At 40.8% G+C, this 116666-nt stretch overlaps 9 protein-coding genes, 1 long non-coding RNA gene and 2 other non-coding genes across 21 annotated transcripts; 8 read left to right on the top strand and 4 right to left on the bottom strand.

Annotated features, from left to right (window-relative positions):
* Positions 1–18029: 18029 nt before the first annotated feature.
* Positions 18030–26992, bottom strand: gata2a (GATA binding protein 2a). 2 transcript variants are annotated; one of them, XM_086087783.1, is made up of 6 exons: positions 26907–26992; positions 26379–26771; positions 25158–25730; positions 23307–23452; positions 20499–20624; positions 18030–19880 (listed from the first exon to the last, which is right to left on the bottom strand). In XM_086087783.1, exons 2-6 carry the CDS (start codon positions 26605–26607, stop codon positions 19581–19583), a joined length of 1374 nt encoding a protein of 457 aa, XP_085943909.1. In that variant the 5' UTR covers positions 26608–26771; positions 26907–26992; the 3' UTR covers positions 18030–19580. The 2 variants fall into 2 exon arrangements, with proteins under 2 accessions (XP_085943909.1, XP_085943908.1); XM_086087782.1 differs by having other exon boundaries at positions 23307–23465; positions 25159–25730.
* Positions 26993–42915: 15923 nt separating this feature from the next.
* rpn1 (ribophorin I) lies at positions 42916–49908 on the bottom strand. The gene is made up of 10 exons (XM_086086096.1): positions 49550–49908; positions 48393–48457; positions 47989–48295; positions 47698–47907; positions 47431–47623; positions 45928–46027; positions 45696–45834; positions 44410–44529; positions 43772–44017; positions 42916–43706 (listed from the first exon to the last, which is right to left on the bottom strand). The coding sequence occupies exons 1-10, from the start codon at positions 49775–49777 to the stop codon at positions 43524–43526; spliced, it is 1791 nt and encodes a 596-aa protein (XP_085942222.1). The 5' UTR covers positions 49778–49908; the 3' UTR covers positions 42916–43523.
* A 29-nt stretch (positions 49909–49937) lies between these two features.
* rab7a (RAB7a, member RAS oncogene family) lies at positions 49938–56874 on the top strand. 2 transcript variants are annotated; one of them, XM_086086101.1, is made up of 6 exons: positions 49938–50098; positions 54284–54346; positions 54519–54645; positions 55298–55516; positions 55603–55731; positions 55803–56874. In XM_086086101.1, exons 2-6 carry the CDS (start codon positions 54294–54296, stop codon positions 55896–55898), a joined length of 624 nt encoding a protein of 207 aa, XP_085942227.1. In that variant the 5' UTR covers positions 49938–50098; positions 54284–54293; the 3' UTR covers positions 55899–56874. The 2 variants fall into 2 exon arrangements, with proteins under 2 accessions (XP_085942227.1, XP_085942226.1); XM_086086100.1 differs by lacking the exon at positions 49938–50098 and adding an exon at positions 52392–52763.
* trnaf-gaa (transfer RNA phenylalanine (anticodon GAA)) lies at positions 50144–50216 on the top strand. Its single transcript has one exon. It is a non-coding gene; the product is annotated as a tRNA-Phe (tRNA).
* hmces (5-hydroxymethylcytosine binding, ES cell specific) lies at positions 56537–59066 on the bottom strand. 2 transcript variants are annotated; one of them, XM_086086099.1, is made up of 7 exons: positions 58907–59066; positions 58562–58739; positions 58186–58329; positions 57864–58019; positions 57567–57721; positions 57312–57504; positions 56537–57156 (listed from the first exon to the last, which is right to left on the bottom strand). In XM_086086099.1, the coding sequence occupies exons 2-7, from the start codon at positions 58598–58600 to the stop codon at positions 56986–56988; spliced, it is 858 nt and encodes a 285-aa protein (XP_085942225.1). In that variant the 5' UTR covers positions 58601–58739; positions 58907–59066; the 3' UTR covers positions 56537–56985. The 2 variants fall into 2 exon arrangements, with proteins under 2 accessions (XP_085942225.1, XP_085942223.1); XM_086086097.1 differs by having other exon boundaries at positions 58562–58812; positions 58907–59060.
* LOC147166851 (tubulin monoglycylase TTLL3-like) lies at positions 58571–65413 on the top strand. 3 transcript variants are annotated; one of them, XM_086086095.1, is made up of 15 exons: positions 58571–58807; positions 59783–59903; positions 61002–61095; positions 61172–61263; positions 61402–61543; positions 61622–61668; positions 61745–61873; positions 61939–62053; positions 62141–62236; positions 62304–62475; positions 62546–62694; positions 62762–63005; positions 64234–64493; positions 64649–64824; positions 64888–65413. In XM_086086095.1, the coding sequence occupies exons 3-15, from the start codon at positions 61047–61049 to the stop codon at positions 65245–65247; spliced, it is 2031 nt and encodes a 676-aa protein (XP_085942221.1). In that variant the 5' UTR covers positions 58571–58807; positions 59783–59903; positions 61002–61046; the 3' UTR covers positions 65248–65413. The 3 variants fall into 3 exon arrangements, with proteins under 3 accessions (XP_085942221.1, XP_085942219.1, XP_085942220.1); XM_086086093.1 differs by having other exon boundaries at positions 61378–61543; XM_086086094.1 differs by having other exon boundaries at positions 61168–61263; positions 61378–61543.
* A 675-nt stretch (positions 65414–66088) lies between these two features.
* On the top strand, positions 66089–72750 carry uqcrc1 (ubiquinol-cytochrome c reductase core protein 1). The gene is made up of 12 exons (XM_086087914.1): positions 66089–66210; positions 67232–67372; positions 67460–67546; positions 67729–67858; positions 69493–69691; positions 69830–69909; positions 69985–70100; positions 71266–71409; positions 71693–71853; positions 71942–72116; positions 72190–72265; positions 72335–72750. The coding sequence occupies exons 1-12, from the start codon at positions 66148–66150 to the stop codon at positions 72397–72399; spliced, it is 1437 nt and encodes a 478-aa protein (XP_085944040.1). The 5' UTR covers positions 66089–66147; the 3' UTR covers positions 72400–72750.
* On the top strand, positions 71462–71582 carry LOC147166850 (small nucleolar RNA SNORA26). Its single transcript, XR_015096396.1, has one exon. It is a non-coding gene; the product is annotated as a small nucleolar RNA SNORA26 (small nucleolar RNA).
* Positions 72751–78338: 5588 nt separating the features above from the next.
* Positions 78339–79484, top strand: LOC147166848 (uncharacterized). 3 transcript variants are annotated; one of them, XR_015096389.1, is made up of 3 exons: positions 78339–78540; positions 78709–79159; positions 79408–79484. XR_015096389.1 is itself a non-coding variant. In XM_086088112.1 (2 exons), exon 2 carries the CDS (start codon positions 78719–78721, stop codon positions 79082–79084), a length of 366 nt encoding a protein of 121 aa, XP_085944238.1. In that variant the 5' UTR covers positions 78339–78540; positions 78709–78718; the 3' UTR covers positions 79085–79367. The 3 variants fall into 3 exon arrangements, 2 of the variants coding, with proteins under 2 accessions (XP_085944238.1, XP_085944239.1); XM_086088112.1 differs by lacking the exon at positions 79408–79484 and having other exon boundaries at positions 78709–79367; XM_086088113.1 differs by lacking the exon at positions 79408–79484 and having other exon boundaries at positions 78339–78544; positions 78709–79367.
* Positions 79485–82236: 2752 nt separating this feature from the next.
* On the top strand, positions 82237–85826 carry cidec (cell death inducing DFFA like effector c). The gene is made up of 6 exons (XM_086088111.1): positions 82237–82397; positions 82478–82553; positions 82628–82781; positions 82949–83098; positions 84852–85042; positions 85525–85826. Exons 2-6 carry the CDS (start codon positions 82501–82503, stop codon positions 85712–85714), a joined length of 738 nt encoding a protein of 245 aa, XP_085944237.1. The 5' UTR covers positions 82237–82397; positions 82478–82500; the 3' UTR covers positions 85715–85826.
* Positions 85827–86461: 635 nt separating this feature from the next.
* LOC147166846 (G protein-coupled receptor 22-like) lies at positions 86462–104388 on the top strand. Of its 2 annotated transcripts, XM_086087213.1 has the most exons (3): positions 86462–86640; positions 99599–99735; positions 102032–104388. In XM_086087213.1, exon 3 carries the CDS (start codon positions 102141–102143, stop codon positions 103644–103646), a length of 1506 nt encoding a protein of 501 aa, XP_085943339.1. In that variant the 5' UTR covers positions 86462–86640; positions 99599–99735; positions 102032–102140; the 3' UTR covers positions 103647–104388. The 2 variants fall into 2 exon arrangements, with proteins under 2 accessions (XP_085943339.1, XP_085943338.1); XM_086087212.1 differs by lacking the exon at positions 99599–99735.
* Positions 104389–112075: 7687 nt separating this feature from the next.
* Positions 112076–115249, bottom strand: LOC147166845 (uncharacterized). 2 transcript variants are annotated; one of them, XR_015096322.1, is made up of 3 exons: positions 115064–115249; positions 113430–114945; positions 112076–112244 (listed from the first exon to the last, which is right to left on the bottom strand). It is a non-coding gene; the product is annotated as an uncharacterized LOC147166845 (long non-coding RNA). The 2 variants fall into 2 exon arrangements; XR_015096321.1 differs by having other exon boundaries at positions 112076–114945.
* Between the last annotated feature and the right edge of the window lie 1417 nt (positions 115250–116666).

Here is a 116666-nt window from a genome sequence, read left to right as displayed (position 1 = left end):
GTTTTTGTCCGTGCCTTTTATGATTCATTTTTATTTGCACCAGTAATTGAATGAAGCCATTTAGATGACTGACTTTTAAATTAATTTTCTTGTGGTCTTTCTTTTTTTTTTTTTGAAGACGATCCCCACTGAACCGTAACAGTGGCGGCATGTTTTAATCAGACTGGCAAATTGAATAATTCTATCAGTCAATTTGGTCTTGTCTTTACCTTTTATGTTGGTGATTAACTGTGTCACCAGTTGTTCGGCTGGCAGCCTGGATAAGCTGGATTAGATGTTTTCCTTACACAAATGTCTCTCTGTGTACTTCTGTGTGTGTAATTTGCTTGAGTGTGTGTTTGATGCCAATTAATGATGGACCTGCAAGCTAAAAGTCAGTCTGAGATGATAAATGGAGCATAGAGAGGGATGAGACCACGACAGAAAAAGTATATTTGTTCACTTGACCTTCCTTTTTTGAGAAAGGATCATCTTCTGGTTTTCTCAGCATCACAACTCTGTCACAGTAATTGGGATGTTGTCCAATACCGAACACTTAAAGTAAGTAAAAGTCTATTTCAGTCATACATAGAAGCTAGAATTATACTGCAGGTCATAGTGCCCAATTTCATTACTTATACATTTCAAATAACTCATATCGGAGATCAGTCGCTGGTCATATTCACAGATGTCCAAAATGCAGATAATTACTCTTAAGACCAAACAATGATGACTAATAATGTCATTATAATTATATAATGTTACGTACATTAAATTTGTTGACCTGAGCACCCATTTCTTGAGATCCAGGTTACCTCACCATTGCTTATTTGTGTTGTTTTAATAGATGCAGATGCGTGTAAGTCACTGACCAATAGGGTTTGCCTTTCATTTCTATCCATATCATGTTCATTTTTGGAAGAGGCCTGATATCTGATTCCATACGATATTTTTCTCTTTACACTGCCATGATGACATATATGGGACTTGTGAAACTTGGAAACAAATAATCAGACTCATGCCACTTGAACCATGCAAGGGATATTTACAAATATAGTACATTAAGTGACCCATATTCCATATAAATTGTGGTGATTGCACAAGGTTACAATAATCAGCGGGATGATGAAATTCTGGATGGTCTGATCTCATATTCAGAGGTTGAATTAGCTTGGAGTTTATGCAAGGCCTTCTTTGTCAAAATTTATCTTACAGCAATGTAAGATCAATTTTCTTCCTTCCACTGTCAAAGAGGTAGGTGTTACCAAAATAGCTGATGCCACTTTTTAACGGCCTTCTTATGTTTTCGGCAGTGGTACATTGAAAAGTGAAAGTTTACACACCCTCACTCAAATTCCGGGTTTTGGTGAGAAATATAAAAATTTGGGACGTTAAATACGCGCTTTTGGCCATCATTTAGTAATAAATAACTATAACTAACTAACTAATCCAGTAATTGACTTACCTGATATGAAGTGATTGGTATACTATACAGGCAATAGCCACCACTATGAGAAGGATCTCACTTCTATGTCTTGTTCTAGGCCCTTTTTATGGCTGCTATGATCCATTGGCTATGCCTTGGTTCCATTTTTGGGAGCCTGTAGAATACTCGCCTCTTGTTTTGCCTCCTCTAGTTAGACACTCTGGTACAGAACCGACCGCTGTCTACCATTGTAAAAGTGTGCCATCAGTTACGTTTGGCGCAGTGCATTGTGGGATGTGTGACGTCTACATCCAGAGCTCTATAGAGAATGAACCAATTGCATTCAAATTTTATGATAAATGACAATCAGTACACACCGGCAAGCACTTAAAAGTGCTTCTGAATAACCGCTTTTGTCACGGTGGAGGGAATTTCTTTCTTTATTTTTAATTTATTAGTGACAGAAAAGGTTTTGAATGAAAAAGGTTTTGAGATGATTTCGCTTGGTCTTCTTTTGAACTATATAAAACCAACAAAGAAGACACAGATAAGTGTCACGCCATTGATTGATTGACAGACAATCGCCACTTGTATGTCATAATAGGAACAGAAATAAAAGTCCAAAGCGCCGTCCTTGATCATCACGTTGACTCAAACAACCAAATGATTATGGTCATGCAGAAACCGCAGGGAAGTGAGTTTATGTTACTGGCCTGTTTTTTTTCTCTTTTTTTTTTTTTAGTTTTGCTCATCTTGCTCTCACCACGGTGTCTTTTCTTTCCGACAAATATGACAGATGCATATCACGCTGCAGTCTGCTCTGGAGAGATAAGGACCGGTAAGTTGCTGGGGTTGCAACATCCCACTGGGCCAATGAGTGAGCACAATGCCGTTTCATACCGATCATCGACAGATAGGCTTGCTGTGCATGTGTAAATGCACATGATGCCGCTGATGATTTCTTCGCCTAAAAAAAATTATGCATCTACTGTGTAATGGTGGCAAGACTGTACATGCATTTTAAAAAGTGTTTGGGGAAAAAAAAAATTCCCAGCCTGTCATTGCAGGTGCTTGACATCATATAAGATGGAGGTTTTTCCAATCAAAACTGTAAAAGTTGTATTTATTTTATCAAGCCAATATGTGTTATGTATGTGTGTGTTTTTCCAGTGAAATCAAACCAAGGACTAAAAAACATGAATCACGGCTAAACGTTTGGGTGTTACGGCGACAACAATTTGTCCTACATTTTGGTAATGGTAGTGAAGAATTAGGAGAAATATTGAACGAGTAATGAAAAAAAACTTTCCACTCTGTTTCTTCTATTTAATGTTGCCATGCGGTATGTGCTCAGCATGGAACCTCTTTGATTAGCGTTTACATTGCTGTCATTGCATTACACTGCCAAAATGCAAGTTGGGTGGCCACAGGCTTCCCTGTCACAATTTTGCATTAATATAAAGTTTACTGCAAATGGCAGCATGGGAGGACGTGATGTATATGCACGTCAGGTTACATTGTGCACTTCAGTTTGGTACATGGTTGGGACCAGAATTCTATCTTAGTGCATCAGTTCAATGCAGAAATATAAATTAGCCTGAAGGCCACTCTGCGTAGTGAGTCAGTGTGGCGCCACTCGTGGAGGAAACCCATTCCAACCATTTATATCCACAATTCCAAAGCTTGTTACCATGGAGGAGTGTCTGAATAAATCAACAAGGGAAACTGCATTGACCTTCCACTCGTGCTTCTCATGAAATTATTTTTATGTTCTCAAAATCAGACGGTTTTCAGCTCTTCCCAGCTTATATTACTGCCTTTTGTAAAGGCAGCAGAGAACTTCCAGATCCCACTTTGTTTTGGTGAAAGCATTGCTCATGTTGGTCGTTCAGTCGCCTCCAAAAGTATTGAAACAGCAAGGTCAATCAATGCCTTTGTTTATGCTGTATACTGAATACATTTGGGTTTTAGATCAAAAAGATGAATGACAAATGCATCCAAACTAATTTGGGAGCCCCTTTGTCGTGCAACAGGATAATGACCCAAAACACGCTGCCAACACATTAAAGGACTTCATCAGGAAGACAAATTGGAAGGTCTTAGACTGGCCAAGTCAATCACGGAGGCAGTCCTCCAATTAATACGACTACATAGCTCGTTTCTAAATGTGCCAAATTACGACCAAGTGTTATGTATTGAAGTTTAGCGACCCCTATCGGCCATGTAAATAGCGAAAAATTTGTAAAGTGAACCATAAGTGTAGTTACTGGGACTCCAACCCAGGTAGTGTGGTCGGAAGAAGAGTTTCTTTCTGACTGAGCTAACAGGCCAGTATTTTTTTGTGTGTTGACAATGTGTTTTGTAACGTCAACCATACTACAATCTGAGCCTCTTACTAACCAACCATTAGTCCCAGTGATGATGAAAAACACTAAAGTAATTACTGGCCTGTTAGCTCAGAAAATAGACAGACGTTCATCTTCCGACCAGACGACCGGCGTTGGATTGACTTTACTATATTTTCATTAATTACATGGCCAATGGGGGTCGCTATTCTACAATAGGTAACACTTGGTCGTATTTTGGTGCATGGTGAAACGACCCTAAGCCAATAGAGCATGCATTTTACCACATAAGGAGGAGACCGAATGGAGAAACAGCCAGAAACAAACAAGAACTGAAAGAGGCTGCAGTAAAGGCCTGGAAAAGCCTTTCAAATGAAGAATGCAACAGTCTGATGAAGTCAATGTCTCGCAGCCTTGATGCAGTTATTGCCAGTCAAGGTTACACCATCAAATGTTATTCACTTTAATGTCCAATACGTTTTGCTCAATTTACAACAAAAACAAAGGAATTGACCTTGTCATTCCAATACTTTTTGAGGCGAACAGATTTGAAAAAGCAACCCAAAGTAGGAGGCTTTAACCTAAATATTGGTTGATAGTGGCACTGTCTGGTCCCTAACCATGCAAGTCCTTACCTGAAGCGGAATCCTACCATTGCAAGGACTTCATAGTTCCACAATTCAGTATGTGACTATACGATTTAAGGATCTGCAAAATCTCCATTATCCATTATCGTATCCCCTTGAACATGTCCGTTTTCGCTGTGACCTTGGTCTTTGGGTTTGTTGACAGGAAATGCTATGAAAGCGGTAAGCTTGAGAATGACTTCAGGAGAGCCAAAGAAAGGCCATGTCACTTAATCCCTCACAACCATCATTAGCCCACTATAGAGAGCTGAACAACGTAGGAGTCTAAGCAAGGCACGGCGGGGTCTCTGTGGGCGGCAACTGTCCTCCCATTCTCTGTCTCACTCGTCCCTGCGGGAGGGGGATCCATACAGGGAAGGTCCTCCTCTCCCCTCTCCTGGCTACAGGCCAAGCTGTCCTGAGCCCACTCATGCATTTCTCCAGTTACCTGCCAGTGAAAGTGATTTGGGTGGAAGGGAGTGCTGGTAATGGTGGCGGACATTATACAGGCATGTAAGAGGATGGCGAGTTCAGACTCCCTCTCCCTTGAGCCCTCCAAGACATTAGTACTGTACTTGCGCTCTGGTCTGAATGGGCTCATTTGTCTTCAGACAGTAAGGATGGATTTGTGCGCTAGAGCAGGTGATCAGTGGGGGGTGGTGGCATACTACCTGCACTGTCCCAGGTGAACATCCTCCATGCTCCCTGCCCCCTCCGACATGAGACTGACCTCCTTTGTGGGCTAATATGTGGCGGATGGGGGAGGCTGGTGATGCGGGATGTTCTGCATGCACACACCCTGCTCTGACAGCTACCTAGCTTGTAGTTGATTTCACACTTGACTAATCAGGCAAAGAACGGCTGAAGCGGGGAGAATGTGAAAGGCAGTCATATGACCGATACAAATTCATAATGTTCTAAGTTTGAATTGCTTTAAGTTCATGTGATTAGGGAAGCTGAATGGTTCAATTTAGGCAGTATTGTGTATAAACAGAGAACACTTATGACTGCAAATAATCGTCAGGACAAAGTAGCCAGAAATATTAATTATATGCAATCACAAATGTTATTTTGAGTGCACTGATAGAGTACAATAAGGCCACTTTTGACCAGCGCAATGATACACAATGCCCTCTTTCACTCCTTTACAGTAGAACATTGAAAGCATCTTTCAAAATTTTGTATCCGTGTTGTAGGCTTTGCCATGGGCGGTCCACAAGGTAGCAATAGAACTAACTGTTAATAGTGTTATGTGTATGCAAGCAGCTCAAAACCATATTTTTTCAGAAAATCGCTCTTTATGCTCTTCTCTGTCACTGTTAATTTGCCGCGTGCAGAAATGCTCATCATGTTTATTTTTTCAATGTTTTGAAAAGCAATATTACCCAGTCAAGGTTATTTTTGTAAACGAAAAACTAATGAAATAGCTAAAACTAAAATTGAAAAAAACATTTCGTTATAATATATATATATATATATATAGTAGTAGTAAGTGATGTCAAAGTAAAGCATTAACTAATTAATTAATCACAAAAAATAGCGCATTAATCATGTATTAATGCAGATTAATCACACTATTAATTTTTTACCACAGATTATGCTTTATCATGACAGCGGATGACTACGTTAAAGGTAGCACAGGTTGTGTTTGAGCAATAAACATGACTACATGAATTAAAGTAAAGCATTTAATAAATGTTTGAATTTACTAGGGTCTTTTTCCCCATTTTTAATTACTCAAGTAATTAACTAATTGGAAAAAGAGGAGGATGAGCATGTGCAGTGGATCAAAAAAAGGTTGAAGACGTTCTCATAACATCAAAAGAATTAACACATAACAGGTGCTCTTCAAATTTGGTGGGTAAAAATTGTTGATTAAAAAAACTTTTTTAATTAAGCGATTAATTGTGATTAATCAAAATTCTAAGATGTGATTAATCTGATTTAAAAATGTAATTGTTTGATAGCTATACTGTATATATAACTGAACCTATGTTTTATGTTTACAAAACAACAGAAACGTATAATTATAGCAAAAATGTCCTTTTTTTCATCTTTGCCAAATAATTTGGCCCTTTGGGGGTTGGTTTTAAATATATTTATTTTGGTATTACAACATATTATTTTACACACAAATAAATAAATAAATACATGAATAAAATAAATAAATAAAACTAAGACTAAATCTAATAAAAACTAAACTATAATAAAACATTGAAGTAAAATTTAACAAACATGCTGTGAAACTAAATTTAGAAAGAAAAAAAGTCAAAACCAAATCATAAGTAACTATAATGAAAATTGCAAAGCTATATTTACAACCATGTACCAAGTCAAGCGTGTTCTGTTGTAAGTGACAAACTGGCCATAGTCTCGCAGTGGTAGAAAGGCCATATGGGTCATCGAAGGGGAAAATGATGCAAGATCTAAAACACATTTGACTTTTTCTCAGTAATTTCTGACATTCGGAGAGATTGCCCATGAGATTGGTTCTTCGGGCAGGTCAGGATGCGGTTATTTCCTGTCAACAGAGGTCATCAGTGATTATCTGCTGTCAGTGCTGCTTCTCTGCGTGTCAGTTTTTACTGTGAAAGTTTTTTTCGATGACATCATATTTATCCGGATTGATCTGAGAGCTGTTCAGAGGAAACATTTGTTTTCTCAAGATGTCTGCCTTTTTTCTGCCAGAAACCATGACATTGTTTTTTCTATGAATGTCTCTTCATCCTTGAAATGAGAATGCTCTTTTTATAGCGTGTTCGCGGTGACTGGTGGCTATCACACTTGAGACAGTTAAGCGCTTAGTCAGTGCTTCATCATAGCTTAAGTCGAACTTCTGCTTTTGTCAATAAACAAAAAGGCAAGAAAAACATGTCTGCTGTTTGTATTCTCTTGATACTGTCCTCCATTGCTGCTTTAATATCCTTCTAGGGGTCTTAGGAAGGAGCGATGCTTTTTTTAGTTAGGCCCAGGCAAAGGTCAACCCCCAAATTGCAACACACGCACCAAGACCTGCATCTGAACTGCACTCAACTTCCTTTCATCTTTGCCGTCCCTCGCTCCCTAACTCAACTTAGTGAAAGGATGCCCGGGATACCTTTTGATTCCTCTAATTTAATTTGATGAAAAAACAAATACTCTGGGGGGAGTGCGAGACAAGAAATGAGTGGGAGTTCTGCGGGGGGGGGACACAAAGAAATGGAGCATTACTTGTGGGGAAGGAGTTGTGGTGGCAGTGGGATTGTTAAAAGCAAACGAGGTGACATGGGTGGGAGACAGAAGGGAGGTAGGGAGCCCGAATGAGCCGAGACGTCCAGTTCCAGGTTGGGGTCGTAAAATTCTCGTTGCTCTGATCTAGGTGGCCGCCGAGCTCACCCCGCCAATGCATCTCAGATCTCTGTACTTCATCTGTGCTGGAGAAGGCCGCTGATAGCACAGATAAGTAACATCCTATTTTATGGCTCTTTTGTGTCACGTAATTCATGAGGTGAGTTTGCAAAGGATGTCTTGTTCAGTTTATCTGTTGCTCTACAAAGAATTGCTGAATGACAGCCATAAATTCTCATATTCAAATATTTAGCTGTGGATGCGCATGCGTACGGGCACTTCTACAGTGGTACTTACTTGACTTTCCAAGTAAAGTTAGTTACCTGGGTTTGTCAAGTCGTGTCACTTTGTTGACTTACTTTATTTTGTGTTGTTTCAATCCAAAATTGTAGTTCCGAGTGAGCTTCAGATACACTTCCGCTCAAATGACGTGAAAGAAAAGGTATAACCGCATGCGCTGATGCACTTTCAGCCATTAAACAATCAAATCCAGTAACATGCAAATACAAAATGAGAACAATCGCAAGAAGCTACAGTGGGCCGAAACTCACCTCCACACGTTCACTCACCTGTCAAGTTGGGCCAACTCCACTGCAGCTCCTGCTGTCTCTCACAAGGCCACGCCCCTGAAAGGCACATCCAATACTGCAATTGTTGTTGTTACTCGGCCAGTGCATTTCTTTACGTTCTATTATGTTTGTTTTTTTAAAATAAATTATAGTTCTCTTTTTCTTTAATAATTTTAACTGATTTTTTTTATTTTATTGCGTGCGTGTGTGTGTGTGTGTGTGTGTTTCTGGAGGGGAGGGGGGCTTAAACCAATTCTGGCAATTTAATTTAAATTGGGAATATTGATTTATCACAAATAAAAAGTCATATGTGGAAGTTAAGTTTGAAAAAAAAAGAAGTTTGTTCAAAAGGACCAATAAATTTTCTCTCATACATTTCATGGTTCAGGCTTTATAGGGTTAATAACTTTAAAACTTAAACTCAATTTAAAACTTTAAAAATATGTTTTAAATATTATAGCTGTCCGACATGTTTATTAAGCACATCACAACACACCATTGGACTGGGCTGCACAATGATTCACAGCGTGATTGGTCAACTGCTGGTCACATGCCATACGGACGCCATCTTGTTACCATGCTGAAAATCAAGTTGACCAAACTCTCTCTATATATGGCTCTGTGCAGTAGTCCTCAACCTTTTTCCCGCCACAGACCAATTCATACAAGGCCATGGGGGGAACCCATTGTGTATTTTTATGTACCTGTACGAGCAGCACACAAAAGGTAACAAGAACGATCACCACGGTAACGCTTATCATGAATGATAAAGCAACACAAAAACTGGGGTATTTTGTAAATATACTGAACTAATAAATGTGAAGCCATATTATTATGTAACTATATTAACAGTGTCAGCGGCAGGTATGATGAAGATTTTACATTAACAGAGGAAGCCCACAGGTCCTCCTTCTGGCTTGGAATCAAATATTCAGCACGCCGTTGATTATTAATGTCACCTGCATCACCTCATTGTTTGAACTTTTGTCCAGCAAGTGACGTTACGTCTCATTAGACTCAACATGTTGAAAATGTTGCCATACATGTGAACTATATCAATATTGAGGTGTATTTTGATACTTTGAAACTAATTCATTACTACCAATCAAGCCACGTGTTGAAAAAAAAAACCATTGAAAACTTTGCCCTAGTTCTCCACAACCGCCACTCTCTCACACAATCACATGCATGCTCATGTCATGTCAGGGGATGATGGCCGGTTCTGGCAGAATGCTATCATATGTTTGCTCGGGATGCTCCGCCTCCTCTCTGGAGGGCCTCATTGAAGAGTGCTCGCTCTCTGCTACCCGATCTCAAGCACCGGGACTCCGGGAGGACAGCCTAAATCTACGAAGCCGGCACGCTGACTGCAGCTTCACACCACGTCGGTGCAGCCACATAAATTGAGTATGCTTATTGGCTGTCAACTATTCTATTTACGCTGGTGTTGCCACCCATGTACCCTTCCCACTCCCCCAAAATTGTTCACTAGTCCAGTTGTTGGTGCGTTCATGACCACCATATGGACACGTACGTGACCATTACAAAGTTAGTCCAATATTTTCGGGTAGCCATCTATTTACTAGACTGCTTATCCAGGGTCATGACAGGGGCTAGAGATTATAGCTGATGGACTGGGCAAAAGACAAAAGACACCTCGCAACGGAGCTCCTGATGTCACTCACTAGACCACGCCCCCTTAAAAACACCATACGGTACACTACTGCAGGGTTTCCTGACCTCTACTGAGCCAAGGCACACATTTTACATTCAACAGATCTCACGACACACCATCAAACAAAAATGCCACAAAAAGTAGGAATACTGAAATATTGATGTGCTCGTCTTAATTTCCCCACAAATTACTTATTTAGTGGCTCTGTTTAACTGAATTTACATAGACTCAGTCGAAGCAATGATTTATTCTGTTGTATGAATAAGAAATGGTGCATACACATTGTACATTGTGCCATCAAATAGAAGAGCATTTAACAGTTTTACCCATTGTCATGAGAAAGGAGCACGGCCTTGTTGAGTTTAACAGGGTCTTTATTCCAGCTCAGTGCAGCAACAATATACACGTTCCCGCTCAGTCTCCTACTCCTCACACATTTCCTGCTACGCCACTATGACGTTTCGAGTACGGTAGTCTAGAGTAATCATAAAACAAATCTCACAACATCTTCCCCCCCCCCCTTTTTTTTTTACATTGCATTTGTTTTTTATCACTGAAATAAAGTCACCACCACCTAATTCACATTTGTTTACTTTTGCACACTTAAGGAAACATCAGACATCCTCGGGTTAGACTGCCCTCCATCTGAATTAGGAATTATTCTGCCCTTTACTTTTCAGAACTTTTTTTTTCAATACAATGTAACAAGTAATAAACTGTCTTTTAAGACATTAACATAAACATATCAAACAACACAATGAAACGACCCTCGGTCTTCGTACCTGAGAGGAAGTCTCACCTCCCGACCTCTTGCGGTCTTCCTCGTGGGTCTTGATGGAGTTGGCGGCTGGGGAGGAGACCCTTGACCAGGAACTGGTGATGGCTGGATCAATGATGACTCCTTCGGACCAACCCGTGCCATGTCTGGAGAACTGGAGACTTGACGTGGTGAGGCAGGTTCGGCTCCCGGCTGTTGCAGTTGCTCCTCGGTGTGAGCAGCTCCCGGGACCGCTTGGAGATGGCACCTCTTGCGGCGCAACACCGCCCCGCCGTCTGTCTCGATCAAGTAGGATCTCGGCTCCGCTGACTTACTGATGACTTTAGCCGGCATCTTCCACCCTTTCTCCCCATCGAGCTCTGGGAGAGGGTGAGCTGAGTGTGGCCGGTTGTAAAAGAACCGATACTTCTCCTTTGCAGTGGCATCTTTAGCGCTGACCTTGTGCGGGTCGACCGGACGTAGCCACAACGTCTCTTCCGCACCGGAACTGTGGTGCGGATTTGTCGTCCCATCATAAATTGGGCTGGGCTGGCACCGGTTGCGGCAATTGAAGTAGCACTATAAGACATCAAGGCTAGACAGGGGTCGGGCTGTTTTAGAATGTTTAACTGTTTGAACTGCTCTCTCTGTAATCTCGGGTAATGGGGACTGGAAGTGATATGGGAGAACCCATACTTCTGCTTGAACTCTTGGAACTCAGCTGATGTAAACTGTGTTGCATTATCACTAACCAGTTCGAGTGGAACTCCCCATCTCACAAACATGTTTTTCCCATCCAGCTCACACAGGTCGGCTGCAATCCTTTGCCATGGACATGCAGGCAAGGGAGTTGTGATCAGTGGCTCTCTTTTCTGTGTTGATTTGTGCTCGTTACAGAAGCTACATGATGTCACTTTCTTAGTGATTTGAGATCCTATACCTGTCCACCAAACTGTCGCTCTAGCACGCTCCCTACACTTAGTCAGGCCCTGGTGCCCCACGTGTAGCTGGTCTAGAACATTCGATCTGAGTCTCGTTGGAATTACAAGGTGATCTTGGTACAAAACTAGACCATCAAGTTCTGACAGATGTGCCCGAGCTGCGTGGAATCCCCGCAGGCCATTCTATTCGGCCATCCATTCCTTATGTGTGTGATCACTTTTTGCAATTCAGTGTCATTCTGAGTAGCACTATGTATTTCCTCAAGTTGAGCTGACTTGATAGGCTTGCTCTTCACCACAGTATTTACATAGGCTTCAACCTGGCTATCCATGTCTGACTCATCGTGTCCTTTCATTGGGTGTCTTGACAGCGCGTCCGCCACTGCCAGCTGTTTACCAGGAACATGTTCGGCAATGACGTTAAACCTCATAAGGCGCATCAAGCAGTCTTTGACACCGTAATGGCGCTTTGTCAAGGTCGTACATGTTTATCAGTGGAACTAATGGCTTGTGGTGTGTTTGCAATCTAACACAACCTATGCCCTGTATGTACCTAGCAAAACGTTTGCAGGCCCAAACGGATGACAAGCACTCTTTCTCAATTTGTGCATAAGTTTTCTGCGCCTCATTAAGGGTACGGGAACAGAAAGCAATCGGCCGTAGCTCCCCTTCATGGTCCTGTAGTAATGCGGCGCCCAGGCCGTAGCTGCTAGCATGCGCACTGACCACCGTCGGCCATCTTGCATCGTAGTAGCGTAGGGCAGGTGCTTCCACGAGCATCGCTTTAACTTTGTTGAATGTGTGCTGTTGAGGTTCCTCCCAGATTCATGCACTCTCCTTTTTGAATGGGCTGGTAACTGGGTGCAGAGTTATGGAAAAGCCTGGTAGGAATTTGCCCACAAAATTGATCAATCCTAGCACCTGTCGAAGCTGCACTACCTTTGTGGGACTTGACATTTTGGTTATGGCGTCCACCTTACTTTTGTCTGGCTTCACACCATCCACACTGATGATGTGACCGAAGAACTGCAACTTTCTGAAGTGGCACTTTGCTTGATTGAGCTTCAGACCTGATGCTTTTATTGTCCGTAGCACTGCATCCAAGGGTCGGTTTCCATACTCGATTCAAAAACGAGAATATCGTCCATGACGACAACTACTCCATCCATGTCTTTCAGTAGAGTGCTCATTAATCGCTGAAAGATCTCTGGCGCTGACGTTATCCCAAATGGTAGACGCTTGAAACAGAACCGTCCCATTGGAGTGATGAACGTGGTTAATTTACATTAGCTTGGGTCTAGCGGGATTTGTCAAAACCCGCTCGAGGCATCTAAAGTAGGGAAAACCTTAGCTCCAGCTAGCTTAGTTGTTATGTCATCCAATGTTGGTAGGATGTAACGTTTGTTCAAACGTTTTAAGTCCACGCATACTCTGACTTCATCTTTGTTGCATTTTGGAGCTGGGACCATTGGCGCGCACCAGTCTGTAGGTTCTGTGACCTCTTCACTTATCCCAAGGTTTAACATGCGCTTTAGCTCCTTTTTCTACCATCGGCAGGAGGGGAAAAGGGAGGTGTACTAACGTTGTAAGGCACTGCATCGCTTGTTAGCTCTATCTTTACAGGCTCACAATTCAGCAGACCTATTTCCCCAAACACATTTTCTGTTTGGTCATTATTTATTTCATTGAGTCTTGCGACCAATCCCATTCATTTTGCTACTGTCTTTCTCAACAAATTGCTTGCAAATGGCCCCTTTATGACAATTATCCAATACTTGCACTTCTGATTTTTGTATATAGTAGTTGCGAGGAATTTCTCCACACGAGACTTTTCCTCCTTGACTGTATACAGTTGGCCTACAACAGATACATTTTTGCTTTTTATCCGTTCTACTAAACGTTTTCTCTGTGATGACGGTGGTGTCAGCACCCGTATCGATTTTTAAAACGACTGGGCTGCCATTGACCTGTAACGTCAGCTCCCAATCACTGTCTGAAACTGGCTCATCTATTATTGTAGGTTTTGCCTCCTTCATTTCACCCAGGAAAAGTCCTCCAATGAAAAATGAATCCTCATCTGTTCCCACTTCGTCTTCTACATTCTCAGTTCTGATCTCTTTTATTGTTTTACTTCGGCACACTATTGCAAAATGTCCCATTTTGTTACAATTGTTGCACTTCTTATTATAAGCAGGCCAGTGGTCACCTTTGCTGTGGTTCCTATTGCACCGTGTTTTGTGTCTCCACATTTTGGTCTATGTGACTGCTGTGGCTTCTGACTGTGCTTTATCATAACTCTTCTTTGTGCTGTTGTACTGTTTGCGTCTCACCTCATTGGAGCCACTCTCTTCCCTCTGCACACTCTGCTGCTTAATTTGTTCATTTTGCCGTGCAACTTGTATGGCCCGTTCTAGTGTTAATTCTGTCTCAAGTTGAAGTCTTTGTGACACATCCTTGTCCAGTATTCCGATGGCAATCTGTCCCGAATCTGCTCATCCTTCGTATTTCCAAACTCACAGCGCTGCGCAAGCTCATACAGGCTCCACACAAAAGCTTCCACTGTTTCTCCCGCCGTCTGTGTTCTTTTATGAAAACACGCGCGGTCATGAATTACGTTCCGCTTCGGAATTAAGTGTCCAACAAACTTCTCCACTACGGTCTTAAAATCAAACTCAGGATGTGGTATATCCTCTGTGGCAGCAGGAAACACAAACGAAGCATCGATAGGCTCGGCGTCCCTTCCCATGGAATAAAAGAGTGAATTTACTTGCACTTCGCCGCTCTCCCGGTCGAGCTTCGACGTGAAAGCGGGAAAACCGTTGCCTCCATACCAGCCACTCCGCTGGCTGGGCAAAATCAAACAACTCGGGGGGACCAAACTTTGCCATCCTTTGGTCACTGTCGTCGTGTAGTTTTCACTCAGGATGATTCCACTTCTGACCCCATGTCATGAGAAAGGAGCACGGCCTTGTTGAGTTTAACAATGTCTTTATTCCAGCTCAGTGCAGCAACACGTTCCCGCTCAGGCTCCTACTCCTCACACACTTCCTGCTACGTCACTATGACATTTCGAGTACAGTAGCCTAGAGTAATCATAAACAAATCTCACAACACGCATTAATATATGTCACTGGCATAGATAGCTGAACAAGTTTATCGTCGTTGTCCCTTGAAAAACACTTATGTCCATTTTATTTATTTTATTTTTACATTTTTGGGATATCTGCATTTAGTTTCATCTATAAAATGTAAAAGAAAAAAATTTACAAGTGTTTTTCACAGGACAGCGACAATATATTAGTAATTAACACATAAGAATTTTAAGAAAAAAATATTTATTATGTCTCACAGCACAATATTGTGCCACAGCATCTTGGTTGGAGTAACTGCACGACTCTACTACTTTGTGTTTGTGACCTTTAGATTAAAAATATTTCATAAAACCGGTTTATTTCTTTACGGTGTGTTAAATATAATTTTATTTATATCAAAAGTACAAGAAGTATTGGTGCTTGGTATCGGTGAGCACTCAAAGAGTGAATACTCTGCAAAAAAAGTGGTATTGAATATCCCTAGTATCCAGTAGCGAGATAATTTTCTTCAGTTACGAGAATAATAATGCTCAGACTGGCTTGACATTGTCAGAGATACAATATGTTTATTATTGTAATTGTAGTTTGCAGTAGCGTAGAATTGTATCATCATTTTAAAAAAAAGACCATCAAAAAAAAAATTTCCTTATATTAAATATTTCTTTTATTTTTTAGCTATTCACTAGTGGGATTGATTGAAGCATACTTAAAAGCTTTAAAAATAAATGTTTTTTTTGTTTTTTTTAACCTGTGTGGGGGGGTTACTATAATATGTTGTATGTGGTCCCACTAGTCTAAACACAGCATTTTGATTAATATTGTGTTTGTGGAATATCAGTTAAGCAGCAAAATCCACCTATTTTTATCTATCTCGGGGTGTGGCCATTTTGTCACTTGCTGTCGACTGAAAATGACATCACAATGATCAAGGCTCAGGTAACGACCAATCACGGCTTCACCTGTTATCTGAAACTATGCCGTGATTAATTGTAAAATGCTGGGTTTAGACTGGAGGGGGGCACATACAACATATTATTGTAAAGGACAATTTGGGGTTGACTTCCCCTTTACTTGAAACAAATTAAAAATCTTTTATTTTGAATTCATATTTTAAAATCTGACTCCAGATCACTCACTATACCAATGTGTACGTGATCATGACCCTTAAGGTGACCAATACATTTCGTTAGATGAAAAGCATGCAGGGGAACAAGGAAAATGTAATTCAGTTAGAAACTCAAAAAGAAAATCCTCATCAAGTGACGATACAGTATTTCATTGGACATTATAGGTGACAACATGAGAGATTGGAAACAAAACGGCACCTTTATAAATCTCTCAACTTCTATTAGTATATCCAATTGGAACATATCAAGCCTGTGGGAAACCCCATCAGATCAACCTCTGCAGCAGATGTGAGCAGAGTGGAGAGTTCAATGAGGGGTAATCGGCAACTTTTCCTTTTGAGTCTTTAATCGGTCAGTTTGTCTCTTGGGTGTGTGAGGGCAAACTGAACTCAATGACGATGACCTCTAATTGGCCCTAATCGAGCACTCATTAATGGCTGGCTCTGCTCAAAATCTCTTCAGCCGGTTATTTGACTGTAATCTTCCAAATGAGAGAGGAGGGGGTGGGGGGAATACCAACAAAAATAGAGAAACAGAGAAGCGTTGCCAACAAAAAAGTACAAAAGAAAGCAATGAGAGAGAGTGGAAAAACGTGAACAAAACAAACAAAGAGAAAGAAAAAAGGATGAGATGAGGGAGAAACAGTCGACGCCTGCTTCCTGGCCGCCTCAGCTGCGAGCACATCTGTGTGTAAACGGTCAGAGCAGACCCCCACGTGTTTGCTCAGGTCGCCTGATTGCCTTTCCTTCCTCTTCTCTATCCCGCTAAAGACCCGCTGTCCTTCCTCTCACTCCAATCACCCTCGCCAAGAAAGAGGGCGGCGAGCGCACCGAGACACAGCGACTCCCGCTCAACTTTTCTCATGACTCAGTATTTGGCGCCGCAAATTCCACAGTGTTGTATGCGTTACCTGGTTGAAGAATGCGCCGGACTTTGCATATGCGAGCATGTGGTCGTGTTTTTGTGTCACTTTGGCGTCTGCTTTTTGGGTACGATGGGTCAGCCTGGGGCTCCGCTCCACAAAGAGGCCTTCTCTTAACCACGCCATCACAGATTAAGGAGGAGCCTGACCAAATCATTTCCACGCTTTGGGGATCACAGAGCTTCCCTTGATACTTGGAATATCACTTATGATTTTAATAATTAAGACCACTTCATTGTTTAGTTGGGTATACGAGCAGTTGTGCAACAGATCAGAAGACTCAAGTTTTGAACTGAATCGTGGATTTGAGTCACAGATCTGATTATTTGGATCAGCAAAAAATAAAAGATAAATAGAAATTTGCCTTTATTATTATATAAAGTACTTTTGTCCATTAGAACAAAACAAATCTACTGAAAATGCCAAATATGGCCGCTTAAATTTTATGAACACAACTTAAAGTGCAATATAAGGCAGGTTTTATTTATTGATAGTAAACTAACATACGTCCACATCATTGAAAAAACAAAACAAAGCAACAGCCGAGTGGGTACTTTAACAGTAGCTAGTCGGGCACTCGCTGTTAGCGGTTAGCCGCTAATACCGGAGACTTGTGCAAGTATTCGTGCAACAGATCAAAAAGATACACGGTTCGAATTGAATCATGGATTTGAGTCACAGATCTGATTGTTTTTTGGATCAGCAAAAAAAAGAAGAAAAATAGAACTTTGTCTTCATTTATTTTATAAAGCACTTTTGTCCATTAGGGAAAAAAAAGTCTACTAAAAAAGCCAAATATGGCCGGTAAGATTTTTTTAACAAAACTTTAAGCACAATATAAAGCAAGTCACCTTATTGTATTTATTGCTCAGGAACAAAAAAGTAGCTAGCCGGGCACTCGCTGCTAATGCCTGCGACTTGTGCCACATCACATACAATGACGGCATTATTAACTAGCAGTTTCTCTATTGGGATGGTGTGATAACAGCAACTATGTGATGGCAATACAAATGGGATATGAAAAGCTCAAACATCAAGACAAGTCACGCTAATGCCATCACGTGGCCCCCGAAGGACCAATTGAAATTAGCTTTCGCGTTGGGAGCGCGTTGAATTCTAAAGCACCTTTTATCGCCTCCATTGAGGTTCAGAGGCGTAAAAAGTTTCAAATTTTAATCAGTAGAGACATGTGATGAAAATGCAAGTTAAGAAAGAGAAGCAGACCACATTTAAGAAGCTGTGACATATTTAAGTATTAAACTTTATTTTCTTCACTTTTTGTGAGATGGAAAAATGATAAAAACGTACAGCTTGGGGAATTTTCATCGATAAGTCAGTGTTTTCCTTTGCGTCATAACCATGAAATCAAACTCGGAACGTTTTCCATATGTCTTTGACAAAAGCTTAAAGAGTGAAAATAAATTATCGTAGCAATATTTATAACATCAAATATAACAACCATAATAGCAATTAAGCATTTATAAACACTATTTACTGTGTATTTTATTCCCCATAAAAGGCCATTATTAAAAAGGGGTGAATGTTGTGTTGCTGCACAATCCAAAATGTGACGAGAGCGCACATTCGCTTGTTGACTGCAGTTTGCTCGGGTCCAGCCAGGCCTTCATTTCCAGCACTGAAGCGTGGAGAGGGTGCGCACGTGTCATACTTTAGGAAATGGGATGAAGCGTAGGGCCCCGACCGATTGGGATTTTTTTTTTTTGTTGTTGATGTTCGGCAGAAAAAAATTGATTACTCATTAACCAGCTGACTAATTAAAAACAAAATATATATCGCATAAAACAGGTGTCAGTTATATGCGGATTTTCACTATTTGTGGGTCGGCCTGGTCTCTTTTCCCTGGGAATAGTGGGGGTCAACTATAAATATATTGTTTCAAAAAATAACTTCCCTTAATGGTTTGCAGAATGCATTGTGTGGCACAATGCATTTAATGAAGTTATAATTAGATTAATTATTCTCATATGTCAACGCCTTCTTTAAATAATTGCCCATGTTACACACAAACACACAAAAAATGGAACAATTTGCAACATGAGATGATTTAGACAAACAAACAAAAAAATGCAAAAAAAAATGACTTAGGCAATTATTTTAAAAGGGTGACTATGTGTTACCAACTTACCATTAGTTGAATGTATATCATATTTAACACATTTGTTTGTCACTTTTATTTCTTTAAACAAACCGTGATTTTCGGCTGTGTGTAAAATAGTGACATCCAAGTCAATTCCTTGCACAACTTGTAAAAATTGCTTGTAAAAATTAAGATTTGCTTGGTTTTGAATGGCAGGTCCATAGACAAATTCAATTATGTATCTGTTCAGTACTAAGGGTTAAGATTTATGTGTAATAAATAATGAGAACAGTGTCACTTGTGTAAACCCGCTCTAAAAGGTAAAAAAATAAATTTTAAAAAATCAGCAATTTTGGTGGTTTGGATTTTGGTTGACGTTTGAAGGGCCAGAATCGGTCGGGCCCTGGAAACAACTTTGAAGATCTCTCATGAAGGCTGAGGAGAGGCAGAGTGACTCGAATAAGCGGAAGGAGCGACAAGCGTCACCATTCTCTCCATTCCCGCAATCCTCACAGAGTCCGCCAAAGTCCCGCTTCCCGCGTTTTTCCACCCATGAGGTCCGACTCAACCGCAGTTAGGAAGTCCGTCTGAGCGCTGCTCGGCTCCAACCGCTGTACAAGTCTTCTGGCTTATTGTGAGGGAGGGGTGGCCCTTGAACGTTCCTGGCAACACCCTGGCTCAGACAAGGAGAGAAGTTCAGTGGGGCTCTGCCCAAACCGGCGAGCGGTTGGTGTGGTGGTGGTGGCCGAATGAAGGGTGAATGGGCGTGGGAGTCGGCAGCATGTGTCCCGAGTGGCTGAAGGGGGGTAAGTGACCCATGTGGGTCATGTGGCTTGTGAGGCCGGGGGCAGCGCCAAAGGGGGAGGCCTTGTCCTGCATGCACTTGGTCAGCTCTTCGAAGCCGTCGCTGGATCGCTTGTTCCTCTTGGACTTGCTCGACATCTTGCGGTTGCGCGTCTGGATGCCTTCTTTCTTCATCGTCAGCGGTCTGTTGACCTGTGGGGAGCGGCACATTAGCGCCACACGTCACGCACACAATAGCCGCACTCACATCACGAATACTACACTTTAATTGTGCTTCTTTTTTTTTCTTTTTTTCTTCTGTCTCGCATTGCGTTCCCTTTCCGCATGTCGAACTCGAATGCCTAATTCAAACCAGCACGCTATAAATAATGAGCAGCTGTTTTGCATAAACCATAGTTGCATTAGAAGGTGAGTCGGGGGAGTGTTTGGCTTTTGTCTATTTCAAAAGCAAACAGTCGTCCCGGTCAATTTGAATACATGAGGATGAGGGCCCGGCTGGTTGTGAAAGGAGCAGCCTCAGACAAATCCTCATCAGTGTAACCGACGCCGTTACACTGAATGACGGTCCCACCCCGCCGCCTCTCAGGGGAGTAACGCCCCCCATTGAAACAACCATGGATTAATAATAATAAAAGGAGGACGGCCGGTGGGTTCTGCTCGACAGGGCGAGCTGGATTTGCTTCACGCTCGCACGTTTTCTGCTCCTAAATCGATACAAGCTGTCCGCCCACTTGACCGGTTAACGACCGGCGGACCCCCACCCCCGCCCCCCTCCAGCCGTGCACTGTGTGTATTTTAGGGGCTACTTACGTTGTGCAGTTTAAAGTAAAGGCCGCAGGCGTTGCACACTGGATCTCCATTGCCGTTGCGCCTCCACAGGGTGGTGGTGGTGGTCTGGCAGTTAGCGCAGCAGGTGCCTGCACGTCGAGCGGCCGACTGCGGAGAGCAGAGAAAATGCCTTCAATCGTCATTTCAAACTTGTTGACAAGAGGATGGAACACCGATAGTCATGAATACAAACTTTACTGGCCAATAACAAAATTGTGAAATGTAAACATTTCTGACTGTCAAATTTCTTACTTGCATGAATTTTTGCAACATTTATTTTTTTAAAGCATAAGCATCAAAACCGAATCAATTAATTGCTCCTACAACGACGATCACATTACACATCTAAAAAAAGTTTTGCACTGTATGTACTGTAATTACCTTAAAATCTAATGAATACCGCACCTGTGTACTTATAGACGACGCTTAAAAAGCAGCTTTTTTTCTCTGTACTTGTGTAGGCTGTAATAAAGTCCCCCAATTTGCTGTATTTTTTTCTATTATTAGAGTGAATAATATGAATGAAGATTCAAAACATACCAATAATGTGTAGACGCTATATATATATATATAGCATCTACACTTTATGTTTATAATGTTTTCGAAAATATTGTTCTTGCACTGCACACTTTTTTTAATTTTAGTAAGCTCTTTTTTATTACTTTACTTTCATCTGATCTGCTCTCAAATGTACTTTTATTTATAGTATGGGAAGCATATTGAGTTGTGTATGAATTCCACTTTGAATCCGTAATTTTTATTTATTAATTTTTTTTTTTCAACCCGTGGCACTGTCTAGGTACTAGTAAACATCTAAACAATTTGGTTAATATCCAGCTCGATTTGGGATCTCTCTTTCTTTTTTTTTTTGCACAAAAATTTGTTCTTCACAAAACCACAATACTGTTAGCATCTTATAAAGCAAGTAAATGGAAATGTGGAAATGGAGCCATATAAAACCCGAAACCCCGCCCGGCATTGGGCTGCTGTGTCCATTGCAGATCAATTCTACACACATAATAAGAAACATTAACTTTACATGGAAGAACCCTGCGGCTGCTGTGTGAGCTGCATCTTTTTTTCCCCCCCTCCTTAAATTAAACCCAGGTGCAAGTGTTGCTGTTGACGTACCAACCGGCCGCATTCCTATTCATTTTGATGCAAAATAATACAATCAAGTTAACATTTGAAGAAAGCCGCGCATCCCCCATGTTGTGCGCGCAGAGAATGATAAACACGAGAGCAACATAAATCCGTGTATTTTCCAATCCCCACCCCTCCCGGTCCATCTCTTCGGAGCGCATAAGCGGCTCCTCTAGTGTTGTGATAATCTCTTTACAGTATATGTCAGTCTGGCCAGAGAGAATGCAGCGTACTGGGTGAAGGCGGAAACAGCCGGGAGCCTGACTTCCTTATCTGGGCCGGGCAGATATCCGGATAGGAAACAACTGGATGCCCCTTTGAACACGGCTCTGACAAACACTTGAGTTGGAAATGCAAAAAGCTGCAGCGGGCCCAAATGGAAAATGGAATGGACTTTGATGAGGAAGACTAACTCTGCGGTCAAGGAATTTTTCATCATAAACTCCACAGTGAGTGTGTATGGGGGAGTCTTATGGAAACCATGTACAGCTCAAGTTGGCCAAAGCCCACATCATAATTAGCTGCATGAATAAAATAAAAAGCAGTCAACTTTTTTTGTTTCATTAATAATTCACTCTTATTTCCAACATAAGACTTTCTTATTAATTACATATCTTTTGTTTCTGATTATTCATTTTACCCTTTCAAACCACACTTTTAAAACTGCTGGGTCAAAAACGACCCTATTTGGCTAACTAACTTAGGTCAATTTGACCCAAACTTGGGTTGTCAGCAATGCCCATGTTGCTGTAGTAAACACCACATTGAAGTTAATGACAGCACACAGAGCTAAATTGAAAGTTAAAAATAAAATAAAATTGGACAGACCCACTAACTTGGGTCAATTTGACCTAACTGGGTTTATTTTTTATAATACAACCCAAAGTTGAGTCAAATTACTACTAACTTGGTGTTAGTGGGTCAGTCCATTTCAATTTTTTATTTTCCAATTATTTATTTATTTATTTTGCGCTACTGTAGCAATAGCTCTGTAGCTCTCTTTGTGTCGTCATTAACTCCAATGTGGTGTTAACTACAGCAACAATGGCATTGCTAACAACCCAAAGTTGTAGGGTAGTCCAATTTTTTTTATTTTAACGTTTCCCTATTTTTTTTTAAGGAACGCAAAAGGAATGCTAATAGGCAATGTGACAGTTTTAAAAAGTTTTAGCAAATTCGTTAAATGTATTGATTGTATGATGAGTATTTTGTGTATATATTTATATGTTGTTGTTTATCTTAAATTGTAACGATTGTGTGTCTTTGGCCAGGTCACTCTTGGAAAAAAGATTATTTATCTCAATGATTACCTTTTTTTTTTTTACCTTGTCAAATAAAGGAATGAATGGCAATTTTGCGCTACTGTCGCAATAGCAGTGTAATAGCTCTCAGAGTGCCGTCATTAACTCCAACATGGTGTTACTGTTAACTACAGCAACATGGGCATTGCTATCAGTAACGGTATCAGAAGTACCAGCAATAATGATAGCAAGAACAATGGCAATAGTAGCAGTATTGTACCAGGCCATGTTGGTGGATCATCAGGGGGTGAGAGGAACAAACAATTCCAGGAAGACGATAGGGAAAATATAACTTTCCTGGAATTGTGTGGACGGCATCTGCTTTTTGCTCATATTCGGGACTCACCAGTCTGCGTTTGGGCTTGATGAGCGGTCGGTTCTGGCCGTTCATCTTGTGGTACAGTCCGCAGGCGTTGCACAGGTAGTGGCCGGTACCATCCCGTCGCCATAGAGGGGTGGAGGTGGCACCGCAGTTTACACATTCACGGCCCTCTGCATATAATTCAAGAGGGGACAAGAAGGAATTTTATATAATTAAAAATGTTGCAATTGGTCAACATCACATTGTGTGTCATTAACTTAAGTCATGGACAGCCATGGAAACTGAACATGCCCAGAAGTCTAGAACAAGAAGAACGCCAGCACAGCCTCGAATCAGCTTAACGGACTCCCACGGTAAGAAATTCTAGTATGTAAAGGTGTTAATGATGTCCGTTGTTGTCTTTTGCTTCAAGCTGACGCTAAACACGCTTCTCTTCTCAAATAGCAGTTCACTTCAAATGGCCTGTTGCTCAACTGTTCTTCTAATTCAAATACCCCCCCTCTCCCTAGAGTATCGCCTCATTATTACTGATATAATACCAGCGACACCCAACGTCCCACCCTTTCGCTCCACAATGGAATCTGACCCGAGCGAAAAACCTTTTGAAATGCGCCCCGGTTCTTTTATACCCCTCCTGGAGTCTTTCGCAAGTCCAACGACCACATTACAGCAGGGTCATTAGCACCGTGAATATTCATCACACGTACTGATGTCTTACGCAACATTTAGTGTCGAAATTAAAAATGGGAAGATGAAAGCTGTGAAAAGGCGAGGGAAGAGGAAAGGTTGGGGTTTTGAGGCTAATTCAACAGGAAGCCACTGTAAGGTATACGTGTTGACAGCTGAAATGTCAGTGTGGCATTTTGGACGCCAGTCAATCAACATTTACCAGCGCTGGACATCCACTTGAACAGATAGCGCCTTTTAATGCCACAGCTGATATGTTGCTGATTATTGCTAGCTTCTATTAAAATGTCACAAGACAACATTTTTGACCTACAAAAGCTCACATCAGTCAGATGATCTGAGTGGCAGCATCAAAAACAAATGATGACACGTTAGTCGATAGTCAAAACTTAGCAAATAATAAATGACAAAATAGGCGAGCTAGCGTGTCATGCAAGCTGCATGCTGCTCTGCTGTGGTCATTCTTGGTCGCCTCCACTTTTTGTGCATTTAAGAACACAAACAGCGGGGCTCTGTCGCCTGTTCTTTGTTAGCATGAGGGGAGGGGAGGAGGTCGTGATTTGTTCACTCGGAGGTATACAGGATATAGCAGGAGCCAGGGCGTCGTGACTCCTTGCTTTTAAGTGCATTAGAGGGCACGTTAAAACAAAAACAAGCTCACGCACGACCAGCGCGTAGGTCTGCTCAGGTGTCACATTCAAGACGTTCGTTTTGTTAGATAATATACAAGGTCTTAATTGACGGCGTTGACTTCACGTGAATCTTGAAAAACGCATGAACTTTTGCAACGCACTCCTTATAATTCATTTTATTTTAATATTCTAATTGAATAAAATATTGTTGAAAGGGTATTTTCTTGATAATCTGCGCTGGGATCTCTATTTATGCTACGTGTTGCTTAAAAAAAAAAACACAATTAAATTCTCCATAATATGTCTGGTGCGTACATATTTAATTATGATTACAATTGTACACCCAAAAGAATACACAAGGTTGTTCTGTAATTGTAATATTTCTGGAAAAAAGTGTCAACATAAGAGGCTATCGATGTTATTCTTTTCACTTCAAACGTTCAGTTTAAAAGCTTATTTTTATGTAACCATTTTTACAATTTCAACCGTGCTCTGAAACTAAAAGAGTGTATTTTTTTTAGGAAACATTTATTTAAGAAAACGAGGTGAGACTCACCTGAGCTCGACCGGGCTTTGCTTTTGCATTTGGGCGTGAAGCTGGACGACGAGCCAAGCAGGCTGCCGGGGTGGAAGAGACTGCCGCTGTACTCGTGGGGATTGTGCAGAGGGTAGGCCGGGTACGTGGGAATCGGGTGGTGCGTGGCCAGGCCCTGGCCGTTCATCGACGCCAGGCCGCCGCGCAGGGGACTGCAGCCCTCCATCTTCATGCTTTCCGTCAGCGGCATTTGGTACTTGAGGGACTCCTTCTCGTCCATTCGGATCGACGTGGAGGTGGGCGATGTGGGCCCAGGGTCCGGGGACACGTCTTTGGGCGGGGTAGGGGGGAAACTGTAGAGGTGCGGGCTGGAATGGGTCGCGGGAGTGAGCGAAGACACCGGAGCCGTACCGGTGTTGCTGCTACACGGATAGCCGGAGCTGGTGGGGTGCAGGCCGGGTTTACTGAAGTGGCCCACCGCCCACGCGTTATGATGGTGGGCGGCGGACAGGGCTGCCTTGCCGGGGTCCAGCCAGGGGATACCGGGGCTGTGGATGAGGTGTGGTCGGCAGACCTGATTCCCAGTGAGGCGAGCTGAAATTGCAGACATCTTACTCGTATTTGTTCTTTAACGAAACGCGTCCAAATAAAATCTGAAAATACCTCCTGAATTTTTACAATCGGCCAAAGTTAACATTTAACTTTTCTCCTCGTCGAAATAAAATAAAATTGAGTATTTCTCTTGCTGTTAAATTATCCGTGACAATTACATGACGCCCACTCAATTAAATTAAACTAAAAATGCCCAGTTTAGCGTTGGAAGCAAACAAATGAAAACGAGTCTTCCCTTCGGGCATATCTTTACATCGCCCGCAGCTCTCGGAGTAACGATTGTTATTAGTAATTTTGCGGTTTTTATTTTATATCCGGGAAGTGCCTCTCTCTCTTTCTCTCTCCCCTCACAAACTCCTGCCCCAACACAGAGGGTTAAATGACACACTTCCCTTTCCTCCTGCTGTCATAGAAATTCCTTTTATGTTCCTGAATATGCACACAAATGTCACATGTAGAGGACTTTCGGGCCGGATTGCTTGCACAATTCACGAATTATTATTCGTATTTTCCCGTGCAAAAAAAACAAAATCAAATTCCAACCCTTCATCTAATCTTCTAAAAATACACCTTCTATAATTATATATTTTTTGCTCCATGTTTCTCCCTTTAAAACGTTGCGCATCTTACCGTGCGCTTGGCTGTAGGTGACCCTGGCCCGAGAGTTGGTGTAGTAAGGGTTCCCCTGAGAGTCCAAGTGGTTCAGAAACATGTCTACTTCGTCTTGGGGCAGCAAAGGCGCCATGGGCTCCATGTAGTTGTGGCTCAGACCGTGATGGTGCGAGTCCGGGTGCTGGCCGTTGAGCACGGCGTGGTGGTGCGCCATCCACCGGGACTGATCTGCCGCTGCGACCTCCATGGTGAGACGCTGGATCGCCGTCCTGCAGTGAAAGTTTAATCCTCTTGATAAAATATCGTCCCCGTCCGCTGTGAAAGTCCTGACTGTGTCTACTTAATAAAAATAAAAAAAATCCTCAAACAATGCGGGCTGTTTTCTTCCTCCTCCAGCTCGTATGTTTTTACCTACAGAAGAGAAATCACATTGTTTAATATCAAAACGCACAAATAAATTGGACACGAAACAAAAGATTCATTCGCTTGAAAGTTGAAAGAAAACGAGTGACGTTTTCCTGGTCCGAAAAGGACATGTCTCGCTACCTGTTGCCGTTTTCGATCAGCTGACTGCAGTTTGGACGTGTCGGCCTCCTGATCCGCGCACGGCTCGGGATCATTAATGAGATGTGGCGGGGACTGATGCGGCTGGCGCCAGTAAATTCCCCTATCAAGCCGCGCGGGGGCGGGGCTTCGCACTGCTGGCCAATCGCGAGCCTCGCTGCCGCAATTGGCTCGCAGCATCCCGGCTCCTCTCTGCCTTTCTTTCTTTCTCGATGCCAATTGAAGTGAAATACTTCTCAATCAGCAGCGTAATATCTCCAGTCTCGCGGCAAGCTTCACAATGAGGACGCAATCGGCCGCCGATAATCGTTTTTTAGCGCTTTAAAGGCGCACATTCAACACCGCTGCCGAACACAGCTGATCCTGCTAATATGATTATTTAGAAAATGTAATTCCACGCAAATTCGACTATATACCTTTTTGAACCAGCCAATGAACGCACAATATAAAAGACTCTTTATAGATTTCCCACCCACTTGCGTTAATCTAATCATTCAAATTGCTGAATGAGCCACACAAAGCAGGCGATAATTGTGCGTGTTGTTTTTGGTATGCTGCTGTTATGTAAATACACAGCATTTTTAGCACCTCTAAAACCAACATGAGGAGGAGTCGATTTATGACCCCACATTCTGGCCCATTGTTCGCAGCGTCTAATTGTCTTTAATTAGTAGCAGAGCATTCCACTTGTGAAAACAGAGAGGTTTTTTGTCTGCGGGGACTGGGCTATCAAACACGGTTTGCATACTAATGGCGCCCTTTTCTCTGCGTCTGGCACCAGGGATGGGCGCGAGGCCTCACCTATATGCTGATCATCCAAGTGTCTCGAGAAGGGCCCCATTCACAACAACACTCCAAACAAATGAAACGTCTTCACAGAGATGCACGCTATTTTTTTCTGAAACTAATGTCATCATTACTCACAATTAAGGTCTGCTAAAATACACGTTTTTGCCACACGTGAATCAAATGTAAAAAATATATTTACTGTACTCTAATGCATGCCAGGGACGGGCAACTTTAATGATGGAGGGGGCCACACTTTCTAACAAGATGTATGACAAAAATGATACGGACAAAATACACACTCAATATTTCATTTTCAATCATCCATTTCTCAATGCATATATTCGACAAAGGGATTGAGGCAAACAACAAAATAACTACATACTGCTAAAAAAAATAATAATACACTAACATCCAGTGCTCTCCTGTATAAAAATGGCCATTTAAGGATGGCACAAAACTGCTGAACAAAAATTTCACAAAAATTAACTACTTAAACATTTGAATATTATTGACATGCTTTGTTTGTCTTGCATGCCATTCCAAAGTTGCAAAAATAAAAATACTAGGTCTACTGACATTGTAGGAGCAATATACGACTATTGTGAGTGCAACTAAAACATGCTTGCCATCTAGTGGTGAATGGTGACAATACAACTTAAAATGATAGCAAACTGCATAGTTACATATTCTCAGATTTTTTTTCAGTATGATTTTATATTTTGAAGGGATGTTCAAAACCGCTTTTTGTTCAGACTGATACAATATGAGAAATCAACTCGAGTAGTTACCGATACCAATATCACTAGCACTTGATACATAAAATTTCCCTGCAAAAACACTGACAGCTATTTTGAAAGAAAGACCTGTATGAATAGCATATTTTTCTTAAAATTGCATCAAATAAATGGCAATTTTCTAATTTCCAATTTCTGATTGTAAAACGGTAGAGCAGCCAGTACTCGTATCGACTCCCGTTGAATGTATCCGATACCTTAAAATAAGACCAGGTATTAATACTTGCCCATCCTTTTTTTTGGGGGGGGGGGGCACATTGTCCCTCTTCCCCTTTTTCCATGAAAAAAAACAGTAATCCAGCATTTACTGAACATTTTTAGGTTACTTTTTTTAAATCAAATTAAACAAGGGGCCACACGGGTTGTGCTCAGGGTTGCATGTGGCCCGCAGGCCACTAGTTGCACATCCTTGAAGCGTGCAATGTGTATTAACAATGTTGTACTTGCCGCGTGAAGACGGGGGTCATTTGATTGACAGAATAATTTGGAGGGTGCAAGGGGGCAGAGAATGGCTCGCCGCCACGCCGACGCCGGCATTTGACGTCACATGATCACGCGGGGTGGGACAGGGGGGTGCTTATGATACCTTGACAAATTCTCCAGGTAATAGACCCCTTCTATCTCTAGTGTGTGTGTGTGTGTGTGTGTGTGTGTGCGTGTCAGTCAGCACACAGTCCTTAAATCACTGGCATGTTGCCAGAGGCAGGGACTTGATGAGCTCAGCCCTAAGAGCTTGTCAACCCCTAAAACCAACAAATTAGTGCAGTATAGCGACCACCTGAATAACTCACATTCCAGCAGACCACACCGCACTGACAGGTGGAGTGGGAGCCCGTGAGTTTAAGCGCACTCCCACTTGTAAATGAGTGAATTATGATGCTCGAGGAAGAAAGCGGTTGTGCGCTCTCCGGTCATGCGGCCTTGGAGGGAGGGAGTGTCAGACATGCTGCTGCATTGCCATTGTCGTCGGCATGTTTGCCAAATGGATTACTCAGCAGGATTTAGCCCTCTGTCATTTCTACCTTCATTAATCCCGTTTGTATCTGCGCTGGAACAAAAGACGAGTGAGGGTGAAGTGATTGTGGGGAGGGGCTTTGTCAAGGACACAGCAGCATTGTTTCACATAGGGATGCTAGTCTAAAGAGTTTGCACTATCCCTTATGCAACGGCTCGCAAGTGCGTGTGTGTAACAACTGTATCGCTGCAGCCACTAATGAACAACAAGATTATCATTCCCATCCACACTGCTATTATTATTAAATGGGATTGGCTTTATCTACCTGTTTACTCCCATTGGGCACGGTCATCCATCATTATCCCGAGTGGAGGTGTGCAACTGTTCAAAAGTGTGCACTCTGTGTGTGTTTAGCTTGGGGGGGGGGGGGGTGAAGAGCCATGTGGGGCTTGTGAAGATAAGCAGAAGCAGATAGAGAGAGAGAGAATGACACAGAGCAGCTGAAGCATTATTGTCCCCTTTACTCACGCCTAATTAGATGGAGCGAGGGCACTCGGGGGCTTTTGGAGCCACCAGCACCCAATCACAAGAGCATCTATCGGCCATGAATGAGGCCTGGGTGCTGCTATGACATCCATCAGCTCGCCGTCAAACTACTTCAATGATGTCAACTTTAACTGGCCTTTTTTTTTTTTTTACTTTCTTTTGGTGGACATGTCATGTTTGTGGCATTCTACACGATTGCAGACAATAAGGAGGAGAGTGACAACATGGTGTCATTCTCTCTGCAGCCTCACATCGTGAAAGGTGGCTCCGCCACTCATTATGCGATACAGGGCATGACAATTGAACGTTTTGCCGTCAGTAATACTGGATGATGATACAGTCGTCTCTTTCATGATTTTTTTTGTTCAAGCAAAGCCCAAGGCAACATGTGCCTACCATAATTAGGGATGTGCAAGTACCGATGCCAGGTATTTCTATTGGGCTGATAGCCGGCCTTATTTCAAGGTATCGGCCATTTTATGATCAGGATTTAGAAATGAGAAGAATAAAAAAGCGCCATTCATTTAATGCTATTTCAAGGAAAATGCTAGATTGGTATAGTTAATTCTTTAAAATTATCAAGCATTTTTGGGAGGAAATTTAATATATCAAAAGTAGTAGTGGTATTGGTATTTGGTCTTGGTATCAGTGACCGAGTACTCAGTTTGAAAATAAGTTGTATCAAACATCCCAAAACTGTAATGATTTACAATTCTGAAAAATACTGTAGGCCATAGCTTAAGACAAAATATTTATGATCCACAAATACAGCACAACAATGTATGAGTTTGTAGGTTGCTAATTCTAAGAACAATTACAATATTAGATGATCTAACATAAAAAAAAAACATTTAACTCACAAAAGCTCTACACAATAGACTTGAATATGTATTACATTTGATCATAAATTCAAGGGCTTCTAAAAAGCATAGATGGCCCCCAGATAGATAGATAGATAGACGCAAAATATTATAGTATGTTGGATAATTATTTTTAAACAATGGCCTGTAGCCTATAGAACTTAATTGCAAAAAAGTCCTAAACATTGAACTCAAATGCTCTAGAAAAAATAAATAAATATTAAACAGTTGTCCATCATAAAATTAAGGACCTTATGAACAACAACAAAAATAGCCCCATTGCAGATAGAATGAAAAATACACTTATGCACATGCACTCACCCACTGCTGCAGGCTCCCTCGCCTTTAAAGGTCATCAAAAAGAAACAAACTCGCCATCTGCTGACAGACGTTTAGCTTTTCGTTCCAAAGGAAGAAATTGTGGAATTGTAGCTTTCAATCGAATCGGTCGCGCAGCCGCATGCGTTTACGTGCGTACGCATGCGACGAGTGTGTGTGCTCAGCGTGGCGCTCGTGTGTGCAGGCTGGCTGGCTGTGCAGGCTCAGTGAATAGCAGCAGAAACTTGTGCGTTCGTACGAGAGGCTCAGAGGCACGACAAGGCAGCAAGCAGCATTCGGGCTTCCGGTGTCAGGGTCCTGGTATCTCCTTTAAAAGACAAAAAAAACAATAAAAAATGAAATACAGCAGTCAGCTAGTGATGATTAGCCGAATTGAAAGTGACGTCCTCTACCGGACAGTTTTGCATCTTTGCCGATGGCACGTCAACATAACAGCTGTATGCATTTGCAATCATTTGGAAGGGAAACAAATGAGTGTCATTTAAAGGGATACACATCCACCGCCCCCCTCAGACACCTGCCTAGAAATAAAAACATTCAGTTTTGATCGCCTTATTAAACAATGTATTTGTTTTAGTTTAAAGCAATATATATATATATATATATTAAAAAGACACTACAATGGGGTGGTGAATGAGGTGCATGAATGTTGAATGAAGGGCTGCAATGTGACAGATTTTTGTATTGGATCTCGCGAGATCGTGCGAGTGGTGTTGTGGGAAGTTGACAGCCTATTGCTGTGAGTGACCATCAGGTGCACAGCGGGAAAATTTTCACTTAGTTGATCCAAAATAAAAAACAATCCTCCTGCCAGCTTTCGAGCATTTGAAATTGTGTCTGCTCTGCCTTTGTATAGTTTTATTTTAAACTATAGTTGTTGTTTTATCTATTTAAATTGTATTATTATTCTTGCTTAGGCTGCATGATGTTTGAAGTAAAAACAATAGATCAGTCAAAGTTGTTCACTCACTACAAACGATTCTTTGTGATGTAACGTTGACGTATAATGTGCTATTACATTATATGGAAAGAGTAATGGACCAGTATATGCAATTTTGTGATATTTTTGTATATGGTGGTGTGACGTGAAACTATTTTTAAAAGTAAAATATGTCCCTTAACTCAATAAGGTTGGGAAGCACTGTACAGTATATTTCTGAACTCAGGACACATTATCTGGTACAATGTCATTGAAGGGACAAAACATTGATTTATTTTTGTCAGAATAAAAAAAGTTTTACTATGATTTAACAAACTATATTCAATCTTAATTTAAAATGGTTAAAAAAAAATTGCTTTTGTCCTGTTTATTGTTTTTGTTTTTTAAGAAAACGAAAACAAAGACAGTTGTTTATATTTTTGTCCAAAGATCCGCCCGCTGCTTCAAAGAAAGACAGTTGTCCCTCCCTCTTTGTGTGTGCGTGTGCGCTTTATATGCCAGAGCATCTCCCGCATGCAACTTTCCTAAAACATGCAAAGCCCCTCAAATCTCCTGCACGCGACCTGCGCTCGTGCGCGTCGCTGGTGCAGGGCAGGTGCAAAAAGAGCAGCCAGCAGTCTTGCAAGCCTCGCGAGCCCTTCAACCCAGGGTTTGTGCTCCCCAGAGTGCACACTCTCACAAAACAGACGAGGAAGAAAAAAAGGGCTGAAAGGCTCAGACAGAAAAAGGAATGCGAGTTTCGATTGAATTAAATGCTTTTGTTTCTGGGTTTAGACTTACCACAGCAAGTGCCTACTAAAATTTATAGATTATATATTTACACAGGATATATTTTAAATTACAATATATACATAATTACATCTATTACTGTAATAATAATTCTGTATATATATATATATATATATATATATATATATATATATATATATATATATATATATATATATATATGCACTGCGTCAGATGCCATGCAGGGCCCTTCTTCTTCTACTCCTCCTTCTGATTATTACCACGGGTAATATTTCATGGGCACCACGCAATCTTTGTTCCCTGTGAAGATAATAAATGGCCTAATCGTTATCAGCAAACTGCTGGGGGTGTCAGCACCGACCGAGGCTGGAAGCGGGGGTCCAAAGTGCCGCTGAATAAATTGGTGTTCCTTATCTCTCGCTCCCAGATTATCGCCGCCTTTTCAAACTTGCACAACAAATACATTGAATGCATCTAATGCATCATTTGTGCGCGGGGGGAGATTGTGTAGGTCGATAAGAGACAGATAGGCGCAGAGAATGAGAAATATTTACACGGATGCGAGCTGTGCAGCCAATATAAGCTGCATTTGGCGTTTATTGGCCGGGTCATCTGTACACACACTTAACATATCAATACAAGCTATATTAAATATACATCAACGGTGATATGATGCCTATCTCTCTGATTAGTCCCATGTCTGTTTTTGAATTTCAGTTCACCTTTTCACTTCTAGTTTGGAGGCACAACAATCCTTTCAAAATGAGATTTATGAGATAGGCTATATTTTAATTATGACTCAACAATGATACGAACTATTTATGAAAGATATCACCCTTAAAAAATATTTACTTTGGTCAGTTGATCCATTAGTTTCCATTCCGTGTGTCATCACACACTTTAGAATCTACCAAATCCTTTAATTGATGTCAGGCGTTCAATGAGCTGCCTGTATAGGACACTCCCATTCACCTTAGTCAAATGTGACCTTTTTCCAATAGTCTGCTTTTAAAATTGTATAAAAGAATGCTTGTAAACTAAACACTGTGTTTATAAGATAGCATTAAATGTAATGCACTATTTATGGGTGACACTTGTGATTAAAAAAAAATGTAAACACACGCACGCACACACTTTAATACTGTGGCATCTACAGCAGCCCCGGTGGTGCTCTGATGGTCTCCTAGACAACAGAGATAACGGTGCAGAAGTTTTCCATATCGGCCCTGGAGTCTATTATAGCGCGGGATTAGCTTTTCCGAAAAGGTCAGACGCAAAGTCACCAAACCTGCTTTTTTTAATCCTGCCCCTTTCTCCTTGCTTGGCCCCATCTCGAACCTGCATTCATAAACATTGCATATGCCATTTCATTTGATGAAATTAAAACGAAAAGTGTTGCGCATGTGCGTGTACTTGAAAATTGACAGAGCGGAATGAGGAGCCGGCTCCGATCCGCAGCTCAAGGCCCCGATTGACTGTTATGTAGCGACCCCTGGTGTGGAGGCGATGCAATAGCACCCTTGAAGAGCAACCATGTGTGAGATTGATTCCAGTGCACTTTATGCATGGATGTCCACGAAGGATTGAGCCATTTAGACCTTGTAACGATGAAGTGAGCCCCCAAAAAGGGAGTGAGACTATTTCACAGCTGGAATGTTCCAGCTGGGATTCCCGGTGGCTGCACAGGAAGTGAAAGGAGCTCTGACAGGAAGTGTGCTCTCATGGTGGGTCAGCATTTGGGCGGCGAGAGAGGGAGAGAGATGTTTCCTGTTGGCGCTTGCCACATGTTTAGACGCCTCGCCCGCAGTCTGATGGCCTTTTTGCTTTTTCAGGTCACCCAATAGCTCAACCTGACAACCTTTTACATGCTTTATGGTGAGTCTACGAAGTATTAGAAGAGATGAGTGGTATTCAAAGGTAGTGCTAAATTGGTCCTCTTCTGATGCGCTCACATTTCAGAGTCAATTTTACCCATGAAAATTAAGGGAGGCAGCATGGTGGAATAATCTGCTCTAAAGTCAATTTATTGCTAAGAAACATTTATTACCTGCACAGTCAGTGTTTTCAATCATATTTAACATTCTTAATGACCACTGATCCACCAGTTTCTAATATATTCACACATTCACCATTTGCTACTCCTGAATTCACCTTTCCACAGTCCTCCATTATTCACTGAAAACCTCACCTTTAAACTGCTGTGTTCAGACTGAAGTCCTGTATAATAGAATTTTGGTTTTCATGACTTAATCTGCTTCAAAAAGTCTGAATAGAACCAGATAGTTCGAAAACCAAAGCAATACATCCAATTAATCCATTCCAGACATCGAAATATAGAGAAAATATATTTTATAGAGAGTAAATAAGGTTTAACATACAGAAAACAATGTGAAATAAACAGAAATGATTGATGAAATGGGTAAATAAATAGTAAAAGAGGCATCACATTTACCTTTATAAAAAAAAATGTATAGAAAACATTGATAAGGGGAGCTGGCCATGTTTATACTTTGCTACAAGTTTCTTCTTGAATTTTATGGTGCTTCTCATCTTCCTTATCAAAGTGAATGTCCTTTGGCTTCATGTTGGCATTTTGAGCCATCACACTCAATAGATAAGAACAAAAACTTTCCAAATGCTTCCGATGAACGCGAGGTGACGCTCAGCCATATGAGGTGTTGCACCCGGTAATTCAGTAACGTGTCAATGTTTTGTTTTTTCATGAAAATGAAACTTTTAATTCATGAGAGGTATACAGCACTGTAGATGTTTGACCAAATGAACCATTATTGCCTCATATCTGTTGGACTTCCGATATTTTGCTAAGAAATTGGTATGGCGTTTGTGTAGATTCTCGGTCATCAAGGTCATGGTTGAGAATCAGCATTTCATTTGCGTCTCAAATTGTGCCAGTTGCCTGTTGTCTTTTCATACTTTTGTTTTTTTGGTGGGGGTTGGGGTACATGACCCCAGCCCCCATTTCATGTAAATTTCAGCATACAGGATATCCCCAATTATTTGCGTTTTTTTTTAAATATATATAAACGCAATACTTTCCTATTTCAGGAATAGTGGAATCTTGATTTAATGGACTAATAGCGGGTAGGGGTCGTCGGTTAAAGACGATTGTCTGTTAAAGCAACACCACGGAGCTTTCAGCTTTTGTTGATTATGGCGGCACCATATGGACAAAAGTGGTAATGTTTTGCCTGTAGGAATACCAAATTTCCCATCAGCACCATCGCGTAGCGTCGTCTTTGAGCTCACGCCAGAGAGTGAAAGCCGGGCCAATGTTGATCCTTGATTGTCCTTTTATCCAGGTAACCTCTCTTTTTTGTCTCCTCAGACAAAACGTTTTGGTTGTAACTTGTTTTTCAGCTTCTGCGATGACAGTCGCAATCGCATGTTCGAATCGACTTCCGTCTTTGTAACTAATGAGGAAAGAGGGAAGTGACGTATATCGTAAAGCAGTCCACATTCCTGACACCCTTTTCAAAGTTGCTTAGTGCCAGTAAAAGTGATACTGCCCCCCTCAGGCCTTGACAAAGGTACCATTCAACTAGCTGTAAGTCAATAGAAGGTATGAAAATATTTTTTGAAGGTTGAAAAGTTCCTAAGTATTGCTTTAAACTGAAATCATTTTTTTCGTAGAGTAAAACTACAGTACAAAATTTTTGTAAATAAATATAAAGAAGCTTGAAATTGAAAGTTTTAAAGTTAGCTACGACGTTAGCGAGGGCGTGCTTCCTTTTTTTCACCTCCGTTTCAGTTGGATGCTATTAAACAGCAACTATAGATATTAATATGTAGATACGACACGCACCTTTTGAGCTTGAGTTGATGCTAAGCTAACGTCGATGCTTTTCATTGCATTTGCTGGGAATGTCACACCTACCAACATGGCCGCCAAGTTGGGATGTCTGTTAGCCTGCTCTAGTATGCACTGTATATAACAGAGGCACAAATACGCGTATAAGTCTTAAATTTCAGAAATCTAAATAGGTCTTACATGATATATTGCTGTGTTATGTCATCAACAACTTCTGAGACCTTTGGCGCATAGAGGTGTTTAAATAATACACATCGAGGAGGGATGAGTCAGAGGATGCAGATGTGGCCACATGAATTGAAACTTCCGGCCCATCAAAGCAGTTAGTGTCAGTTTGATGGACTCCCGATCCGCAGGCCGCAGACGCTCGAGCGACTGTTGCCTCATGCAAGAAAAATCAAGAGGAAGGGATTTATAGGAGAAGGCGCGATCCGAAGCGGAGATGTGATGGCGAGATATGTGGATTGCGAGAGGAAAAATCTCTTTGTCTCGGGTGAGCTCGGTGGACAATCAAAGTTTCCTATCAGCTGTGGAGTAGGGGAAATTGGCTGCCCTGGGAAGGAGAGGGCCACTCTCACAGCTAATGGGAAGTGCCCCTGTCACTAGACTCAGGTCTGATAGAGAAAGTAGGAAATGTGTCTGTGTGTGCGCGCTTGTGAACAGAGAGCAGTCTGACGGGCTCGGCGACTGTCATGCGATCCAAGATGATACAACATCTAAAGTAGAGCTTCATCTGCCGCTTATCCCCTGCACCGAGGGACTTCGATGAGCCGCGCAGCCTTGTTTTTTACGGCCAAACTTGTCCTGAGAGGCATGACCATCGCTGCTTTGATGGAGCGCCATGTGGCACAGATCAGTGGGTCTTAGCGGGACTTGTGGACAGTCGCAAACAAGGGCGACAAGGGAAGAGGATTACTGTCTCGTCGATACAAATCCACACCGAGAGGGAGGTTGACATCGGCGTGCGCGCAGATAGGCCCGGCTCGGGAAGGGGGGGAAAGTGTGTAAACGTCGGCATTTGGGAGCAAGATGGCAGCAGGCTTTTGATGCTTGTCTTGCCGGCCTCCGTTCTCCGCCTCCAAGAATGCGTCTCCCCGCTCAATCCTCGGCATGAAAGTGCCATCTCCTCGCGTCTGTCAGCCCGCTCCTCGCAGCTGCGACGAGGGCCACAGACGCCCTCATTGTCCTCCCGCCCCTCGCTCGCCAACACGCGTCCGCGCGCGGGCGGATCACACCTGCCACCTGCGACGGGGGCCGCTACCTGAGGGGCAGGGCTTCTCATCCATTGCTAACCCGTCATCCCGGCAGCCTGTCACTGAGGAATGACGGCTCACAGAAGCGCCGTTGTGAGGAAAGGCCTTCGTTTTAAGCAGAGCCAGGCGGACTCGGGAGGGGAAGGTGTTGGGTTCACGTTCACATTTCCCCTTTTGGATGACATCCTTTTATGCAGGGGCGAGAAGGATTGAATGGGTGCGTGTCATAGCAAGCGTGCGTGCACATAATAACACGGTGACAGTGAGGGTGGTGGCTCTGTCTTGGTGATTTATGAGAGTGCGCCGCGAAGGGTCTTCTGAGCAGGATATTGTTCCCCGACTGGTGACTTCTGCCGCTCGCTTTCTTTGTGCGTCTCGGTGTGTACGTGGGCATTTTCTCCCAGCGAGAAAGATTAAGAAGGAAGTAGCTGCAGGTGAGACAACCCCCACTCCGTGTAATCAATCACCACCACGTCACCGCCGCCAAAACCTTGCGGATTACCCTTTTAGCTGCAACATAGTTTGCCGCCATAGTTGCTTTAATTTTTGCATATTGATTATTTCTGGCAGATAAAGAGCACACACTGCATCATTACTCCCCTTCAGGAAAGGAAGATATTAATCAGCTTCATGCATGCGAGTACCTTACAGCTCAACCACATGGGCCAAGTAGTCCCACACCTTGCACTAACCCCCTCATCCACCTCAAACACGCGTACGCCACATCAGGATACAGTGCTGCACACGAATTCCGGTTCAAACAGTATTTTGCTCGACTGACGCCAACAGATAAACCGCACTTCTTCTGTGACCAGTAATCACATCCTGGGCCAGAGGACATGTCGGAAAGTGAAAAAAGGCCTAAAATCATCAAGACGAGGCAAAGCGAAGAAGCAAGGGCCTCGCCGTCAGTACTTTCAGGTGACACTAGCTTTTAAGTAGCATTCGAGCCGGCAAGTCAACCGTAAAAAAACATTTCTTGACGATATGTTATATGTCACTAATCCAAACATGACATTCTGATTAATATTGCATTTTTGGAATATAAATTATGAAACAAAATCCATCCGTTATTATCCATCTCAGGGGGCGGCCATTTTGCCACTTGCTGTTGACTGAAGATGACATCAATGTCGCTCAGAGCTCAGGCAACAACCAATCAGAGCTCACGTGTTTTCTGATGCTGCGCTGTGATTGGTTGTTACCTGAGGCCTGTGCAACATTGATGTCATCTTCAGTCGACAAGTGGCAAAATGGCCGCCCCCTGAGATGGATAAAAACGGCATTTTGCTGTTTAACTCATATTCCACTAACGCAATATTAACTAGAATGCCATATTTAGACTAGTGGGGCTGCATACAACATATTGTTAAAAAAAAAATGGAGGTTGACTTCCCCTTTAAGGCTATAATGTGCGGTCACTTCATATCTACTTATCAAAGGCCGTACTTCCGACTCAGCATCTGTGCCAGGCTTGAGTAAAAGTCTGAGAAAGACACATTGTGTAAAGGTTTGGTGACCTGTTTTGCAATAGGCATCCTTTCTGTCTTTTTTTCCATTTCATTTGAATCTATCAGCTAAATGTTTGATATTTAAAGACAGACCATACATTCTAAGGTGTTTATTTTACAATGCACTCCATCTTGTAACCTATCTATATGTCTAACCTATCTATTGGCCATATGGCCCAGCCCTAGCTACCATCCATGTGAGCGTCTTTGTATTAACCATTGATTTATTTTATGTTCAAGGTCAAATATTAATGTTTCTCTAATGCATTATTTATTATTTTCATGCACTTCTATTAAAATGTTGACTTTTGTGCTGCTGGGAAATGAAACTAGAGACCTCAAAGAGGCTATTTGTAGAGAAATCTCAAAATCGACATTTTCAACCTCCTGCACTATTATGGTCAAATACGAGAGTTGTTACCAGAGCGGGTCACATATACTTTTTAATAAATAATTTACCGAACATTTAATATATGTGTTGATGGTGCAGCAAAAAAGTTATAATGTAGTTCCTGAGCTGGAATTTTTAGGCAACTGCATATAAAGTTTTACCGCAATTAAGAGTGACTTAAGTTCTGAAAAGTAATGAAGTGAACAATCAACAGTTTGGCAGTTTCCATTGAAAAGATTGAATGGTGTTGGATGTGTTTTAGTTCCAAGCAGTAATTGTCATCTCGGTCCAATTTGGCACTCAGACTCACTTTTACACATTTTGCATCTTGTCTTTGATGGATGCCTTTGTTTCTATAATAACAGTGATACTGAATGCTGCTGATAAATCCCGTTCATCTATTATTCAAACATGTATTTTCAGTGACAAGGATCATTTCTCATAGCGATCGTTATTAGTTTTGTCGAGCATCTTTTGAATTGCTTTTAATCACCGCTCATAAGTTGTGGGGCCAGCAGTAAAGTCAGAGCGGCCTGATAGCATCAGCGCATTGCAGCAAGCATGTAGACGCGAGCTCAGTGGTCTGCCGGACAGTCTCGGTCGCCGGTGTGCGCGCGTTCGAGCGGCCCGCCTGCTGTGAGAATGAGTTTGCTCCATCTCCCACTGCTGCAAAAATCAACTGGAGCGCAAACAAAACTGCCATTGTGTGGCCTTTCGGCGGCACCGAGCATCGGCGCGAACGGACATTGTCTTTGCTTTCCCCTGCCATGTACTTTCAGAATGATTATTGTATGCGCATACAATGTTAACATTAGTATTGTGAGGGGAAGGAGGCCTGTTATTATGGGACAGGAAGTGACCTGCCAGGACCCATGATGACCTCAGAGGGAAAGCAGTGACCTCAGACTGACCTCCATGGCCTTGATAGGTGCTGTACTCTGCTACACTACAACAACAATGCACTGGAAATCCCCTCTGTTGTTGTAAAGTGTGCTTTTATACATCCTATTTACTTTTCAAAGGTTATTTTCATCCAGAAAATCAATATGCCTTGATTAGCATGACGAAATGAAGTGCAACACACTTCTGTTCAGGGAAACACGAACGTTGCAGTTAAGGCGTTTCTAATATAAGGGCGCCCCCATGTGGCCATTACTTCCTTTGGTAGGTAGTTTGTTTACTGAGCACACATGCCTCACACTAGTTCGGAGTTTGGGTTTCAACTCTTGAAACTCAGTTTGAATATTCTCTTCGTCCTTGTGGGGCTTTTTTCTAGGTATGCTAACTTCATCGCAGATTCCAAAAACGTGCACATTGGGTTCATGTAAGAAAAGCATCAAGCAAAGCCCTTTTTCACACTGTATTTAGCAGAATGCAGCCCACCATTGTCAAACCCATTTATTGTATATGTGTGTTGCTGGTGAAGTGATTTATTTTGGCAAAACTTATTTACAAGTAACGGCACGATTAAACTTGCAAAGTTGATTTTATTTTTTGAAACAATTAACGATGCATCATGATGTGGCCATGGACTTACATATGAATGGACTGTCAAGGCCACTTCCGTTGGGAGAAGTGAAGCAACTGGCGGCCATCTTACGTTACCATTCACTAAGGCTGCCTAACTTCAAAGGTACAGTGTGTAAAAGTTGACCACTACATGTCACCAAATACAATACAGCCAAAGCAAATGCATTTCCAAGCACATGAACTACGGTGACTCAGAGAGGCCAAACATTGCAAGCCTACCACCAATATTCTTTGGCATGAGCGAGGGAGCGCCTCAGCGAGCGATAGCAACTTGGCAGCCGGGGAGAACTCCAGCAAGCGATGCCGAAATACAGAGCGAGATGGAGTTAGCCAGAGCATCTTAGCTAACAAGAGCAGCTAGTGGGAGTTAGCTGAGCCATAGGCTTGATCGAGCGGCTAGTCATGTCATCTTTATTTATATAGCAGTGGAAGATGCTAGTAAAAGCTTTCGAGAGCAAAGCACTCAATCACAGCACTCAGCTACGACCACCTGCAGGCCCCAGCTGTGGCTGTGGACCCATTGGGGTCGGACACTACCTGTAAGCAGGGCTAACTACGTTCACAAAGTTATCCTTTGGGCATCCGTAGCAGAAGATGGCAGTGAAACATGTCAGCCTCTTGTGAGGCTCCAGCCACGTAATATAATTGTGGATTATATACCTACGATTATACCCCCAAAAAATGTACGTTGTGATAGGACTTTTCTTTTTTTTTTTTTGCATGTAATTGATTTTTTTTTTTTTATGAAATACACACTATGTTTTTAAAACGTAGATTTTTCCACAGCATTTTCATGTTATTTTCTGCCTCTATGGTGAAAATTTCAGTGTATGACAGTCTGTGAGAAGCACTACATGTGCATTTCATTGCTAAGAAAAAGATTTTCTTTTTCTCTTATATGGTTTATCTCCCGGTGTTACTCAAAGATTAATCTGCATCATGTTGTAAGAGCCATTAACAATCAAGTGACAGTTAAGTAAAGCCCATCAGGAAAAAAATTGCTGCAAAATGTAAACCTCACAATTCACTATACTGAGATAACGGATGATGCAAACAGTGACGGTTCGCTCTTTGCGAGGCTTTCATGACCTACCGTAAGACACACACTTGTTAATTTTTTTTCAGTAAAAAAAAAGAAACAAAACTTGTTATCAGTAAAAGTGGCAATGTAAGATGGCAGCCCTCTGGCATCCGCCGTGAGGGTCCTATTGACAGTCCATAGGTGCGGCAAAATCGTAGTTTTTACTTCCTGGTAGGCTGCTATCTCAGCACTTCCAAATATGGACATGCTACAAATTGGTAACTTCCCGTTGCCGCGACTCCTTCACACTGATTGAGTGCAGTGTGAAAAGGGCTTCAATGGTAGTCTTGATGTTCCCTGCAATTGGCCGTTGACCAGTCCTGGGTGTATCCAGCCTCTTGCCCTAGAAGTCAGCTGCGAACCTTAATGAGCACAAACGGCATGCAGAAAATTGACGTGCAAGCTTATTAAGCTACAACAAACTGAAGAGGTTGTTACTCCAATTTTTATTTGAAATTTGACAGCCTTACATTTTTTCCATCCCCATGTCTTTTCTCACACAACATAGTCTCATGAATTCCCAAATCTCAGTGAAAACACCACCTCTTACAAAGCCACTAAATGTAGAAAATATGACTAAATTACAAAAAAGTGACAAACATAAAAAAAATCAGAGCTTTTTCATTATTATGGGAAAGTAGGAAAACAAGAAATCGTACAGTAAGTGCAAACTGGAGAAAATGGGCCAAGATCAGTAACCAATCACGCCTAACCGCTTAAGAAAATGTTCATGTCGAATTAGTGTATGTGAGCAAAGACATCAGTGAACACTTACGCACTTTTTAACATTTTGCAAAACCTAACCAAAAATTGAGCTTTAAACAGAGGCCATGTAAAGTCAGAGCACATGTGACAAAGGGAGCGCTCAACAACCTGTGATCCATTTTATCACAAGGCACGAGTGTTTGGATAAACCCGCATGATGACACATTACTGGCTGGACACGATGTGAAATGCATGTTTGTCACATTTATCGGGGTCGTCATACATACATACATGATTGGCTGCGGGGCGAGTGTTGATGTCTTGTTTTAGAGAGCATCCAGCAGGCTGTCGATACGGCAGATGAGCTCTTGCCTCTTGCTGGACAGAGTCTTGTCGTTCTCGATGTACACCTCCTTCTTCACCTTGCCGGCAACCAGTCGCTCCGCCTCCTGACTGGCACGGATCACCAGATCTTTCACCTGGCCGTCCAGCTTCTGCACCTCCACGACCTGGCCAAGAGATGATGACGACCGTCACTCAACTGCATCCCGGTAATCATACAATCATCACGCACCTTGTCGGCCAAATCGGAGCCTTCGGCCTTGAGGCGAGCGTGCAATGAGCTGATCTCGTTGGTGAGTGTGCGGTAGTCCGCCTCGAGGGCCTTACGGCCGCTGTTGAGGGCACCCGTGTCGCGAGATTGCTTGTAGCGGTTGACCACCTCGTCCATGTGTCGGTACAGGCCCAGACGCTTGTTGACCAGGGTTAGCACCTGCTCGGTGATGGAAGCCACCTTCATGCGCACTTCGGCTGCTGGGTCCTGAAGGAGGAACACACACAAAACATGAGTATCACGTGAGTCAAATTATTTTATTTTTTATAACAATACTGCTTCTGTCCAGTAGATGGTGACACAGAAGTGGATTTTCACTCACGTCTCCATCCAAACCATAGTCTTAAAAAAAAAAAAAAAAATCCTGTCCATTCCGAAATCCAGGGCAACCAGAAGCACCATTGCCTTATGGTTAATGTAGTTCTTTTGACTGACCTTAGAGTGTACGCTCATGGAAATAAAATAAAAAAATGGCTGCACATCTGTCCAAGGTTTTTTCCTACTGGACAATTTCCGTCCGCTCCATTTAATACTGTACTGTCCCAAACCCGTGATCTATGGTAAAAGTTGACTCCCCCCAAAGTTGTCTGAAAACAAACCTTGGTGATGGCGAAGTCCATACGAACATAGATGATGACGGTGAAGAAGAGGATGTAGAAGGCTGCAACAACCAAGAGAGGCTCCTGCAGCATCAAGATCTTATTGAAATTGTAGTGAACCTGCAAATCACAAAACAACATGTACACTATTAATACTATTACGTGCTTATTCAGTGATGGTCTTCTTGGGGGGGGGGGGGGGGGGGGTTGTTGGCCGTCAGTGGCTGGAAACGACGCTGATGTGTGAAACTCTGAAGTCGTGTCATCTACCCCGTAGGAGCACATGACAATAAAATGACTGGCCAAGCATATTTGTGCTTTTTCTTCCAATATGAGCTTTTTGTTTGACAGTGTAGTGTGTGTTTTTTAAAGTATTGTGAACTTTTTTATTTTTTATTATTATTATTATTATTATAATTATATCGCCAACCTCCCTACAATATTGTGATAATTATGGTATCGTGAGGTTCTTATCGTGATAATTTTCATATTGTGATGTTTGGATATCGTTACATCTCTACAGTATAAAAAAAAAAACATTGCTTAGTTCTAGGGGTGGGCGATATGACAATATTTGATCATTCAAAGAAATGCAGGGCTCATGATCTGTCATTTCTGTGGAATCGCCTGATCACATTTCAGCACAATTTGACCGTCAGCTCATTTTCTGCCACTAAATGAAAAAGACAGCCATGCAGCCTGCCCCTATTTGACAGCCAATCAGTGTGGCCAAGTACCGCACACACCAGAACTCTTTTGTTATTGTTTTGCTGCTTTATAATTAATATTTTTTCACAAAAAAAAAGTATTTATTATTAGTGTTCATTTTCACAAACTAATAAGTGTAGCCTTACTAGCATAGTATTTATTCAATACTACTCTAATTTAATATATATTTCATATTAAAAGAAATCGTGATAAGATCAAAATTGTGATTTTATAATAAAAAATCATGATATTCAATTTCTGCAAGATCGCCCACCCCTACTTAGTTCACAACAACTTATTTGTGACCACCCTAAAGGCATATATAGGAAGACTGCACACTTAAAATTTTGAAATTAAGAAGGCTTTTGGAATAGAGGTGAAACTTCAAAGAAGATGAATCCAGCTGATTCAATGTAGCCTCAGTGAATTATTATAACCCCCATGACTGGGAATATACATTCTACACAGACATGAGACTATTCCAACCTTGTATCATTCGATTTTGGATGCACACCATTAGGCAACAGCTGGTTAAAGAAAGGTCCAAACATGAATCCCTCTTCATAAAGCAGTCTTACCACAACATCTTGAATGTGCTGCTCCACCAAATTCTTCTTGGTGGCGACAAGCACGGGTCGGCCAAAGGTGTCCAGGTACGTGTAGTGCAGTTCATTTGGCATGCGATCAATTTTGTATGGCGTATCCATCTGGATGTTTCTGAAGGAAGCGAAGCGGGCAGTAAAATAAAAGGGCATACATAGTTAAACTAAATATATGAATAAAATACAAATGTTGATTGTTGAAACTCACTTGGCTCCCTCTGGCAAGATGATTTTGACAGTCATAGAGTCAATGACCTGGTCGTCATAGACGTGGTCAACCAGTCTCATTTTCAGTGCATACTGGTCCCCTGAAAGATCATTAAGAAGGCCTGTGTTATATGTCAAAGTCACAGTAATGAGTTCTTTATACGCTCCCACACATTTTAAATGTTTACTTATTTATCATACACTTATATTAAACCCTAAATACACAATGACAGTGAATAACATAAGCGTGATTCCGCCTAAAAAATGCACATTGAACATGCACGCTCACGACGAAAGCAGATGTTATGTCTCACAAATAAGCCAAGTTTGTGAATAGCAAAGTCAGTAATTGGTTTATTTGTATTGATAAGTACTTATAGATGTCACAGATGGAAGCAGAGCACATTTTGCCTAAATCAAGGGACTTAAACATAGTACCTTAACATCAAGATGAGTAAAATATTGACATTTTTATTAGACAATGTTTAGGCCTTCTGCAAATTTAAAGTTTAATCAAAGAAAGGATACAATAAAAATAACTCGCAATCCAATTTTCGGATGCCAAACCGCAAATAACCAAGGGTTCAAATAATAACTAAAATAACCCTTGTACTGACTCTGCAGTCCAACAAGTAGACCCCTCAAAAAGTCACTCTAATAATTTACAGTTCATTAAATAGGTTAGGATTCTCTGTGGAAAAATGTACTGGTTAGGATTCTCTGTGGAAAAATGTACTTATTTTAACCCATTAAGGCCGGGAGCACGTGATCGCGCTTCTACCGTTAAAGCTGGGAGCGATCCAGCGCTATTTAAAGCCATTTAAAGCCGAGATAGCGTATAAGTCATTTTGTTTCGTTTTGACCAATTCTTGGTCTCTTAGCCGATAAAATGCATCAGAGTATGCACGCGAGGGTGACGTGGGCCTCGTAGCATATCTTGGAATTTTATTTGAGCATTTATGGCTGCCGCAGATTCTCGGGAGTTATGAAATAAATGGCGCGATTGACAACTGCGCGGGAGGAATTCTAACCGGTGTAACGAGTCGACAGTGACATACAGTTAAGAAATATGTTCATAGACAATAAGGATGTTGAAAATTTCAACGGCTTTGTAATGGAATGGACGACGAATAATTACCACTTGATTACCCGAGGTTATTACAACTATGCGCTCTAGTAAGGAGGTAAATATACCCGCAGATGCGACATTTGTTTGTTGATTTAAAAAATATATATATATTGAAGGTTTATAATAATAAACTTATGTTTGTGTGAACGCCACAAGTGTAAGCTCGGAAATGTTTTTGGAATTATGTTTCTATCTGCTTCAAGAGTTGAGATAAAAAATATTTTTAATATTGTTGAATTTCCAGGAAAACTTCAGGTTTTGGGGAGTGACTCGAAAGTCACCCATAGGTTTTAGAGACATGTTTGCCAGGCACTTTAGGCCTTTAGGGGTTATTGCTGTCCACATGGTAATTGGAAGTCTTTCCAATCCACTCACCGAGAGCGTAGAGATACTCATAGCTGGGCAGGTTATACCCAATAATGTAGTGGGTCTTCCAGCCCCCAAACAAAGGGAAGCGAGGCCTGACCTCCACCTCCACGGAGTCATCCAGAATCTGCAGGTGGGAGGTGGAGATGTTTCCAATCTCATCCCTGTAGTAGACATCTTGCGCAGAAGCAGGAAGTATAGTCTGGAGAAGGGGAGATGATTGTCATATCAACAACAGAAATAAGTACAGTAATTAAGCGCAAGGGTATATTATACCTTGAAGGACTTGACAGACGAGATGCCGCTGTCTGACTGCCGCTGGTAATCGTAGCGTGAAAATGGGCCCTTCAGGACGGCTCCAGTGTGCCTCACATCAATGGTCTCCTCCACAGCGATGTTGCCCCAGTGAGACACCTCAATGGTGCGAGTAATGCTACTGATTGTGAGGAAGGGTGTGTTGTTCTCAAAGTGGATTTTCATTGCATCCTAGACATGAGAGGACATGCACAGTTAGAACTTTGTGACAGTTTCTACGAGCAAAGCTTGTCATCTTGCGATGAGCCGCACCTGGCTAAACTGGGGAATGTCACTGTAAGGGCCGTATTCAATTATGTCATCCATCTTGCTGGGATTGCCCAGTTTGGTGTAGCTCTCCACCGTTTTGGACGCCAGGCGAACGCGTGTCGTCTGACTTTGGGTGGGGTACGGCGAATAGAAGTAGTGGTTGCCTTGAAAAACAACCAGCTGGCGCTCGGCCTGTGTGATGTCCGAGGGGAAGGGCTGGAGGACGTGGCTGAATGTCATTTCCACCTTTACTTTAACCTTACCTCCCACAACCAATGTGGATGGAAGAGTTACTTTGAAAAAGAAACCGCTGTAAAAAAACAAAAGGATGCAGCGATTACTTAACAGTACATCAGCAAGGCTCAACGATGTATTTCTGCTACAAATGGATGTGAATGGTCCTTTACGTTAAGCCGTTAATTTTTGTTTCCTGGATCTTCAGCTGGCCATCATCCTCTTCATCACCTTGCACCTGTAAATACAAATTGTTTTAATTATCATTACCGACAGCACATTATAATAATTTGCTTAGTGACTTTGATACAGCATCCTTTAAAAGTACATTTAAAATTCTTATTTTATTGTGGATATTGTTTACATACACCTAATGTTAAAAGGGGTTGAGGTCACCAACACTATTTTATGTTTGCATGAAAAAACATTTATATTTAAACACTAGTTTAAAAAAAGTTTGCGAGTCACTTAGAAATGTCCCCCTTTTTTAAGCAAAACTGTTTTTTTTATGAACCACATCAATGTCTATATCGCATTTCTGATTAATTTACGTTTCTCAAAACATTTATGTTCCAAGAGAAATTATGTAAATCCCCAAACTGAAAATAAAACATTTCACATCCATATGACCCAGCCATACATGTAACATACATCACAAAGGCAATTCTTTCATTCTGAAAACGTCCCAAAATCATGCACAAATGTCCCCCCGCCCACTTTGGACACATCAGTAATGTCTGCTTAACTAAACGATTACAACTCTAGTTGATTTATTAATCATTTCAAGGTGCCGGTCACTACCTTTGTCCATATTGTGCGATACAAGTCTAAAGTAAAAATAATGTTTACGGTCTATAGAAGTGGGCGGGTCCTCATCTGCGCAATCGTAGCCGGAAGTACGCTACCCAGCGCATACGTGTCATTCAGTCACTCGAATCAACGTGCACGACTAAGAAAGCTAATGTTCAGCAACAGCAATTAAAAGCCATACCTCAAACAGTGCTTTGTTTCATAAGTAATAATAAACTAGGGTTGGCCATAAACAACTTATTAGCGATGATTGGCTGTTAAACCTACCGGGCCACTCATATTAGCATTTAGCTCAAGCTGTAGTCAATGCATTAAGAATTGCATATATTAGCTCAAGCTCCAATCAATATTGCTGGCACCATGCTAAATCATAACATATACGCACACGCGTTTGACTAATATTTGCTGTAACATGAGAGGTGCAGCAACAGTCGCGTGTCTGCATTAGGTAGCCAACAAGCTATCCGGCTAACAAGAGACCGTCGTTTCGCGGTGATGTTATATTCGCTCATTTTCTCACCGAGGCTCCAATGTATGCCATGTGTGGAAAAAGTTCAGGTTCCACGGTTAAAATGAAGCTTTGGACGTCGTAGCGTGCGTGGTTAGACATCGTAATGTCCGCGGTGATCTTGGCCAAATGAGTGCTCAGGTCCACCGTCCTCCTGACTTCGTCGTTGGCCAAAGTGGCCGAACACCGTGCAGCGGCCATGAGCAACAGGAAAGCGCCGAGCAGGGGCCTTCTAGCCATGTTTACGGTGGTTCAGACTTCGAATGCCGGGAGAAGAGCGTTCAGATTGAGGCGAACAAAGTAGAAAGGCCGTCACACCGCGCCGCTCTGCACGAGAAAAGATGACGCTTCATTCATAAGAACGTGATGACGTCAAAGGATTGCGCCGGAAGCGACGGACTGTCTTTGAGGGCTCGTCTAGCTCGTTTGTCTTATTTGTATTGTGCTTTTAATAGTGTATAAACGGACCGAATGTGTTTGGCCTGTAAAAAGTAGCAGCTCCTTGTGGAAATGTGGCAAGGCTGAAGCGCTAAAACTGCCCTGTTTCCAGTTTGCATTGTGGTAAGGTTATTCCTATATCTTGATAATAATGGATGTCGACCGTAAGCCGAAATAGCTCAGTTGGGAGAGCGTTAGACTGAAGATCTAAAGGTCCCTGGTTCGATCCCGGGTTTCGGCAATTGGATGAGTCTTTTTGTTATAATAAAATTTGATAAAAAAAATAAAATCCAACACAATATGATACAACAAACAGGCAAATAATACACATCAGATTTCTACCAAATAATCTGCCTGCGCCAAAGATATATATATATATATATATATATATATATATATATATATATATATATATATATATATATTCACACAATAGTGTCAAGTAAATATTTAAAATGACTGCGTCAGGTAGGTATGTTGAAGGACACATAGCATTAGAATGTGTTTATTTTTGCACAATACAATAAATTCTTTCGTGTATTGGTGTTTCTGAAATAAGTGGTACTTTAAACCTAATCTTCACACAAAAATAAAAAAGAGACAGAAAACTAACAACCGAAAACATAATTTCCTTAGCTCCAGGATTGTTTTTTTCTCCCGAGGTAGGAGGCGATAATTTATAAATATATTTTAGAATATCAAATAAAATGCATGGCGGGCTACACAGAATTTTTACTGGGCTATAGCGCCCCTAGCCCCCGGAATAGGAAATGATCCATTACTAAAAGGGACATTTTTTCTTGTCCCACCCCCTAATGACCAAATCGAACATGATAAACAGTTAAAATGTTTGTTTGTTTGTCTTTAGGGGGTGGGGTTTTTAAATTTCATTGCTGTTTCTTGTAACTATGGGAACATTTGTTTGAATAAGCATAATATTTCTTTCTTCTTTTTTTTGAGAGCTCAGTATTGTTCATTCTGTAATTTTACCGATTTGACATGTCATCATCATTGCTCTCTCTCTTTTTTTTAATAATACATTTTTATTTTGTATGTGGGTGAGTATGTGCATGTGTGTGTATGCATGTGTGCGTGCGTGTGTGTATTTATTAGTTCACCTAAAACCTATTAAAAATCCCATACCGTTCACCTAAACCGAATACTTCCAGCTAGAGTCGTGAGGTTGTCAGGAGACCCGAGGAAGGATCAAAGAAAAGAAAGGAAAGTGAAATCCAGCACGGACCAGACATTACCTACTACCCACCGGATTAGCAACCAGAGTCTTTCACCAACCCCAGAAACATCTAAATTCCAACAAATTAGGGAGACCTCAAGAGACCAAAGGAGAGACTGAGGAAAGGAAGGAAGGAAGAACAGATGGGTAAAGACATTTTATCAGTATATGAAAGTAACTTATATATTTTTGAGAGGTTTTTTTTTGTTGTCGGAGAAAGCTTGGTAATATCTTTAGCTAAAACAGGCGGTTGGAGCGTACCCCGAAGTGTTGGAATTTGTTTCTTTATCATACTTTCAAAATTTCCATTTTTCATTTTGTATTTTTGGAGCAAGGATGTATATGATATAAACATATTATCTGAGAAGAGATGGTGGAGATGTGTAATTCCTTTCTGCTCCCACACACCTAAATAAAACGATTGGTTGTTAAATTGAAAGTAGTAGTAAGTTGGAATACTTCCCCTAACAAAATAAGCATAATATTTCAAATAATAATCATTATTCACTGTAATGAAAATTGTACCATTGGTCTGTAAGATGAGCTAATCAAGCATTTGATAGTTTATTACCTATTATTGATGAAAATGTAGCAAAATATCAGAAAAGTGAAGGTTTATTTTTCAAGAATTTTGAAGGCCAAATGTCCTCCAATTCTGGAATGACCCATTATTGTTTTCATTATTTTATTACCACTTCAGTTGTCTTTCCACATCTGGATATAGTTACTGATGGTGACATCAGAATTTATATCCAGCTGTTTGTAGCTGGTATTGATACATTTCTATCAACAAACTTTTAGAATTCTTACGTGTGTGTGTGACATTTTTTAATGATCTATATATCCCAATTATAGCAATTTTCCATAAAATTTTATGAAATTAATGGCTATTATATTTTTTCAATTTGCTCATAAAAGTCAATTTTGCATAGAGCACATAATAACATTTATTTAAAAAAAAAAAAAGATAAATAAAATGATACAAATAATCTTTCCACATCTGGATATAGTTACTGATGGTGACATCAGAATTTATATCCAGCTGTTTGTAGCTGGTATTGATACATTTCTATCAACAAACTTTTTAGAATTCTTACGTGTGTGTGCGCGCGCGCGCGTGTCCCCGTCCTGGTTGGCCCAGCTGAGCAAGGCGTAGCCAGCGTGTTACGTCAGCGACCCGACGGAGCTTGTTTTGGAGGAATTGGACAGACAGCTCGTAGCAAGCGAACGAGGCTTACGGCTAGGCTAGCACATTAGCTTGACGGACAGGAAACGCCAACGTCAACGACAACAAGACACCATTGTAGCAAATCTCCAAGTGAGATATTCGCTGCCTCTGACAGCGCTCACTTCGATTCGGAGAGTTCATCTCGACGGACAGATATAATTTATTAGCACAGTGACGAGGCTTCAAAGGGATACTTTTGCGACGACAGACATTTAAAAGGAACTGTTAGCCTCTTTTTTTGCTAATCTGCGCGTTAGCTAACGCTAGGAACCGAGTCTGAGGAAAAGTCCACTTTTGATATTTTTGACCACAGGATCGTCTCACAGGTATGGTTTATGATATTTGCACACATTGGCTCCGCGAATATGAACGACGATCCTTTGGGGAATCGTGTTACATTTCCCATCTCCCGTTGTTAAGATGAACGCTAGCCGAATCTCTTTAGCTGGTGGCAAATCGCAAAAATGCGGCTAAAACAACACGCTCTCGCTCGTTATCAGCCCCCCCAAAAAACTTTGTTTTCGTGATTCAACCTTTCGAGAGGTTAGAAATGTTGGTTTCTGGTTTACGTTGCCACCTTCGAGTGCCTTCACGGCATTGAAATGATGACTGTGCATTCTGTGTAATCGATTACCTGTATTCATTGTGCTTCTCGTTAAACGTTTTTTTTTTTTTTTACACCAATGATGGTTATAAACCCCCTTTTTTCCGAGCTAACTGCTGCTTGCCAAGTCATGATTCCGTTAGCCGTGTGTTGACCAACCATGTGATCAGTCGCTGACGATGTGTCATGGGGTGTAGATTAGGAGCGCCGCTGCCCTAGCATTTTGGCACCAGCATTGTGGTCTCTCTTCCTGCATTATTATTTTGTTATGATTGAAACAAGCAAAAGCATACATTCGCCTCCTGACAGTTTGTTGAAGAAGACTCATCACAACTCTAACCGTAATCCAGTCAAATCACAGAGTTTGGACTTTGGTCGGTCCTGCTGGATGTACTGTGGTGTTTAATTGGTACATTCAGCACACACAGCTGAAGTGAGGAATGCTTCGTGATTATACCACAACTTACAGCAAGTTTTATTATTAGTACTGATTATACTGGTGTAGTGATTCTATATGTAAATGACCACAGTTGTCTCACTTTAAATGTAAATGCTGCCATTGCCTCCCTTCCGCCTCATTTAAATACAATAGTAAGATAATCACTTCATGTACAACAAAAATAGATGAAATCATCGGTGTTTTCTCTCATAGGGTAAGAACATATAATGATTAACACTTAGTTCCATTCTTTATTCTGTCTTGTGACCGGGGTTTGTTTTTGGTATTCTTATAACAACATTGAACCTACAAAGTCCGTATTGTTACGCTGGCGACTTCCCATTGGTTGTAATTAATTTGTAAACCATCTTATAGTTAAAAAAATAATAATATTTTCCTCGTAAACCTTACATAGCGTCCATGTCCTGTAATTCTAACATACTTAACTGACGTACAAGTGCTAAAATTAGTGATCTGTTGTCAAACACTTCCAAAACAAAACTCACTTTCTCTTTGGTAACATGTGCTGTAGGCGTCGACAACACAAAAGTAAAGAGAGATTGCACAAGGGGTGCCAACATTTAACATTCTTAAGACTCAATATTTGCGTAATGTCAATTTCTGCAACAACAACAATACATAGTAGTGTGCGTAAATTGTACATTGTTGCTATTTTTGTCATTGCGTTGTTGCACATTTCCGTCAATAAGCATGTTGTACTTATCTAGAACAATTCTCTGTTTGGAGCGTTGTGTCCACTTTGTGGGAGCTCCCCCCCTTAATGTTCTCTCATGTCATTCCAGCTGAGGCACAATGACTTCAAGGAAGAAAGTCCTCCTCAAAGTCATCATCCTCGGAGACTCTGGGTGAGTGGTCCTCGTCCATAAACCTCGAGTGGTTTGCACTGCACCTGTCGAGGATGCGTTACGGCAAAGAGCACCACTTGTTCTGCTCTCACCACTCCACTCCACAAGCACACAAATGAAGGTTTTCTGTCCCTAACCTTCATCTCTTGCCCTGTGCTTGGTTACTGTCTAGAGTTGGCAAGACCTCACTGATGAACCAATATGTGAATAAGAAGTTCAGTAACCAGTACAAGGCCACGATAGGTGCAGACTTCTTGACGAAAGAAGTCATGGTGGATGACAGACTTGTCACAATGCAGGTATGAAACGTATAGCGTACGCGCCAATTCAAGAGAGATACTGTGCTGTTTGTCCCATTCACTAACATTTGAAAGTGCATTGGGGATTGTCGCCCCAATATGATCGCTTAGATCCTGCTGTACATTTCATTCTTCCTCTTACGATAATGATTATGATGATGATGATAATAATAATAACAATACAAAGTAGGGATGTTTAATATCATTTTTTTTTTTTTTAGATCTATACAGATAGATAGATACTCACAGAAACCGATAACAAGTGCCGAGACAATTAGTATTTATGATACATAAAATTTGTATTAAAAAAAACAATATTTTTTTTGATGATCTATATATCCCAATTATTGGCAATTTTCCTTAAAATTGCATGAAATTAATGGCTATTATATTTTTTCAATTTGCTCATTAAAGTCAATTTTGCATAGAGCACATAATAAAATGAATTAAAAAAAAATCTATTCAATTCAATAGTCATTCAAGTAATTGAGTAAAATTTATCATGTTGAGAATTCCTCAAGCTGTTTAGTGTGTGATTTTTAATTATATCTTGCTTTGAAATCATGTTTTTAATTTGGAAGGCTGCTCTGTGTTTCCGTTTTTGTGGGGACTCGCAAATCAAGTTGTTTCACTTCCTTTTGTTTTGTTTCAGATTTGGGACACAGCAGGTCAGGAGAGGTTTCAGTCTTTAGGAGTGGCGTTCTACCGCGGAGCAGACTGCTGCGTTCTGGTGTTTGACGTGACGGCCCCCAACACCTTCAAGACCCTCGACAGCTGGAGGGACGAGTTCCTAATCCAGGCCAGCCCCCGAGACCCAGAGAACTTCCCCTTTGTTGTGCTCGGCAACAAGATCGATTTAGAGAACAGACAGGTGTCCTGGCAGACTTCCTCTTTTCTTCCTTTCTTAGTTTTACTACTGGGCCCTAAAATATTCCACGTGCTCCCGTGTACATTCAGGTCACAACCAAGCGGGCACAGGCTTGGTGTCAGAGCAAGAACAACATCCCTTATTTTGAAACCAGCGCCAAGGAGGCCATCAATGTGGAGCAGGCCTTCCAGACGATTGCACGCAACGCTCTCAAACAGGTAAGGCATTGGCAGTGGCACGGCAGCTCTCGGCGCAGATTTGCAACTCTCATGCCCGTCTTTTCAACCAGGAGACCGAAGTGGAGTTGTACAACGAGTTTCCAGAGCCAATTAAGCTGGACAGGAACGAGCGAGCCAAGCCTTCGGCGGAGACCTGCAGCTGCTGAGGACCGCGGAGATCTGCGTCACGGCCCTCATCACCCCGTCATGCCTTGTCTAAATATCCTCCCTTCCCATGACCCACTGTGTTGACCCACCCCTTCACCCCATGTCCAGCGTACAAGAAGCTCACAAGAGTACCATGTGATCAACATGCTGCAGTTGGATTTTTTTTTCTGTAGCTGTGGTGGTTGTTGTCTTACATTCACAGAGCGCCACAACTGCATGAATAGAGGAAACACTGCTCCCCTCCTTTTAGTCATTTGTGTTGTGGCTTTGTGTCACGCTCCACCTCGCACAACCTTAAAACAATAAATACACGTTAGGGACTGAGATTCAAGTTTGGATGATCAGAATATGACAATTGCAGTAATATGTTGCCTAATGATGTTGTGCTAATTAATACACGATGATGAAAATTAAGACAAATTACAAGTCGCACCACTCTCAAAGTCATTCAAAAATAATCCTGAAAGCTACCGTACACGAAACGGGCTCACAGATTAGCGCTGTTCCCTTTTTGACTTTCTCTTGTACAGTAATGACTTGTTGGTGCAACATCAAACAAATCAAGACAGCATGTCACGCCTACTTGACAGTCCTGGAGAAGAAGTATAACTATGGTTTGTAACTCAGTACACTTAACCAATGTGTTTATTTTTATTGACAACTTGTTTCAAAGACTTTGTACAATTGCAATCATTTTGTGGGGGAGACAAACATGTAAGTCTCATATCTTACTGCCAGTTGCTTTAAGTGCTTGACATTTCTTTTAACCAATCAGATCTGTCTGTTTGAATCATGGTAAAATGGAAATGCATTATGGATTAGAGAATAGCTACCAGGCTGTAACTTTGAAACGAGAAAGTGAGATGGTGGAAGTAGTGGCATTCATCATTGTATTATAAATATGATAAATGCATAGCAATGTTTCAAAATGTATTTGCCTTTCAAGTAATAAGGGTAATAAAAACCTCAAATTCAGCAACCTGTTTATTTCTGAGAGTATATATATTAACTATATGGCCCATGTTATAACTGAATAGAAGAATGTCACAACAAGAGCTGAAACAAACAAAATCCAGTAATTCTCCTTTACTGGGTTTTCGTTTTTTTGTTGGCTCCCTGCAGCCACTGCTGAAGTGCCCCTGTAGACTTGCTGGGAGTGTCTTTCTTGTCTCGGTCCTCCTCCGACTCCTTCCTCTTTGAAGAGCCGCTCGCCAGCCAGCTCATCATCATCTTGCTGCTGGCTGTCGGCTTGGGCTCCTGTGGGGAATACATGGCCACGTTTGTCAGATGACTTGAAAGGTAACCATTTTGATCACATAAAGACATAAGTTGTATACTTCTAATTTTTCTCTGCATGTTTATTGTTTTTTTTATGTATTCACATGGCCAAAATAGCACAATAAATCGTGTACCTTTTTCTGGTTGAGGTCCACAGGCTGAAGGCACTCGGGAGAGTTGTTGCGAGAATTATTGACAAACGACGAGACGGGGTGATAGGTCAATATGTCTTCTGATTGGAGCAGTTTTAAAGCATCCACCGATTTCACTTCCCCGAAATCAAGCCATCTTCTCACTTCCTCCTCGCCGGCTAAGATGGCTGGCATCCTGAAACGGGCAACACCCTCAGCTCGGAAGCAAAGTTTGAAAGGCGTATCTCCTATCCTCACCTGTCATGGATGCTGTGGAGATTGGGGGACGCGTCCACAGTAATGACACTGTAGGTGTAGAGGGGCTCTCCACCAGTTGGAGGTGTCCAGCAATCAAATAGTCCTGCCATGGTCAACAACCTCCAGCCTGTCCATTCATCTGATGCTTCTTCTGCCTGTTAACACCACCCAGCAAATGTTAATTGTGAACCACTATTTATCACGGGGGAAACGTTCCAGACCCTAACTCACAATAGGTCCAAATCAGAGACAACATAAAACACGAACTTTTAACAAAGTGGGGAGACATTGGCTTACCTCTGCTGACTCATTGATAGGATCCTGTTTCTCCTCACAGGACTTGTGAGTCTGAGGGAAGTAGATGAAAAATGGCTGCTTTTCTTTTTCCTGCCTCCTCCACTCATAGAAGCCATCAGAGAGGATGACACAGCGCTGTCCTTTCAGCAGAGGCTCCTTGGTGATAAAGAAAAGGAGACATATTATGGAAACTTGATTTTTGAATTGCTTGTATACAAATAGTTGGTCTCTGAAGTTCCTGCCCACACATAACATGTGAAATTAAACAACCAAGTAAATTATTAATAAAATAAATGTGTTAAAATTGTCTGCCACAAAGTACCTTGTAAGTCTTTTTCTGCAGGATGTTCTCACTGCGACAGTTGCTGGTGCTGTATTGCATCTTGCTCGGGTCGTTCTCTTTAAACCAGGACGGGACCAGGCCCCAACGCATGGCAGCTAAAACACACTCATCCTCAGGTGCATTCTACACGCGCACGCACACACACACATTTCCATTTTCTTATTTTTTCAGGTTCTTTTTGGTGACATACTGTATGTCTTGTGGATAAAACAATAAAAAGGTTTTGTTTGTTTGTTTTAGTCGCGTATATCTACACTTTTTGTGAGTTGTGTGCTAAATAAAGTTATGAAAACACTGGTTAATCATACTAAGAGTTTCCCAAGCGTACTTTTGATCCAGTTCTCGATCAGTTTACCTTGTCAAAGTGCCTGTGGGACAGCAACACGGGGCTCATGGACTGGGGACTCTTGTTGTAGGAGGGTCGATATTTGTCCGCATCTCCGTCCCTCCAGCCAGGCTGTCTCCGCTGCCCGCGCCGGTTTCTGTACGAGCTTGCTCGGCTCACCTCGTCCGGAGCCAAAGTGCACGCAGTCCTTCCGCACATTTTACCGGCGAACCGCGGTGTTCCAATGAGGCAAATTAAGGAGACACGCACTTAACTGTAAGCTAGCACGTTGTAATGATAAATTAGCATGTAATGTTAGCTTAAGTATTAGCTTAACTGTTCCGTCAATTCCTCGTTAGAAAATGTGAAGCTTACCAGTTTTCCTGTTTTATTTGGCCTACGTAACGATGTCGTGAGTAAAACAGTGTGTTCGTGTTTGTTATGAAAAGTGTGTGTGTTTTGATGGAGTGAATGAGGAGGAGATATGCCCGGACAGCCCTTGCCCGCCACTGTACGATGACGTCACGGACTCGCCGAGACGATATTGATTCAACATGGCGGCATAGGGGTTTCCATTGACTAGTAAATTACTTTCAAATATCAAACTTGCCCTTTCACATTATTACGTTGGTTGTTTAAAGCGAGAGCTTTGATTTTGCTGTATGGTTTTTAATTTATAGGCCCTACTACTTAATTGTTTTGATCTTTGCTGAAGAAATGCATTGAAAATTGCAATACAACTGTTTTTCTGTAACTCTCAAATCTCTCTCGCTACTCTCAACTCAAATATTATAGTAGCATTGTCCATCAGTTAAGCAGTTCAGATAATGAATGGATGGATGAATGTTTATCAGTAGCCTATTTGTTGGTTATATGAAATCGTTTTGAAATATTTCTGTGTGAAGCTATTGCGAAAAATTAAAAACATGAACGCAGCTGATAATAAAAAGATTATTGTCCGATAGTTTTGAGCAAATCCATTTTTAATTCACTTTGAACAACATGTATGAGGCTCTTAGACCACGTTTGTGTTTACTTTGGACTGAAACATCAGAGACTGGACCTCCTAAACTCTAAATTGGAATTTCCAGCAGTCTACAATGCAGCGTTACCCTTTTGTAACACAGTCCCTTAATATTAAATAATAATAAATAAATACAATTAAAAACTACATTGTATATCACATAATACCTAATTGAATATTAAAAATAAAATTAAATACATGAAATGCCATACAATAAATGTGTTCAGTGCAGGTTGCATAGAGGCGCCCTTGGTTGTTGTCATGGGAACCGTAAACCGAGTTGGGGCAGAGTGTGCGTTCCTCCGGGGAAACTCAACAACAAAGTCAGCACATCTTGGAGTTTAGCAGGTAGGAACAAAATAGACTACTGTAGTTAAATAGGGTTTTTTCACAAATTCGATCATGTGATATAAAATTGTTTTTACTTGTTATATCTATTTTGGCTGTGCACTGAAAAAATGGGGATGGATATTTACTTGGAAAAATCTAGTAAAGTTTGTCCACATCAGAAATTCTAGTTAAACTCCGTGTAAAATGCACTTAGAATTTCTGAGTGCAACAACCTTTAAGTTTTTCAAGTAAATATCAATCACTCCCCATTTTTTCGGTGTACTGTAATTTAAGAATACGTTTTATAGGTATTATTCATCATTAGATTTGTTTTTAATCTAAATGGCAGAATATAAATATTGGGAAATGTGGTTGGATGGTTTGCAGTTTGCAGTTGTGTGACAATTGTTTACTCACACCATGTCAAGGTGCAAATCTAACCGTGTAGCCAGGCAGTCTGCAATTTGACCCTCACATTGACAAAGTAAACCTGTTGTTGCCATCAGAGTTTTAATCAATGTATCACATTATGCGCCCTATTGAACACACCTTTTCACTGTAAGGTTAATGCACAAATACCTTCTGGACAGTATGTGCACATACATATAAATTATTTATGTTTTTGTTTCCCAGAGTGATAATGATGTATGTTTGAATCATGAAACAGGGAAATAAACGCATGCCGAAATTTTCCCAATAGAATAGCGGTTTTGTCTTAAGAAAAGTGTTTGCCTGTGCTAGTGTTGAATAAATGTTTGCCTCATTATTATTAATCAGACAAACTATGTGACTTATTACAAACAAAAATGCCTAAATTCCCATTGTTTGCCAAAGCCACAGCTCCAAATAGCTTCTTCTTTTTGAATTTCCTTTACAATTATATTAAAAGTACATACACTGTAATGTTTTGACTCTAAACTTGACCCTCAGATGGTTAGAGTCAGCTTATAGATCACAAGTGCTGAATTAATCATGAGGATGCACTCGAGACACAAATGTTTGGAGGCCATCTATTAAAGTTTCATGAAATTACTTTTTTTTGGCTTACCTTTAGTTACATTCACAGTAGTTTTTTCTTCAAGGCAAATGTGTAAAAGAGTGCTCTTGGATTTACAGGAGGGACAATCTGTGGGTCTGTTTAAGGACCACAAACTAGCAGCAATGGTCCAGCAATGCCAAAGTCATGTTGAAATCAAAACCCTGCAAAATAGTAAGTTCTCACAATACGTTTGTACAGATAGCCCCCTCAGCATCCATTATTTTCTTTCTTTTGTGGTGTGAGACAGCTTCACCTCAATGCCGGAACAGTGTCCACCTGCCTGCTCTCAACCCAGAGAGACTAAAGACCGCCAAAGCCATGGTGGAAAAAACTGTCAAGGTAGGTCAACAATACATTTAGATTATGAAAGAAATTGGGCTTTGTATTATTTTGGAAATATTCATTTTTTAATCACACCTCTATTTTTTTTTTACTTGTACTTCTTACTTTTAGTTACATAAAGTCTTCACCGTTCAGGGTCCGTACCCGGTTATTAGGGCCTCACTGAGGGCCAGAGGCTGGGTGGAAAAGCGGATGTGTCGCCCTGGCCTCCATATGTACGCACGGCCTGTTAAAGCGGACCGCTGTAATGATGCTGCTGACAGCGATGGTGAAGAAGGTCAGCTGATGGAGGATGTGATGTTAAAATGGCACATTTGGTCTCTTTTATTGATGTACTATTGATCCTCCCTCTCAGATTATGTCAAGCAAGAACAAGATCCGGATGGACTTCACAGTCTTATGGTAAGGACACAAAGAAACAAAACACGAGAACATCTGGTATTTTTTTGAGTTAAATGTCGCTTTTTTCATTCCTCAGTCTCGCCTGGTGCGGAATGAAATGGTTTATTTCTACTGGACAAATAAAAGAGAATCCATCAACACCAGCATCTTGCAGAAAGAACAGATGATCAATCATTTTGCCAAAGCAGGCAGCTTCACCACCAAGGTACAATCGTCTTATGTTGAGTTGACTCAATAGATTATTCAATTTAAAAAAACAATGTGTTCCAGGTGGGCTTGTGTGTGAACCTGAGGAGTCTGCACTGGTTTGACTCAGCAGACCCGGACACCTTCTTTCCTCGCTGTTACAGACTTGCAGCACGGGATGAAAAGCATGTTTTTATTGGTGAGACATTATAAATGACTTTCTGGTCAAATAATTTGAAAAAAGTACAACTTTTTGATGACTGCAAACTGTATTTCCCTCCTGAAGAGGACTACAGGAGGACAGCTTGCATCAGTCTTTTGAAGTATGTTGTGGAGGGAGCAGATCATGTTCAGGAAGAGAAGAAAAACAAGCACATTCAAAGTATAATCATTTTATCATACGATGTAGATCACTAGGGTTCCACTTGATTGCGTTCCTCCATTTTTAGAACCACCCGATCCTGTGATTGTTTTCAAAATGATCAACGCAGCTCTCAAAGTGTGCCAGGATTTTCTTGAGAGTTTGGATCACGCTGACATTGACACAAGCTTGGAGACAAATCCATCCCTGACGACAGAGGAGTGGGGGGAATTTATTGACAACTACTGCTTGCTTGTTCAGTAAGTCCTGCAGTGTGTCAGTGTGTGTGTTTGCATACACAATCGAGGTTTTGTTTGCTCTTCCACTCAGTGACGGAGCCCAAATTGAGATTAGTAATCACTTGGTAACCTGCTGTAAGGCCATGCTACAGAGGCTGGCCGAGGTCAGTCCACAACTGGACACGGACGGCATACACAACATATGGATCATCAAGCCAGGTGCTAAGTCCAGAGGCAGAGGTGAGAGCTCTGACCCTGTCATACGTGCACTATTTCAAAATATGACTCCATCTCTTGTGTCTTCTAGGCATTAAATGTGCCAAGCGTTTAGATCAGATCCTCAGCCTGGTGGACAGCGATCCAGCTGTGATCAAGGAAAGCAAGTGGGTGGTGCAGAAGTACTTGGAACGGCCCTTCTTGGTGGAGGGCACCAAGTTTGATGTGCGCCAGTGGTTTCTGGTCACAGACTGGAACCCTCTCACCGTGTGGTTTTATAAGAAGTGTTACTTGCGCTTCTGTACCCAACCTTACTCATTGGACACAATGGACAAGTATGTTTGAAACATTTTATCTCTCTTAATTGACTGTTCACTAACGCCACACCCCGAAATACAGATTGGCCAGTCAAAGAAAAACTGAATTCAATTTTACGATTTAAGACTCTTTTTTAAGATTTTAATAGTTTTGCTCTTTTAAAAAGTCAGTAAATTAAAATACTGTAGCTATAGTAATGTGTTATCCAGAGACATTGAAGGGAAGTGATTTTGTTCTGTTTCTAAAAATCAAGCTAGCCTGCATAGTTGGTTGAATCCCTTAAAAAAATAAAAATAATGATAATCAAGAAAATAATTTTGCCTCTCCTGAAGTAAGTAGTGTAACAGCATGTTATGTAGCTAGTGAGAGGTGTAGTAATCCATGGCACTAGCAAACTTAGCCAACTAAGCTAATGAGGCTAGTTAGCTAGCTATGTAGTAAATAGAAAGATATCGAGCTTCACAGGAACTATTGCTGGTGACTTTTTTGTTCGTCTCGATCATCAAGCCGAAGACTAGCACCGCACTTTGAGAATCATTATTGTATCATATTTCCAGGGAGTGCAGGCAGTGGATACCGATGTTGCTTGCAATAGCTTGTCTGACTTAGCAACAGTAACTAAGTGAAGTGGGTATTAGCGAAGCGAAGTTCATTTTTGTATTTGAATTGCTGCCACCATCATTTCCATCTTTAAGGGATCCTTGACAGCAGTAAAAAGTTAATATTGTGTCCAGAATTGATTTGATAACTTCATTATTTTTCATGTACAATTAATACATTTAAAAACACATTTTTCCACTTGCTGTCGACTGAAGATGACATCACCTGTGTTGAAGAAATAGGTAATAACCAATCACGGCTCACCTGTTTTCTGGGTTTGGTCAGCAAACTGAGCCATGATTGGTCGTTACATATTTCCTCAGTACATGTGATGTCATCTTCAGTCAACAGCAAGTGGCAAGATTATTTTAAAAAAGTATTAACTGTTCATGAAAAATAATGAATTTATCACATTAATTATAGATACTATATTATCTTCTTACTGTTGAAAATGGATCAATGAGTGAAGTATCCCCAGTTTAAGCTGTTACGTTATGGGACTTAATTATGAAGTTAGTGCATTAATTTGTGATTTGATTATAACTAAACATATATATAACTAAACGGTTCACTTAAATCTAGTATTATAAATATAGTAACGTATGGATCGGCAATTTCCCAACTTTATTTATGCCCTTCTTACAGCTCTGTGCACTTGTGCAATAATTCCATCCAGAAGCATCTGAGGCCTTCTCATCAACGCCATCCGTGCATCCCAGAAGACAACATGTGGTCAGACGACCAGTTCATGACCTTTCTGTCTGGTCGGGGCTACAAGGCTCAGTGGGAAAATGCGGTTGTGCCCGGGATGAAGAAGGCTGTTATCCATGCATTGCAGACAGCACAAGATCTTGTGGATTCACGAAAAAACACATTTGAGCTTTATGGGGCTGACTTCATGTTAGGTATGAGCATGAGCAACATACATTACAGTCATAATTATGCATGCCCTTATATGCACTTCCAGGTACTGTTTATGGTAATTTTCTGAAGTAATAACTACTTATTAGAATTGAAATGACTAATAATAAATAATCAGATACAGTACTTGTTTCTCCAGGCCGTGACTTACATCCATGGCTGATTGAAATCAATGCCAGTCCAACCATGGCCCCCTCTACACCCGTCACAGCCCGTCTTTGTGCAGCTGTGCAGGAGGACACGCTGCGCGTCGTCCTAGACCGCAGAGTAGACAGATCAGCAGACACGGGAGACTTTGAGCTTATATATCAACAGGTAGGCACGTTTACAATCAAATCATTTGACTGCATTACTTAATTTGTCTCTTTTGTTTTCTAGGCAACCGTAGATATACCACAGTATGTAGGAGTCAATTTATTTATCGAGGGCTTCCGGCTGAAAGGCACCTGTCTGCTTCCTCCTCTGAGGCCTTTGAACCGCTCAGCCCCAAAGTATCATGGCACCAGAAAGGAGATGGCGACCGAAAAAAACAAGCCTCTGCCAAAAGTGGTCAAGAGTGCCAATGCTCCCATTAAAAACATCTCAAAGAAAATTCTTCCTCTTCCTACTCCTCAGCCACCAATTCCCATCCCTATTGAAACATTCACCCTACACCCGCCAAAGACGGCACACAGGTCCATCCACCTACCTCTTGATGCTTGCTCACGTTCTGTCTTTTTGTGGCGAAGAGGCTTGTAGAGAAGACATCCTCAAGGAATGTCGAATGCCATAGAAGAAGAAAAAAACAAGAAGCTCTTAGAGGTTGTCATTCTAAAACAATGCATAAAGGCACTAGTTTGGTTGATGGTAAGGATTATGCCATCAATATTTTGTAAAATGTACACTAAAATATTATATATTTGTTGCTGTGTTGCAGAGTTATTGACCAAAAACCTTTACACACACTTCAAAGATGCTTTATCTCAATAAAGTTAAGAATGGGATGGCTCGTTTTTTTTTTTTTTTTTAGTTCATTGCTGTTTTACTTGAAGTTTAAGCTACAGTACCCCTTAGCCTCATTCGTTTGGCAGGTGAGCCTATCCCAACCTATCTTAACTGATTTTGACCGAATGGACTAGTAGCCAGCCAATCACACATATTGACACACATTCAATTAACCTAACATGTACGCTTTATGCGGTAAAGGATGCAAACTTTGACACAATGTACATGTGAATGCAACTGAAGAGACTGTTCTTATTAAATTATTTTCTAGTCAATGCATTACATCTATCTGTCTGTGACACCACAAACAAGGTTTTTGTTTCCAAGTGGAGCCTACTCAAAAATGTAATGCCACATAAATGACCAATACCTGTAACTTCATAATGAAAGTTGTATTTATTTATTTATTTTATTTTTTAGCACACACAGTTATTGCTGTAAGATGTGTAGGCTATTCATTAAAACGACTTTTGTTTTAGATTATAAAGAAAACAGATATTTAACTTTTTTATATATATATACTTTCAATAACACGTTTTGAACACGTGGTGGCGATAAATAGTTCTGAGGTGGATGACATAGTTTAGCGCACAAACGAAGAAGAGCCTATGCGCGAGGACAGTGGAAACGGTCTTCTCTAACCTGGAGTGAAAAATGGCGGCGTCTGTGTGCCGAGTTGGGAGTACCGTGGGTCGTGTACTCGCCAAAACCCGCAGTGTAAGTAAGGCTTCAAGTAACTTGTCAAAGAAAAAGCCTAAAGGCGTTTCAAGTTCCCGATGTTGTGGAAGTGAAGTGAACCAACCCAAAATCGAGGAAGCAACTGTCTTGGTTAGCTTTCCGCAAGTGGTACCTTCAGTTAGCATTTTAGCGTCGGCTAGCTTGGAGCGAATGCAAGGTCAACTGACAAATAGAAATAACGGCCTTTGTTACTACTAATTTTGTTGACAGTTGAAGATTACATGTGCAAACTAATTGTTTTATTTTCGTATGGTGGGTTTTCTTATTGCCTGCTCTTGTCAAAAATAGTACGTCCCTGTTTGCCCTCTCAACGTAGCATAGCTTCGTAAATAGGAGCTTGTTAAGTATGGTGACTTTGACTAAATAATTGTTTAGTGATGCTCTTCTATCGGTTGTCATTGGGTCTTCTGACTAATTATCTGGCCTTCGCCATAATTGAAATCTGCGTTTTGACCTTGGATCGTGTTTTGTAATGTTTGTAGAGCGAACAATATTTTGTTTCATTAATGCATGTTATTATAAATCACTTATAGGTTTTGTGACAGTGCATATCATGAAATGACAAGTTAAAGATTCATATATATTAAAGTTGCTTATACGCTTACAACCGTTAAGGTCTGTTATTATAACCCATATGAAAATGTGTTAAGGTCTGTTATTATAACCCATATGAAAATGTGTTAAATATGTATGGATTGTGTTATCTGTCAGGTTTGGTTGTTTATTATATTCATAATAATTTTTCGGAGCAGATTCGGTTTTGTCTCTGTTGCCAATCAAATGAGGCAAAAATGTAACATAAAGTAGTCTAAGCAAATATTGCCTTTTATTTGAAGGCATTCCAAAGATTTGTTGGATTGTATTATTTTTGAAATCGTCACCAAATGAAGTTAAAGAAAATGGTACCGATACTTTTCTCATTGCCGATTGATGTTAAGTTGTTTATATGTATTTGTATTATTAATATTGTAAATTTTAAGTGACTATCTTGCTTTTCTAGCCCCTCCTGTTGTCCCTGAGGCGTGGACAGACCTCAGTCAGCTATGCCCAAAGCCTGCTGGGAGCCCCTGAAGCCTGTCTCACTACCCTGGAAAATGGATTGAGGGTCGCATCGGAAGAGACAGGACATCCTACATGCACTGTAAGGACTTCATAATGTGCATCGCTGCAGTAGTGGATGCTGTAGTGCTTATGATCAATGCTCACTCTCTGCATGTCTTCATCATAGGTCGGACTGTGGATCAATGCTGGCAGTCGCTATGAGAATGAAAAGAACAATGGAGCAGGATTTTTCCTGGAGCACATGGCTTTTAAGGTATTTTAAGGACATTTTAGATAGATGGATATAATTTTACTGTAATTGTAAACTTTACTACTACCTTAGTGTCTGTTAGTGATAGACTAAAGCACATTAGGACTTAGAAATTCAAGTCATCTCCACTGTGTGCGTCAAAAGTCAAACAGTTCCACAAGGCACCTTTTGTCCTTGTTCTCTAGGGAACCAAGAAGCACCCTCAGTCAGCCTTTGAGAAGCAGGTGGAGTCTATGGGTGCTCACTTGAGTGCCTACACAACCCGGGAACACACTGCATATTACATGAAAATCTTGGCTAAAGACCTTCCTAAAGGTAAACGTGACTTATTAGTTTTGACAGTGGAACCTTCAAATGAGAGCACACGCTGTTCTGTGATGCTGGTACACTTCTAATTTGTTTGTATTTCATGTTTTTAATCTGTGTCGGCTCCCACAAAATACCTTTTTTTTTTGTAACATGATTTCAGTAAATAAAAATAGGTCGGTCTGTAGTGTTTGGTGCTGTCTCTATCTAATATTTTTAGAATCAATCTATTGATTATGCAATCGATTAATCGACTAATCTGAGTATTTTTAATTTTCCATTAATGTATTTACAAAAGCATTTTTTTCCCCCGATTACAGTTTACTAACCGGTGATTAGTGTTTATTTTGTTCTTCGTATAGTGATTTAAAAAAAAAAGGTAAAAGTAAAACTGTTTTTTGCAAATGTCTTATTTTGCTTTAACACAGAAGATTATCAATCTTCTTTCATGGAGGACTACATAAATCAGTGAACAAACTACTGTTGATATCCTGAAAATCAGAGGATTTAAAAAAAAAAAAAATGGCTCCAAACGATTACTCGATTAGGTGCATTGTGCCATTTAAAAAGGTGATATTAAAGCTTTTTCTACATCATGCATGCTCCACCAATACCCAGATGAGTATGAAGAGCCCTGACTGTTTTACTCTGACTGCATCTATCAGCTTTTATCTTCCCTTTATAGTAGAGTGTGCGGACCCGCACACTCCAATTTTTGGGGGGAGGGGTGGAGTTTTTCTTACCTCATTTGAAGTCATGTCTTTGTTTGTCAACTGTGGCTGTCGCTTCAAGATCGTACACGCACTCACATGCGCACTATGAATGAGCCTGACACAGATGCTGCAGTTACGCTTTGGGCCAGAAGTGGCAGTCACGAGTAAAAAAAGTGACAAACTGCGCAAAGATCTTTTAAAATAGTTGTTGATTAATTTGGTAATCAATTACTTGTCGATTAATTGATACATTTTGACAGCTCTATTAGTGTTGCTCCTTGTGATTGTTTTGTTGTTGTATTTTTGACTCTGTCCCATTCACAAAAAAGCTGAAAGCCCATTGACAAATGCAACTGTGCTTTTTCGTTCATGTCACTTGAGCAACAGTTTATCTGAAGCTCATTTGTAACTACTGTAGTGTTGTACCGATACCAATGGGCAGGGGCCCCGATACTGCATTAAAATGCTGGCTTCGGTATCAGGAAGTACTAACAAATAACGGGCCGATGCCATTTACCAATACTAATATAGAAATTTGAACGCAGCACACACTCGCTGATGTTTGATTACAGGTGTTCGCTGCATGAATTTCCTGTTTCACAAAGATTTTTAAGCAGTGCCTGACCAAGTTAGTAATGATTTTACATCCAAGTGAGTATGGAGTACTTCAGAATATTCTTTTTTATTTTTTTACATATTTTTTCAAACGGCGTGGTATTAGTACGGTATTGGCATTGGCCGATAAGACACAGCCATGTATCGGTATCTGAAGCCAAAAAGTGGTATCGGAGCAACACTATTTGTAACTCACTTTGTAAAAAAACAAACAAAAAAAAAAAACATGTCCAAGCAACAAACGGCTCATAAGTCTAAAACTAAGTTGTGGCACTTGTAAGTCAAGGTACTGTAGGGCTGTACTTGTTTCCTCAGCGGTGGAGCTGCTGTCGGAGGTGGTGCAGAACTGCTCACTGAGCGAGGCGGAGATTGAGCAGCAGCGAGGCGTTGTGCTGCGTGAACTGGAGGAAGTGGAAGGCAACCTGCAGGAAGTTTGTCTGGACATGCTGCATGCAACCGCCTTCCAGGGTACTCCTCTCGGCCGCAGTGTTCTGGGACCATCCGACAATGCCAGGTAGAAGGATAAACAAACTAAAATCGTATATAAGCATTATAAGTTGCTCAACTTCATAATTTGCTTTATTTTTTGTAATTTGTTGTATGAATGCACAAACCCTTAAAATTTTTAACAAACAATTTAAAATTCTATTAGAATTCTCACCCGCCAAGATCTAGTGGATTACGTCAACCTCCATTACAAGGCGCCGCGCATGGTTCTGGCTGCAGCTGGAGGTTGGCCCCATTTCTGCCACCATCTGCACTATTGGTGGAAAAATTGGCCCTTCATGTGATGTGCTCAATATGCAGGTGTGAACCACGAGGAGCTGGTTGGTTTGGCCCAGACTCACTTGAGTGCAGTGCCCTTTAATTACGAGGCAGATGCTGTTCCTTTGTTGTCAGCCTGCAGATTCACAGGAAGCGAGGTGAGCTCTTCAAATGGATTTGCAGGGATATTTCATCGCTTTTGGCGCTCGCCTGAGTTTGCGGAGGTAGTAAAATTGTACCGGGGGAAATGATAGCGTCATTGAATGCGCCAGTTTGGTTGAGACATGCTAACAAACAAACAATAGAGGAGAAGACTTGAATTTGAGAGAACAGGAAAACAGAACAACAGAATTTGGTCAAAGTACTCTTAAACCTGCCAGTAACTTGATGAATGTTCTGGTGAAATTGGACTTAATTCTAATTGGGATTTATTAGGGCTGGGTTTTAAAAAAAAAATAGAATAATCAATATCGAATCAAGTTTCCTTTTCGAGCCTGATATTGAATCATAAAACCACGAATCGATTATTTTAATATCTCTTTTTCCCATAAATTCATGTGAAAATAGAATTTTAAAAGAACAAATTATTTTTTTGTGTTTTTGAAATTTACTGTTGACATGAATTTATAAATATTTTCTTACATTTATGAAAGACCTCACTTTAGCATTTTAAGACAATTATAGAATATGAAAATATTTTCATCTCATCCTTGCTAATGTCAATGTTTGTGTAACACTTAAAGTAACACAAATGAGCATTTGGTTTTCGTTGATTATGACGTCACCTTTGGACAAAAGCAGTATTGTTTTCCTTAGAAAAAAAACAATTTCCTATATACACACAAACGCTGCGCTCCCCCTCCCTCCATTCCCGCGATGCATTCGTAAACAAGAAAGCACACAACTTTTGAGTGTTGCGTGGCTGGTCGGGTTAGTGTGGAAAGGCGAACTATCAAGCTGATAGCTATTTATTGCTACCATTTTCTGATCGCTAACATTAGCATAATTATTTTTGATTTGAGCATGGAAAGCTACCTACCAAAAAGAGCCGAGTTCCCGCAAAGGCAGCGTCGGTTGGGAATCTCCCTCGTCTTTCACCTCACACCAGCGAGTGAAATCCTGTACTGTGCTATCCACATCAGACATTTTATCATTATTATCGTCACCTCAGACAAAAAATGCATCAAACTCTGAACTCTTGTGAATAGAAATTGAATCGATTGAGGAAATTAGAATCAATATCCAGCCCAAGATGTTGAAGCCAGTAAAAAAAAAAAAAAGTTTAATGTCATGTTGACGAGTTCATGCAACAATTCTCCTCAGATCCGCATGCGTGATGACGCTATGCCCCTGGCACACATTGCCTTCGCTGTGGAGGGTCCCGGTGTTGCCAGCCCAGACATTGTGGCTCTTATGGTGGCCAACGCCACCATCGGAAGCTATGACCTCACCTGCGGTGGTGGAAAGGTAAGACGCCAGTATAATGTCTTATAAGTTGTTTATTTGTCCCCTTGAAGCTTTGCCCACTTGAGACTGTTTGTGTTTTGAGCGGCCATGACGGAGGGGTAAATAATGCTCCTCTCTCAAAACCTGGGTCAGGGGTCTCACCCCTGCCTCTGGACCTGTCGGGAGGGACACCTGCAGTACAATCAGCAGCTGAAATTGTTTCCGTTTTGATATCACCCATTTCTTCCAAACAATAGAACACAATAGCAAAACCTTACCATGTCCCCTCCTTATTCCCACGAAGAACATGAGCAGCAGACTGGCCCGCATGGTCGTGGAGGAGAACCTGTGTGAAAGCTTCCAGTCATTCTACTCGTCCTACAGTGACACCGGCCTGCTGGGTATTTACTTTGTGTCCGATAGGTTCCAGATTGACGACATGATGTACGCGGCGCAGAACGTGTGGTGAGAAATGGCACTCGTGGCACAGATCACATCAACTGCGCGCTTCATTAGAACGTCTGAAAACGGAGTCATGTTGTGCCTCATGCAGGATGAATCTGTGCACCACGTTCACTGAGAGTGATTTAGCCAGAGGCAAGAATGCTCTGAAGGCCAGTATGGTGGGACAGCTCAATGGAACGACTCCGATTTGTGACGACATCGGCAGACAGATTCTCAACTATGAACGGCGCATCTCTCTGGCTGAGTGGAACGCTCGCATCGACGTGAGTCGCTTTAAAATGTAGCCAGGCAATGCAGTCCCGTTGTGCTGACCACACTTTGGCCGCATCGTTTCAGGCCCTGACCCCCAAAATGGTGCGTGACGTCTGCTCTAAATACATCTACGATAAGTGTCCAGCTGTGGTAGCGATCGGTGAGTTCTAATGTTGGACCCCTTTTGAAGAATGATGACTAACGGATGTTCCTTACATCTCTCCATTAGGCCCCATTGAGCAGATGCCTGACTACAACAGAGTACGCAGTGCTATGTACTGGCTGAGGTTTTAAATGACATTGTGGTTTTGCTTCGTGTCCTCACCGACTTGTCCACACACAGCCATCAAGCCACCCACCCCACTCTTATCATGCCCACCGTTTTAGCCATTGACGGTGGCAGCTAAGAGTGTGAGTAGAGTTGATGAATTGGTAACCTTGTTTAATCTGCACATGACCTCAGCAGCAGGCACAGAATTGGGAGGATGTAGACTTCAAGTAGTTTACTGAAGTCAGGACTCTGTACATCCTAAATATAACCATTCTGGAGCAAGAGCATATTTATCATTTCTGTAAGATTCATTTCTGTCTTCTATTGTACTTAACAGAAGCTCTAATTCTGATGAAAATAAAACTGTAAAATTACTGAGTCGTTTGTCATATTTGGTCCCGTAGTCACAGATCAATTAATAGACATTGGGTCATTTTTAGTGGCACTCATGACACACTAGCAGGCCATGGCACACTGGTTGGGACTTACTGATTCATAAGACAGGTAAAATTCTGATTTACGTCACTTGAACAGATCTAAGTACGAGTTCAGGGGTCGGCAACCTTCAATACTCAGAGCCAGTATGGCCATTTACTATGGGGGACACCGGGAGCTACAAAACCCTTTTGAGGTCTAAAGTGAGGATAACGCTGCATACTGTATCATTTTATCTGTATACAAACTTAGTGTATTGCATTTATGGAATCAAAGAACTGCTATAAGGAACACAATATTTCTGCATGAAACATTTTGAACTCTGAAAAAAGACGCTTTGTTGAGGCTTACTTTCAAGTAAAATAATCTGCGTCTATTTGACTTGGATACCACAATATCGTGATATTAAAAGTTCCACAATATCGTCGTCATGATCACATCTCCATAAAAAAAAAAACGGTTACTTTTCACCTGATTCAGCCAAGCACAGCATTATGAACTACATAGACTGATATTTTACACAGTTGAGCCAATAGTAACATAATGCACTGTACATTGTTTACAAAGTAATTCAACATGGCGGAAGGCGGCGACCATAGTGGCATTGAGGCATAGATATAGCAGAAAACTCAGAGGTTGATATATTGTCACCCTCTTAAAATAAATTGTTTCCCCCTGAAATCAACTCATGATGCAAATGGTTCAATTACTTGTTTCCTTAAAATATGAGCTTTTTTTATATTTATATATTACCAACACCGCCACAGTAGGGTGATAATTATCGTATCATGAGGTTCATATTGCGATAATATGGTAATGTCACATTTGGATATCATTACAGCTCCTGAATTTAGCATTCAGCATCACCACGTCGGGGTTTTATAGTGTACACGTGACCTTAAATACTTGTTGTTCATTTCCAAAGTCACAGTGAGCCACAACAGAAGAACGAAAAAGTCTCATGTGGCTCGAGAGCTGCAGGTTGCAGACCCCCTTGTACTAGTTACATACACAGACTGACGTAGAACCTCTATGATAAGATTTATGTGACTCAGCCCGCCGGATGATAAGCCAGGATCTGCTTTGAATCATGACCTAATCGTGTATTAACATGAAGTCATGCTGGATCTGTGACAGCGATGCGACTGACTGGTACAAATCATGAACATTAGTTAGGAGGAGCGGTGACATCTGCGCAACGTATGTTCGTTTATCTGTGGCCATCCATGATGCAGGACCCCCGAGGGCCCAGCCACCGTAATCATGTTGAACTTAAGTCATTAGTGAGATGAGGATTGGTCCGGAGATGGGATGCAATGGAGGTGCTTCAGGAGACGGGGGTAGACATGTGACATCTTCCTCCTCGCCGTTTTCCAGAGTTCTTTTTCTTCTCGCTGCCTTTGTGCTCCTTTAATACGGGATCTGAGGCATCCTATGGTGCTACACAAAAAGAACACACTGAAAATGTGATAATAGTAGTTCAATTAAGGACCATAAGTCACCTTAGATGAGTTACTACATTTATGTGACACTACAAAAAAAAGATGCAATTGCCTTTTTAAAGAAGCAACAATATGCTTCAGCAGCTGTTGCTGTAAAGCTAATGAAGCCTGTAAAATCTCCTCACACTATTTGGGATTGCTCCGTCATGTAGAACTGCTTCTTTTAGAGTCACTGACGTAAGCAGCTCGGTTTTGGAGATGTTACTGGGGCGTGACAGGTGAAGAGGGATGTTGACACATTGTGCTTAAGTGCAAAAACAAAAACAAACAGGCATATGCTTTCTGTGTGTTCATTGCGCCTGTTTGAATGTTGTGTTTGGTTTGTAATGTAGTTTGAGATTAACATGGATTTTAGTATGATTTTAAATGAGTTTGCATATCATGTAAGGTGTTAAACTACAAAACAACCCATATCATCAGGTATAATATTGAAAACACAATTAAGTAACAAAGAGCAAAAATTGAAATAAAACACATGCTCAGATGCTTTTAGAGTATCTGCCAACTCTCAGCCAAGCACAAAACTACACATTACACATGCACATTGAACATTCAATGTTGGCGCATACAAATCAGCATGCAGGAGTTTTTGGCCACAATGGAAGTGCCCCCCTGCCCCTCCTCCACCCACAGAATCCAAACTCATGTAGTCTGACACCATCTTATTATTTAGGTTCTCTCGGTGGTTAGGCCAGAGATCACTGATTGTGTTTGGCCATTCGTCTACTACCTCGTTATTGTCAGATGGCACACTGCTGTGCTGATTGCTACTCACCATAATGACAAGCACAAATTTACGGCTCTCCACGATTTCAGTTCAATATCCCCAGAGTTCTGTTCTCTAATGAGCATTGTTCTATATAGGCCCATGGAACATTTAAGCATAATCTTAAAATCTACTTGATTTAAGAAATTAAAAAATAAAATAAATAAATAAATGATACAAATGATCTGTTTATACTAGGGGCGTGCCAAAAAAATAGATTCTCATAAGAGTCGCGATTCTCATTTAATACGATTCAGAATCGATTTTAAATGTCCCAAAATCGATTTTATTTAAATTATTTTATATTGTCTTGCCTTTGTCTGTGTGTGCCTTTATTTGGAGCGCTGTTCATGTTGTATCCGGTTTGGCCACTGAGGGGCAGTGTGGTTCCACGCGGTCTAATACACTGTTAACAGGGATGTGATTTTTCCGCTAATTCGCGGAATTCCGCTTTTTTTATCTCCAAAAATAAAATGTTACAATTTTTTAAGTGGTAAAATATCCGATTTCGTCTCTCGACAGCATTCCATTTTAGTGTTTCCGTAACTGAAATTAAACGGATCTTGCGATTGGCTGAAGTCTCCGTGTTGACCAATAAACGCGCTTGTTATAAAGGCATAGGCGTATGCCATTGTTTGTTGACCAATAAACGCGCTTGTTATAAAGGCATAGGAGTATGCCATTGTTCATTTCTCAGACGTTTTTGCCGGGTGTTTAAAGAAAGATGTCCGTGATCGAACGCAAAGATGCTCCGCGAGTTAAGGAAATTGACAAGATCGTAAAAAACAAGTTTCGATGGGACTGGTTAGAGAAGGATATATCTACAAATGTTGGAAAGAAGACTGTGACGAATTTGTTCAGTGACTTTATTCGGAAGATCGATCGTGCCGGGAAAGCGCTTTGCATTTGGTGCCATGATACCGTTGACTATGGTGGGAGAGGTTTCAAAGCTCTTGAAAGTCACGCAAAGAGCAAAAAACACGTGAAAGAACTCCAGTCAAGAACAACAAATTATTCCATCGCTGGAAGTTTCGGTGCCCAAACGAAAACTCCAAAACTTTACGGCCTCCATCCCTTATTGACATCACAATCGGAAGCGGTAATAGAGAGACGTGATCCACCCCAACAACCTGTACCAGTTGCTGATAGAGTCGTGAATTTTGAGGTCGGTGGTAAACTTTTTAAATTAATCGAAATCAAATTTTCGAAAATATTATAACGTAATAAAAATGGCCATAAATATTTAACATGGTTAATCATTGACACAAACTCAAATGAATGCTGCATGTTTGCACTTTTCAGGTTTCAATATGTTGACTGTCTTGATGTATGCAGTTACAGAGATGATCTTAGTCAATCATGCATTCGACGAATGCATGATTGTGTTTTTACCAGAGCTTGCTGCATGAGGTATTTTATGTTTTTGTTATGCATTATGTATTAAATTAAGAATGATTGATTAAATGATTTATTGCATGGTAAATATATATGATGATATTCTCAGTGAAGCAAAGGCAGTCCAATGTTTTTGAATGTGACTGATTTTGAGTCGACTAAAACTGCAATTTTATATGGGATAGTTCAATATACATTGAAAATTTATGCTGTTGTTTTGTCTATTTCTTTGTCATCTGAGTGCATTGAAAGTACTTAAAAACACGGAAAACCCATGAGCTCTGGACCTAGCTGAGTGCCCGCGGCCCCCAGACCCCCGGCTAAATTTTCAGATAATTTCACTTTGGTCAAATCACATCCCTGTGTTAAGTTGTAGTCACATTAGAGAGTAGAAGGAAAAAGTCACGATCAAGTTATTCCAATAAACGTTTTTTTTTTTCAGCGTGGAGCCATTCCTTTGAGTGATAAAAGTGCCTCGAGTAGCGCGCTAATTAGCATTAGCGTGTCAGACTGGAGTAGATCATTACAATTCCTTGCACATGTATAGATTGAAGCAAAAATCGCTCCTAATCGATTCTGAATCGAATCGCAGATCCAAAAATCGGAATCGAATCGTGAGACAAAAGATTCCCACCCCTAGTTTACACACATCCATCCTACCATTTTCGGTAAACGTCTATTCTGTTCATGGTCACAAAGAACTGTTGCCTCTCTAAGATAACTTAGGTGACGGACAACCTCCATTCTGGACCGATAGCCAGTCAATGACTAGGCCACTCACATTCTCATTGTCACTGAATGGGTACTGAACCCACTCTGCCTGAATAACCAGTAAAAAGTATCAGTGACTCTAGCAAGGTCCATTTATGCCTCCACCCGCCAAATTTGGTAGTTTTTAGTACTACTTGTAAGCTGCATTGAAATAGAAAGTCAAGTAAAAAAAAAAAAAAGTTCTATGTACTCCCACCAATCTAAATACAGTATTCTGGTTAATTTTTAATTTATAGAATATGAATTAAGCAGCAAAATCCACTTGTTTTTATCCACCTCTTTGGGCGGCCATTTTGCCACTTGCTGTCGACTTGAAAATGGCATCACATTGCCGAAAGGCTCAGTTTGTGAACGTCACATGACCAAGTAAGTCAGCACCACGCCTTCTACTTTTTCTGATTGAGCGAGGTCATATGTAAATGTGCTGCCCCTGGTAAAAAATAATAATAATAGGAAAAGTGAAAGTACAATGTCATACCTGAGCACTTAGGCACTGTGATGTCATTTTCAGTCGACTGCAAGTAGTAAAATGGCCGCTCCCTGAGATGGATAAAATTTGCTGCTCAATTCATATTCCATAAATACAATATGAATCAGAATATCATGTTTAGACAAGAACATATTGTGAATATTTTTTTTACTTGACTTACTCTTTAAATTGTCAGCAGCTCTGGTTTCAGAATGGGTACCTTATTGACTCACTGCTCATCAATGTATAAGACCTGAAAATGAATGTGGACACACCAAGGAATATTGGAACTTGTGCACACAAATGATAATAATAATAATTTATATAGTCTGTCTTATCACTGTACTCGCATTTGATATGTTGCTCTTCTGCATGATGAATCAAATGAATGCACACGTGTGGCTGAGATCATATCTCTCTCACGCATCCTCTTTTTTGGCATCAGAGGTTTATTATTACATTTGGATAACTGCACTTTTCTTCTGTGTGCCGACTGTCCGTGTCGTTATGAACAAATGATTGTGATTGTGTTATTTTTAGATGGGAGAAAGACACAGCAATGAGACTGGAGGAAATGAGATTAAAAGAAGGGAGGGGGAACATAACAAACAGAGAGAGGGGACGGCAAAGTGAAGACGGACGGGGTCGTGCGGGACACTCAGCCACTTCAACGTCCCGCTGCGTGACACACTGGTCGCTCCTGTCATCACTGAGGAGGACAGCCAACACATATTTCGTTGATTATTCACATTTCCAGATTATTTCCAACGCTGGAAGTTGCCGTGCCTTTTTTCAAGTCACCAACAATCCACTGCAGTGACACCAAGTAAGTAAGTACTCAACAGTGAAGCTTTTGTTGTATCATTAGATATTGCTGCGTATTGCAAAACTGCACGCCAAGCAGGGTGCTTTGTAACAATTCGTTCGACTGACTTCATCCTTGCGTCCTGCGTTTGCAAGCGCTTTAAAACCATTTGCATCATCTTGCCAACAGATCTGCGAGCATGAGAACGGTGCGGCTGTGCTTCTGCCTGGCGCTGCTGCTGCCTTGCGGGAGCCACGCTCAGAGGAGCAGTCCCGCTCTGGACGACTTGGACGAGGACACGAGGAGAAGCACGCTGGCCGTCCACGTGATGAAGCGCGGCGGCGTGTTGGACTCGTTGCTACGGTCCGAGCAGCGCGTGGTTCTGCGGCCGGCGCGAGCCCCGCAGATGCCGAAGAGAGCCCAGCCGGGGTCCCGCTTCGCCCTGTCCCTTGACGTCCCCACCAGTATCCTCAGCGTCCTCATAGACCTGGCCAAGAACCAGGACTTGAGGACCAAAGCGGCAGCCAACGCGGAACTGATGGCGCGGATCGGCAAGAGGAAATAGCACGACGGCATGGCGGGGAAAAAGCTGGAATTGGAGATAAAAACATTTACTTTAACACAATGTATCAATGGCAAAGTTAGTAGTTCAGATACAATTAGTACATAGATCTTCCTTTCTACTTACATCACTAGTTAATACACTATCAAATGTAGAAGCGGAAAGAGCTGCACTACTGTCTCATTACTTAGGTCACATTCTTCTCATCACAATTCTGTTCCTTTGTGTTTTTGCATGTCACGAATTCAAACAAAGCTTGTTGAATTAAATGTGATGATAACATTTATTCTTCGCTCGTCTTATTCATCTTACTCTGCATTGACAAGCATCAGCGAGCCATTGAAGACAAATGAGTGCGTCACCCCCAACACTGGCGATGGCCGATAAACACGACAAAGACACAGGCAGGATATTGACCTCAGAAAGAAATGAAAGAGCAGGGCTTTCATATAAGCCTTTGTTTGCAAAGCGTGTGGCATTTGACACTTCTGGGCTATGGTAAGTCGTTGTGCTTTATCTGCTCTGCTATACAAGACTATCTTGCGGCATGATTCATCTGGGCTCCGGCACTGAGCATGAAATATGATTCAACAGAGTGAAATAAACTGTTCATTTGATTCACACTGGAGTTTGCTCTGTTGCCCGTCATGACATTGAGACAATTACTTAAAGCTCATAAACCCGACAGAAAACTTAACAAGCGGCAAACACCACACAAGCAAACCATCTTGATGAAATCAAGAGCAAGTTTTGGTTTTCTGAATCTACCATATGGAACCTCTCTACTTGGCCAAAGTGCTCCTATAACAAATCTTAAATGGCATAGACGTACGTACGCTCACTGGACACTCATTGGTAACACGTACCTGAACTATTAAGCCATTAATTTTTTTTATAGCGTGGTGCCTGGTGAGCTGGAGTTGATCCCAACTGACTTGCAGGGTGCAGCATAGGCTTGTGTGATGACAACACAGATGCACACACATTTACTGTTGGTCGTGATTACCAACCAGGTGCCATAGCCTGAAAGCTGTGGGAAATTGTCCAATCTCACTTTTTTTTTTTTAAATCATTATTTATCTGTGTCTTGGTTCATCTATCTATGCTAGTGATTACATGCTCTCCCATTAGATGTCAAAGGGTACAATTAAACCTGTGTAAAATAATCCACCTGTTGCTATTCATACAACAGAGTGAGTGGTGACATGTCCTCGTTTGAGTAAATTAGCTTTTTTCCTCCCTCAACTAAACATGCGCAGATGGCACACTGCTTGTGAGTAAAGTACACAAGGTCATCATTATTTCAGTATTCTTTTTTTCGTGTGTGTGGAAAAAATAGGTCCCTTCCCTTGGCTCAGTTAAGTTCTTGTTAGCTGTTAGTGTATTTGATTATTTTCCTCGTTTGCTGCAAACGAAATCCTACGTGAGTCGATTAAGGTTGACCTATTTCGCCCTCTCAATTCTCCAACGAGCTATCTTTTACGAAGCAAATATAAATATCGTGGAAACTAAACAAGTGATTGAAGATACCACACTAACCTTGCATAAATGTTGCAATTCGTGAGTCGTATGACGCTGAGCTAGACTATGAAGTCACACACAGTGACGGTTGTTTTAATCTATTATTATTAGTTAGTTAACAATTAAGTAGTCATTCGCTCTTGCAAAAGTAACATGTCAATAATTAAATGTAAAATATATAAATAATGATTAAAGAACACAATAAACATACATTCCGGTTATAACCGGAAATCACATGACATTCTTCAATCATCAGCCCCGAACCTGAGACAGGTGTGTTAAATTAAACGCCGTATGCGGGCATCTGCAGGAGCACATAACACGTAAATCTGGATTATTTGTCTTTTAATTTTGTGTATGTATAATGCAATTTTTTCTACATCTTACATTGTTTAGTTTTCTTAAAATTGAATTTGGGTCATTTTATTTTTCTCTCTATAATCAGGCACGGCGCCAGAATTTATTTTTGCTCTTGATCGATAAAGGGGGATATATATATATATGTATATGTATGTATGTGTATGTATATATGTATGTATGTATGTGTATGTATATATGTATGTATGTGTATGTATGTATGTATGTATCTCAACTAAAATGCTGGGGAGGCTTAACTGGGCAATATCAATTCTGACCGGTTGATAGCACCCCCTAACCATAATATAACGCCATCGCTGTATATTTAAAATGTTTTGGCCTTCTGAGAACGAAAGATCTGATTTGTTAAAGTACAGTCTTATTGATTATTATATAGTTTTGTAATTTAGGCTGTTGGTGCTGCTGTTAAGCAGGCTCGTACAGATTACTTTATTGCTTTGCCTGGTGGCTCACCACTGCCAGTGAAGTATTTAAATAAATATATGAGAATTCCAGAAGTATAGATTCTCTAAATAATTGTTCTCTTCGGCCAAAGAAAGCATATCATATAGTGGTCTCGGAGCGGTGTCTTTTATATAATAAATACAATATATGAGAGAAGAGGTTGTCTTTATTTTAGGAGCCAAACAAAAACTAAAAAACAAATATAACTGGTTGCCATGCAGTGGCTTCTCCCCAGTGTACACATTTTAATACATTTGTCTTGTCAATGGGTGCATTGTCAAGTTCATGAATGACGCATTGCCTCTATATTCAGGCAATGTGAGGCATAGTAAATTAATGTGAGATTGAATAATCCTTCAAGATCAATTGTGTGGAAATTGTGGCCTTGTGGGTTTCGAGGCTGCAGTAACACGGGACAGTTATCCTTCAATGAAACCTCAAGGTTGGATGATTTGGATCAGTATAAAGGAAACAAATGCTATTAATAGAATAATGACTGATCAAAAGATGATGATTTTCAGGTCTTAACAAAATTGTAAAAGTTTTTTTTAAACTACATTTGTAGTGAATGTTTCTTTAAAAGAGAATGTAGTAAATGGTTCTTTAAAATTAAATTAAAAAAAAATAATTCTGCATTGTTATCTTTCATGACGTTAGCACACAGAGATCTTAACTTTTCTGAAAGACAATTTTGGTGAACTTTATACACTTTGGCTTTGTGTCAGTCCAGGACATTCAAGGGGGGTGGCCATGCAGTTTTGTGCAATGACACTGCATGACGACATTTGACTTGCTTAACAGTACAAGGTTCGCTGGCCAGCTGTCGCTGTGATTCAGTTGTTCAGAGAAGGAAGGGTGTGTGTCTGCGCGTTTTTGCTGAGTTTCTGATACCGGTGACCACATTCAGGATTATATTGTATAAATCATTGGAAGAGCTGGGGGTTTTTGCTCATAAGAGTTTTGCGTCCTTGTGGTGTGTATTTGTTGAAACTTTTTCAATGTGAAACAACTTTGAATCATATTGTGGTGTTCATTACCAGCTTTGCCATACAGGTTGTGGTGCTCGCTCTTTAGCAATGGATTATGCTTGGAAGTCTCTCAACCTCCTGACCTCGTCTTCCTTCTCCAAGTAAGATAACGCTTCATGGTTTCTTGCATCATTCTTATGTTAACAGCACCCTCCCCCTCCCAATCTTCCACCAGGTGTGTGACTGCCAGCATGTCAGCCAGTGCGTCCGTGACCCAGCAGCTTCTGTCAGGACGAGCTCCTCGGCCAAAACCTTTCCGAGTGACAAATGCCGACCGCAGTTTGAAGAAGGGCATCATGGCGGATGCGTTGGAAGACCTGATCAACAAGGTATGGACAAAGGAAGGCAAAGAAAGACCATAAATTGAGTGATCCCTCACCCACTTTATGTAGCATCAGCAGCGCACACGACTTTCGTGCTGGTGAATGTTTACGAGAAACTGATGTCATGAATTTTCTTTTTGTCAAATAAATGTCTCCATTTCTGCCCTGTATAGGTGAGCGATTCATTAAATGTGCTGTGTGCCAGTGGCCTGGTGCTGGATGAAGATGGCACAGGCGTGGACACGGAGGAGTTCTTCATGACGTTGCCTGAGAACACTGTCCTCATGGTGTTGGAGAAAGGACAGAAGTGGACCCCATTTCAGGTAGCGTGTCACATACACCACTAGGTGGCACTGCGGATTAGCTGGCTCCAACAATTGAGATTTGGAAACGTGTGACAGTAAGTTTAGCTCGGCCAAGATACCAGAGGGTCAACTAATTGGAGAAATGCTAGTCTGCTTCTTTACTGCCGTTTGCGTGCCTCTGAGCAAGGCACTGACACATCTCCAACTCTCAGTTGAAGAGGCGCAACACTATTTGTGTGCCTTTTTTTCTTGATCTGTCCTTGCATGCCTAAATGTGTGTGACATCTGTGCAGTATGCAACATAAAATAAACAGCTGAGTGCGAGGTAAAATTCTGGGCTTTTAATCGGTAAATAAACCTCAAGAGCCACAGTCAAAGGACTACATGTCCCGTCTCACTATTGTAATTCCTAATTGTAATTATGTGGACGTTTCATGCATATTTCAACTCCAGTGCCATTTACATTAAAGTTGAAGTACCATTGATTGTTACACACACTTAAGTGGAGTGAAATGTGTTCTCCACATTTGACCGATCCTCTGAGGGAGCGGTGAGAAGCAGCAGGGGCTGCGTTGTGTTCACACTGCATGACCTGTAAATTTAAAGCCCATCAAAATGGACAAAATCTTTCACACAGAGGAAAAATCAATTTCCAAGAGAGTGATACACAGATGCCCGCCATGCACCACCAAGCGATGGCGATACAGCAGTTACAAGCAGCCCCACTAGTCAAAACGCAATATTCTGATTAATATTGTGTTTGTGGAATGTGAATTAAACCCCTTCGGACCCATAGATGATTGCAGTGGACATGACATATTTGCGTGTCTACAGTAAACCAATAAAACGCATAATTTGGATGATATCAACACTTCTGGTTAATGATTGGGTCCTAGCTAACCAATCACAATCGTAAGTTGATTTGCATGACGTTCGTGTTAAAAATGTTACATATGAGCTTTGTAAGTTAACACATAACAGCCATATTATCCTGGTGTCTACTATAACACATGAAAACATGAGACAACCCCAAAAATGTTCTACCATGTTTTTCTTATGTGGGGGGTAAAAAGTCAAAATTGGGAAGAGAAAAAAAATTGCCCAGCAGTAAATTGCGGGTCTGAAGGGGTTACGCAACAAAATCCACCCATTTTTATCCATCTCATGGTGCGACCATTTAGCCACTTTCTGTACTTAAAATGACATCACAGTTGCTTAGGTAACAACTAATCAGGGTTCACCTGTTTTTTTAAGCAGAGCCGTGATTGGATGTTCCCCGAGAAACTGTGATGTCATTTTCAGTTGACAGCAAGTGTGAAAATGGCCGCCCCCTGATGGATGAAAACGAGTTGATTTTACTGCTTAACTCATATTCCACAAATGTGGTATTAATCAGAGTGTCATCTTTAGACTAGTGGGGGCACAAACATATTATTGTCAAGAAAACATTTGGGTTGATGTCCATTTTAAAGCAATATTTAACCATATTTATAATTTCATAAGTGCCTGTGGATGAAATGGCGAATGTTGCGGTAAAAATATACGCGAGTGGCATCCGTGCCGCGCGGATAACATTCAAGTGAATGGAAATGAGCATTTTTTGCCTGGATTCTAGTTGTATTTGTAACCATCGCACGGTGGCTCTAAATGCTGCAATCGAATCCTCGGAAGTCTTGGCCTTCTTCAAAATCTGTTTTAATGACGTCGACTTTTGTTCCCGTCACGCAAAAGCCAAGGTGGTGACCCTTTTGACCTGACTGTCTTTCTCCAGAACAGCCCCTTCAAAGACGAGCTCAGCAAACACAGGCCGCAGCACCGGACAGATGTGGCCAAACTGACCTTTGACCTGTACAAAAACAACCCCAGCGATTTCATTGGCTGCTTGAATGTCAAAGCAACACTGTATGGTGTTTATTCCTTGTCCTATGAAGTGCGCTGTTACGAGGCCAAAAAGATGTTTAAGTGAGTGAATGAGTTCTTGTTGTATTTTGGTGTTTTAAGTTTAGAATGCATGAGTTCTTATCACTATGTTGAGTACGCTGCATATATTGTAAGCAGCTGCACAATAGCATTTGCACTGTACTTTGTGCAGGGAAAATATCACGCAGAGTAAACTGTATTAGTCTTCGAACCTGTGTGGGTGGCAGAGTTGAAATGGGCTAGATTTTTCTGAGATTAATTTTGTGAGGAGTTATGTCATCACAAAGAGGTGCTGGTGATCAACTCTGGCACAGACCTTGTGGGAGAGGATTACATTTCACAATTGCTTGCCTCAACACTGGAGAGCTAAATGATAAAAAAAAATCATGCCAGTGATGTTTTTTTTAAAAGATGACAATTGCGCAGGAAATGTGACAATGTTGTAATGCACATTTCTCATGAGTGTATGAAAACTGTCTCTACTGATGAGAATAATACAATGCGTGTTTGTGCCGTGCTTTTAGGGAGGCTTTACGATGGACCGTCCTCTCCATGCAGGCCACTGGCCACATCCTGCTGGGCTCCTCCTGGTACATGGAGCAGCTTCTGGAGGAGGGCAAAGTAGAGGAGAGACCAGAGGAGGGCATGTTGCTGCACCGGGAGAGCCGAATCGGGCAGCTGCAGAGCTTTTTGTTGGGTCGAGTAACCTACTGATGTTGGAATCTGACCGTTTCTGTTACTTTTGCTGCTGAAACTCTGTAATCTTCTTGGATGTCAAATATAACCCACTGGAGATGAACGAATAAAGTACTTTTATTTCCCCTCATTTCTTCATGTCTCAAGCTTGTGTATGGCAAAATGGAGCCTGGTCAAGTCAGTGTAATTGGCAACAGATCCAGCTGTCTTTCCCCCGCTTCCCTAATTGTCGCTGCTTCTGTCCTGTCAGTTATAGCCGGCTGGAGAGAGAGAAGAGACAAGTGAGGGCTGGCGGAAGCAAATATTACTGAATGTGTTAAAGGTCAAAATGCTGGATGGATCTTTGACAAATTGCCTGCAAGGTTGACTGAGTGGAATGTTACAATGGACCTCATGTGTAGTCAAGATGCTCTGTCCGTGCTCGTGACAACACAAATGACTGTCAGTATAACCGCAGTTTTGTTGAGCTGCATATATCAATAAAATAAGGCAATTGCTTGGACATGAATTTGCATGACTTTTTTTTGTGGGATTATCTTTAGACAACTTTATTGCAGACTCATCTGCATATAAACAAGCCCCCCTATGCGGGGTTTGTCATCCATAAATGATTTCTGCTTGCAGTAGGTTACACACATACACTTGTACTCAAAATTACTCGTCTTAACCAAACCATGTGAGCTTTACTGACTGATGATGATGATGGTGGTGAAGGTCCTCAAAGGCCCCTCCCCCTCTTACTCCGTGTCATCTCTGTGTGCAACGTGCATCCATCAGGAGACTGCTGTTGCTATACGCGCGCATCCCGCCGAGCTGAGCTGCGTACGGATCTGGGTGACTGCCAGTGAAGCTGTTGTCGCTCAACATGTGCTCGGACGGACAAGAGGCTTCACATCCACACTTGGCTTATGGGCATGGATAGCGGCTGAGCGCCCCGCTTCAAGGTAGGAGTACAACCTGAAGTCTCTCACTATGTGTACAGTATGTACTTCGACAAAGCAGGTGGGAGAATTTTTCAACTGAACATGCAAGTGTCACGGTTAGCAAAGATTTGCAACTTTTGAATCGTTACTTGGAACTAGTAATTGCTCCAATACGCATAATGTTTATTGCATGTCCATTGAACGAGTATATCGTCCCGGAGTTTTGACGAGTTTCACTGCGCTGCACACTGCTTGCTGTACATGATGCAAATAGCGATTTGCTGGATGCCTTCTATTCGAGTCTGCAGGGGCGCTTGTACGTGGGAGTAGGTCTTGGCACAGTCACGGGCTTGTGGATTTCTCCCACGCTCCCTTGGGAGTGCGCCTTACAGCAAACAAACATCAAAAAAGCTCATTGTGCATATACTTGACACGCAATATGTTGTTTATATTGTGTGTGCGCGTGTTGTTATTGTTGGACTACTTTAAGGTCACGTAAGATAAATTCCTCTGCTGGACAGAACACAGAAAATGGTGCGTTCACCCTTGTTAGTTTATTCAGATGTTTTGCTTGCCACTCATTTGGTTTTAGGCACTCAAATCATGTTAACAGTCAAAATGGAGTCGTGTGATTGTGTATATTTTCATGCAAGGCTCAATTTAACAACTTGAGCTTAATTTGTGTGTAGTGTTATCGTAGGACTTCATAATGTTTTCTGTGGTGTCAAGGTCACAGGTCAGCGCAAGGCCATAGGGATGTGCATGCCCACGAGTGCTTGGCAAATAAAGTGATAACTGCAAATTCCCCCTTTGAGCCAAAACATGTTGCTCAGTCCCCAAATTTAAGTCATGTTGAAACTCAAGAATAAATACCAAGTCAAGTCTAGCCTTTGATAAGTTTTAGCCACTGGAGACTGAAGTCTGACTTGGGTCAAGTAATATGACTTATGAAGTTCTATCTGTGCATGTTGCAAACATCTCATTATCTGTGTTCCTCAGCAACCTTAGCTGATTTGTTTTACTTTCCAACACTGCCAATACTTTCACCAGACATTTCTCTATATCTTCTTGAGAAGTTTACCACTCTGCATTCTCTGGCATCAACCCCGCAAGAGTTGATTGCAGACCTCTACTGGAATTCTATCATGCTGCTATATGTAGGTACATGACAATTTTTTTTGTAAGCCTTTAAAATTACAAACCAATGTCACTGAACAGAGCTTAAAAAAGGAACAAAATGTTGTTGTTAAATTTTTATTTATTTATTTATTAAGTAAATCTAGTTGATAATAAGGTACAGAAGCGTATTGCATTCACCTGAAAAAAATCCTGTTGTTTTTCTGACTAATTTTAGCTTTGTTTTTTGGTGTATTTTTTTAATGTTTAAATTTTTCAGATTTGTCCTGTTTTTCAGAATATTTGTTTCTGTTTAAATATTTTTTTTTCATTAAAAAACAACAACAATGTGTGTGTGTGTGTGTGGGGGGGGTAATTATTCAGAAAAACAGGGGGAAATTATTCTGGAAAATTGGAAACAAATTATTTAGCAAAACAGAAAGAAAAAACAACAGAAAAACAGGGGGAAGTTACTCAGAAAACCAGAAAAAAAATATTCAGAAAAAACATAAAAAATATATATTTAAAAAAACAGATAACAATTACTCAGAAACCCCACAAAAAAATTAAGAAAAAAGAAAAAAAATGCTTAAAAAACAAAGCCTCCCCAAAAATTACTCAAGGTAATGCAATATGCCTCCGTAATAAAAAAAAAATTAAGGAGGTTATGACATTTTAAATACTTTAAAAAAACATGCAAAAAAAATGACCCCTTGTTTCACACACAAAACAATAGCTGTGATAAATTTTTAAGAAAAAAAATCTGAGAGCTTGAGGGCTCAGTTTCCTTAAATGTGGAAAGAGTCGCCATGTCACACAACAGGCGTTATCCCGGTAGAACAGCAACTCCAGCCCTGACATCTACCGTGGGTCTCGCAAAAAACGGTCAGGCAAACGGATCATAACGAAGACGCCGTTTTGGAAAATATGGCATTATCAGCAATAAGATCACAAATTTTGGCATCGAACAAATTGTATGTATTTTTGTCAGCTTGTCCTCAAATACCTCAGAATTAGTTGAGATATGTTGATATACGGTAATAAAAAATAGGCAAAAAATAGGTACAAACAGTAGATTTTTTTCAGTTAACAGTTTTAGATATGTTCTGCAGAAAAAAATGGTGTAACTTGGACTTAGTGGGGGTTGACTATTTAATGGCAGTGGTAGAAGTTGATCCGTAATGCAGCGGTAGTTTACTGTCATTTAATGGAATAATTTAAAGCTGAGTCGTGTCCACATTCAATTCTTTTTCATATGCATAAGACACACACAATAAAAATGCATGTCCTATGGCCAAGCTATCAATCCATAATATGTGCACACTAAACAGCAATACAATGAGGACAGTAGCATACAAGTATGAACCATTCACATGAACATATTTACAAATAATTATTCTGTTTTTATGTGTGTTCTTATGCCCTATAGTTTAGTCCCACTGAATGTCAGTGCACTTTACAGTTATAGTCAGCATGTCAAAACTGGATTCGGCCCTCAATCATTCTATTCATGTAAACTGTGCTTCATTTGTTTCTTCGAGCGAATCACCTGCAGACAGAAAATCACAACAGTCAGGGGGAAGGCAGCATGAATAGGGAAGAAGAAGCAACGGGTTGTTCTTTGCAACATTGTGGGGTCGATCATGACCTCCATCATGTGTCTAAGCGTCATTCCAGAATTGGAGGACAATTTATGCACCAACATTTGTTTCAGAAATATTATGTTTTTAAGAATAACAACAATTAATCCTATAATTTGCATTTCTTTTATTTAAAAAAATTAATTGGGCCATTATTTTAGGAAGGGCAACTGGTCATCAACACAAAAGTTGAAAGGACTATTTGGTACGTTAGATATTTCTAAATCCCTTGAATGACCATACACTTGATTTTTTGTAGTGTCTGATGTGTGTTTATGTGTTCGATGTGTGATCATGTAGGAATGCAAACAGATGGGAAAAGGATGTCCATGTGATTGTGTTTTTGTTACAGCCTTGTAATTCCTCTCATGCCGCCTAATCTAACATATTAATTCCCTATTTGGTTCTCCGTCAGTTGATCAAGAAGCCTTCAGTCAAAATGTGCATCTCTTTTTCTCTCCATTTTCCTCTGCTCACTGTTTTCCCCGTTTATAGTTCTCAATGGCTGGCTATTTCAGCTGTGAAATAAATAATTCAGGTAATAGGACAACACAAAGGCCCCCAGTGCCAAGTCTGCATGATTTGTTCCAAACTGCACCTTTCTAGACCTAAAAAGTCCACCTGAATAATGAATCTGTTTTCCAATACAGTCAAATCTTTAATGGCTGCAGTGGATGCTCTCAGTCCTTTTATCTTGTTCCGTCACCAGAAGTATACATTAAAGATGATTTTCTTCAAGATAAGCAAAAATGAGCTCTCCCCCACCTCATGTTTTTCTCTATATTTCATGCTGGCATACCGCTTCCAGTTGCACGCTCTTGAGTGCTGATGATAAAATGGCCCAAAAAGATTATGGCTTGACACAAATGATAGCTTCATAACACAGTATTATTGAACAAAAGCCACAATTAAGGGTTATAAAAATCCAGGCAGATGCTTAATAAGAGACTTGAACAATCCTGCTTGCGTTATTGGTGTTAACGTCGCAGTGATTGTGCCTGGAGTGATGTCATCATTGTTGTAATCAGTAATTTTAACAGCAACTCATGGCCTGTTGTATTTACTCATAACTCTAGCGAGTAGTATTCTCCTTGGTCTCAATCTTTTGAGATGTATGCTAATTGTTTATCAATCATCTTTTGGTGAATTTGGTGAAGGTAAACTACCACAACAATAGATACATCATCACAATCTATCCATGTATCAATTTTCTAGACCGCTTGACCTCATTATGGGCAATATTCTCTCATGGACTCGAGCACTTTTCCTCCTCTGCATTCGAGAGGCTGTATAATAAGTCCAGGGCCACATGAAAGTGAAATGTCATATTTCACGACAGCCCAGCGAAGAAGATTGTTCCATTTGGATTGACCTTCATTTCTATATGCGAGCTGAATAAATATATAATAATGTTGATAAATCTTTACAGTGTCAATCAAAACTGAGCATTGTTGTCTTGTATTGGTTCTCATTATATTGCGTAAGACAACTCAAGGGAAGGTGTTAGTGCATAGGTGTCAAACTCCGGTCCTCGAGGGCGGCGGTCCTGCAGTTTTGGAGGTTTCCCTCTTCCAACACAAGCTGATTCCAATCAGCAGGATCGTTATCAGGCTTATGCAGAGCTTGCTGATGAGCTGATCATATATCAGCTGTGTTGGAGAACGGAAACATACAAAACTTGCAGGACTGCAGCACTCCAGGACCGGAGTTTGACACCTATGTGTTAGTGTGTAACAGAACAATAAATATTTGATTATTCCGCTAGGATAGCTTGAAACATGAATGTGAAGTTTTAATTAATATTAGGGGTGTGAATTGCCTAGTATCTGGCGATTCGATTCATATCACGATTCATAGGTCACGATTCGATTCGATACCGATTAATCCCGATACGAATCTATAAATTGATTATTGTGATTTTTTTAGCTCAAATTTAGAAAATACTAATCAGTAAACTTGTACATGTACACTGTAATATTTGTATGAAAATGTATTTATCTGAAAATTCAGGTTGCAGTCTGTTTCATGTTTGAACGGCACTGAAATCAAATATTAAGGCTTAATGTTCCATTAATATAACATTCTTCCATGCTTAATGTGTAAATCCTAACCCTAAGTAAGACGTTTTGTTGAATATTCCCATGAAAAATAGATTTGGCAACATATTCAATCAATTCGAGAATTGCACGCTGTAATATCGCAATATATTGCCGAATCGATTTTTTCTAACACCGCTAATAAATATTAATTAAAGGAACTACAACTGTTTGTGTACACCATCTCAGCCAGTGATATTGACTGGCAACCAGTTCAGGGTGTACCGGTAGTTTGTCTTTCACATGAAGTCAGATGGGATAGGCTCCAGTTGTTTGTTATCCTGAACAGGATCATTTTTATTATATCTTTAACTGTACAATTGACCCCCGCTATTCGCGAAGGATAGGAACCGGGTAGGCCTGTGAATAGCGAAAAGCTATAACTGACTCCATTCCCTCAAAAATCTTGAATAAACCGGGATTTAACCACTGTAAATGTGCAAAAATTGGACATTCTGAAATTTATAGCTCACTCCCTGTACGTTTTAGGATATGGCCAAGTATGAGGACGTCATCTATATAAATAGTATTCACTGAATGTCACCCCCAGCTTCCTCTAACGTTACTTGTGTAAGCAAGACATATGCAGAAGATTTAACAACACTCTTTGCATCGGTACACGTTGAAACGTTTGGTTAGTGGAATCGATTGGATTACAAACATTTACCGATACTGCCCGCACCGGACGACTTGGAAACGTATGCTCTAAGGAAGGATGGCTCTTAAAACACGAACATTCTTGCGTCTTACGTACTGTCGGATTTTATTGGTTGCTATGTGCATTTATCAATTGTGAATTTGAGGTGAAGAATCTCGGGTTATTTTTAAACCAAGCTGCTAGTTCCCCCGAACGTGCTAACTACTAGCGCTAGCATGTTACAACAAAAACAACAACATCGTTGATTCATCACTTATTTTCGTACACTCTAACAACAATTTCAACTTTTGGGCTGTTGGGAAAGGAAAATAAGAAACCTTAAGGTGGGTATTCACAGAGATCTCAAAATCGAACATCTTGACCACAAATAAATTTTTAGCCAGAGCTAGCCACGGCTAGCGGCTCACATATATCACAATCGCATTATGGTAAAAGCATTTTTACCATCTTACAATGTCACTTACCTTAATCAAACTAGTCAGAAAACACTTTGGTAGACTTTGTTGGTTGGAAATCCTTTCGATGTATCTTTGTCATTCCGGACACTTCTTTGCCGTTCCCATTCGACATTCCATGGACCGGAACACAATGTGGGGCGAATGACGGCATGTGAATACTATCTAGAAGTTTCATTTCACATCTTTGTTTGCTCAATTTTGCACCAGTGAACGGCACACGTGTGCACCGTTGTGCAACTCGAGCGCTCCTCAGCATTTGGCTGCGTTGTCTTGCTGGTCGTTTGTCCCACGAAAGGCCTGCTTGGTCGATAAGTGGGGTTCGGTGACGTTATGTGAATACTATGTATATGTGACCCTGGTGATTAATGGCTTTGCCAAGAGTTATTTGGAGTCAAGAAACAGTTTAAAATGTTGCTAACATTTAAATAGTCTTATCAATAATAGTCTTCTTCCCCCTCCCCTGGGCCGGGGGCTCCATCCATGGCCCGGGTCTCGGGGCTCCGGGGGCCGGGCGGGTGGGTGGTATTGTGTTCCCGCCGGGCTGGTCCCATATGCCCGCCGGGGTCCCGGTGGGGTGGGTGGGGGTTTGGTGGCGGGTGCGCCTCCTGCCCACTGCACTAGTTTTGCACAATACGCTTTGTTTATAGACATATAGGGCACGTAACATACTTTGGGGGGGAGGGGGGTGTAGGGTGGAGACACCGTCTTCGCCCTACAACTCCCCTCCAATTTTAATGCACCACACAACTGGGGGGCGGGGGGGGGGGGCAGGTGGCGTTTGGAGGCGTTCGTTAAAGATGCCTTGCCTTGCAAAACACCAGCACCATTTTTAATTATGCTATTCTCAAGAAGCATTGCTCCTCAAATTTACGAATCGTTAACTTCTGTGAAGCTGGAATGCCGGGTTGCAAAAGGGTCTCTATAAGACTTAATGTTCAGCTATCTTCAGCAAGATAAATTGAATTTCAAGTTCAACGCTGTTTCTACTGTCTTTCAGAGTGACTACAAGATTACAGTGCAAAATTATCAATGAAGTGAAAAAGAATCCGTGTTGGCTAAATATTTACTCCCAAAATCTCTCTGATGTCTAAAGCTTTTAAAGTCCATAAAGTGGACCACGAAATGGAAGCTTTCCTCACATTTGAAGGTGAAAGTCATGGCCCTCCCCCTCCACATGGGGTAGCTGTACTAAAGAGCGGGCGTTTTAAAGCAGACATCCAGCTGAGAGTCACCCTCAGTGGGGGATTATGTATACATCTCCTATTTGTTTTACATTTCACGCACTAGCCATAACATTTGTGAGCCTCTAATGTACTCCAGAGCTGCATCAGATGAGACCATCATCCTCACTCTGTTCGACTTATAACCTACAATTGCTCTCAGTGGGTGCGCAGTGGTACAACAAGATGAGTGTGTGAGGGAAAAGTAGCGTGTGTGTGTTTGTGTCTGTGCCTTTCACGCGCTGCTTGACTCCAAGCAGCGGCGAGCAAATGTTATGCTCAGACATGACAATTGTCTCCATCCTGGTGTGCTGACTGGAGAGCGCGCGCTTTAATAAACAGCTTGATGTCTCAATAGGGAACCTATTTGCACACACGCACACACATACAAGTAGAGAGTACATGTTGTGTGTACTTGTATCTGCCACAATCGTTCTCTTGCCTTGTCGACCGCCCCCGCGCATCGCGGTCTTTTGAATGCTGCCATTTTTATTTGTGTGCATTGTTTCATCCTGAGTGATGAGCGTTCTTGGAATTTGTGCTTTGACAGAGGGAAGTGACTGAAGCTTCACTTTTTGGCAAGAGTGTTGGGGAGGGAGGGTTCAATCTTGTTTTTTTCTGCAATAATAATCGAAACACCGCAAAGCGAATAACGAGTCATTGATAGTCATATAACATTGCGTGCAAATTATTTCAACATCAGCCTTTGTTTGCAAACGTATTTTCTGGATTCTAATTTTTGGGCAATTTTAAATGAAATTAGGCCCCTTTACTTTTCTCAAGTTGTGTATATATATATATATATATATATATATATATATATATATATATATATATATATATATATATATATATATATATATATATATATATATATATATTAGAGGTGTGAATTGCCTAGTACCTGGTGATTCGATTCGTATCACGATTCGATACCGATTCATCCCGATACGAATCTATAAATTGATTATTGCGATTTTTTTTTAACAAAAATTTTGAAATTACTAACCAGTAAACTTGTACATGTACACTGTAAGATTTGTATGAAAATGTATTTATTTATCTGAAAATTCAGGTTTATAACAAACAGCCACTGCATTTAACAAACAGGTTGCAGTCTGTTTCATGTTTGAACAGCACTGAAATAAAATATTATGGCTTAATGTTCCATTAATATAACATTCTTCCATGCTTAATGTGTAAATCCTAACCCTAAGTAAGACGTTTTGTTGAATATTCCCATAAAAAAATTGATGTTTAAAAATCGATTCGGCCGCATATCAAATCGATTCGAGAATTGCGCGCTGTAATATCGCGATATATATATACATATATATATATATATACATATATACATATATATATATATACAACTTGAGAAAAGTAAAGGGGCCTAATTTCATTTAAATATTATATATATATATATATATATATATATATATATATATATACACATCCACATATATGTGTTTGGTACACTATTATATGTTAACCTATTGAATCAGAAACTGTTAATTGTTCTTTGTCCTATCAATTACAGCACAAATATCTGACACAAACCAGTTTTAATGTAAAAAAATTAATAAATTGAATACCTTAGTGTATATCCCTCATTTTATGGTCTGATTTGACTTTATCATCACCTTGCACTCTTATTATATCCCTTTTCAATGCAATGGCCTATTTTGACTTATCTAAAGAAATCAATAAATAACATGAACCTGAGTAATGGATACATTTTGTCTTTGGCTCAAGAACCAGAACCTCAGCAGGAAGTGAACTCCCACAGTGCTACTGTGTGAGACCAAATAACTGCTCTGCAACATCCAATTGCTTTCCTTTTTGGACGACGCAACCTGTGATGACAAGACGGCACACAATAGGTCAAAATGAAACAGCAGTGAAGTGCAGAAGAAGCAGAGATAATAATCTTGCTATTCCTGTGGGAAAAGCTGCATTTAACAGGTTGTCAAAATGGCAGTATGGTTAGACGACAAGAGGAAGGAAGTGAAATATATTCCATTTTCAAAAAAAAATTCACAGCACTATATCTGTTCACTCCTTCAATGTAATTGTAATGGGGAATTCTAATATACAAATGTAGAACCTTATCCATGCCCTTTCTAAGGACTTCACTCTGTCCTTTTTATTTTGTTTTGGACTACAAGAGCACATTTACTTCCCTACACATCTTCCCATTGCTAATCACGTGCTGGTTTCATTCAATGTGAACTTCACACTATCCAAAACTAAACTCTCTAAGAAATCAAATCGTGATTTTCTTCAAATTTCCATCTAAAGCAACAAAAGTGAGATTGTGCTCATTAGCTCCAAATTCATCCTCAGCAAACGTTCCAGATTCACCCTCAACATTGCGTAGACGAACGATTCGATGAACGAATCTTTTGAACGTTCTTTTTTTAAATGAACTGATTCTAAAGATTCAGTTCACTTAAAATAACTGTCATGCCCATCACTAATGCAGTTCGTCAAAGACTTTAAATTGTCTATGGAGGTGAATTGGATGGTTGTTTCTCCAAATGTCTTGTGATTGGCTGGCTACTATGGACGACCAAAAGTGCCAAAATTAAATAAATGAATACATCATTAAATAATTAAATAAACGTGTCATGAAATAATTAAATGTGTCATTTATTAATTAAATAGGGAATTAAATAAACCAATAATTAAATGAATGTGTCATTAATTAAATTACCTACATATATAAATATATATGTAATTATTTCACTTCATGTTCCTGTGTTGCAGCGTTTCATGAATTTATTTTATCTGTCAAACTCGCCCGTCAAAGTTAGTGGGCGTGGCTGATTCACTCAAATCTTGTCTAATCGACTGCTTTGGCCTGAAGAGGTTAGAAACATGGTGGCTAAGGTGATGTTTTTTTGTTGTTGTTGCTGAAATAGAGTGATCGAGTCTTGTTATTGTGCAAAACTAACATAAAAATAAAAGCGATATTTCTACTATTTCGCTAGAGTACAGTTTTGACTTGTAGGTGTTTCCATTGAAGAGTGACTCGCTTCTGAGGCGTAGTTCTCGTAATGTCCCGCTTCGACTCTCGCGAGACCTCGCAGTTCTTGTAGGCGGTCACGTCACGCTAACTGTTCCTCATGAACGTCACGAGAATAAATAGTATTGCGTGTATGGAGCCGCGGCAGCCTTGGCTCAATAAAACTTGTTGTCCCCTCAGGAAGCAATTCCGACACAAAAGCGAGTGGCCCTGTACTTCCAACTTCCTTTTCTTCCTTTTACCGAGCGGTGTCACATGACTACAGGAAATGCGAAAAAAGTGACTTCTATTTCAACACGTCTCAAAAAGCACCTCATGAGAGCGTAAATCTGAGTCTAATGGTAATTCACCTTTTTAGGTCAATAGCGCCACCCAGCCGATTGAATTGTGTTTACTAGCTACTCACTCTGCATCAATTCATTATTCTGACTTGGATTTGCCTTGACTTGATGAGCAGGGTGACCAATCAGGTGTTAGGACCTGCCCACCAAACTTTGATGGGTGAGTTTGACAGATAAAATAAATTCATAAAACGCCGCAACACAGTGACAATGAAAGAATTAATTAAATAGAGAAATAATTATATATATATATATTTTTACAAATAATCATAGGTCATTTAATTAATTAATGACACATTTAACTCATTCACTGCCATTGATGTTTATAGACGTCAAAAATTCATTTGAACTATTTCTATTAGTTTTTTACCACTTTTGTTAACAAGAGTATGAAAACCTAAAAAAAAATATTGTACATTTAGAACAGATATAAAATATGTGATTAACTAGTAAAGTCATGCGATTAATTACGAAACATGTTAATCGCCTGCACCCCTCATTTTTAATAATCTTTTCTTCTTTTTATTTTTTTTCCATTTTTTATTTTTAATAATCTTTTCTTTAAAAAAAAGAAAAATAAAATAAAAAATTAGGGGCGTCAGGTGATTACATATTTTAATCATAATTAGTCCCATGACTTCACTAGTTTACTCACCAAAGTGTTCTAAATGAACAATAAAAAAAAATTCTAGGTTTTCATACTCTTGATAACAAAAGTGGGATAAAATGTTAAACTAATAGAAATAGTTTAAATGAATTTTTGACGTCTATAGCCGTCAATGGCAGTGAATGAGTTAATAACACATTGATTTATTTAATTCCATATTTGATTAATAAATGAAACATTTAATCAATTAATGACACATTTATTTATTATTTAATGGTGTGTTCATGTATTTAATGTTTGCACTTTTGGTCCTCCATAGGCTACTGGATCATGTTGTATCAAAGTCACACCCTAATGACAATCAGCAGTAGACTATGGATCGATGTTTTGTTTTTTCTTCTTTAAGTTATATGTGAACACTTGAAGTAATCTAGTGGCCCCCATGGGAAGTGGTACCTGACATTCAAACTGACTTACAGTTATGTTATTCTGACAATCACCGAACCCCCAAAGAAAATGACCTGCAACCCGTTTTGCTCCTAATGCGAAGTTTGAGGAAGGCTGATCTAGATTTGTACTTTGTCAACAACTTTGTTAGTGCTAAGTTTGGAATTTAAGCAATTAAGAATATTTTGGAAAGCAGGCAAGCTCTCTTTCTCTCTCTCCGGTTCGGGTAAGACTGATGTAAGATTTCATAGCGGGGAAAAAAAGAAGAAGAAGCTCCCACCTCTGTTCCCCGGGAGGCCTTGTTTATCAGCTCCCACTCTTCCTTTCTACTCCTTCTCTCAGCTGTTCATTTTCTCTAATGAACTGCAGCTGTTGGTTGACTGCGTGACGTTTTATCCTTCACGCTCAGTTCCCAGGTGAGAGATGTGCTAAAAAACAAATGTGTGATCCTTTTGGAATCCTTGAACCAATCATTTAAAAAACTGGCGTTCATTTTTTACTTACTGCTTTTTTTGTGCACCTAATTTTCCTTTGTGTGCATCCTTTCCTCCCATTTTGCCCATTTACCACTCAGGAGAGGCAAAGCACTTAGGGTTCGAACGTCCAAACTGCTTTCTCGCTTGTGTTATCAAGGCTTGCCTGACAAGAAGTCCATAATTTACTTGCATTACTAAAAATAATCAGGACAAGTGCACTGTTGATCTTTAGGGACTTCCGTTTCCTCCCACAACCGCTCTTTACAGTATCCAGGGAGAACAAAACGCATGTCAACAGAAAGCAGTCAGTTTTAGTGGAATTCTTTGAGGGCCCCATTAGAAAGATTTCCTGTTGACAAACGGTGTCTTTTTTTTTCATACCACTGTGTACATGCTTGAAGCTAACTGCGGTTGAACTCTGTTGTGCTTCCCTCACAACACTGTCACGGGCATGTAGGCACCTGCGCAGAGCAGCTGCCGCGGCAACCCTACTAGTTTGCTGAAGGGTAACTGAGCAACACAGAGGTTGATAGTGGTTTTCGCTGTCTGCACTCTTGATTTGCAGCTTCCTCTTCCAGTGCTTTAACTGTTGACTTTGAAATGTTAGCCAATAGCTGAATAGAAGTGTGATTTTCTTTAAAACACGTCCTATTGATTGCATCTGAAGCCTCGCGTAATGAGCAAATTTCGTTTGGCTTCTCTTCTCTTTATCCTTGCTCCTGTCGATACAAAACAAGATACTAAATACCCTCCGTGTGCAGGCCTTTACAATTAGAAGCGTATTGCGGTATACATTTGTCTCTGTTACATAACAAAAATCGTTTGCCCTAAAGTTTGAGGCAGCTATTGAACCTTGGTCCCAATTGACTTCTTTGGTCTCTTTTGGTTCCAGGATTTTCTATTTCCCGCATAGTGCTCCTTCAGTCACCGTAGTCGTCATAGCAACGCCACATGAAACTGCTGTGATGTCAACCTTAGCGAGATACAAAGAAGCACCTTCCACTCAGCAAGACAGATAACAAATTTACAGTAAGTTTGTAATTCTAAACATAGAAGTGCTAACAAGTGTTTTGTATGATATCAAATGTGACTCATGGCATGGTTTATTTTCATTCTTCTTCGCTGAAAGTACAATGTGTGCTGTACCAAAGGTTCCCCTATTTAGATTTGTGACTAAGATGGGAGCAAACAGATGATTGTGGTTATTTTTAGCTCCACCTCACACTTTTCGAAAGATCGTATTTCACTTTCTTGATGCTTATTGGACAAATCCAAATTAATTTGTGCACTTTTTAAAGCCAAATACCACATTAGTTGTACATCTTTGGCGTATCGTGTCGGAGCAAAACCGCAACGCTGCTCGAGTGTGGTCCTCGTCGGCAGAACCAAACCTGCAAGCGAGACGTTTTGAGAATTGTTTCTATCAGATGAATATAAGACACAACTCAGCTTCGCGGTAGCTGAGTCACTTTTTGGTCAACAGTTGTATTTTACAGAAGAATTGTATTCAAGGATCAACGAAAGCTATTTGAACAGTCTTTGAATCTAAATAAACTTTTTAATTTGATGATTTTTTTGGTGTGAATTCCACGATTTCTTACTCAAGTAAATATCTGTTATAAGCTTTGTAGGCAATAGCAGTAGAAACACAAAAATACGATTATTTACGGACATTTGTGCAGTTAACTGATTCAAACCCAAATAAGTTTTTTAATACTTTGTCCTTTACTCCCCCAAAAACGTATTTATACATTTTTTATGCTTTTTATGCAAGAGCATACAGAAGGCTTTGATGCCGCTTCTGACATGAAGAGGTGGTTTAAAGAAATGGTAGTTATTACAAAAAACGGCCAGCAGGTGGCAGCAGAGTATATTTGACAAGCTCTTTTTGAAGGTGTTTTCACAAGAAATGTGAACATCGAAAGCATATTCTGCTGCGAACTGCTGCTAAACGGAAACAGATACAGTACAGATATACTTTATTTCCTGATTATAGAAGAGACTCTAATGTTTCCTTTGGAAGGTTCCATGTTTTTATAGCAATAGAACACAATATTCTGTGGGTCTTGCATAATCAGTCAAAATCAAGTAAAACAGCCGTGAGCGAAGGGGGTTGCTTCAGTGAAAATGGCTGGGAGTTTAGTTTCAAAAAGTTTAATCACTTGACAGCACTATTTTTTAAGCTTTTTTTATCATTAAGGAGTATACCATCAACAACATAAAATGTATTTTATAATTGCTGGACAATATATAAGGGATTTTTCCCAGAGAATGATTGCAAAATGGTAAAACATCTGCACAATCGAACACGATCCAATGTACTGTAAGAACCCTGTCTAAAATGTTGCCTTTATGATTGCCCTTCGCAAATAGTGGGATGGGCCCTACTGGGGTGATTGCACATCCAGTACAGTAGGTGGCAGTGGCACTCTCATTATTCACATTCTTATTTTTCAGGCAAATTGATGCACTTCAAATCTTTTGTGTTACATACGAAAAAACAATGTGACCAAAGTTATTCTTTATAAGTTGATCTATATTTCTTCTTTCTTTTCTTTAATGTTAATAAGGAAACAATGTTTATGCAGAGTACACCTCTGCAAATGAATCGTATTTATTGTCGCGGTGGAGTGCTGTGGGGGGGGGGGGGGTGTGTGTTCTTCTTTCTATGGGGGTGTAACATAAAATAATTGAGAACAATAAATAATAAAGTTTTGGTTTGACACTTAGACAGACTATATTAAATCATTTCTAAGGTAACTACCAAATTCCATATATGCTTATTGAAGACTAAATTGTCCATAGTGAATGTGAGTAAATGGTTGTTGTCTGGTACTGTATGTGCATTTGATCCTTCTGTTTTGTTTTGTCAGACTCTGCATTGATCAAAGTAGTAGCCTGTTTACTATCATTTACACAGTCTTGCACAGTTAGAGTTGAGCTGTAACCAATTTGGCCCAAATTGCCGATTCTTGTTGTTTTTATTGATCCACCGAGGGAGCAGTTGATTGCCTGTGGGTCTGATTACTTACTTTCGTTCAATGTGTTCCTTCCCCTGAGCTCCAGTACACATTTGTGATGGCTTATTGTGGCGGCCTACGGTTCGGAAAGCGACATGCCTCCCGTCTCGAGCTGAGGCTGAGCCCAAAATGCTAATCGGAGGTACTGACAAGAAGGAACTAGATAACTGGATAGATAGATTTATAGAGTGATAGATGTGTACTTGTAGAAAATGATTGATGTCACCTCTGCTGAAAGAGAATAATGTGTTTTCCTTCTGTCCATCACAGTTCATTTCTCACGTGTCTGCATTTTGTGTCCCCAGCTCTTCTCGCTCTCTCTTTCGTCCCTGCACGATGGAAGCCCAGCCTGGTGTATCACGGGACTCCATCAAGAGAGTGACAGGCACAATATGTGAGGACTGAGAGGCAGCCATGGAGACCGACAGCTACACCTCGAGCTCAGCCGGCCTTGGGGGAGAGCAGGGAGGTGAGGCATGGTCCAGTAGCCCGTCATCACGGTACACGTCGTACTCCCTCGGGTTCCAGGTGTCACTCACGGCCTTCCTCATGCTGGAGCTGGTGTTGGGTTTCAGCAGCAACCTGACTGTGCTGGTTCTCTACTGCTCCCAGTCGAATTTAGTGGACTCGGTCAGCAACATGGTGACGGTCAGCCTGCACGTGCTGGACGTGGCCGTGTGCGTGCTGTGTTTGCCTCTCACCCTGGCGGTCGTGCTGCTGCCCCCGGGCCCCAACCTGGCCGTGCTGTGCTGCTTTCACGAGGCCTGCGTCACCTTCGCCAGCGTGGCCACGGCCGTCAACATCCTTGTCATCAGCTTGGACCGGTACGATATCTCGGTGCGGCCGGCCAACAGGCTGCTGACGACGCGCAGGGCGGCGCTCCTCCTGGCGGCCGTTTGGCTCGCGTCCGTCGCTGTGTTTTTCATCCCACTGCTGGAGGATCAGTTGAGCAGTGGCGATGGGATTGCGAAGAGAGGACCGGAGACGGCTTTGTCGCTGTCCTCCAATAGCATCAGCGCCACAGTGGTGCCAGCGTGGCGTAATCGGACCCTGTTGTGCATCGGCGGGAAGGGCGACCACTTGGGCCCGGGGACGTATTACCACCTAATTCTGCAGGTTCCCATATTCTTCACCACTGTCACGGCAATGCTGTTCACCTACTCCAGAATCCTGAGGGCGTTAAATTTCAGAATTGGCATCCACATGAAGAAGACTCAGAGGTTCATAGGCCCCTCCTGCACAGCTCTCCACATGAAAGCCCCCAAAAAGAAGACCAAGCTGAAGATGATTAGTAGTGGCAAGCTGGAAAGGGAGCAATGCACCGCAGATGCCACCAAACAACTCAGCCACCCCCCCCTCATACCTTTTTCATCGGCCACTCCCACAGCAACCTCCCCCCCTGCCATATCTTCTTCTGCCCCACTGGTCACGACCGACGCAGGTGCTGTCAGCCATATGCCCGCCACAATGGGCGTCCAGGCCTCCGTGTCGGCCATCATCGCCCTCCGGCGCGCCGTGCGGCGTCACCGAGACCGGCGAGAGCGCCAGCGCCGCGTTTTCAGGATGTCCCTCATCATCATCTCCACCTTCCTCGCTTGCTGGGCTCCCCTGTCTGTAGTCAACATGCTAATCCTGGCCATAGGTCCCAGCGACCCCCTGGTCAGCCTCCGCTTGTGGTTCCTGGCTCTGGCCTATGGCACCACAGTGTCCCACCCTCTGCTTTACGCTTTCACGCGGCAAAAGCTGCGGCGTGCTCTTCGGGCTAAGGTTAAAAAGAGAGTGGTGTCCTTGCTTCAGGTGGACCCTTCACCAGGGGGCACCGTCATCCACAACACCTGGGTGGAAAACAGAAAAAGCAGCCGGCGGGTGCGGCTGGAGGCGAGCGAAGGATCTGACCGCTGCCTGGCGGAGGCGCTGTGAAACACATGCACACGTGCTGATGGTTCACAGATGTGTTCCACCCTCACTAGAGCGTGAAGCTAGCGCGAGATAGCTGCTGACAAACAGATGTGCACCGATTGGATACGCTTTCGAACAATAAGCAGCAAACAGAGCGAGCCGTTACCTCGGGTGGGATGTTGTCGACTCCTCTGAGGTTGAACAACGTCACAAGACAATAAACTTTCAAGTGTATATTCTGTAATACGGTGAATTACTGTTTATTGCGGGGGGAAATGTTCCAGACCCAGCCCAATAGGCGAAAATCTTCGAGACCATATAACTTTTTTTTTTATTAGTAGTTTTACTGCTTCCACTTGCATTTAAAGGGGAAGTCAAGTAAAAAAAATGTATTACAATATCTTCTATGCAGACCCACTAATCTAAACCCGACGTTCTGATTAACACTGCGCTTGTGGAATATGAATTAAGCAGCAAAATCCACCTGTTTTTAATCTATCTGGGGGGTTTAAAAAATTTTAAACTGATATTTTTTTAATCTTATTTATCACTGCTCGTCTGTTTTTTGGGTTAGGTCATGTGATGTTAGCAAACTGAGCCATGATTGGTTGTTAGCTGAGCCCTGAGTATGTCATGTGATGTCATTTTAACAAGGAACCCCGACTGTAGTGACAAGTTTACTCTATAACTTATTTGGTTGTTACTAACATAACTATGAGATTCATTTTTCAAAAATCATTTCCAGTTTAATACATTTTGCAGAAACTTTATTTGGACATAAGCCGCCATTGTTATTTACGTCGCAACGCATTCAGTGCGTAGTGACGTAGAATGGCGGCAGGCTCTTTGCCGAGCAATGTGAAACGCCAATAAAGAAAACAAGGTAATCTCCGTAGCGTTCCTAAAGGGACGATCAAAACTCTTGAATGCGTCTGGTGAATGACGAGAGCACGGCGTGGGGGAGGGTGACTCTCCCGATCGCATGTTGTTTCTTTAGGAACGCTACGAGGCTTACCTTGCTTTCTTTATTGGCGTTTCACATTGCTCGGCAGAGAGCCTGCCGCCATTCTGCGCCACTATTTACTGAATGCGTTGCGACGTAAATAACAATGGCGTCATACGTCCAAATAAAGTTTCTAAGAAATGCATTAAACTGGAAATGATTTTTGAAAAAATAATCTCATAGTAATGTTAGTAACAACCAAATAAATAATGTAGAGCAAACTTGTAATTACAGTCGGGGTTCCTTTTAAGTTGATAACAAATGGCAAAATGTGTTTTTAAAGGTATTGTTTGTACGTAACAAATAATGAAGTTATCAAATTAGCCTAATTCTAGACAAAATATTAACTTCATGCTGCTGAAAATCTCTTTAATGACACTTCAACTTTTCCAGTAGACCTCTCTGCTGCTCGGCATATTGTGGCATGATGGAAAATCGGACTTACTAATAAACTGTTCAAACCCAAAATTAACAATCGCTTGAAAAGCTGCGATTTTGCTGGGCTGTGAATGATGAACCACCATATATATAGCTTGGGAAAAGTGTATTTTACCTCATCGGCTGCTGTTTACATGGGAACTTGTATGATGAAGCTTCTCACAGCAACACTTATGTAACTGCTCCCCCAAAAATATGCTTAGCCAACAGATGATCACATTTGCCACCCACTCAGACGCTCAAAGACAGCTTTAAAAGAATGTAAATGAATGAATTTAAATGACTGTATAAATATTTAAAGTTTGTTTCATATGACGTCTACCTTCATTTTGTGCTATGCCGTGTCTTTAGTCACCAACACAACGGAACCCTGGTGTATATTTACAAGCACAGTGTGTACCGCATTAAATATGGTGCTGAGGTTTAATTATGTCAGAGTGTAGGAGGTTTATATTCATAGTGGGGGGCAGAGGATCATTATGAGCAAATGTGAAATATTAAAATGCATTAATTAAATGATTAAGTTGTTACTGTATGGTCAGATGTTACAGTGTTATTATTAAAATGTACGTGTATCTCTAATTTGCCTCTAATAATAAAATAAAATGTATTTTCATACTGACCTTCCTTCAGGAACATATGATATGTGAGAGGATTGCTCCATAAACAAAATAATTGAAAGAAATATTGTGTTTGTGAAATATGAATTTCGAGGTTTTGGAAGGGAACAAACTAGATTACACACTAATTACAACAACTGCAATTAGCATAATGGTGAGTTGTATGTTTAATGATCTTCATTAGCTTTTATACCAGTCTATCAAACTATGTTTTTACATAAAACCCATGAAAAAATCAACATGGAATTTCTTTCAAAATGTTTTAAGTTAGTCGTCACACAACATCTGCCTGTTATTCAGCATTTCATTTTGTTATGCCCACTAAATTATTTAATTATAATTCAACTGTATGCCCACTAAGTCAAAGTCTGTTAGGGTATGAATAATTAACTGCATGTATCTGTTTATTTGATAAAACAGTATTTTATGGTGTAGATGCAGATATTTTGGGGCACTGACAAATAACGAAATGGTGTTCAGTCCATTGCATCAACAAGTTCAAATTTCAAATTTCTTCAAAAATTCATGCCTCCTGGGGTATATATATATATATATATATATATATATATATATATATATATATCGTCTGATTTCACATGACTTACAGTATTCTCACAATTTAATGTTAAAAATCAACTTTCCCCCATTCATTTTCAATGGGACTGACATTGAACTTTTTCTTAGTACCACTTTCCACACCCACTTTTCTTATAGCAATTGCCTCACACCACAGAGAACTTGGGTTCAAACCCTGCTTGGACCACATTTTAGTACATTCGATGGTTCGATACCAACTGACTATCATATCAGGAAATGGATGATAATTTCTCTGAAATGATTCAATCCCACCCTAGACATTTTTGCAGTTCAAGTTTTCTTTTTATTCATTTGTCATTTAAATGTGTAAGTTTCACATAATTTCTTTCAATTTACTTCATAAGCACAAGCATTTAAATCTTAGCATTCAGCTTTTTAGCATTCCTACTCAATTTCTGCAGAAATTGCGCTTTGTCTAGTTACAATTCATACACTTTCAACTAGGGGTGTCAACAATTGTTAAACTAATAGAAATATGGCTGCATCTTTTAGTCATTGATACAGCAATTTTATAATAATTAATAAAATTGAGTTAAAACTAAAAAGATGTACTGTACTGTAAAAAAACGAGTGTGATATTAATTTGTGTTGAGGTCATTTTTCTGCCACTAGATGGTATAATTGCATTTGTAAGACACTGGTGACAGTTCAGTGGATTTTTCTTTTCATATTAATAGCCATCTAATCTTTAACATGAAGTAACTTGAAATTCTGCACATTTTTAAAATGGTAAGATACATCTTGACCGGAGTCTCCACAAATATATGCATTATTATTACATTACGACTCAATTTTGACGGGGATTCCCCCAGTACAGGCTTTCCAAGTAAGGGGAGGTCATTAATTGTGTGTTCAAATTTTTTTGGGTGGTGTTAAAGGAACTTTAAATTAACTCAAAATTAATAGAAATTCACTAATTTTGACACCCCTACTTTCAACATTATTATTCTATGTAATTATTTATTTTTGTTCAAACCTATTTATTACTGTTTTATTGTTATGGATTATATCACAGCTAAGATGTTGCCAAAAATATATTTTTTCTCCCTTTTTTTGTTTGTTTTAGATTTGAACAATTGTTTCCTTAAAAATGACACAAATGTACATGCTGTATATACAAAGTGGAGAATCGCAATGTACAGCAGCAGTCTTGGCTCCCATGTGATCTTAGGCAGACATTTTGTAGATGTTGTTTGGGTTGCAGCTGGCTCATGTCAGACGCCTCCCAGACATCTGGTCCCGAATGGCTCGGCGCGAATACAACTAATGGGACGAAGTGTCACTGCAGATGAAGTGGTTACTTAATAGGAGTAATATAATTCTGTTGCGCGTGCTTGTGTGTTCTCTGCTCTCACGCTTTGCGCACACTGAAGCTCATCGCAGAGGCCATGGGATGTCTCACGCACTGTTGAATGTAAACACAACCAGAAAGATGTATGTTGATACTTTATGAACGTGTATTTCCTCTATTTTTCATGATGATGTACTTACGTGAATGTACTGTATTTTGATTTGAGTCTATAAATAAATGACAAACTGGTCTATTTGTGAATTTTGCACTTTCCACTTCTTAAAATGTCTATTAACATACTGTACAATTCAAGATTTGATTAGTTTCATCGAGCCATTCATTACCTGTACTGCTTATCATGATTAAGGTGCTGTACATCTTCTGCATCCGATCAGGTCACATTTGTCCCATTGAGCCATCCAGTGCACTTTTGTTCAAAATATGCCAACACGCTTCGAATATGCGTGGGGTTTTCTACTGTGTGGGATGAACTCTGCAGTCTAAAGAAAAAAGCTCATCTTACAGTATGAGGGATTCAGGCTTTAGGGTGATCAGTCAGCAGCATTCAAACATAGGCGGTACAGTGAGACCACCGACGTCTTAGTGGAACAGTCGTGTTTTACAGTATATTAGTCAAGCACCATTTTAGATATGAACAACATACTGGTGGTAACTTGTAAGTAATGAAAAGTCTACAAACCCCAGTTCAAAGACCAGTTTTTTTGTGATATTAATCCACAATATGACCTATAACCTGTACAACTCAATTAAAAAAAATGTTAAGTGGGAAGGTGAAAGTAAGTTAATGTGGTTGCATAAGTGTGCACAACTACACACCCTCTTGTATCAGGACATGTGGCAAAGTTTGATGTTCTAGGGGTATTTGGAAGTGTTCATAATTCCATCCAGTCCCATGCAGTCACGATGTGAAACTGATTTGGTATATGTGTTAGGCTGTTAGTTAGGTCTGTAATGATGTGTATATGGCTTGTATTACAATAATGAAAGAAAGAAAAACATTAGGAGACACTGCCCTCTGCTGGAGTAACTGGTATGACTGTTGACAGGGCATTTGGCCGAAATAGCTGCGAGGAGAACGAAAGTGTATTGCAAAGGAGGCTCTTGTCTTTTCAAGAGGGTACCAACTTAACACGCATGTGCAACCGTCGCTTTATTTGATGCAGGCGGCCCGGGTTCACAGACCAAGTTTGTGTAAGGTTTGTTTTGTTTTATTTGTTCATTTTTCCTTTAAGACAATCATTGAGACAATTTACAAGATCCAATTTTCACATACAAATTACACCCGACAAGAAAAAGGTCTGACGGGATGAAGCCAAAGTTTATTAATTACCGTCCTCAGAATACACTAAGACGCAGAAAATCAAAATGGTAATTCGTCAAACAACTAGTTGTATAATTGTAAGTTGTTGATTGATACACAAAGTTCATCTTCCCAATAGAGTTTGTTGATCAAAACGTTGATTTGTTCTCTTGTTAATCAGTTCGGTCCAGTAGCATTGGATAGTTGAGGATAAATGGCAGCCCGCATCCAGCCTCACCCTTCAATCGGTTTCTTCCTCATCTCGATTCCTGTTCATCGCTGCGTTCCGGCGTGCAATTCTCTCCAGATTGTCCATTCCCATTCTGGTCGTGGCTATATTGGATGCAGCTAGCTAGGTCGTTCTTCACCCGTGACATGTCGTCACAGGCCTTGGACAGCCTGGCTTGCACTCCAGTGATGGTACTCACAGCCACAGTGGCCATTTCCGTCGCCTTTTGCTGTTGTTGCCCATCCTGCATTTTTCTGAGCATTCAATGCAGCCAGAGGGCTCTGATCCCTAGTAGAAGCATCCCAGCCACCAGCGTGACAAACAGGTAGAGATCTTCGGCGTCAACTTCAACTTTGAGTGAGGCTAGACACAGTGACCGCCATTTCCAGACACGAGCATTGACCAGGTCCAGTTCTCATTGTTGAGAAGATCTTGTCCAGAGCACTTAAAAACCAGTACACTAGTTCCATGTTGTACAGGCTAAAGTCAGTACTTATTTCAGCAATCAGGCTCTTGTACCAGTTTCTCCAAGTCAGCAATGCGTAGATATTTTTCTTTCAACGTCTTCTTATGGTCCTGATTCTCAATCCACAGCTGTTGGAGTTCCTTCAGAAGCTCCTGGTTTTGATTTGGATCCATCCTTTGGCTCAATTCCAGCATCTGCTTACTCATTTTGGATATGTTGCTCTCTAATCTGAGAATAGAAGTCTTTAAGGCCTCCGTCTCGCCTCCGTTTTGTCTGCTCTTTTCCCACTAGGCTAGGTTTTCAACTGGCGCAACGGGAGTGAAAACTCACGGAACTATAAAAAGGGGCATCCTTCCTCGATTAGAGTCAGCCATCGAATAAGTGGATTGTTTGAGTGTGATGAACACTCCGCAAGGTATTGAAAGTACTGAATTGCCATGTAGCTGTATATGCACAGCACAAACACAAATTTAGCTTTGAACATAGTGGAGATTTGCTCTAATTTAAATATATTTTTATAACTTCTCAAGCCTCTAGTATGTTGCAGCATAACCTTTTTGTTGTTTTTGTCTTTGTTTAGTATTTACCTTTTCTATCTATATATCAATCTGTCTATCTATCTATCTACCTATCTATGTATCTATCTATCTATCTATCTATCTATCTATCTATCTATCTATCTATCTATCTATCTATCTATCTATCTATCTATTGATATTGTATTGATTATCGTTCGATGTTGATATTTGAGAAAGTCTGTTGTTTGGGATTAAAAAAAAAACACACAAACAAATCTAGCATCATTATATGACATCTCTCCCTCTTTTGTGTTATTTTCAATAACATAAAATAAACAAATCTTGTGCTGGACAGCAGATATTGGTTGTTCCCACTTGCAAAATGTGACATTTAAACTTGCATTCACAACAAACATTTCTACTGCATATAAATAACGTCAACAGCGATGGCAAAACTTTCCCACAATTTTAATTTTTCCAACATTTTCTTTTTACAGTCACCCCCCCCCCCCCCCCCTCACACGTTTCTTTTCTCTTTAAATTGAAATGGCAGCGACAATAAACTAAACTGGCACTAGGTGGCAATATTGTTAAAGAATTACAGCCCGAATTCACTCCAACTCACAGACTGTCACTATGCATGAGATTGATTATACTTCTATGAGAATCGTCAATCAATACCAAATTTTTACTCTAAATGTATTTACGTATTTATTTGGTTAATTGAAGACTAAATTGTCTAAATCTTTAAGAGCCCTTCAACTTATTGGTGACTCTCCCCTACGTCAATGGGATAAGGTCCAGCTAATGTGTCACCCTAAATGAGGACAAGCAAAGAAAAAGGATGAATGGATGTCTATAAGCACAAATAATTTGTCCATGATATATCATAATAATGTCAATGTCAAGCAATCGGTTATGTCACTCAAAGATAATTTGTTTTTATCAGCTTCTGTATGCAAAATAAAATGTATCTCACTAAAATCCCCAGGTCTGTTTTGCAAGTTTCTGGTACTTTTTTTCTCGGATGTTCTGGCCCATGTTGTACATCTTGTAGCAGGCCGCGGTCCAACAGCAGGCCCGAGCCATAAGCAACCTGAACAGGACTGAGGATTTGCGTCATCCCCATTGAAATTGGTCTGAATGGCCGGTTGGCTGTGTGCTTGATGTACCAATCAACAGTCCATTGATAACAAACAAGCAGAAAGCAGTCCAGATAACTCACATTGTGGAGAGACTGACAGAAGAATAAAAAGGTATTATTTCTGTGTGTGTGTGTGTGTGTGTGTGTGCACATTTTAGGCTTGTTGGGTGGCATGAACGTTTCAAGCCAGATGTGTTACGTCAGACACTGGAAGCAACTTTTATTTAAATGCAATTATTACATTTAACAAAGTCAGCCTAATCATGTTAAAGCGTAATGGGGTACGGATTGTAAAGTATTTACGCACTTTTATTGATGGTTGTTCCGCCTTGTAATGTGTTGCTATGTGATTTGGAGCAAGGTAATATCCTGTGTGCAGGCTTATGCAAGGTCTCACGCTTGCCATTGTGGCTGTCGCTGCATTTTTCCATCGCTTTAATTTGGTTTCCTGGTGGTTTTCTTCTTTACCACACGGTCCGAACGCGACATTGCCAGTCATCTCCATTCAGTGAATTAAGACTGCAGGTGGAGGATGACCTAACAGACAGCGTGGAGAGGATGTTTTTGCTCTAATTAATCTGGACTGCTTCCTTGATCTCTTCACTTCCAAGCAGGTCTCACACAATCGGGCTTTGGTTCAGGGCTTGCATAACCGGAGCAGTGTGACCATTGTCTGTCTGCCAATGAGCAAACTTTGCTATGTAGGCGATGACTATGCCATGTCATACTGGCACAGGGTGGCTTGTTAGTATTAGCGAGAGTTTTTTTCCCCTTTTAAATAAAGTTTATTGGTTTGTTTGCTACCTGTGAAAAAACTACACAATTTCTTGCTATGATTTTTAATTGGATTCAGGTCTGCACTCTGGCTGGACCAACCCATAACGTCTTATAATCATCTGCTGGTGAAGCCATTCTGCAGTTGTTCTGGATGTATGATTGTGGTGTTTCCATCCATCCATCCATCCATCGTCTGTTACGCTTGTCCTCATGAGCTGGAGCCAAACAAAGCACATTTATTTATAAAAAGTAAATCAATAAAAAAACATGCAGAAATGAAAATCAGGAAAACCGCTAAACTTTATTTGGGTTCAGCTTTATGATTTCTCATTTTAAAAAAACGGCATCGTACCAGGGCAAGACTTTTTATCTCCACTGTACATGCTGGTATAAATTTTCAATTTTTCTGCTATTGTTGTCCACTTGCATTGGGGACTGAGTGCTGGAGTGGACCAGTGTATCCTTGCAGGTCATTCATTTTTGAGTATGTCGGATGGGAAAGTTTAGGATCTTTTTCCTGAAGGTGAATGTGATTGCTCAGGAGGTGGGATTACCGGTAGATACAGTTAGGCTACTTTTGAGAAAGTAAATTCAATTTCATCAAGACTGTTTAGGAAAAGTGCACCATACAGACAAAAACTAGACTGTTGACAGATAAAAAAAACAAAACAATGTGACATTGTATGAATTTCGTCCTTTTTTGGCTCTTTGTAAAATTTTAAACTGGAGCGAAGGACCTGAAAGCAGAATGTTCTTACAGACCATTATGGCTTTGGCCTTTTTGATGACTTGCTTTTCAATAGGCATCAGTCTTTGGGGCACCAATGAGTGTCACCTGCCAGGCATCCTGGAGGGGAATCTACAACCAGAGGGCCCAACACAGCCTGCAAGAGCTTTTAGTCTGGTCCACTGTGCAGTTCTAAAAACACGACTTAAGTGAAACTGAGGAGAACTGTTATACAAAGCCTCAAAACATTTAACCCACAAATAGTCATACTTTTATAAGTCACACTTTTATAAGGTTAAAATGCTCCCAATAGAAAAAGGGTTCATCATTATTTTTTTTAAATAGCCTGACAATGATAGACCTAATACGTATTCATTCTGCTTCTTAACTTCTGAAGGCCAACTGTAAAATAGATCTGGCTCTGACTGCCGAATGCAAGACTCTTCTGGAGCTTATTACCTTCCTCTTTTAAAATCATATTTAGTCCGCTGCACTGTGTCCAATATTTCAGATGAGAACCTCAAAAGTCAATCAAAACAACTAAATGATAACAATTAGTTTGAAGATTTGGAAAAGCTGTCGAGTGGCCATTTTATACATGCTCATATGGGATCTTTATTTTTATTTTTATATTTACTGGTTTGATTACGTCGTCTTTACTTGCACAACTTACATTTTCTTCCTGAGTGATTCGTGCACACTGTCGTCACTCAAAGGCCAAGCATGTTCAGAAGGTTGGAGTTCAATTCTCGGGATGCCTTGGGTCATCTTCATGACAAGCCTTCCAGGCAACGACAGATGAGTTAAGCTTGACGGAATAACATCAATCAAGATGTCCCACCAGGCTTCCTCCCGCCAAACAAACTAAATATTTCATATTGTTTTGCACAACTAGCAATTCTGAACTCACGTCACAAGAACGGAGAAATGAATTACTAAGCTGTTTTCCGAATGGCAGTGCCGCTGTGGACGGTTTTGTGACATAACATTCTATTATGCACACAGCCCAAGTGTGTGACTGGTGTCCTTTGAGACAAAACAGAGCCATTGTCCTGGCAGACTGACTGAGTAGAAAGTAATGAACCCACCCACTAATTCTTGAACTAACTCCAAGAACAGGGTGACAGCTTTTTCTCAGAATAATCCACTAGCTGTGTTGCAATGCACTGACTTGCAAATGCATGCGTGCTGGGCTACATGAGAGTTTCACAAACAACCACTTCCTTAGTATTTTGTTGTACTTATTTTTCCATTTTTTTCATGCAAATTACCCAGAAGTAGTCAGTTATTGTATTGAGTACTCTTGGAAGAAGGGAAATATTGATACATTGAACAAGTGAGTTTGTTTGGTTGTCGTGCTTAAATAATCAGGGCATACTGACACCACTTACTTGATATTATGGAAATCTAAAATAGTGCTTAACATGTCTGCCTGAGAGTTCTGAGCTCGGAGTTTGGAACTTATGCAGCATTTGAGGAAGGTGGGAAGTCTGACTTTTCCGACTTACCAGAAAGTGTGTACGGGAACGCCCCCTTGAACTCGGGGGGACTTCAATGTGATGTCACTTTACAATGGTGACCCCTATGGAAACACAGACTCTGAATATAGTAAAACACAATTTACTTAAGTAGAAAACTAGATGGCTTTCCTCATTCTTAAATATTGGACATAACGTCACATAACACAACATATTCTTCATTAAAGCCACTATCTCCCTGCATGAAATTATTCAGTGAGCTAATGCTTATGAAATAAGATAAATACACAAATGAAGCAAAATTGCGAGAAGGCAAGTTTGCTGGAGGTCAAAATATGTTTTGAGGACCAAAACAAAAAAACAATTTATCACTATCCGCCATTTTGTTTGTTTACTTTTGCCTCGAAATCTTTCAGGTCAGAACTGGGAAAATCCAACTGGGATATTTCCGACTTCTGACCTTCCTCGAATGCAGCATTAGCTCCGGCTTCCTGTATGGATTCTGTATATTATCTCTGAGGTTTCATGGATTTTCTCTGTACCACAAATTACACCATCTTTACAAACCGATAACAAGTTTAGACAACAGATCATCACAAATATGGACATTGAAATCAAATTTTAGGTGCAGACCAATGAAATTCAAGAAACAGAAAATCAATGACACCAACAGGGGGAAACAAACTGGTTGACTTGATGACGCTCTGATTTCTGTAGACAACAGAGAGAACACTTCCATTAATGACTTGATACAGACACAAGCAATTATTTACCAATTTTGTGCTCCTGTCTTGAACCGGCTCGTCCTTCCCTGACAACGCACACTTACCTCAAGCTCAAGTGACTGACCCGTAGAAGTAAGGGTCAGCGGCAAGAGGTTATGGCAGTTATTCAATTCACCATGGCAACATGTGTCAGCAGAGGAGCTTTCCATGTACCGCAGTCGCATTGCAGGTTGTTTCTCATCTGTAGCCAGGCTTCCATTTCTGTCATCGGTGTTGGCGCATCAGTGCTGTTCACACCATCTGTCTTACGGCTTTATAAATGAGGAAGTTCAAAATAGATACAGCAGACGGCTTGCGTACAAGGACGCAACCTGAACAGTCATCTTCTGGATAGGGTCCAGAAAGTAAAACCTCGCTTCTAGTATGAAAGTGTTTCCCTATTTTTATCCTAAGTAAATAAAAACAGCTTTTTCATTCAACACAATCTATTACATTTTTAAACAAAATATAGAATATTTGATAAATTAAGATATATGTATGTATGTATAAAATATGTATGTAAGTTAAAAAAAATAAAAAAAATTCTTCTTTTAATTCTTCTTAACTCATTCACTGCCAGCCTGATAAAAATCTATCTTTGACGTCTATAGCCGTCTTTGGCAGTGAATGTGTTCCCTGGTGAGCTATTTTTAGAACAGACCTCAGTTACTCGTACGTGCTGGCACCTACACAGTATGGCCAATGCGTGTGTCTCATCAGAGCAAAATGTAGATGTTACATTGTCCAGATTAGCCCCAAAATAATTTGTCAAGGTTCATGCTCAGTCCTTCCAGCAAGCTTTAGAAAAATTATGCAATATTTTATGCACAATTTAAGATGGAAAACACAGCAAACATCTCCATGGTTCATTTGGATGTATTTGGATGCATTCTCATCGTAGGGAAATATTGTACAGGAAGGTGACATTGGTTTGGGTTTGTGAGTTCTTGTTTACTTTTGGTTCTATTGTGATATGTTTTATTATGTCTTTCTCGTGTCTCCCTTTGTCTCGTTACGTGTGATCTTATCCACCTGTGCTTATCTGCCCTATCTCTTGCGTCAGCCAAACAGTGCCCCAAGACATGTGTGTCTTGTCCAGGTGTCTCTCGTTGTGTCAATTAGTCCATTTAGGCCCTGTTCACACGGAAGCAAAGCCGGCTTCGTTACTCAAAAGAATCTCGTACACACAGAAACGTTTCGAGACATGCGTGTGTCCAAAAGAAGACGCGGCGCATTTTGAAGTCCAGTTACAAAAGTGATCGGTTTCAAGCTCTGAAACAGCGCCGCCATGTGGATGAACTGCAAGAAACTTGTGCGGATATATTGAAACGGGGCCTTAGTCTCGTTTTTTGTCTGTCCGTCATCGTTGCTGTTGCTGTTTTTGTTGCCCCACGTCCTGCTGTCTCCTCGTCACGTCTCTGTTTTTAACACTTGGATTTTGGACCTTGTTGTTTTTGTGTGTACCGGCCAGTGCCACGTGCGCCTCCTTGTTTTTTTTTTTATTAAAAAACTTTTTGGGACTTCACCTCGCCTCCTCGCTCTGCTTCCCTGCATTTGGGTCCACCTTCTCTCAACCACGCCACTTCGATTTAACACTTTATCAGTATCTGTATAAAATTACCCATATTCATTCCTTCAGAATGGAAAAAGATATTCACGGCGGCCTGT

Source organism: Leptonotus elevatus, chromosome 10 (assembly GCF_054856555.1).
Source record: "Leptonotus elevatus isolate MCC_2025b chromosome 10, RoL_Lele_1.0, whole genome shotgun sequence".
NCBI lineage: Eukaryota > Metazoa > Chordata > Actinopteri > Syngnathiformes > Syngnathidae > Leptonotus > Leptonotus elevatus.
Note: the sequence above shows the minus strand (reverse complement) of the source record. Positions and strands in the feature narration are given on the sequence as shown.

What these genes read in the sequence shown, in the direction of transcription:
- LOC147166846 (XM_086087212.1), top strand. Translation starts at nt 102,141, where the DNA reads ATGGAGACCGACAGCTACACCTCGAGCTCAGCCGGCCTTGGGGGAGAG.
- gata2a (XM_086087782.1), bottom strand. Translation starts at nt 26,607, where the DNA reads ATGGAGGTCGCAGCGGCAGATCAGTCCCGGTGGATGGCGCACCACCAC. An exon ending in CACCTACAGCCAAGCGCACG is followed by an intron (nt 25,731 to 26,378) that starts GTAAGATGCGCA and finishes CTGCAATTTCAG; the next exon opens with CTCGCCTCACTGGGAATCAG. An exon ending in TTTACTTTAAACTGCACAAC is followed by an intron (nt 19,881 to 20,498) that starts GTAAGTAGCCCC and finishes CGCTCCCCACAG; the next exon opens with GTCAACAGACCGCTGACGAT.
- hmces (XM_086086097.1), bottom strand. Translation starts at nt 58,750, where the DNA reads ATGTGCGGAAGGACTGCGTGCACTTTGGCTCCGGACGAGGTGAGCCGA. An exon ending in CCCACAGGCACTTTGACAAG is followed by an intron (nt 58,330 to 58,561) that starts GTAAACTGATCG and finishes GTGCGCGTGTAG; the next exon opens with AATGCACCTGAGGATGAGTG. An exon ending in TGGACCTCAACCAGAAAAAG is followed by an intron (nt 57,157 to 57,311) that starts GTACACGATTTA and finishes TATTCCCCACAG; the next exon opens with GAGCCCAAGCCGACAGCCAG.
- LOC147166848 (XM_086088112.1), top strand. Translation starts at nt 78,719, where the DNA reads ATGAGAACGGTGCGGCTGTGCTTCTGCCTGGCGCTGCTGCTGCCTTGC.
- cidec (XM_086088111.1), top strand. Translation starts at nt 82,501, where the DNA reads ATGGATTATGCTTGGAAGTCTCTCAACCTCCTGACCTCGTCTTCCTTC. An exon ending in ACCTCGTCTTCCTTCTCCAA is followed by an intron (nt 82,554 to 82,627) that starts GTAAGATAACGC and finishes ATCTTCCACCAG; the next exon opens with GTGTGTGACTGCCAGCATGT. An exon ending in AGAAGTGGACCCCATTTCAG is followed by an intron (nt 83,099 to 84,851) that starts GTAGCGTGTCAC and finishes GTCTTTCTCCAG; the next exon opens with AACAGCCCCTTCAAAGACGA.
- rpn1 (XM_086086096.1), bottom strand. Translation starts at nt 49,777, where the DNA reads ATGGCTAGAAGGCCCCTGCTCGGCGCTTTCCTGTTGCTCATGGCCGCT. An exon ending in ACAAAAATTAACGGCTTAAC is followed by an intron (nt 48,296 to 48,392) that starts GTAAAGGACCAT and finishes GTTTTTTTACAG; the next exon opens with CGGTTTCTTTTTCAAAGTAA. An exon ending in TGAGTATCTCTACGCTCTCG is followed by an intron (nt 46,028 to 47,430) that starts GTGAGTGGATTG and finishes ATGATCTTTCAG; the next exon opens with GGGACCAGTATGCACTGAAA.
- uqcrc1 (XM_086087914.1), top strand. Translation starts at nt 66,148, where the DNA reads ATGGCGGCGTCTGTGTGCCGAGTTGGGAGTACCGTGGGTCGTGTACTC. An exon ending in GGCTAAAGACCTTCCTAAAG is followed by an intron (nt 67,859 to 69,492) that starts GTAAACGTGACT and finishes TTGTTTCCTCAG; the next exon opens with CGGTGGAGCTGCTGTCGGAG. An exon ending in TCACCTGCGGTGGTGGAAAG is followed by an intron (nt 71,410 to 71,692) that starts GTAAGACGCCAG and finishes ATTCCCACGAAG; the next exon opens with AACATGAGCAGCAGACTGGC.
- rab7a (XM_086086101.1), top strand. Translation starts at nt 54,294, where the DNA reads ATGACTTCAAGGAAGAAAGTCCTCCTCAAAGTCATCATCCTCGGAGAC. An exon ending in ACAGACTTGTCACAATGCAG is followed by an intron (nt 54,646 to 55,297) that starts GTATGAAACGTA and finishes GTTTTGTTTCAG; the next exon opens with ATTTGGGACACAGCAGGTCA. An exon ending in TCGATTTAGAGAACAGACAG is followed by an intron (nt 55,517 to 55,602) that starts GTGTCCTGGCAG and finishes GTGTACATTCAG; the next exon opens with GTCACAACCAAGCGGGCACA.
- LOC147166851 (XM_086086093.1), top strand. Translation starts at nt 61,047, where the DNA reads ATGGTCCAGCAATGCCAAAGTCATGTTGAAATCAAAACCCTGCAAAAT. An exon ending in TGGTGGAAAAAACTGTCAAG is followed by an intron (nt 61,264 to 61,377) that starts GTAGGTCAACAA and finishes TCTTACTTTTAG; the next exon opens with TTACATAAAGTCTTCACCGT. An exon ending in GAAAAACAAGCACATTCAAA is followed by an intron (nt 62,237 to 62,303) that starts GTATAATCATTT and finishes CTCCATTTTTAG; the next exon opens with AACCACCCGATCCTGTGATT.